The sequence below is a fragment of the Hemitrygon akajei genome, chromosome 18 (genome assembly GCF_048418815.1).
Source record: "Hemitrygon akajei chromosome 18, sHemAka1.3, whole genome shotgun sequence".
NCBI lineage: Eukaryota > Metazoa > Chordata > Chondrichthyes > Myliobatiformes > Dasyatidae > Hemitrygon > Hemitrygon akajei.
Window position 1 is genome coordinate 25,294,493 of NC_133141.1, and position 103,222 is coordinate 25,397,714.

A 103,222-nucleotide genomic window follows, 5' to 3' on the forward strand; every position below is an offset into this window, starting at 1 on the left:
CTCTTGAAAGGTGTTTTGACATTGATCTAAGAGAAAGATCTTTAAATGTTACACCTTCACCCCACCATATCGCTTCATGTCATTAGGTTCCACCCCTTACCCAATTGACCCTTCCCTCTTTCACTGTTGTCTCTCCCTACTCTCCCCCTGCCCTGACCTCTGCCTCCTCCTGTGATTCATTACTCACTTCCGATCTGTTCTATTTCACCACTATTAATATTCTCCTTGACCTTTGCTGTATGGAACTATAGCAGCTCATGGCTTAGAAGGCTTCATGTGTGGTTCAATACTAATGGCCAGCTCTATCACACATGGAGCTGCAGGTCTCACACATGATAGAATACACTGGACAACAAATTTTTTTTGAAAGTGTTGCTTCCTCAAATGTTTTTTGCTTATAGTAGACCGCTTGAAGTTGAACATAAATATAATTTCAGACTACTTGTATCACATAGTGTTACGCCTGTGCCCCCTCCTTTTTGAGAATCGCAAGATCGCTATTAATTCAGGTCAGGAGACCCAGGAAATGAGAGAGAGACGTTTGGAATGTCTTGGTCCCTCGGCGATTCAAAGCTACGGGAAACGGCCATTGTCTCTTGGAGACGGAATTGTGTATTGAGTACGGTTCTATTTATTTGAAGCCCTCAGGGAATGACCGAAAGTGGGCTGGTTGAGGGGAGGCATCCCTCCATCCTGATTGACATCTGAGACCCCGTAAGTGGGGATAAAAGAGGGTCTGTGGCAACAGCCCCTCAGACGCACCAGAAGAAACGCTAGAAATCCTGTAACAGCGTAATAGCGAAAGCCGGTGGAAAGCCACGTGCGTCCTTTTCCATTTGCCTCAGAATTGGTGGGCCTTGCCACAGAAGAACGGCTTTAGCTAACAACAAAGGAGAAATCAGCCCCAACGACTCTCGAAGGATTGACATCATAAAAGGAATGGGCAAGTTTTAATCCGTCTCTCTCTCCAACCAAAAGCTGCAGCTTGAATGAACTTGAGTGACTTTTATATTTCCATCGGACAATACATTATCCCCTAGACAACGATAGAGTTATTTCTTATTGATTATTATTATACCCGCGCTTTTAGATTTAGTATTGACGACGTATATTATCTGTATGGTTGCATTGATATTATTTTTGTGTATTTTTATCAATAAATACTGTTAAAAATAGTACCATCAGACTTCAACGGACCTCTCTATCTTTGCTGGTAAGTGACCCATTTACGGGGTACATAACAATAGGAATTTGGAGAAACAAAAAATTAACTTTTATTGAATATTATTTAATTAATCACATAACAGTGCTGACACTTTGCAATAGTTCAACTATGTTAAAAATGTTTTGTTGATGATTCTTGTTTGTACTCAAGTGTCTGGGGCTTCTTGTTTTAGTGTCCAACAATAATCAGCCAGCATTGATGGATTCTAGTTGCCCTGATACCATTTCTCCATGACCGCAGTTTCACCTTGCTCATCACAGACAGCACCAAGACTTGCAAGGGAAGAAGTCTAAATGGGCATGCAGAAAATGAATCTTTAGTGACATGTTGCACTTCATGGTTTTATATGTTTAAAAGCATGCTGTCAACCAGCTGCATATAGTTTGGTGCTCTGTGGTTGTCAAGAAAATTTTCAACAATATCCTTTCAATACCTTCCATGTGACCATAAGCCCATAAGACATAGGAGCAGAATTAGGCCATTTGGCCCATTGAGTCTGCTCTGCCATTCAATCATGGCTGATCCTTTTCCCCCTCCTCAGCCCCACTCCGCGGCCTTCCCTCTGTAACCTTTGATGCCACAGCCAATCAAGAACCTATCAAGCTCTGCCTTAAATACACCCAATGACCTGGTCTCCACAGCTGCCTGTGGTAACAAATTCCACAAATTCACCACCCTGTGGCTAAAGAAATTTCTCTGCATCTCTGTTTATAATGGAAACCCCTCTATCTGAGGCTGTGCCCTCTTGTCTTAGACTTCCCAGCCATGGGAAACATCCTTTCCACATTACTCTGTCTAGGCCTTTCAACATTTGAAACGTTTCAAATTTCGAAAGGTCCCCCTTCATCCTTCTGAATTCCAGTGAATACAGGCCCAAAGCCATCAAACATGCTACATATGATAGCCGTTTAATTCCTGGAATCATCCTTGTGAACTTCCTCTGAACCTGCTTCAAACTGAGCACATCTTTTCTTCAATAAGGAAGCCAAAACTATTCAGACTACTCAAGGTGAGGCCTCACCAGTGCTTTATAAAACCTCAGCATCACATCCCTGCTCTTATATTCTAGATCTCATAAAATGAATTGCATTTGCCTTCCTCACCACCAACTCTACCTGCAAGTTAACCTTCAGGGTGTTCTGCACAAGGACTCCCAAGTCCCTTTGCATCTCAGATTTTTGGATTTTCTCCCCATTTAGAAAATAGTCTGCACATTTATTTCTACTACCAAAGTGCATGACCATGCATTTTCCAACACTGTATTTCATTTGTCACTATCTTGCCCATTCTCCTAATCTGTCTAAGTCCTTCCGCGTCCTACTTGTTTCCTCAACACTACCTGCCCCTCCACCAATCTTCGTATCATCTGCAAACTTGGCAACAAAGCCATCTATTCCATCATTTGAATCATTGACATACAGCAATAAATGAAGCGGTCCCAACACCGACTCCTGTGGAACACCACTAGTCACTGCTAGCCAACCAGAAAAAGATCCTTTTATTTCCACTCACTGCTTCCTTACAATCAGCCAATGCTCTAACCATGCCAGTAACTTTCCTGTAATACCATGGGCTCATAACTTGGTAAGCAACCTCATGTGTGGCACCATGTCAAAGGCCTTCTGAAAATCCAAATATACAACATTCACTGCATCCCCTTTATCTATCCTACTTGTAATCTGAAAAAATTCTAACAGGTTCATCAGGAAATATTTTCCATTAAGGAAATCATGTTGACTTTGTCCTATCTTGTCCTGTGTCACCAAGTACTCCATAACCTCATCCTTAACAATTGACTCCAACATCTTCCCAACCACTGAGGTCAGGCTAACTGGTCTATAATTTCCTTTCTGCTGCCTCCCTCCTTTCTTAAAGACTGGTGTGACATTTGCAATTTTCCAGTTCTCTGAAACTATGTCAGAGTTCAATGATTCTTGAAAGATCATTACTAATGCCTCCACAATTTGCTGACGATACAACTGCTGTTGGTAGAATCTCAGGTGGTGACGAGAGGGCGTACAGGAGTGAGATATGCCAACTAGTGGAATGGTGCCTAGCACTCAACGTCAGAAAGACAAAAGAGCTGATTGTGGACTTCACGAGGGAACACATACCAATCCTCATAGAGGGATCAGAAGTGGAGAGAGCAAGCAGCTTCAATTTCCTCGGTGTCAAGATCTCTGAGGATCTAACCTGGTCCCAACATATCAATGTAGTTACAAAGAAGGCAAGACAGCAGCTATACTTCATTAGGAGTTTGAAGAGATTTGTCATGTCAACAAATACACTCAAAAACTTCTATAGATATACCGTGGAGAGCATTCTGACAGGCTGCATCACTGTCTGGTATGGAGGGGCTACTACACAGAACCAAAAGAAGCTGCAGAAGGTTGTAAATCTAGTCAGCTCTATCTTGGGTACTAGTCTACAAAGTACCCAGGACATCTTTAGGGAGCAGTGTCTCAGAAAGGCAATGTCCATTGTTAAAGACCTCCAGTACCCAGGGCATGCCCTTTTCTCACTGTTACCATCAGGTAGAAGGTACAGATGCCTGAAGGCACACACTCAGCGATTCAGGAACAACTTCTTCCCCTCTGCTATCTGATTCCTAAATGGACTTTGAAGCTTTGGACACTACCTCACTTTTTTTAATATACAGTATTTCTGTTTTTGCACATTTTTTAACAATCTATTCAATATACATAATTAATTTACTTGTTTATTTATTATTATGTTTCATTTTATTTATTATTTTTTTCTCTCTTGGCTAAATTATGTATTGCATTAAACTGCTGCTGCTAAGTTAACAAATTTCACGTCACATGCCAATGATAATCTGATTCTGACAATCTCTACCGTTAACTCTTTCAGACCCCTAGGGTGCAGTTCATCTGGTCCAGGTGACTTACAGTATGTATCTTTCGGTCTTTCAGCTTCTTGAGCACCTTCTCCCTTTGTAATAGTAAGTGCACTCACTTCCCTTCCCTCACACCCTTCAACACTTGGCACACTGTTCGTGTCTTCCACACTGAAGACTGGTGCAAAATACTCATTTAGTTCACCTGCCATCTCCTTGCTCCCCGTTATTATTTCTCCTGCCTCATTTTCTAGTAGTTGTATATCCACTCTTATATCTTCTTTATTTTTTTATATACTGAACTTGAAAAAGCTCTTTCTATCCACCTTGACTTTCACTGGTCCCACTAGAAGTTCTTCAAATTGTTTGTCATTGATGACCTGTTTAATTTGTGGACCATCAAAAATGCTTTTCTTAATCTTGGCATCAGTTATGTTATGCTGAACTAACTAAACTAGTGAGCAAATGCCCAACTATGCTAATCCCTTCTGCCTACATAATGTCCATTTCCTTTCATTTCATGTACATTCATGTGCCTATCTAAAAGCCTCTTGAATGCTCCTATAGTTTTTTGGCTGTAGGCAAATTATTTCAGGTACCCATCACTCTCTGTGTTAAAAATGAACTTGCCCCACACATTGCCTTTGAACTACCCCCCCCCCCTTACCTTAAAAGATATATATTAGTATTAGGCCTTTCTACTCTATCCATACCTCTCCCAATCTTATAAACATCTATTGGGTCTTCCATTAGCCTTGTCAAACGCCTTACTAAAATCCATGTAGACAACATTCACAGCTCTAACTTCATCATTCACCTTCGTCACCTCCTTGAATAACTTAATCAGTTGAGTAAAATAAGATGCTCTACACAAAGCCATGCTGACTGTCCCCAATTAAGCTATGGCTTTCCAAATCCCATCACTAAAAACTCTTTTCAATAGCTTTCCTACCACTGACATAAGACTCACTGGTTTACTTCAGTTTTAATTTGTCTGATACTCTATTTTTTAAATTTCATCTGAATCTGCTCATCTTGACAAATTAAAACTGAAGTAAACCAGAGAGATGCTAAACCTGGTCATTCTGATATGATTCTCCCCAGTGCTGTTATAACTTTCAATTCCTTAATGTTATCTGGATTACTTATGAATGCCAGGTCAAGATAGTCACCGTTCTTTTGTCATTCCCCCTTGAAAATTGCATTCTTGTATGTCCCCCAGTGCCTGGTTTCTCTTGAACACCTTGTAAGTTTACTGTTTCCAAGGCACTGGAAATGTACCACCAACCTGTCTCTGTAAAATCCTCCAAATTAAATGGAAGGATATGCGAACCAACACCAGTATCCCCTCCCATACTGAGGCCCTAATTACACTCAGTTGACTCTGCGGGCAGGCCATATGATTCACGTAGTGAACACCAGATTCCTGAAAAAGGCATCCTATTCTGACCTCTGTCACAGGAGAGGTTACCAGGCAGTCTTAGGATAAGTGTCAGGGATGTGCGCAAAGTCTCCTTAAAGAAATGCGCCATATATGCCACTGCCTCCCAACTCTCTGTTCCACAACCACTCAAAATGGAGAGGGAGCATTCGGCTTGTTATTGAGAACCTTGATCCCATGCATCAGGAGAGCACACTAAAGCCTCACAAACCATCCCTCTCAGCCCCAACAGGGAATTCTTGTCCCTACTGTGGAAGTGTCCGCAGTTTCCACATTAGTCTCATTAGCTCTCTCAGAACCGAACTAGAAGCAAAGCATCCTCATTCTGAGGAGGAAGATATCCATACCCACATACTGCCCACCTTGTTCTCTGTCTATCAGTTTACCCAGGCTACAAGGGAATAAGGAAGGAAGGGATGGATTGATTGGATTGCTCCACCAGGAGCTGGCAAGGGGTTGATCGGCTGAAAGGCCTACTCTTACATTGAGGTAAGCAAGTGGGGAAAATGATGAAAGAATATCAGTCTGGGTTTCAAAGCATAAACCTGGAGTGACACTTTGGCCATGACTAGCATAGAGCACAAATGTTGCATTATTATTACTAAACTATTTCCAGTTGAACCAGTCTTGGACACTGTTGCTGTGAAATCTGCGAAATGACCAAGAGTATTCCAAGCCTGTGGTGACACAAAACAATTGTGACACAATTGTCCTTCATTTCTTTCACCAGACCTCCCCAATGTCTATAAATCTGCACTGCACTGTGGCAACTGGGGTCAACGTTCAGCCAGCTCATGTAGAGGAGAAGTATTCAGCACTGCTGAGAGAATCCACTTTCTATAACTGTAAGGCAACAGTAAGGCAGATAAATCAAACAGATTTGAAAGTTGTATGATTCTGTTTACCAAAAAGCCTAAAATTACCCATTGGTAACAGTTAGGGTTAGGCAACATGGGGGTGGGATTGAGTCCTCCACTGGGAGTCTTGACAGATGTGGTGCAGGAGTAGAGTAATTAAGAGTAAACAAAGTTTCTACCTTTTTAAAAGATTTAAAGATTAAAGATTAGTTTATAACTTGCAGGTTAAGTTGGTGGTAAGGAAGGCAAATGCAATCTAAGCATTCATTTTGAGAGGACTAGAATATAAACGCAAGGATGTAATGCTGATTTATATGGTATTGGTCACACTGCACTTGGAGTACTCTGAGCAGTTTTGGGCTTCTTATCTAAGAAAGGATTGCTGGCATTGGAGAGGGTCCAGAGGAGGTTCACGAGAATAATCCCGGGAATGAAGGACTTAGCATATGAGGAGTGTTTGATGGCTCTAGGCCTGTACTCGATGGAGTTTAGAAGAATGGGGGGGGGGGAATCTCATTGAAACCGATCAAATATTTGAAAGGCCTAGACAGAGTGGATGTGGAAAGTATATAGACTCCTTCTTATAGTGGAAGAGTCAGGGATCAGAGGATAGAGTCTCAGAATACAAGGATGCCCTTTTAGAACGGAGATGAGGAGGAAGTAGTGAATCTGTGGAATTCATTGTCACAGATGGCTAAGGAGGACAAAGGGCATCAAAGGTTACAGGGAGAAGGCAGGAGAATGGGGTTGAGTGGGATAGTAAATAAGCAATGAGTTAATGGGTTGAATAACCTGATTCTGCACCTATATCTCACGGTTTAATGCATCATTTGTGTCAAATCAGATCAGTGAGGATTGTGCTGGGGCCAGCCTGTAGGTGTCGCTATGCTTCAGGCACCAACATAGCATGCCCACAACTTACTAACCCTAACCCATGCATCTTTGGAATGTAGAGGGCACCAGAGGAAGGTGATGGGCAGGTGAGGAGAAGAGATTGGGTGAGAAGGTAACCAGAATGGGGAATGGAAGAAGAGAGGAGGGACAAAAATTCCTGTAAGTTAGAGAAATCAATGTTCATGTCATCAGTTTGGAGGCTACCTAGACAGAATACCTCCAACCTGAGTCGGTGGTCTTATCGTAGCATTAGAGACCGCCATCAACAGACATGTCAGAATGGGACTTGGTAGTTGAATTGAAATGCTTAGCCACCAGGAGATTTTACCTTTTTTAAGGTGCTTGATAAAGTGGTCCTCCAGTCTATGTTGGGTCTCACTGATGTACAGGAGGCCTCACTGGAAGTACTAGAAACAGTAGATGATCCTGATAGACTTGCAGGTGAAATGTTACCTCACTTAGAAGGACTGTTTGGGGTCTTTAGTGGTTGTGAGGAGGAGGTGTAGGTGCAGGTGCTTTTGGCACATTAGAGCTCTCTTCTTTAAAGGAAAACTCAGATTAGGTCATGGATTTCTGTCAAGGTGGAAAAGGGAGCTGAATGTCACAGGAAGGTCAGTTGTCATGTCATGTGTGATGATGATAACTATTCCAGTTTCTCTGCTCATGGATGGTTCTCCAATTTCTCCTGTGTATTGATCCAGAATGAAGGGTATACTGTTGATAGGGTAAATGCAAGCAGGCTTTTCTCACTGAGCTTGGGTGAGACTAGAACAAGAGGTCATGGGTTAAGAGTGAAAAGTGAAATGTTTAAGAGGAACATGAAGGGGAACTTCTTCATTCAGAGGATGGGGAGAGTATGGAATGAGCTGCTAGTGGAAGTGGTGGATGTGGGTTCGATTTCAACATTTAAGAGACATTTGGATAAATATATGGATGGGAGGTGTATGGAGGGCTATGTCCAGGAGCTGGTCAATGGGACAAGTTCAGTACAACTTAGATAGATTGAAGGGCCTGCTACTGTGCTGTAGTTCTCTACAACTCTCTATTTCTCTATAGATTCTTAGTTTTGGACACAATATAGTCACGTTTTGAAGTTCAGTTCTAGGCCTGCTCTCTTATGTGGAACGCAAAGAATTCCTGTTTTGATGCAGTGGTGGGGAGCAGAACTTAGCAGATCTCTGGAGCTCAGATTGGGTCATTAGCATCTTAAAACAGATTATTTTCCCTGACCTGGTTCCTCATCATTTTGTTCATTTTAGTTGGCATGGTAGCATAGTGTTAGCACAACACTTTACAGTGCCGGTGATCAGCGACCCAGGTTCAATTCCTGCCAGTGTCTGTAAGGAGTCTGTATGTTCTTCCTTTAATAGCGTGGGTTTCATCTGGGTGCTCCTGTTTCCTCCCACATTCCAAAAACAGATGGGTTAGTAAGTTGTGGATATGCTATGTTGGCCCTGGAAGCATGACGACACTTGCAGGCTGTCCCCAACACATCCACGGACTGTGTTGGTCATTGGCATAAACAAAACATTTCACTGTATCTTTTGATGTTTCAATGTATATGTGCCAAATAAAGCTAATCTATAATCTTTAATATTTTATCTATTACTTAATATTCTGAAGATGGAGCCCTGACAGTGAGCTAACCCTGAAAGCACATCTTCATTTTTTTTTGTTCACCACACTAGTCTAAATAAAACCCCTCAAAAATAATATAACTTGATTTGTTAGTTTTACTGTTCCAATAATGCAGCTAGTTTTATGCTTAAAAATATAGAAATGCTGTAAATCATCAACTGCTATAGTAGCTGCTAAGTAAATTGTCAGATTGGCTTTTTTGGATGTAGTCCTTTATGTACAATAAGATGGACTTTTGACCTCACAATCTACCTTGTTAAGACTTTGACCCTTATTGTTTGCCTGCACTGTAACTATAACATCTTATTTTACACTCTGTTATTGCTCTACCTTCTACTCCCTCAATGCACTGGTGTAATTAATTTGATCTGTACGAATGGTAATCAAAAAACAAGTTTTTCATAAACCTCAGTACATGTGACAATAAAAACTTTAGTCAAACTGTACTTGGAGTATTGTGTGTAGTTCTGGTTGCCCCATTGGAAGGACGTGGAGAGGGTGCAGAAGAGATTTACTAGGATGCTGCCGGCATTAGAAGGTAAAAGGAGGGGTTGCATAATCTTTGGTTGTTCTCCCTAGAGTGTTGGAAACTAAAGGGAGGCCTAATACAAGTTTTTTTTTTAAATTATGAGAGGTATAAATAGGGTAGACGGCAATAATCTTTTCCCTCAGAAATGACAATCACCAGATGGCACACTTTTAAGGTTAGAGCGGGGAATTTTAAAGGCAACATAAAGGGGCCATTTTTTTTTACACAGAGTGGTGGGTGCCTGGAATGAGGTAGTAGTGGAAGCAGGTAGTTTGGTGGAGCTTAAGAGGTTTTTAGATGGGAATATGAAGGGAATGGAGAGATATAGATAATACACAGGAAGAAGACATTTAGTATAAATTGGCATCAAGATCAGCACAATATTGTGGGTTGAATGGCCTGTTCAGTACTGTACTGGTTTATGTTCTATGTTATTAAATCAATTTCCCTATTTATTAACTTAAATTTCCACTTTTAAAATGCTCATCTGTAGATGGTCCTGGATATCCAAGCACTTTCTGTTTACCTTAGATTTTCAGCCTCAGTACAAATGGATGCTGTAGTGAATTGTAGTCAGTTTTGTCTGAAATTCCTTCATTGCATAAGCTGTTGTGTGAATATTTACAATTCCAATTTTAGGTATTTGCAAAAAGCTAGTTAAAAAGGCTAGGATTCTTTAGCCTTTGATTTCTGAGCAGTGTATTTAGCTCACACACCATGAACAATGAGTTGCAACACAACAGCAGGGGAAATTAGCAGAGTTTGCAAGTGGAAGAGAGCAACTCGTAGGATTTCGTTATGTGCATCAAATATCACTGTTGGACATTAGATGAAGGAGTAGGGTCAATGCATAAGGAAGGCACACGATAAAGACCAATGGTATCGCAAATGATGGTACCACACTGAACTCATGAAATATTGGTGCCTGAGGAGATTCCATCTCTGCATGGATTGCCTGCACAATTTGCAGTCTGTTGGGACAATATGCAAGCAGAATGCAGTGATTACTGAAATAGTCTGTATCTCTATTGTTTCTTCTGCATACTTCTGTCTAACAGCAACAGTGAAGGTTATTCTTCTGGGAATATAAAAATGGCATTTGTTCACCTTAAGGAAATTTTACAAGTAAGTGCACACTTCACAGAGTGTGCATAGACATTTTAGTAAGCATAACCCTTTAAAGCATGGCTCCTAGAAAACCTTGGTTCTTGTAGCAAAACTACAATACAATTTATTAGCTCGAAAGAAAGCAGTTGAAGTGCTCAAGTAACACTTCACATATTTGAAACTTATACGTCATAAGTGCTGCATTGACCAAGAATCAAATCCAGGTCTTCCATATGGTAGATAGAAATTCCACCTTGGAACTTCTTACAGCTACCATCAGGCAGGAGGTACAGGAGCCTGAAGTCCCACACCACCATGTTCTAGAACCCTTCAACCATTCAGCTCTTGAACCAACTTGCACAACCCTAACCACCACAGTTTAGCAACACAATGATCACTTTGCATTAAAATGGATTTTGTTTTTGTTCTGTGTTCTTTCTTGTAAAAATTGTTTAATATACTGTGTGTTTAAGTTTTTCATGTGAATACTGCTTATCTAATGTTCTATGCCTGCGATACTGCTGCAAGTAAGTTTTACATTGCGCCTGTGCATACATGTACTTGTGCATATGATAATAAATTCAGCTTTGACTTTAACAACACCTATCAGATATTGGTAAGTGATGGTGAGCTAGATAATGTGTTGGTTCAGGGGTTTTAGAGTTAGTTATTTGTTGACTTTTTAAGCGACCTTGTGTTAGAATTTTTCCAAGCAGAAGCAGCAGCAGCAGCAGCAACAAAAGTTATTAACAATGATAGTAATGCCAGTGAAGCGCAGTTAGTGAAGCAAAGCAGTAAAGGAAGTTGTTGCCATCACAAAGTGACAATTTACAGTACTTCTTCCATGACTGTACATCCATGCAGATCTTGTAATACTGAACAGATCTGCTACCTTACATCTCCTACTTGTCTTACCTTTTGTTTTGATCCTGATACTTCTGTTCTCTTTGTATTTGGATTGCTGTTGTGTGGTTTATGAGTTCCTTAAAAAATAATGCCTTCAACATCTACATGATGTGTTCCTTTTTATCTGTACATGTTATGAAAACAATCATCTTGGTGTGCAGACTGAATTCAGTACTTGAATTTTAAGCACAAAGGCCAATTTCTTGTATTTCATTTCTGCACTGGATGGTCATTTTGCTGAGTTTAAGGATCAGCTTGGAACTTCTTGTCCTCTTCAAAAATGAGAACCAGATAGGGTCACAGGGTCATAGAGTCACAGAGCATGGAAACAGGCTGTTTAGAACAACTTGTCCTTGCTGACCATGTTGTTACATGATCTAGTTTCAGTTGCTTGCATTTAGCCTATATCCCTCTAAATCAGGGGTTCCCACCTTTTTTATACCATTAAGCAAAAAGTCTGTGGACCACAGGTTGGGAACTCCTGATTTGAACCTTTCCTATTCATGAACCTGTCCAAATGTCTTCTAAATATTATTATTGTACCAGCCTCTGCCACTTTCTCTGGCAGCTTGTTTCAATATATCCATAACCCTCTGTATGATCCCGCACTATACACCCACATTCAGGTTCCTGGGCATCATTACTCACAGGATCTCATGTAGGAGAACCACATCTCCTTCATTAACTCAAAGGCTCGGCAGAGGATGTACTTCTTGCGGCATGCGGTAAAATTCCATCTTCCCCAGAACATGCTGTTGCAATTCTACACTGCTATCATAGGGAGCATCCTCACATGAGCCATTACTGTCTGGTTCAGTGCAGCATCCTCTCACAATATATGAAAAATACAGTGAGCTGTCAGGTCAACAGAAAAGGTTATTGGCTGCAATCTCCCATCACTGCAGGACTTGTATGTGTCCAGGACAAAGAAGCAGCCAGGATAAATCATTGTGGACACTGCCCACCCAACAAGTTGCCTTTTCCAAAAACTCCCTTCTGGAAAGCACTATAGGACTATTAAAACACAAACTTCACACCATCTTAAAAGATTTCCCCCCAGGCAGTTAATCGGATCAATCATTCTAGTTAGCCCCCACCTTCTCTATTATTACTTCAGTCACTGCACTATAAACATTTTAAACCATTTTTTACAATGCTGTTTTCATTATAAATACATGCTGGTATTAATATATCTATGCACATTTTATTCCATATCCATACTTCTAACTTTATTTTCTGAAATTCTTAATAATTATTGAATGTTGCTTTTGTTGCATGTCACGCCAACACATCACAGCAAATTCCTAATATATATAAATGTATACAGTGAACAAAGTTAATCCTTGATTCTACGAAGCTAAACTCAAGTTAGCTTTCCAAATCTGTACCAAGAGAGAAAATGGTAAGGTATTTACCATTTTGAGTGTGTTTTGAGGATGCATATCAATTGAAGAATGAAAAAAAAGATCAGAAGGGGTAAGCTATCTGTTACTTTGTCTACTTATTAGCATTCTTGCTTCATAGCAGTTTATCAAATTAGAATAGAAGGCCCCTACTTTGTAGTCAATGATCCAGTTAATGCAACTGATTTCCCAAAGCTCTTGTTGTGATTTGCAGTTAAGTATGAACAATGATATGAAGGATCACTATGTATAGCAACCTGATCATCTATGTGATTCATGTGTCCTGACTGGCCATAAGTAGATCTAGGCCAGACCTTGATCCCAAGTCCTTAGGCTACCCAGATCAACAGGGAGATCCAAAGAGAAGCCCCTGTCAATGGTTATAATGACAAAGTAAGGTGTGGATGAAGAAAGCCCATCCACCCAGTAGCCTCCCTACAGCATTGTTTTATTTTCACTATGGTTGTACTGATATGATTCTATCAAAGAGATTTCACTGAACATTTTTTTACAAGATTTTTTCCATTTTTGCTTTTTAATCTGATTCGTTCAAGAAAATGCATCACAAGGATCAAAAAGTGCAGAACAGATCTCAGTGGGCAATAACTTCTCAACGATCAAAATTGCAATAAAAGATTAGAAAAGTGTTGATTTTACAGCATCTGAGGTCAGCATTGAAGAGCAAGTGTGATTGAAGTATCATGGATAAATAAGGCCTTATAATTTGCTTTGGGAAGAGGATGTATTTCAGATGTAAGATTTGGTAGAATTTGTGGATTATTACCTAATGCCAAAATTTCAGTGATCCTATTTGCCACATATTTGCTTTGTGTCCCAATTGCGCATATTCCTGGGTGCAAATAAACAACTTCCAGCTTTGGATATCATTTTCTTTTACAGACGCAACCTTTTTGAAGGATAATGTCAGTCATGAACTTGAGTCTGATACTGCAAACAATTGCAACTGTCCTGAAACCCCAGCAGCAGTTACTTACCTTGATGAATGACCTTAAAAACACAAACCAGACAAGCAAGTAACCATCACAACCATGCTCCAGTGCTTCTGCGTTAACCACTGAAAGATCTGTAGGTTTACAAATAGTCATTGTGAAACTTGAGTAGTTAAAAAAAACAATAAAATACGATTCTTAGTTTCAAGCTATTTGGAGATGAGTCAGTCAGTGACTTTGTGCCCAGGCAAGGACAAATGGCCACCAGTTTAGGTGCTGTTCAGAGAAATCTTGCAAACTTCCTGGCTACAACGCAACAGCAGCATCAGCTACAATGACGACTGTATATCCATGCCAAGAAATAAAAGGGAATATTTTTTAGAATCATGTAAGTGACTGGGGAGAAAAAAGAACAGACAAAATGACAAGTAAACAAATCAATTGCACTTCCAATGACTGCATATGTACTTTGGAAGACAGAGCAAAAATATATGTACTTTTATCATTTTTGTTTACCCATTGATGTCAAAAAAAGACAGAATGGAATAAATATAAAATGAGGCTTTGAGGAGGTAAGAGCAAAATTGCTTGAATGCAGTGTTACACTCCATCTTATTTTTCTCCAAGTTATAACAACACCTGACTTATTGGGCATAAAACACTTTGGGATATCCCATGGTTGTGAAAGATGCTACGTAAGTGCAACTCCTTTCTTCCCACCTGAGCAACTTAATGAAATCTTAGGTCATTACACTGATGCACAGCACATTTATGAGACCTGTACTCTTCCATCAGTGGGGCAAATCATTTTTTTTGTAACTTCATAGATGTGATGTATTATAACAATAGAAATAATTCTTTCTCATGCTGGCAACACTGTGATAGTTGTACTATAATGGTCCTCAGAAAACAAATGCGCAAGGAAAGTCGATCCACTATATTAGCAACTATTGTTTATATAGTGATTAACAAAGTCAAATATCCTAAGGCACATCATGAGGAGTATTAACAAATAAAAATTGATTCAAAACCACACAAGTAGGTATTAGGAATGACAGATTATTAAGGAACGTGAGAACTTTGTAAAATTGTGGAGCTTAGATCACCTGGACAATACTAATATCTATGTCAGGATGTTGTTTATTGACTACAGCTCAATTTGTAACACAATCATTCATACAGTTCTCAAAACCTGGGCCTCTGTATACCACACTGCAACTAGAATCTAACCAGAAGACCACAACCTGTGCAGATAGGAAATAACATCTCCACCTTCAGAAAGAGTAAGATGAGGGAACACACAGTATTCCTCATAGAGGAATCAGAAGTGGAAAGAGTGAGCAATTTCAAGTTCCTGGGTGTCAATATCTCTGAGGAGCTATCCTGGGCCCAATATATTGATGCAGCTACAAAGAAGGCATGACTGTGGCTTTATTTCATTAGGGGTTTGAGGAGATTTGGTTTGTCACCAAAGACACTCGCAAATTTCTACAGATTTCTTCAAATTCTGTGATAAATGTGATAATGTAGAACAAACAGGCAACAATGGAGGATCTGGGAACAGATTATCTGCAGACGTTTGAACTGGTAAGTGCCATGTGTCCTACAAGAAGGAAGGGAATATATCTGGGCTGTGCCATGACAATAATTGGATTTATTTTTGTTTGATGTTCAAATACTCAAATATTGAGGCAGTAAGAATCAACCCTCGATAAAGAAACAAAGAAGGGTGGATGAAGTACAGAAGCACAGACTAGCTGCTTTCTCAAAGTGAAAACCAGATATATAGTTAATGCAAGTTACTGTGTAGCTCCTAGCAGGTTGTCTCATTCTGTACCTCACCCCTTTCTAATGTAAATGGCACAGACAAGGAGAAATGCACAAGTATAACCAAAAATTAAGGGAGACCTGCACTTAAAAAAATTAACAAAATATTTCCTATTGTCTACCACAATTCTCAAAGCTGACTTGTTCTACGTGGGTATAAAAATGTCACAGAATTACAGAATGTGGTTGTGTTGTGCACTGATAGCTGAATTCAAAATCTTTCTGACTGACTGTAGCTTGAAAATAACTTGAGTGACTCAAGGCTGAGAAAAGATTTTTTGTTTGCTGCCAAAACCTCTCAAGAGAAAGGTACCCTTTGTTAGGAAGGGCACAAATTTCAAAATGTATCAAACATAACAATGGAAATACATTTTAGTTCAATGCAATAAGTTAACACCACACAAAGGAAAACACATTTTGAACTGTACTGTTAAAATAATGCTTTATTAATTTTCTTATCAGCTTCTATTCACAAATAATTAGTAGCAGATGATTTAACAATTGTATATAATTTGTTTGCAGACCTCATTGAATATTGTGCTATTGAAATTAATAGTCAAAGAAATCAATCTTTAGAATTAAAATTCAGCAAAGAAAAATCACTATGATTAGTAATAAAGAGCTTTAGCTTATTTCACCCTTTCAGGTCAAGAAGTCAACTTTAAAAAATAATCTGTCATTCCAGCTTATTTCCAATATATATTGAAGTATACACATTTTCAAAGAAACAAAACAAAAATGGTATGGGGGATGGAGTGGGATAAAGACCCTAATTTTCCAAACACATACCAAACCTAATGCCGATGACTGCATTGCTTTATTGAAATCTGTTAAAATATTATTTTAAAAGCTTCACAGTTCTATTGATAATATGGACTCAACAGACATGGTTTTCAGTTAGGTCACATTGGCTACAGTGAAATATGATCATTGAGGAATCCTGAAAGCTGAAGGAGATTGTCGTCAAACCTTCACACCAGCCAGCTGTGAGTTTAGGTGGATGAGATGTAGTATCGAACAAACCCTACAGTTTACATGATGGGGTTTTCTGTGAGTTGGAGGTGTATTAGTTTCCTCTGTAGTGTTTGTGCTTGAGAAATCTAATGCCAGTGCCTGCCACTTTGCAGTGTTGTGAAAAGATGCTTTGTAAAGGATCAGTTCTATATTAAGGAAAACATAAATGGTGCTGTAGTTTACTGTTACTTAGAAAGATGGCAGCACTTTCCTCCTCCCCCAGCCCCAGCAGGAAATGACACAGATTTTCACACAAAATGTCATGATTTCTGAAACCTTTCAAAATTGGTAAAGCAAATCCACATGTTTTGAAGCAACTGAGCTTCAATGAAAATGAGGTACTATGAATATTTAAATCACAGAGTCTTCAACATGTGAGCAAACCGTTTTGAGCTACACTTTATTCATGTGTATGTATTTGTATGTGTATTACACAGAGATTTATAAATATGTATAAATATTAGGAGGCAATATGATCTGATTATAGGAGCTTTTGAAACAGATGGAACAGAATTATGTATGATGCTGATTTATCTGTATTTTCCATCTCGTTGTTACAGAAAACCAATAATACTTTATTCATTCTTTTGTACAGCAACAGAAATGTTCACTCTGGTAAACATGATAATTCTCAGTTCCTACTAATGATCATATTTCACCATACCTGTCGTATCTCCAATTAATTAATTTTTCCAGATATTTATCCAACTCTTTTGAGCCTGTTAATACAATCTGTTCCTACTGCCTCTTTGAGCAGATCATTTCATTCATTCATGACACTGTTCAAAGCAAGTCCATCCAAACTGTCATTTCACCCTCTTTCTCCCAAGGCTAAGGCTATGCTATGAGTAAGGATTTCCAATAAAATTCTATTTTCTTTGAAATCACAACAAATGTCCAGCAATGTATCTTCATCATAGCAGTAATAAACATAAACTATAGTGAAATATTGAAAACACATTTTTGATTAGTTAAGAATTTCTTTACACTTGTAATACAAATAGAATAGACATACTAACTATTACTTATACTTCATTAGTAAGGAATATATAAAGTCACTCATAGCTTTGCTACTGATTGACTTGAGTCAGACTCCACCATGACTATAAATGGCAGGCTTCCAATAATGATCATAAGTAGCATCTATATGACTGACCTGTAAAGAAACTGGTTTGTCCCACCATCCCAGATTAATACTAGCCTCACATCGCGCGATGAATCTATATGTAAAACATCACAGAGATAATTTTCATAATTTTCTTAAAACATGAATGGGTGTTCATTTCAGATGATCAAATGTAAATTTCATCGTCTATCCCCATCCTGGTACTTGATAAAATTATACTTTTATAATCTCCAAGCAACAGCTCATACTTTCACATCTTCTTTCTCAATTTTCTGCAGCTCACATAAATGCATGCTGCTTTTTTTATAACCATTCTTTGCTGATTCCCTTCTCCCACTTACATACATAACAAAGGTATCAATCAGTCTGCTAACTTACAACATCACAGTCAGATCGGCTCTATAGAATTTTACAGCAGAGAAAGAGGCCACGTCAGTTCACCATGTCTGCATAATGTTCCTGAAAGAGATTGAGATGCCAGTGACCATTTACAATTCCCCCTCCTCATCTTGACCACCATCTCATAAGAGTTTTCTAATTGTGACAAATCAACCAATCAGTACATTCTACCTCTTATAGTCACCACAGTCCCCATCAGCTCAATGGCATACTAATCACGTTCCTTCCACATCATTCTCACTCTAGGTCACATCCCTCCATGATACATTTTTTAACCTCTGCATTCCCTTTGATGACATGCTAACTACTATGTTTCCTTTAATCATAACTCCTTTCACTTTGGGCCAATAACAATTCTGACTCTCTTCTCTCAACAGACTGGCAACACCTCTTATGACAGAATAATTACAAGCTGTTCTAGGAGTACAATGAGCTGAAAAAGGATTAAAAACTTCAAATCCTCCAGTTGGTTTACTGAAATATTTTTATAAATAAACCCCATAATAGCTCTGGTTGACCTATATGCCACCAAATTCATTTGTAAATATATTTGAAACTTATGCAGTAAAATATTTTCAATAGAGATGAAAGTAAGAATTCTATTAAATTCATTGATAGAATTGTTTAACATAATTCAGCAGTTTTTTCCCCAAAATCTCTTGCCTATTGTCACCATAGGAACAGAGATTTTGTTTTAATTATTGGATTTAGTATATATTAAAAGATTTTAAATTTTAATATATTAAAATAAACAGAACAGAACCCTTCATGAATTTCACAGCATAGAAATTCTAGACAGATGGCTACCATTTCAAGGTTGAAGCTTCATTTAGTGTGATGTTGGAATCACTTTCAAGCATCTCTCTTTCTCTGCAGCAATTTCCTCATCCAATTTCTCACTGCTTCTTTTCCTGAAAAAATTGAGACTTAGCAGAACAAGAACATACCCCAAATATGCCCATTCTTCAAATGTGGACTGACCTCTTCCTTATCCCAGCTCTTTTCCTGCGGCCAGGCTTAAATGGACTAATTGATTACACTCTGGTCATCCAACCTTGATCCCTTGGTTTTAAATGTCTTTACTCATGAAGCTATCAAGGGTAAATTAGCAGTCACCAAGCAAGTAAAACCTGTGGTGACAAAGTGTTGGAGAAACCAATGAAGGGTCTCTGAAGCAGTAGGGATGTACTCAAGAAGAGCACATGCACACATTCAGATCCTTCTGTATATTCCACTTTTACAAACTTCCCACTTTAGACTGGAATTTAGATTCCATTTTTGAGTGTGTACTTGCTGTTGTGTATATTCATGACTGGCACCAGTAATGCTAAGGTTACATAATAGGAATGTTTCCTGGGGTGACAAATAGAGAATAGACATAGTTACTAGTGCAGGAAGCCCACTAACTTCACATTTTCATTGGGAAAAATGGATAAAGTCATAAAATGCAAGGGTAATTTTGAATTTGGCAACATGATCGCAAGGGCATGGTGAGGATAGCAAGAAGAGCTTGAGACCAGCTTATTAACAGGAAAGTATGTGGTTTTAATACTGACTATAAGTTAGTTCTGTGCTCAACTTCAGGCTGGTACTGCTCCTTTGGTTTGCTCATTCTTCAGGATGCCACCATTTCTATTCTTATGCTATTAAAGTCACTGCAATATAGTCCACATTTACAGGAAAATTCTCTGTAATAAATATATCTGGCACATGGTGAATTATTGTTAATGTTGACTCTGTTATAAAAGTAATGCTGCAGGGGGAACGGTGATAACAGTTAGCATTTGCAGGAGGTAATCATTATATAAGCATAACAAAACTATAATAACGTAATGGGCCAGGAGCAGCCTGGCATATTAATTTAAGTTTCCAAGTTAATTCATAAATCTTGTGCTCCCACTACTGCCCCTACTAGACTTTTGAGACTAGCACCAAAATCAAAGTCCTCTTTTGTGTTGCTAGTGCTGCTCGCTTGCTTTTGCTGCTGCTTGCTTGCTTGCTTTAGCTGTTTGCTGGCTTGCTGCTTGCCTGCTGCCTCTTGCTAGCAGCTTTGCTTCCCTTTGCTTATTGGCTGGCAGCTTGCTGCTATTGAACAGCTGGCTGGCTGCTCCTCATGGAGAGCTAGCTTCTCAGAAGTTCTCTATTTTCTGCTCTGCCGCTATTAATGTTGAGCCAAAAAATATTGTTTTAAGAAATAGACTTTGTAGCTGCTTCAAATAACCATGACCCTTGTGATGTTTAGCAGTACTTTATGGATATTATGATGCCAAATATGCCTCAGATGAGCTGGATGACCAGATACAGCTCGAAAAAAAAAATGATGTTCCCAGTTACTCAGACCTTCATGGTACTTGGTGGATTTTTATCGTTCTTAGTCACCATGGCACATGTGATTGATTCTTTGGCAGAAGGAAATGAGATGCTTCAAAGCTAAGCAAACCCCAAAGGACTCTGATGACTAGGAACAGTTGAATATTTGTGCAATATTACATGTGTAACCGTGTTTTCAGAGCACCAGTACAATTCAGTATTAGTTCAAATTATCTGTAAATATTCTATGTATAAAAAAGTGACACACAGTCAATTAAACCCTGCTGCCCATCTTGATGATTTATCATATGCATAACATCCATTATAATTCCTATGAGTGCAAGGTTTGGAAAAGATAAAATCTGTACTTCATGATGTACTTCACTAAGTGGGAATCATATTTTCAAAATCACCCACTTAGCTATTATCTCTTTGAACGAATGCTGGCAGCTGCAAGGTGATAATCTAACTCCATACCTGTGGTTCACCAGAAGGTTATCCAATCAGTGATAATTCTGAGCTGATTTTGAGCAATAAGTTTAGAGGGCCCTCAAACATGTGGGAAGTACAGAATCACTTGCTTTAGCGACGCACACTTTCTAATTCTCTACACTGCTACTGTACGCGTAAAATCAGAAATGTACAATTTTAATGGTATGAGAGTTCAGGGTTATAGGAGAATGGGGTTTGAAATAAAACAGCCATGACTGAATGGCAGAGCAGATTCAATGGGCCGAATAGCCTAATTCTGCTCCTATGCCTTACAGTATTTTGGAGACCTAGGCACTATATTTCACAAGTGGAGAAGTATTTTGTCAAACCACTTTGAAATTTTCAGCACCCCATGTAAAATCTTATCATGTTTCTTTTTCAAAGTTCTTTCCACTTAGAAATGCAAAAAAGTCTAGCATTTCTATAAATTAATAAGAGAGCGCTATCATTACAGTGAGGGGAGCAATTTGAAAAGAACAAGTCTCATCAGGAGTGAGTTTTATTTGAGCCAATAAAAAGAAGCAAGGTGTAAGCGAACTGGCCATTGTGGGAGCGGCCATTGTTGGAGTGGGCCAGTGCTGGAGTGGTCAGACTTTGGTTCAACAGGCTTCGGTGAGAACAGGTGGAGCTAAGGGTGTTGCGTCACGGGTTATCGTTTGTTTTGATTGTGGAATTTGGTCTTGAGAAGTCAGATCTAAAGTATAATAAGCTGGGCGAGAAGAGGCTGAGTAAGTAACCTAGGTGATTATGAACTGAAATGTTTCAGTGAGGAGGCACAGGTAAGAACAGGTAAGAAGTTTTTTGGCTGTAAATCCTTAGTCCTTAGTTCAGTGTAGGAAGGATGGTTCAGGCAGTGGAATGCTCCTCATATGAGATGTGGGATTTCAGGATGCCTGACAGATGACTACATCTGCAGGAAGTACATCCAACTTCAGTTTCTGACTGACAAAGTCAAGGAACTGGAGCTGGAACTTTATATACTCAGGACCATCTGGGAGGCTGGAAACCTCATAGACAAAACTTTTACAGAGTGCAGTGTTCACATAGTAGATGGGTGACTACCAGGAGAAGGGGAGCATGCAGTCAGCGCAGGGTACTCCTGTGGCCATTCCCCTCAGAAACAACTATACCCCTTTGGATACTGCTGGGGTGGGGTGGGGATTACTTGTCAGAGCACAGCAGCAGCAGTCAGACCAGTGGCACTGAGGCTCAGCAAGGAAGGGTAAAATCAGGCAGAGCAATAGCGGTAGGGAGACAGCTGGGGGTGGGGGTGGACAGGAGATACTGTGGCTAAGAAAGATGCACCAGGATGGTGTCTTGCCTCCTAGGTGCTAGGATCCAGGATGTCTTGGAGTGGCTGCAGAATATTCTCAAGGGGGAGGGTGAGCAGCCAGAGATCATGGTATACATTAGCATTAATGACATAGGTAGAAAGGGGAAGATGTCCTTCATAGGAAGCTCATCCAGAAGATTAAGATACATGGCATTAATGGTGAATTGGCTGTTTGGATTTAGAATTGGTTTGCCCATAGAAAATAGAGGGTAGTTGTCGAACGGACTTACTCTAGCTGCCGGTGCTCCGCAGGGATCAGCACTGGGACCTCGGCTCTTTGTGATGTATATAAATGACCTGGATGAACATGTGGATAGGTGAGTTAGTAAGTTTACAGATGAAATGAAGATTGGTGGTGATGTGGATAGCATAGAAGGCTGGCAAAATATACAACAAGATATAGATCTGTTGCAAATATGCATGGAGAAATGGTAGATGGAATTTAACCTGGACAAATGTGAAGTATTGTACATTGGTAGGTCAAATGTAAAGAGACAGTGCACTGTTAAAGGCAGGACCCTTAACGGTGTTGATGAGCAGAGAGATCTTGGGGTCTAAGTTCATAGCACCCTGAAAGTGGCTATGCAGGTTGATAGGGTGGTTAAGAAAGCACATGGCATGCTTGCCTTTATTAGTCGAGGCAATGAGTTCAAAAGTTATGTTGCAGCTTTATAAAACTAGTTTGCTGCTTCTGGAGTATTGCATACAGTTCTGGTTGCCCCATTATAGGAAAGGATGTTGAGGCTTTGAGGAGGGGGCAGAAGAGATTTATAAGGATGCTGCCTGGATTAGAGGGCATGTGCCATAATGAGAGGTTGGACAAATTTGGGTTGTTTTCTCTGGATGGCAGAGACCGAGGGGAGATTTATAAGATTATGAGAAACATAGATAGAGTAGACAGTATTTTTTTCCGAGCATTGAAATTTCTAATTCCAGAGGGTGTGCATTTAATGTCAGAGAGAGTAATTTTAAAGGAGATGTGGGAGGTAAGTTTTTTTACACAGGGAATGGTGGGTACGTGACATGTGCTCTCTGGGGTGGTGTTAGAGGCTTTTAAGAGATGTTTAGATATGGACATGAATGTGAGGAAAATGGAGGGATATGGACATTGTGTAGGCATAAGGGACTAGTATAGTTGCCATTTGATTACTAATTCCTTTGGTTTGCACAACATTCTTGGCTGAAGGGCCTGTTCCTATGCGGTACTATTCATTGTTCTATGTTCCAAGCATCGAATCAGCATAATCTTCTCTTTGTAGACATTTGCTGTGGAATCTAGGTGATATACTGATGGGAGAAAATTTCAGACTTGTTACCTCATCACTGGCAATATCCAATGGAATTATTTCCCCACAGAGGATTGAGTAGGTATGAACAAAGTTCAAGATGGCTATTATTTGACAGACATGCAATTCAGCACCAGAGTCTAACACAATCAACCCCACATCTCAGAACTTCCACTATAAAATATGGAGATGTTAAATATATTGGAGAAGCAAGAGTTTGGTGAGCTTCACCAGAAAATAAATTCCTCTATGCAATTGTCAAAGACCAAGTTACCTTCTATTTGTCAAATGGGCACAGAGAATCTAACAGGTCATGTGTCTCCTCTCACAGGTAACAAAGGAAACCAAATACGCGCCTTTGGAATTGTTCTAGCTAATCAACCAAGAATTATCATATGGCCTAGATATTTAGGATCAAACTTCCTTTGATTACATCATTGCAGTCCTGCAAATCTTCAGAATTTTTCAAAGAAACTAGAGGAAGGCCAACTGACTTCAGAAGCTTGTCAAATTCACACGGAACTGGAAGGGTGGGTAACATTCACTTTGAGTACTGTTCTTTAATAATGCAATCAAATCTGTCAAGATGCAGCTGAACACTGGTATGAGAATTTTTACTGGTAAGCATTATCAAGACCTAAATTCTGCCTGTTTGAAGTACTACTACATCATCATTGTGAAATGCAGACTATAGAGTATAAAGCTGTATTGACTTTCTCATTCAGGCTGACTGGACCAACTATCACAAATCCGGTTAAAATACAGAGGGCTGGTTTGTATCAGCTCTTTAGCAATACTTCCTCAGCATTGATGTCTAATGCTATAATTCTTCAAAGGGTCACTGCACAAAATATTCTTATATATTAAAGGATCAAACTTTTTTTGATAACAATGGACAATTACTCACTTCTTGTGATCTGGCCATGTCGGATACTATCACCTTCTTGACAGAAGAAATATTAAGGGAATCTCAATTATGTTGGTGCATAGCTTTTAATTAAACCTTGGGACACATCATCAAATATAGATTGCAGGGAAAATTTGCAGGCACTCTATAAGATTGTCTTGGTGTTCTACTGTGACCCAAAACTTGCCTTCTTTTGCTACCACCTTTTGTAGATCTAGGAGCATTACATGGTTCATAGAGTGCTGGAGATGGTGGCTGGGTTCTTGGTTTCCAAGTTCATGACCTTGGATTTTCTGGTCAGAAAATTATATGTCAGTGAACACAGAAAGAAAAAATCTTGGTTTATGTGCAGTTCTCACAAAATGTTTTCAAAAGGCCAAAACGTGAACCATTTATAATTTGGTTATATGCTATGGACACTACCAGAAAACAGCAAGTATTTTGTAAGAAAGGTGATAGTTTCTTTTGACAATGATTTTAAATATTGAGAGTTTGGTTGAAAAGATTAGCCACTGGTTTATTCAACTACTTATTTTGTATAAATTTTTAGTTAAAAAGTGGTATCTGATTTCCTAGTGGAATAATAAAAGTTCGTCATTCATAAAATAAGAACATAAGATATAGGAGCGGAAGTAGGCCATTCGGCCCATTGAGTCTGCTCTGCCATTCAATCATGGGCAGTTCCAATTCTTCCAGTCATCCCCACTCCCCTGCTTTCACCCCATACCTTTTGATGCCCTGGCTAATCAAGAACCTATCTATCTCTGCCTTAAATATACCCAATGGCTTGGCCTCCACAGTCGCTTGTGGCAACAAATTCCACAGATTTACCACCTCCGACTAAAGTAATTTCTCAGCACCTCAGTTCTAAAAGGATGTTCTTCAATCCTTCAGTCGTGCCCTCTTGTCCTAGAATCCCTACCATGGGAAATAACTTTGCCATATCTAATCTGTTCAGGCCTTTTAACATTTGGAATGTTTCTATGAGATTCCCCCCATTCTCCTGAACTCCAGAGAATACAGCCCAAGAGCTGACAGACGTTCCTCATACGGTAACCCTTTCATTCCTGGATGCTGTCAAATACATTGTGTTGTGTAATATACATAGTTGTATACATATCATGCTGGTATTGTGAATATTAGGCATGACCCTGACTGAGTACTGAGTCACTGAAGGGCTTACTTGACATAAAATTGAGACATAGGTCCCAGGTATTAGTGTCCAAAGTAATAGGATATGCACTTTTCAAATAGATGTAACAATAATAATTCACTGGAAGGTGATTCAAGACGAACATATATAAGATGGCTTTATGAAATTCTGACATGATTTCTTCCATGCCTCAATTGTCTGCTGGTAATCTAAGCATTATTTCTGCACCTAGAAGTACAATTTTGTAAAACCATCCAAAGCGATATTTTGCCAATGGTGCACAATGTAAATGGCATGAATATCACAACACCTGTAACAATACAGAAGGTAAAAATGTCTAGGGAGGATCTAAACAGAGTAGGATTGTGGAAACTGTACAGGTGGCTTCTGAAAGAATAGAACAGTTAGTGGCAAGCTGAAACTTCATTGTTACTGCTTTCTTAACAGTGCAAACAAAACACATTGTAATGTCTGTCTATACTCTCTCATTGGTTTTGTGACAAGCTGCTGCGACAATCAACACAGATAGTTAAAAACAATGTTATTAAAATCAATCATGTGTGGCACAAGAATAAGGCAAGCATGGGGTTTTTCATCACAGCTTGCTCGAAGCCATTGAAAAGTCTAATTCTAAATTTTACTTATACCCTGCAGGGAACAGATTTGAAGCCAGTGCATCACTCTACAAAAGTTCATGACTAATACCATAAATCTATAGCTGAAAGGAACAGGTTTCTAGGTTGTATTCACAGGACAATTTACTCTAAAATAGAGCATTCCATTCTGTTTGTGTGTATGACCTTATTTAAGCTCTAGTTAGAATACTATATCCATGTTAAATCTTCTACATGGTAGAGGATATTGAGGCTTTAAAATAATGCAAAGGAGAGCTACAGAAGTGATTTCTAATTTAAAATACTTTAGTTACCAAGATGGTGTCAAAAAAATCTGGTCAGCATACTTGACAAATGCATAGACTCCAGCAACTTGATGATGTATATAGAAAAAAATAGACTACCTGCTGCGCTCTACCAGCATTTTATGTGTGTTGCTCTGTTTATGCAGACCAGTTATTTTAATTTAAAATAGGGAAGGCTAGGGATAATATTTATGGAGTAGGGAAGGGCAGATCTTATGATGATTCTACTTTCCCAATGTGGGCCAGTTTGCACAGTTGGACCGGTTTCTGCCTACAGAAAAGATGAGCTCCAATAACGAAGGGTCAATATGAATCCAGTAAGCCTGCCATCAAGTACCTAATATTGTACTTGTACCAGAAACAATAAAAGATTCAATGTTAAGGGATCCATCCTCTACCTATTACACCACAGAAAAACAACTGCACATATTGAAAGTGTTTCCAAAGCTTCTCAATACTGGGCAGATCTTGTCTTAGTATGAAATTAGAAATTGGGTGATAGTAGCTTGACATTAAAGGCAATGCAAATAAAAATCTAAGAAATGGACAGTTTGCCAAATTATAGAATACCTCACATACCAATGCCAAAATCCACTGTAGTGAGTGTTGAGCAACAGATTGTAGTGAATGAGTTTCTGCTCTGGGTCGGGCCTGTGAGAGTTCATAAACAAGTGCAACATCTCAGAACAATGAAGGAAATAAATAGATACATGACAAGGCAACTAAAAGGTCATTAAGAAGGTAAAGATAGAATATGAAGGTAAGCAAGCCAGTAATATTAAAGAGGATACCAAAAGTTTCTTCAGATACATAAAGTGTAAAAGAGAAGTGAGAGTAGATATTAAACCACTGGAGAATGATGCTGGAGTGGTAGCAACGAGGGACAAAGAAATAGCGGATGAACTGAATAACTATTTTGCATCAGTCTTCACCGTGGAAGACACTAGCTATACGGTGGAAATTCCAGATGTCGGGGGCATGAAGTATGTGAGGTTACCATAGCTAGAGAGAAGGTTCTTGGGAAACTGAAAGGTCTGAAGGTAGGTAAGTCACCAGGACCAGATGGTGTACATTCTAGGGTTCTGAAAGAGGTGGCTGAAGTGATCATGGAGGCATTAGTAATGATCTGTGGAATTCATTACCACAGGCAGCTGTGGAGGCCAGGTCTTTATGTATATTTAAGGGAGAGGTTGATAGATTCTTGATTGGTCAGGACATGAAGGGATACAGGGAGAAGGCAGGAGATTGGGGCTGAGAGGAAAAATGGATCAGCCATGATGAAATGGCAGAGCAGACTTGATGGGCCAAATGGCCTAATTCTGCTCCTATATCTTGTGGTCTTATATATGCTTAAGGACGTTGCTCTATGCAATAGAAGCTAACAGACCAATTTCCTGGTCATTATATTAAAGGCTAACTCCACCTCTGTAAGTAACACTGAGAGAAAATTATTCAACAACTGCAAAGAAAATGAAGAAATTAGTAATGTTGTTACAAAGAGAGGTAATATATCACCCCAGTTTGTTGAATGCTTTGCTGGTCATCCTCGATGAAGTGAAGACCAGGAAGGATTTGTTGCTGCTCATATATGGGAAGAAGCGAGACACAAGAAACTGTAGATGCTGGAATCTAGAGCAACTCATAAACTGCTGGAAGAATTCAGCAGATCAGGCAGCATCTGTGGGAGCGGATGGGGATGGGGTGGAGGAACTGTTGATGTTTTAGGTCAAAACCTTGCATTGAGGCTGGTTGACAAGGCTTCAGCCTGAAACACCGACAATTCATTTTCTCCCACAGAAGGTGCAGAGTTCTTCCAGTACATTGTTGGCTGCTGTGGGAAGAAGAACTTTCTCAGCACAAGGAAGTCACAGATAAAGATAGCAGAGGCTTTCAGCATAAGAGTGCAACTTTGAGATTCTGGATGCTGTGGAAAGAGGGATGAAATGTTCCTTGCCCAACTCCTGCTAAGGAATAGCAACATACACAAAATGCTGGTGGAACACAGCAAGCCAGGCATCATCTTGCTTGTTTGCTTTCATTCTACTATACCCCCTGCACATTTCACAAAAAACATAACATTGGATCAATATCCACATCAGTTGGAATGGTAAACAGCACCACCTGTTGCCCTCACTTTCTGCACCTGCTCACCTCACTTTTTCACCTTAAAAGATTCTGAGATGAATTAACCGAGGAGGTGGTGTGAAGATGACAAGAAAACCAAGAGGCATAGTCTTAAGATAAAGGGTCAGTTATAACAGTTTAACCTAAGGAGAAATATCTTCACCCAGATGGTTATAAATTGTTGAAGCCATCTGCCCCAGAGGACAGTGAATACTCAGTTGTTGAATACATTTAAGGGTTATATTGATAGACAGTGGTTGGAGAGGATATCCCTGGAAGAATGTTGTCATCTAAGTAATATGATAAATCGAGGGACTAGACTGTGTTTATGTGGACTATTGTTAAGCAATGGTCTGGACACCATGGATTACTTCCAAAGAAGGCAGAGGACAACTTGCCTTTATGATGTGGGACACAAAATATAAAAGCCAAAAAGTTATAAGGAAAAGATTAGAGGGATAAGGTCCTATTGCAGGCAAGTGGAATGAACTCAGCAAAGCCCCTTGGTCAGTATTGAAAAGTTTACCTGAAAGGCTTGTTTCCATACTGTATCACTGTGTAATGCCAAGTCCCAAATCCACAACCAATAAAAGACAAGGGTACCAGGCATAAAGGAACAATACTACTTCCGAGTTTAACTTGAAGTCACACACCACTTTTTCTTGGAAATATGTCTCTGTTCCTTCATTGTCACTAGGTCTAAGACCCTGGAACTAACAAACTCCCCCCCACCCCCCAGCAGCACTGTGGGAACATCTTCACCAGAAGGATTGTAGCAGTTCAAGAAGGCAGCTCACCCCCACCTTTTCAAAGGCAATTAGGGATGGAAAATAAATGATACTTTTAGAACTTTGCCTTTTCTCAGAGAGGTACAGGGCAACAATAGGAATGGAAGATTGGCATCAGTTTGGACCAATAAAGATGTCTTTGGATAGTTGAAAGTTCAGAATTCTGCCAGACAATGAAATACTAATATGTTGATAGTTATGGAGATGTCCTCAAAGACAAACAAATAGATACCTGACATAAGGTGCACTGGATTATGAAAAGGCAAGTGGTCCTGTTTGGTAGAATTGTCAATGAGGATGTTGGTGAAGATGAGAATGGGGAGGACAATGGTGAAGTCACGAAAAATGATGAGATTGTCACTGATAGTGGTGCTGAGGTGCTTGGTTCAATCAGGGTAACTGTGCCATCCCTCCAGCTAGATTTGGATAAGGCAGAGGATGTCTTTAGAAATGCGAAATCTGTTCACTGCAACTTATCAAAGAAATTGCACTACTTATCGATAAGTGTGATGCTAAGAGTAGGAATTCATTTGTTGAGTTACTTAATAAGATTTCTAAATTATTAGTTGATAGTACTGGTGTAAATAAGAAGGAGATTAAAAATGGTGTAGTGAATGCTAAAGAGATCAAAAGACATGAAATACCTAATTCAGGGCAAGAAAAGATTAGTCAAAAGGGAACAATTCTTTGGACACAAAAGTTATTTAAAGAGAATTAGAAGGCATTAGCCATGCCACTAATGAGTAGCCCAGCAAGTTGCGATTATTACACTCTTCCTACTTAGATATATTTTAAAAATTACATAACTGCCTTCAGCCTTCTTCAACATATCGGCCTTAGTTAATTGTTTCATGTGAACATTTACATGCCAGTTACCTCAAGTGCATCTCCGGCTTCTTTTTTTCCCTCAGGGATCTCAGATGAACATTATAAGCCTCAGACAAAGATGATTTCTTGTCATTACTCATTCTTCCTGGGGCACACTATCACACAGAAATGGACTTAAGAGAACTAGTAGACAGTGAAGTGGTATCTTGTTGAAGGCAGTAAACCAGTTCTGAATGAGTCTCATAGCTCAAATGAGATATTCACACAGAAGGCACTGGTCTTTAGATGGGTCATAGAAGCTTATTCTGGACAGCTCTTATAGAAAGGGTCTTATAGATTAATTTCTCCTCTTTTGTTGAACATCCAATGGTTCTTTTCTGATTTTGCTGCTACTGTTTCTTTTCCTCCTCTTCATGCCAATAAATCATGGCCACTGCAACACCCAAGATGAGCTTCACTGATACTTTGGTAAATATTCTTCAAAATACAGCAGGCACATGGGAACACCACCACCTGCAGGTTCCCTTCCAAGTCCATCCTGACTTGGAATTAAATCACTAGTGGGTCTAAACCCTGAAACCTCCCCTTCCCCCCCAACAGCACCATGGGAGCACCTTCACCAGAGGACTGCAGTGGTTCAAGGGCTCACCCTACCTTCTCAAGGGCAGCTAGGGATGGGCAATAAATGCTGGGATAGCCAATGATGACAACATCCTGAAAAAATAGTAAGTGAAAGTGAACATACTTCCTGTAGTGTGGTACACAGAACTATGAAGTCTAAAGATAACAGTGATCACAATGAATCCCAAACCATAATGAACAGAAAGAGCAGCAAACTGCATCCCCTTTACTTTCAGGAATCTGTTTATCAGTCAACCTTGCCTAGCTTCCCTTATGATCCTGCCAGTCTGGAGGAAGCTTCCAGTATAGTTAAAATTACATCAGATTCCAAACTGCATCCATCATGGGACCTCAATTTACTGGTAAGCAGGGACCTCATATCTCACCACAGAGAGAGACTTACTTGCCTGATGCTTGCATCTGTTTGTATTGTGGTAACTGAAAATAAAGTGGTTTGAGGCATGATTGCTACTTCCTCTCACTTGACCCTGTTTGGTGGGCTTAAAATCGAAGCCTGAATGTCAGTAGATTATAAGACCAGAAGTGCGCCTAGTTCCCTTAACAGCTGACTGCCACACATATTCAGCATGACCCAGGTCCCCATAATGGACCTGGGTCATGGTCCATATAATGATGCCTTAGTAACAGAAGTCCCAAATAACTTCATTTGAGATTCATTTTCTTCCCACCCAGCTTTCACTCAAGGATTCTCAAGATACTTGTGTCACCCCTAGTTGTGATAAGATAACTTGGCACACAGCAAGGATCAAACCTTTCTGTAAACTTGCTGCCCTTGGGAAAGTTGGATTAAAATATTTAACATTCTCTTATGTATTATTTTATACAGCATTTATCCCTAAAAGTAGTATTAATAGATGTACGTTCTCACTGATAGTAAATCAGATATGACCACAAAGTCAAAGTAACAAAATGCAGAAGGAGGGCCATTATAACTAATTGTGACATTTGATCCAAGGGAATCTGGGAGCTACAAAATGACTTCTGCTGAATTTTATACACTACTCTTTGTTATCATACAACTAGATTATAATGGCTCCATCTGTGTAGTCATACACTCAAGTATGTTTTAGTGGGGAGAATGGGGGCAGGAATCTGTGGTTCTCAGCTTTGCCCTTACCCTGTAAATGATCCTCATTGTACTATTTGTAAAAACTTTGCAACAACTCACTGAAAGAATCTTCTGCACATCAGCCCGTTCCAGCAACGTTTACTTTGGAGTCTGATAATCGTTCGGCTGAACCTGATTCCGTCGAGTCATTCTGCTGCAATCTCTTGATGGTGTTCTTTAAAGTCTGGCGCTTGTTGCAGAACCATACTCTAACCACCTCTCGGTCATAATTCAGCTGCTCAGCTATCTCTGTCATTTCCTGACCAGTGGGGTGGGTGTTCTTCTCAAAATGGATGTTTAGGATTTCCAGGGCCTGTGGTGTGAAAGATGTGCGCCGCTTACGTTTCTTTGAAGGTTCACTACCAACAAACTCGGTGAGGTTCTGTATGCCAGCACGATGTCGCACCTCTGCTTCTGTTAGCCATCTTTCAAGCACTGGCTTGATCTTCTGTGCACTTTTAGGAGTGATATCCAATTTCTCAAACCTAGCAGGATACAAAACAGCACTATGATTATGGGTGCAGAGCTTACTAATTGTCTCTAAAGAAACTTAACACTTAAATGTTCCTTTTCATCCTGATCACCTATTTAGTGCTCAGGAGGTTGTGGACTAATAGCACTGGCGAAATTAAATGATGGGGCCAAGGTATTTTATTTTCCTCTTGTTATTTCAGCCTAGCAGAGGAAATGTTCTGTGTAGCTCTGTGCCAACAGGTAACATAGCAAAAGCTGGTCCTTTGTACCAAACTGCTCATTCTCTCAAATTAGATGATATGTAGTTATTTATGGCAGAACTTTTTGAAAATATGCAAAAAATGGGTATACCAATAATGCCTTCAATGTCCTTTTATCACTAGAACACTACATCCAAATCTCAGTCTTATAAAATAAATGAAGACACAAAAGACTGTTGATGCTGGAACCTACGACAAATAAAAGCTGCTGAAAGTGGAGTGACAAGAGTTGGCATATGATAGATGGATCCAGGTGAGGAGAGATCGACTGGCAAATGGATTCAAGTGAAGGAGGGAAAGCTGAAGATAGTGACAGAGGCTGGGATGTGATAGGTGGCTTATATAATAACTATTTGGTGCCACCAGAATGTCAACTAAAAAGTGAAAATTTATGTAAAGAGAAAGGTGAGATTAAATAAACTGTTGTAGGCTTATTCTTGTGTATTATTTCTTTTTTGTTCTTTTAAGTTTTCACAAGTTTTTTGTAAAAATGATATTTCTTTGCTTTGAGTTCTATTGGTCCGAATGTTGGTATTCATGCATTTCTTCCAATGGGTCAAACTGCAAAAGTATATCATATTTTCAAGCAGATACCCTCACATTTGCGACTATGCTGTATTGGCAATGGTGTATGTGCGCCGTTCAAGCAGATGAGGAGTGCATACGGAAACTCTAACACTCACACTAAACAGGTCTGTGAACAACTAACTAACCATTAGTTGTTCAATGGCATGCCAATCCCATCAGAACTTCGGTGATAATGCACAAAGAGGCAATCAAGGTCCTTTTATCACCAGGGTCAGTGTGTCCGGGCCCGAGGCAAGGGATAAGCCAGTTCAGATCGCTGCTCCATGAGGTTTACTCAGTTCTGCACTGTACTATAATAGACTATCTTGCAGACTCCAGTTCAGAGTGCTATTTCCTTGTGTTTTTTTCTCTCTCTCTCTGCACATTGGGTGTTTGACGGTCTTTTTTTTTAATGTGTGGGTTCTTTTATTTTTTATGGGCACTATGTGTTTTTTTTTCCTCTCTGCACATTGGATGTTTGACGGTCTTCTTTTTTTAAATGGGTTCTTTTGGGGTTTTTGTTTTGTGGCTGCCTGTAAGCAGACGAATCTCAAGGTTCCTTAATGTATACATACTTTACTAATAAATATACTTTGAACTTTCAACTTTGAGATACTGAGCAAAGGAGAGTCATGAGTTCAGCATAAGTGTCAGCTTAGACCGGTTGGTTGGGCCAAATGGCCTGTTGCCACACCATATATCTATTTAATGTTAGGCAAAGTATTGTACATTTAGCTTGATAATTATAGATTAGTCATCCATTTCAGATTCCTTCCAAATATAACTTGATCATTTTACAAACAGGTTCTACAAAAAGGAAGGAGGGCCTGAACACAATAAAGCAAAATATTTTGAGATTCATTTCAGTAATGGTGCAAAATTATAAATCACCAGCCACAAAATAGATTTACTATTCCATGTATCTCTTTCCATTTAAGGAAGGAAGAGCAGAAACTGATACTTCTCTACTAAAGCTGTCAGGTTTAACCCCTTTCAAACAGCTAAGTAATTTTAATGCCAACATCAACATATTTTTTAGTGCTATTAAAATTGGGCAGCATCAATTCAAGTCACATTTATTGCCATGTGCACAAGTGTGGTGAGGTACAGGTACAGTGAAAATCTTGCTTGCAGCATCAGAGACACATAGGTAATGCACAGAACATGAATTATACACAAATTATACAGGGCAGCAAAGACAGTGGTAGAGAAAAATAGACTCAAAACAAGAATTTCGTGCAAAAATAAAGACACAATCAGAGACTTGGTAGTGCAAGAAGACATCCATAATGTTCCATTGCTGATACAGGGTTAGGGATGTGCAGGTCAGTTCAAGAACCTAATGGAACCATTGGAAAGTAGCTGTTTCTGAACTTGGTGGTGTGGGACTTCAGGCTTCTGTATGGGTTGCAGTGAGAAGAGGCCATGACCCAGATAGTGGGGATCTTTGATGATAGATGTTGCTTCTTGAGATACAGTAGTATTTCCTGTTGATACTACTGATGGTGGGGAGGGCTGTGACTGTGATGGACTGGGCTGAATACACAGCTCTCTGAAACTTCTTGTATTTCTGTGCATTGGAATTGCTGTACCAGATCATGATGCAACAACCAGTCAGGATAGATGTCTGTCATGTGTCCAGGCTGATGTTGAGAAGGCAGTCAATGACATCAGTCCCCATGCAACACTACAACACTGATTTGATGATAGGGTTGCAATATTAGGCTGTGTTTATCACCAACAAACAAAATGGTGCTCAGCTCTCAGAAGAGACCACACCTCCTCAACTGTGTTATTTAAAGGGATCCCCAATAACTTGCAGGTTTGTTGGTAATTTATCAGGACATTTAATAGAAATACATTTGAGTAAATCATTGGAGTAAGTGAAATTCCTGCTGAATGCTGTGACTCAGGGTCAGCTGGAATCTGAAATGATTGCTATGGCCAGGAAAAATAGGAACTTTTTGGCTGTACCACTGAACTTACAGCAGGATAGGGAAGAGGGGTGGACTTGAAGACTGCCAGAAATGGCAGGAGTGGAAGAGTTCTGGTCAGGAGAGCCTATTATGGTGGAGTCTTTCAGAGGGCATATTTTACACATGCAGTTGTCTTTGAAGCAACGTCTGAGTAGATTTAGGTTTTCCAAGGTAATGACTGAGATATGCTGAACGCCTGGGTTGCAGCCACAAAGCTGTGCGTGGATTCCTCTGCCTGTGGCTCTAAGTATTTTTGCCTTGGATTTTTGTCAGGCTGGATCTGTGGACATTAAAGTATCTCTCAATACACTTCCCACTGATGCATCAGGAAGGATAGGTCCACTGTACTTAGGGTAAGGCAACAGGTAGCTTGGACACAGCACTTAGCTGACATTGCAGGCTTCTCAATTGTGTAAGAGATAATATATTTCTCCCAGAATGCTTTAAGGCCTTCAATAAATGATGCAACATCATAAAGAACTGTAAGGGGTTTCACTCCCCACATGTCCAATTTATGTGTGATTAATTTCCAAGGCAGCAATTCAGCAAGGCTTCCTTGAGAGCATCTGGATAACCCAAGATTTTTACCACCCAGGTGGACAAAAACAGCAACCGCATAGCTACACAGAGTACCCTCTAAATCACACACTATCTTGCTTTCAAACCATTGATAAATTTTTAAAAATCTAAGGTATTAAGGTTTATGAATATGGAGCTATGTCACAGACCATGATCGTATTTACTGGCAAAACATACACACGAGGATAAATAGCTTTGTCCTTCCTATTGCTGGTACTCAGTGTTGCAACCAGGCTGGTGTTAGTTTGCATGCTTGCAGTGGTAGGATTGCAGATGGCCCTGAAAGATGACCCTGTGTAATTCTAGATTCGGCTTTGTCATGTGCTAATGCAACCTGAGCGAGTTGGCTGACAGGTATCAGCAAGGACAATAGCAGAATGCCAGCCGCGGGTGACTTATGTCATTCTTAGACATCCAATTTGTTAGATCACACACACAATGATTCAACTCTTAGAGCTGTTGTCTCACAGCTTCAGTAACCTGGGTTCAATCCTGACCTTCGGTGCTGTCTGTGCCGTTGACACAAATCATTTCATTACAACAGTGCATTGAAGGACACAAAGGAAAAGAATAACAGAATGCAGAATAAAGTGTACGAGAAAATGCAGTGCAGGTAGACAATAAGACGTAAGGCTGTTCAATAGCCTTATAACAGTGGGATCAGAGTTATCCTTGAGCCTGGTGGTACGTACTTTCAGGCTTTTGTATCTTCTGCCTCATGGGATAGGGAAGAAGAGAGCTCTGTCATGGGAAGAGATCAGCAGGTGGACAAAGGGAAAGATTCAAGGATGTGCTTAATGCTTCCTTTAAGAAATACACTGTACTCCCTGACTCATAGTAATCTTTGGCCCATGACCATTCCAAATGAGGAATGTTCGGAATAGGATTGGGAATGTTGAGTCAGTGCATCAAGAACACATGCAGACCCTGCGTAAGTGGTGGAAGGAGTGCACCACCTCACAAACTACCCAAGCACCATGTCACACACCTCCTGCCCGATCTATGGAGAAGCCAACAAGACTCATCAGTTACCCCAGGACTGGAGTGGAAGTAACTCATCCTTAATCCTGAATTACTGCTCAAGAAGAATAAAACTTTATCAAATCAAATAGGTGGGAAACCTTGCTGATCTGTATGGCTTTCTATGGCTTGAGGCTAGGTTGAAGTAGCAGTTTAGTAGAGAAGCATCCAGCTCTGATGAAAACATCCAATGGAAGAAAAAATCCTATAATTTTGCTTTCAAATTTCTAGCTTGTCATGTATTTTCAGCCTATCCTGTTTTTAATTTAGAATTTCCAGATTTTCAATGTTTTCATTTTATCCTTGCAATAGATATCTTTGTTCCTCATGCTAGATATTATTTTGAGCTGAGTGGCTAATACGAGGGGGGCATAATTTTACAGTGATTTGAGGAAAGTATGAGGGAGGATATCAGAGGTATTTTAAACACAGAGAGTGGTGAGTATGTGGAATGTGCTGCCAAGGTGGTGGTCAAGGCAGATACAGTAGGGACATTTAATAGTCTTACAGAGGCACATGGATGAAAGGAAAAAATGAAGGGCTATGTGGGAGGGAAGGGTTAGATTGATCTTGGACTAGGTCAAAAGGTTGGCACAACATTGTAGACCAAAGGGCCTGTACTGTGATGTGGTGTTCTGTTACCTGCAAATGGCTGACTGGCTGTAGGCTGGCCCCTCCGCTGCACTTAGTGCCTGTCCAACCTGTGTCTGTGTCAGCCCAAGAGATAGTCGACGGATCTTAAAATTCTTGGCAAATTCACGTATTTCTTCTAGATTTATTCCATCGATCTCAGTGGGTGCATTTTGAGGCTCTAAGATAACAGAAAACAATAACTTGCATTTATTCAGCACTTTTTACAAGTCCAGAGTATGGCAAAATGTTTTATAGCCAATGAGTAACTTAAGTATAGTCCTGTTGTAATGTGGAAAATGTAGCACTAAATTTTTGCACACCTAGCTACCACAATCAGCAATGTTAGAAGGACTGCCTGAGGGGGCGGCAGAGGCAGAGACTCCTACAACATTCAAATAGTATCTGGACAAGCACTTGAATAGCCAAGGCATGGAAGGTTGCGGACAACCTGCTGGTAAGTGAGTTTGGTGGACACGGTGGGCCAAAGGGCCAGTTTCTCTGCTGTTAACTCTACGACCAGATGATCTGTTTTCAGTGATATTGGTTGAGAAAATATTCCAGATGGGATTCCATTGTGAGAGAAAAAATAAAATAGCTCCATAACTGAGATTCCTCTTTTGATCTTGTTTGGTCCCAGCCAAATTCTTTGCTGAAAATTTTAATTCTGGTCCCTGGTGAAAACTGAACCATTACCCTCCTCGGATCATGTATTGAGCATCAAGGCTGTATCAGGAACCATCAGAGGTTAGTGTTTGTGGAGACTCCGTATTATGAAATTCTGCATGGTGGGGTGTTTTGAATAGAGGCTTAAGGTGAGGGATAGGAGGCTTAGAGGGAATTTGAGGAGCATTTTCAATGCACAGGGTGTGGTTGGACATAGAAGGTGAATGCTGAGGCTCTCTTGACATTTAAGAAGCATCTAGACAAGTACTTAAACTGTCAAAGCATAAACAGTTACAGACATACTAGGGGCAAATGAGATTACATTACATGTGCATACATGTACTTTTGCATATGACAATAAACTCAACTTTGACCTTGATTCATGTAGATAGGTGCAATGGGCAGCATAGACACGGTAAGCCAAAAGGCCAATAAAATAGCAAGGAAAGCACTAAGGTTTATTTCTTGACAATTGAAAAGCAGAGAAGTTACTTTAAACCAGTGAAACAACTTGGTTGGATAACGCTTGGAACACAGTTCTGAGATGGTTACTAATAAATCCAAATAGGGAATTCAGAAGAAGCTTCTTAGACTGAATACAGATCTAGTTCCTGGACTTGTTAAGACGAATTGTAAAAATGTATTCAAGGGGGGAGCTCATGACTGAGAAAGAATCAGAAGGACATATTGATTTATGTGGAGAGGTTCGGGAGAAGGCTCACCTGGAGCACTCAACCTACTAGGTCAAATCATCTGCTTATGTGCAAAAATACTGTGCCATACCTAACAATGCATATAAGACTTTAGAAGATCTAAATAACTATAATTATTGGTATATAGATGCTCACTATAAAAAAGATAACTTGTGAATTACTAATTCATTAATGAAACAACTGTGTACACTTAGTACCAAAAGATTTTGATTTATTTTGTCTAATACATACTGTTGACCAGTTGTCCAACACTAGCACTGGAAGGAGTGTTGCTTGATGTAACTGGGGGTTCAGTCTGTGCAGCGGATGTGGTTGGTGTCACGTTGGGTGGTGCGACAGTAGTTATTGCCTGCAAAGCTTGTACCTTGAAGAAAAGAATAGCAGATAAAGTTCAGAAATGCTTACAGTGATTTCCATCTAGAACACATTGGCCCAGTGTCAGTGGTGCTCTGATCCATTACCCTCAACTTTTCCCCCAAGAAAATTCACTCACACTGCCACTAGGCACTTTAGTTATTTTTATATATACTACAGGCAGGAATATTTAGATTTCAGTGTGTTCTGATAGTCATTAAACTGCAGAAATGTTTCCAAAAATATTTATTCAAGGTTCCTGTACCTATATTATGCTGCACAAGGATTGGAAGAGTGCAAGAAAATTACATGCAAGGGCCATGACGAGGAAGACTGAGAAATCAAGAATTCATCTTTGACATACGAGAGGTCCATTTAAAACTCAGTTAACAGTGGGATAGAAGCTGTCCTTGATTGTGGTGGTATGTGTTCTCAAGCTTTTGTCTCTTCTGTCTGACAGGAATTGGAGAGAAGAGAGAATGATGGGGATGAGAGGAGTCCTTGATTATGAAGGCTGCTTTCCCAAGGTAGCAGGAAGTGTAGATGGAGTCCTTGGAGGGGAAGCTGATTTTGCTGGTAGACTCGGTAGTGTCCACAACTCTCTGCAATTTCTTGTACCAGAAATCACATTATAAAAACATTTGTGACAATGGGAAAAAGTGGTTTAGGGCCGTGTAATATGAAGTGTTCTCCAATTCACCAGTCACATTGTATCCAATCTGCGCTATGCAAACAATTTACATTACAGCAGAACTACTCATAGTTACAACACTTCTGGCCCACACTTTTTTGCTCCAAGCTGAGAGTGGCTCTTCAAGCCCAAAGGTCTGGCCAATTTGCAAACCACCTTTCACATGCATTTACCTGCCTAATGAGCTCTCAGCTGTGTTGTGGTGAAGCTGATGCCTGGTCACTTGCAATGGGGCTTGCCCGCAGAAAACCATGTAGGATGACCATCAACAATTCAGAGGCCAAATGGCCAGGATGCCAACTAAACCATTACATTGTGAGGGGCACCAGACTGTGTAAACTTAAAAAACGCCTGACCAAATAACCACAGCACAAAAGATTGTTACTTATCTTTTCACCCATTTATTTCTTCGAGCTCAGCCGGCGAGTGAACTTGGTCCCGACATCAGGAGAGAAGCATTTTCATCCCTCCGGCGGTTTAACAAGTTCACTGCCTGACATCAGAATTGTTACAATTTATAAGGCCACCGGTACAAAAGAACAATCAGTTAACCATTCCAGCCAAGTCAATGGACTATTGATACAAAAGAACAATCAGTTTGATAACCATTCCAGCCAAGTCAATGGACTATTGATACAAAAGAACAATCAGTTTGATAGACATTCCAGCCACTTTAATTAAAGAAAGGAATGTCCTACCTGGTTTGTTGGAGCCACAACTTAATTACAAAAATAAGAACCTCCATCAAATTTAAGCATTAATTAAGAAAGGAATGTCCTGTCTAATATCCATCCGGTACTGCCTTTTGTCAAAACTAAAAGGTGTGAAAAGCCAGCAGACATTTTATGTGGATCTGGGTGAACTTTAACCATTATCTTGCTTCAAAGAAACAGCTGTGAGACATTATTCAAACATACTGCAGTCACTCACAAAATACACAGACATAGTTGGTACTTAACCTATTATGGAATCTGAGAATCCCCCAATTCCCTTAAACTTTATCAACTGGACTGATGGAAAGTAGAGAGGGCAGTGTTGGAATGGCAGGTGGTGTCAACATGAGAGAGGGTAACCAATGTGCACTCCATAGAACTGCTACCATTTACCCAGGCCAGAGCAACAGAAATCCTAATAACCTGCTAGGCAACAGACTGCTGGAATGCCAAGACACTGCCAAACCTCTTCCAGTATTGGAATTCAGGCATGTTCTCGTTTGTTGGGTGAAGTTGCAAAGTGCTGCAGTGCAAGCCGAGCCATCTGCAAACAGGCACTGCATGGTGGTTGGGTCTGCTAGTGCAAGTATTAATGTGAAGCTGGCCACTATTTCCATACTAGGAGCAAAGGGACACAAGGTCCATGCAAAATACATGCAAGATTGGAGCTTGACACCCCCATGCTCTTTGATATCTGATGCAGATTTGCAGGCAAGCTGCCAATGTCCCAGATATCTTATGTGTGCCAAGGTCCATAATATGTCCTAATGCAGTCAGAGTTTGATTCTTTCGAAACAGAACTAGTCAGTAACCGTGCCTTTCAGTAAATGGACTACAAGTAGCCTTTTCCTTCCATCTTGGCTGCAGTCCATTCATACTTGGTGGCTCATGACATACAGTTCCTGCTTTCAGACTGCCCTCTAATGAGGTGCTATGATCCAGGCTGCTGAATGCAGACTTTACATCAAATGACAGGGTCTTCTTCAGTTTCTGGTGGCTCCTTAGTTTGAGCCTGTACAAGTGCAATTTCTTTAGTAGCTGAAATGACAGAATCACAAGTGATCATAGTGAAGGGAGGGGGGTAAACTAAAGGGGCATATTTAACCCAAACAAATCTTATGTAGCAGAAGAGATTGTGGGAGGAGGGGAAGCAGGGATGTCAGATGTGAGAATAAAGTTTGGGTCTGAGCAAACTGCCATTTCCAATCTTCAATGGCAAAATACGGTGCAGCAGCCAATCCCTCGAGTGCCAGCACCCTCTCCTCAATCCGATTTAATACGATAAGTTGTAGCCCTGACCTCACAATCTAACTCATTGACCTTTCACCTTACTGTCTGCCTGCACTATACTTCATTCTGCACTCTGTTATTGTTTTACCTTGCACTACCCCAGTGCACCATGTAATGAATTGATCAATGTACGACAAGCTTTTCACTGTATGTTGGTACAGGTGACAATAATAAACCAATTCCAGCTTAGTCTGTGGAGATGGTATGGTCCCTGCCAGTATGCTGCTACAGTCTGTGGTTGCACCTGCAAAATGGGGAAATACCACTTCACTAACTGACTTATACATCTGTGTGGCATGCCTGCTGTTTGTTTTTAAGATCTGCCTGGGGGTGTTGCAGTAAGGGTAGACAATTAGTGGGATATATGAACGAGATATGAACTATTAAGTGATAACTTGTGCCAACCAACTGGCAGGAGTATAAAAGGACATTTTCAACCTCTCACTGCTATGGACAGAAGTTCCCAAAAGGCAACAATTATACCAGTACTTAAGAAGAAGAATGTGAGCTGCCTTAATGACTATTGCCCAGTAGCACACATATCGACAGCGATGAAATGCTTTGAGAGGTTGGTCATGGACTGAACTCCTGCCTCAGCAAGGACCTGGACCCAGTGCAATTTGCCTATTGCCACAATAGGTCGATGGCAGACACAATCTCAATGGCTCTTCACATGGCTAGCGTCAGGATGCTGTTCATCGACTATAGCTCAGCGTTTAATACCATCATTCCCACAATCCTGATTGAGAAGTTGCAGAACTCGGGCCTCTGTACCTCCCTCTGCAATTGGATCCTCCACTTCCTAACCAAAAGACCACAATCTGTGCGGACTGGTGATATTTTCTCCACCACTGGTGCACCTCAGGCATGTGTGCTTAGCCCACTGCTCTACTCTCTATATACATATGACTGTGAGGCTAGGCAGAGCTCAAATACCATCTATAAATTTGCTATTGATACAACAATTGTTGGTAAATGGAGATGGAGAGGGCGTACAGGAGTAAGATATGCCAATAGTGGCATGGTGTCGCAGCAATAACCTTGCACTCAACGTCAGTAAGACAAAAGAGCTAATTGTGGACTAGGAAGGGTAAGACAAAGGAACACATACCGATCCTCATAGAGAGATCAGAAGTGGAGAGAGTGAGCAGTTTCAAGTTCCTGGATGTCAAGATCGCTGAGGACCTAACCTGGTCCCAATATATTGGTGTAGTCATAAAGAAGGCAAGACAGCGACTATACTTCATTAGGAGTTTGAAGAGATTTGGTATGTCAACAAAAGTGCTCAAAAACCTCTATACCGTGGAGAGCATTCTGACAGGCTGCATCACTGTCTGGTATTGGGGTGGGGGCTACTGCACAGGACCAAAAGAAGCTGCAGAGGGTCATAAATTCAATTGGCTCCATCTTAGGTACTAGCCTAGAAAGTACCCAGGACATCTTCAAGGAGCGGTGTCTCAGAAAGGCAGCGTCCATTATTAAGGACCTCCAGCACCCAAGGCATGCCCTCTTCTCACTGTTACCATCAGGTAGGAGGTACAGAAGCCTGAAGGCACACACTCAGGAACAGCTTCTCCCCTCTACCATCCAATTCCTAAATGGACATTGAACCCATGAACACTGCCTCACTTTAAAAATATATATTAATTCTGTTTTTGCACGATTTTTAATCTATTCAATATACGTATACTGTAATTGACTGATTGGTGGATTTATTTATTTATTACTCTTTTTCTTCTAGATTATGTATTGCATTGAACTGCTGCTGCAAAGTTAACAAATTCCATGGCACATGCCGGTGATAATAAACCTGTTCTGATTTATTGAGTGTTGGAAAGATGGTATTTGATAGTGCTTGATTGTACTTCAGCAGTTGCTGGTTGATAAAATTTTGCTGATGGGGTCAATGATCATCACACACTAAACAGGACACTGTATTAAATTTCTTCCACCATCAGGGGTTTTCGTCCAGCAACTTTTAAACTTCCTCCCAAGGCCAGTGATATTCCTAAATCCACTCAATTGCCATGACCTCTTTGAGTGTATCCTTGGCCATGCAATGCCTTCTGGCAGTAGTTGCTGGGAGTGGGCAACTCCACTTGACGTGATGCAGGCACAGCTTTGAAAAGTAAAAGGTTACATACAGCCAGCTATTGCACAAACCTTCTGAAGTCATTCCTGATTGTTGTGCACTAATATGAACACAGCACAGTGAAGACACTTAAATGGACAAGGTGTTGCAAGCTATGTAGAAGTCAGTGACGAAGAGGCACAGGTCCACTGCACAAGAAATGCGTGGGTTTCCAGCATGAAAGAAAGTTTCTCTCAGACTGACTTTGTAATAATCAGCCCCTGACAGTAGATGGCAGTCTATACCAGCCAATCCATGGTATGTAATTGTTCTTTCTACAGGCAAGGAATAAAAAGTGAGCTGAGCTTGGGCATTGTGGGCTTGTTAAGGCCCAGCGGCTCATTGGGCACCTGGCAATTAGAGAGACAAAGGTACAAAGCTAGATTGAAATAAATCTTCAGCAGGAATTGCAAAGCTATTGCTAGGTAAAATGAAAGAAGAAAACAACTCCATCCCAGCAACATCCTGGTTTATCTCCTCTGCACTCTGTCCATTATAATTCCATCCTTCCCGTAATGTGATGACAATGTACTCCAGTTGTGGCTTAACCAGTGTTTTATAAAGTTGTACCATAACCTCCCTGCTGTTATATTCTATGCCTCAGCTAATGAAGGCAAAGATACAGCCCTGATAAAGGTTTGTTGCCTGAAATGTCAACTCCTTATTCTTCCATTGATGCTGTGTGACCTGCTGAGTTCTTCCAATATTTGTGCGTTAATCTGGATTTCCAGCATCTGCAGAACCTCTTGTATTAAAGATTCTGTATGCCTTCTTCACCACTTTAGCTACCCGTGTGCCACCTCCAGGAACCCTTGGACTTGGTCACTAAGCCTCTTCATTCCCTAATACTATCAAGCGCCATACCATTCATTGTATATATCCTACTCTTAATGGTCCTCCCAAGGTGCATCACCACACCTTTATCAGGATTAAATTTTATTTGCCTTTGTTTTGCCCATTTTACCAACTGATCAATATCCTGCAGCCTAACACTAACTTCCTCATTATATGTCTCTTACAAACATATTCAAATCATTGATGTATATGATTAAAAGTAGTGATCCCTGTGGTACCCCATCGGTCACAGGTATCCAAATACAAAAATAACTCTCTAATATAACTCTTTTCCTCCCAGTACCTCACTAATGTTGGTTCCTATTTGGATCCCTATTGGGACTCTGGATCCCATGGGCTCTAACCTTTTGCAGGAGTCTCCCATGTGGGACCTTGTCAAAAGCTTTACTGGAGTCCATGTAAACCACATCTCATAATGCAGACTGACCAGCAAGCTACTGTTCCTCATCTATCTTTGTCAGATCTTGCCCTATGATAATTGAAATCAGCATGCCCTATTTCAAGACTTTAATTTCTGGTACTCCCTTGTCCTTCTTCATTACTACCTTGAAACATACAGAATTATGGTCACTATCCACAAAAAACACTTTTCTGCTGACAATCTAGCCACTTGTCCAACTACATTCCCTAAGATTAGGTCCAATATTGCTCCTTCTCTGGTAGGACCCTCTTTGTTCTGGCTCAAAAAACTCTCCTGGACACATTTTAAGAGTTCCATCCCCCTAGGCCTTTCACGTTAAGGCAATTTCAGTTCATATTGGGGAAATTGACATCTCCCACTAATATAACCTTATTAGTCTCACACTCCTCTGTAATTTGCCCGAGTATCTGCTCCTCTCTCTCATAAACACCACTGGAAAGCCTGTAGCACAATCCCAGCAAAGTGACTACCCACTTTTTGTTCTATATGCATCATTTGAATAGGCTTCCAGCACATTGTCCCTTTTTACTACAGTAATGGACTCCTTAATCTACACTGCAACAAGGCCAATTTCTCTTCTATGCCTCCAACCCAGACATTCTCTCTTCTCCCCTCTCTCATTGGGCAGAAGATACAAAAGCCTGAAAACACGTATCACCAGGCTCAAGGACAACTTCTATCACACTGTTATAAAGCTATTATACAGTCCCCTAGTACAATATGATGTACTCTTGATCTCACAATCATCCTCATTATAGCTTTGCACCTTATTGTCTACCTGCATTGCACTTTCTTTGTATCTGTAATCTATATTCTGTTATTGTGCCTTGTGCCTTGCCCTTGTGCCTCCTCAATGCATTGTTGTAGTGTTACGTGACCATGGTTTTGTTTACTGTGGGTGTCACTTTAAAATGCCTGGATGAGGTGGGACTATGACGTCAGTATAACAAGTTGGAACAGACCACTGGGACTTCCGGAGAGAGAGAGAGAGGAAGCTTTGGACCGCAAGCTGCTGACTGGAGCTTGCAGCGACAATGGGTAAAGTCTGATACTTTCCCATGCCCAAAGGATTGGGTTGATTAACGGCACAGAGTGCATACTGGATGTGTGACTGTCATCTTGTGGTATTTCTACGTGGATTTCGGGATGACTCGGTGGATAAGATCTTCGGTTACTGTTACTTTGTTTTCCCAGCGTGGAACCTGTGGAATTCTTCATGATCGCCTCCTCACTACATTTTAACGTGGATTTACCAGTCCCTCCTCTCACTTATTCCGTGGATTACTGGACCTTTCTAGTTTGCCATCTTAAGACTTTAAGAACCGTTCCTAAGTTTGACAGTTTGGGAGCCACACACACACATAACACTGTTAACTTCTGGTTATTTTGTTTAATTTTCCATATTTTTGAGTAGATACTAATAAATGTAGGGGTTTTGACATTAAAACCTGACTTAATTTGTGATCTATTGCTGCTGGTATGTAACAGTAGAGAAATGATCTGTATAGACAGCATGCAATGTAAAGTTTTTTTTTTACACGGTATCTCAGTACATGTGACAGTAATAAACCAATTTACCTTCTCACTTGAACATTTTATACCCCAGAATGTTGATGTGCCAGTTTTGCCTTTCTTTCAACCAGGTCTCTGTGATAGTGATATTGTATTAATGTGCTAATTAATTCCCTCATTTCATTTGCTGTACTTGTGAACATACTATAACCAAAAGCAGTGAAAACAAATGCAAATTTAGCCTTGCATCTCCCCATGTGCGTGATCATATGAATATTTGTTCTTAAAGCTTGTTTCAGGGTCAAATATGACACCAAATCTGCAAATATTCTGGAGCAATAATCAATCTCCAGGAGGAACTCAGTAGAGATGCAGGGTTTTCATCTGGAAGGTTGACAATTTTTCCAACCCCCCACCCCACAAACAGATGCCACTCATCTAGTACTAAATATCATACAAGCAGTCTGACTATTTAGAGACAGTGGAGGCGTCAAGAGGTTGTGGTAGAGATAAATGTGACCAATGCTTCTGGGTGACATCACCAACAGGCAGGAGAAATAGGAGCAGGCCAAAGAACACATCATTGCATGAATACAAAGGTGGTGAACTGTATTAAAGGTTGCAGATATGTCAAGAGAGACAAGGAAAGACAGAGTACCTTACAATCATAGGTAAGCTATTGTCAGAGTTTTAAGAACATAGAACATTACAGCAATGTATCAGCCCAACAGCACAAGATTTTGTGCTAACCTCTTAATCTACTCCAAGATCAATCTAACTCTTCATTCCTATATAGCACCCCCCCCCTTTTCTATTATCCATGTGCCTATCTAAGAGTTTCTAAATGCCCATAATATATCTGTCTCTACCACCACCCCTGGCAGGGTGTTCCACACACAACCACACTCTGTGTAAAACCCTACCAGACATCCCTCTTATACTTTTCTCCAATCACCTTAAAATTATTAACCATTTGTATTAACCATTACGCCTTGGGAAAAAAATCTCTGGCTGTCTGCTCAATCTATGCATCTGATCATCTTGTATATTTTTATCAAGTCACCTCTCACTCTCCTTCACTCCAAAGAGAAAAACTCTAGCTCGCTCAACCTATCCTCGTAATCTCTCTAATGCAGGCAGCATCCTGGTAAATCTCCTCTGCATCCTCTCTAAACCTTCCATTTCCTTCTTATAAATGAGGCAACCAGGGTATTGCCAAGGTTTTGTAGAGCTGCAACATTACCTCACGGCTGTTGAACTCAATCCCTGATTAATGAAAGCCAACATGCCATACACCTTCCTAATAACCCTAACAACTCATACAGCATCTTTGAGGGATCAATGGATGTTGACCACAAGATTCCTCCTACTCCTCCACACTGTGAAAAATCTAGGTTTTGAGGCTGCTATTTTGGTAGCTGGGCAGATTGCATATCTGATTGGACAAATTCGAACCAGGAATTCCATGTATGTTCAAGGCTTCAGAGGAGGAAAATGAGGTTGGAGGAGGGCCAGTCATTTGCAAGGATATAGATGTGATTGTTGTTGTTTTGTAGAGGGGGTCAATAAAGAGAACTTTCAATATCAGCTAACATGGGAAACAGGAAAGGATGTTGGGCGTTTATTCAGAAGTTTGAAGGAAGCAGGAGATTGTCCTCAGAAACCAGAGGAGCATGCGGGAGGACATAAGTAAAGAAAGAAGTGAGTTGAAGGTTGAAACTGGAGAGAGCACTGGCAATTTGGCCAGATGGACTAAGGGTAGTGAGGGAAATGGCAGCTGAAGTAGAGCAAATAGTCACTTGGTGGGAAAGCAGTCCATGAGTTTGTTATGGAAATAAAAGGGCATAAGAGCAGAGAGTTTCAGGAAGATGGTTTTCAGTGTGAAAAGTTAGATGTTCCCTTCTGATCCTGGATACAGGGAAGTTTAGATAGACATTTGGCATCCTTACCAATAACATGTATGTGTTGGACAAGATCAACCCCTGCAGGTCCTCAACTTTCTGTTTTAGTAGAGTTCCACTCACTCTTTACACGAATGATCACACCAAACCAATCCTGATCCTGTCCTTCTCTAAGCAATGTGTAAGGTCTAGAGCAAAAGCACCTCCCTCCCCTTGTGATTTGGAGCACTTTGACTTACACAGGCCAACACCATAGGCAGGTTGGGTTTGGGTTTATGATTTTTTAAAAAGCTTTGCATGTTACCTGACTCAAACCTGCCCATTTTTGGGGCATTAAAATTCCTCTTAATCTGTCTGACATAACCTGTCTAAAGAGCATTTTAACATTCTGGATACCAACTGTCCTTGAAGCTATCTGTGTGACATTGTCAGATTACAACAGTGTGAGGAAATTCCTCTGGTGGTGTGGGATGATACATAGCAGCAAATCTAGAAATGTTCAAGTGTGGTCATGATAGTGTTTAGTATTACTGGATGGTTGTACCAGGATATGGTGCTGGTATATCTGGTTACTGGCAATGATCTTGGCAAGGAGGGTCATTTGATTTCTGTATCTTCGACCTTTGCAGCACCAATGAGCAAGAGCAATTTCTCTTCATGCTGTAATTCTGTTAACAGGCAATGCCTGATCCCTGTTTATAATATAGCTGTTTTATTTAGTTGCTTTTCTTTAAGTACAAATAAGTCTGTGAAAATGCTGTTTCTGTTGGATTGTCTTGCATCTCCCATTCATACATAAAAACATTATTTTTAAACTGAGAGATACAGACTGGAAACAGATAATACGGCTACTTTTTATAGAACGAATAATATATACAATATAAGCAGATTCAATTTTCAAATAGAACATAAAACAAAGACAAGCTAGTCATTTTCAACTAACAGTGTCCAAACTGAATTTGTAACAGATAATTATTTTTTGAAAACAGATTTTACTGAAATTGAAACAAATCTAGGAAGAATTACCTGCTGTAATGTCTTTACAGGTGAGAGGGGACCTCCTTGCCGGCTCAGAACTGGCACAAACTGGTTGCTGATCACAGTTGCGATGACTTGACCTTGTGCATTCAACAGCATCTGTGGTGTAACTGCTTGCACTTGAAGACTCTGTGTTGGTATTGCTGTCACTGTATTGCTTGTTGATATTGTGACTGGGTTCATGACTAAGGGCAGGGTTCCTATGACCTGTATTTGAGAACAACAATAGTAGTGAAAGGATTTGCAAGGGCCACAGCTGCCAGCATCAAATGGAACAGTAAAACCTTATGGACATAGTGATTTAGGATACCTTATTAGGAAATAGCATTCAGATATTTTCAGCAGTCTACCTTTGGACAATGAAAAGATGTCACCAACTTCTACTTTTGATTGATGTGGATGAATTTGCCCCACTCTCAGGTCTGAAGTTCTACCTTTGCTCAGTTCATTTCAGGCCATATTGCTTAGTACCTCAGAGAATTTAACCCTTCCCAGCTATTCAGTCTATACCTGTTTATCCTTCCAACATCTTTACCTGTTTATGCTTGAAGTAGGGTATCCACATCACGCCATACAAGACCATTTAATTGGACAGGAAGCTCAGAACATAAAGAATGTTTCATTGGGCCAAGTAGCAACCTACATTGTATGCATGGTTTGGCTACATAAACAATCAAAGAATTTTACGAAACAAGATACATTACCAAATAATATACTGTAGATTAATGTCATCAGTGATATGATCAAATGACAGTTTGGAGACATAGTTTCAAAGTATCACAGTGCTGAGATACAAGTTACATACTGTGTACACACAGGTAGAATGGGAAGATCTGCAAATAATTTAAACACTTTTCAGTACATAAGAATCAGTTATGAATTCCTCTCTTATGACCACTCAGAATAAACCTATACCAGTGACTCTTATATTCAAAGTCGCCATATTTAATTTGTAGCAGCAGCTACTGCCTATATGCTGTCTATAATCCAAGCTATTGAACATAAATATATTTTGTTTCACTTTGAAAAAAATAGGTCATAGCTGTTTGCTTTTGTTGCTTTAATATGGCTGTGATTTTCTTTTGACATATGTGTCTTTTTCTAATATTACTCTGAATGCCAAGCATTGGATTTTGTGGGCGCCAAGTCCCATTTTGGTCCAATGTGTGTACATACTACTAAGGGCACTAATGTAGAAGGCCAAATCTGCTGAGGTTCTGCACTGAACAATTTTCTTAGCTGAACCTAGGTGAGGAACAATATTCAGCTACCCTAACCTTGACTTCCAGCCATGGCAGCAAGCCAATCATGCAGTATTGCACTAGGTAAGGATGCTGTCTCTAAGCAATCCTCCAAATTATGCGTGGTGTCAAGTATCTGAGCAAGGCTGAGTGGAAATTGCAGCAGTGTTCCTTCAACAACACATCTTTGTACTCCTGTGAGGCTTGAAGCAGTCATACATGTGCAGGGGTGAGGTAAACCTACGAATGTTAGAATGGAGACACAAGAGATCACAGATGCTAGAATCAAGTAACTAACAATCTGCTGGAGGAAACTAGTCCCAGTCCTGATGGTGGATTTCAAAACATTGATAATTCCTTCATCCCCTGTGCCTCCCCCCCCCCACCAACAGATGCTGCTCAATTCATTCCTCTAGCAGATTGTTTGCTGTTATGAGCGTTAGATATGTTCTGACTGATCAGAGCTTATTGCTAGTTTAATAATGGGAGATAGGCAATAAGAACTGAGCAATTAGAGTTTGGCATTTGAAGATGCATTCACTGACCTTCACCATGCCCTTGAGGTTATTGGATTCTTTTGTATCACTGCATCCAGGTTCTTGGGGCTTGACTTGTACTACAGACTGCCATGAATATATGTCCTCATTCCCTTTCAGGGGTGGGCTTTTGCCCTCCTCCCCTTCACTTCCTTTTATAGCCCATGTTCTCTTCCTTGCTATACCATTCCACAATGTCTCCAAAGTCAGGATAAGTTCCTGAGGGACCTCTAGGACTTATTCCAGCCACAATGGTACCTTCTCTTCAAAACATGCAGAATGGTTTAAAGCAATGCCAACCACTAATGATACTGAACCCCTGTTGAGCAAAGCATCTACTCAAACTGTGGTTGGAGTCATAGTAATAAGCACTCAGCAACAAGTTATTGAATCCCAGTGCCTGTTTTGATGATTACCAAGTTTAGTCTCCATTACTTTTAATTTTCCTATATAACAAAATATTTAAAGATATGTAATATGTTTCAGAGTTATAGCAGACCTACCTGTCCTTGTGCATTAGTTATGAGTGGACTCATAATTCCCTGTAAACCAGGCATGGCGTTTGCAATAACTGGTGTGGCAGTCAAAGAGCCAACAAGTGGAGCTTGACTATTGAGCTATTAGAGGAAGAAAAGAAATACAATTGTTCTGATATGAACAACACTGTTATATTTCAATATCATTAAATATATATTTCACATTGATTATACCCAAATTCTTAACTAATCCTTTTCATTCTCAGATTAACTCTGCTGTATATTACAGTATTTAGAACTACGTGAGGACGAAGGAGAAAAAAAGTCCTTGATGACTGCGTTATGCATCTTTCCTGCTTTGGGCACAGGCTTCTTTTTTTTTTACAGATGTTTAATGTTCTATAATCATCCAGGATGCTGCTCCTCACAAGCCTTTAGACTCTTCCAATTAAGAAGCTAAGATCATTCTGTCACCTTTCTCCAAACTCTACAGTTCATCTTGAGCATTCCAAATGTTGGAATGTACTTTCAAGAGTCCAAAGGAATACACTTGATAAAAGAGAAAGGCATCATATGTAGGTGCAGGAGCAGCAAAGTGGATGGAATAGATTACCATTGAACACATGTCTCCTCATCAATGGGTATTGTTTTCTCTTCACCCGTTCTCACCCTTACCAATCCTTCCATAGATGCTAGTGCCTTCCCTTTCTCCCACCCCAAGCCCTTATCCCGTATTCCTCTCCGCATGCTGGTATCTTCCTTTCTCATGCTCCTGACCCTCACCTATGACCAAATGCCAAGCTCTGATGCACCTTTCTCCTCCGCCTTGAGGAGGCCACAATCTTCCTAAGCTTGGCCTTGAGAAGAGAATACAAGGTAGGAACTCCAACAAAAAAAATAGCAAACAGACAACTACTGAAACTGTTGTTGGTGCCCTATTGCGGCACACTTCTAGTATACTTCTAGAAGTTCTAGTCATGCTATCTTCCTTAGAATAAGAAACTGTTACAAATAATCAAGCTACCTTAGGAAGTTTTAAAATTATTTCCTTGGAGATTTTTTTTCATTGTTCCACTGCTCCACTTATTCGTCTTAGCATTTGAAACACCACAATTTCAAAATAGGATTTCAGCAAAATGGAGATTAAAACTTTCTACAATGCATTGGAGTGACTCACTATTGTTTGATTTAATGTCAGGCCTTGAACTGTGTTGATGGAAGTGATCTGAGCTTGTGGTTCTGGCTGTTTCAGAGGTACAGTCGATGTAGGAAGGGGCTGTAGAGTGGCCTGAGGCTGGAGGGTCTGTTGAAGCTGTGTAGGCTGAAGTGTGGTATTCAACAATGAAGCAGCTACAAGAGAATTGGGGGAAAATCCATTAATTAGATATAGTTTTGTTTAAAACCCAGCACTGTTCTAATTCAGGAAATGTAAGTTTCTCGATCTTGGATTTACCTCAATCTCAGCCAATAATGTCACCTACTGCCCCCTTATTAATATATTGAGATAGAAGTTCATCTTTGATCATTTGCACTAAGTGTGCTCATATAGTAGCAGCTGCATTTGGATTCTGCTTCTTAAATTTGGTTCTGAATTGCATTAGCTCTGTACACAATAAGTGCATGGCTGAAGACAAATTTCTATAATGAACATGCACATTATATATCATTGGTAGAGCTTCAAATGACAGTACATCTAAAGCAATTTATCCATTCAGAATTACTCTGTGATCTAGATTTCCTTTATTTAACAAGTTACAGATCATATAAAAACTGTTATGGTTAAATAATGAGTTCATTATAAATATCACCAAAGACGTGAAAATGAACTGGATCTCTTCGGTGATGGGATGTCAGATGTTAAATTGCCTTCCATACATTCATTATTCTGTGCTAACCACATATTTTTCAGATTTATTTTAAACACATGTCAGAAGGCTAAGTGTCCTGTGCTGTCAATTCTATCAGTAGAAGGATGTTCCTCTTTTATGCCATTGAAGTTGAGAATTAATATGGAATTATTTATCATGTGTGCACTAATGCAACTTTTACATTCAACATACAACTACAGGAAATTATCACCTTTTACAGCAAAGTTCTGTGATGTGTAAATTGGGGGCTTCACTAATGAAACTTTCATAAGTCAGTTACAACAGCTTAGTCCAAAAAGTGTGGAATCATTCATTTCATCTGAGCTGTGCAGGTTTCAGATGGAAGTGGAAGATTATACAGCAAGCATGAAAGAGGAATTTTCACAAGAAGATCTATTCTTTCTATTCAGATGCCTGGACTCAAGCTTGGCGAGATCTAGCATTTTTCAGTAAACTTTAATAAAGACATAGGAGACTGTAGATGCTGGAATCTGGTGCAACAATGTGCTGGAGGAACTCAGCAGGTTGAGCAGCATCTATAGGAGGAAAGAAATTGTTGACATTTTGGGTTGAAATGCTGCACCAGGACCAAAAATTAATAAGTATTAATTTCACCTCAGGGTTACAGATTAACACATCAGAATTCATTAATAAATCACCTGGATTTCTAATATCCCTTTATACCAGTGTCGCACAGTTACAAAAAGGCTGCCCTGGAGAAATATTCTGAAACTTAAACCAGAAAAGTGTGTTTATTCTGGTGTACTGTAAGTTCCACAGCATTGAAATATCCCATATGAGAATTACTAAGCAACAATGTGTAATTAAATTATCATCAGATAAACTATAGTAACATGTTTTCCTCTTTCTAAATATATGTCCTATAAATTGGAATTGATGGCAAGAAAGTTAAGAAAATGCACCTCAGAGCATATGTAGTATGCTCAAAAGTTGTAGCTAATCTCATAAAGCAACTTTAAAGTGCATAGAAACATATGATGATAGTGAACTGAATTTACAGAGAATCAGTAGGTCGATTGTGGCAGTGGGAGAGCTATGGTCCCACTTGTTTGGAAGTCAGCACTTGTCCACCCTGAACCGATGAAGAATTGCAGACCTTTTCCATTAGTTACTTTTAAAAAGAGTGATGATCAAGAATCAACTTTATTTGCCATATATATTTACATGTATTAGGAATTTGCTGTGGTGTGTTGGTCAGGATGCGACATGCAACAAAAATAACAACATTCAACAATTATAAAGAATAAAGAACTATATAAAAATAAACTTAGAGGTTAAAGTATGGAGATGGAATAAAATGTACATAAATACATAAATATCAGCATTATAAAAAGTAGCTTAAGGTGTTTACGATGCAGTGACAAGGATAACAGATGGGGGGGGGAGGGGTTACCTAGAATGGTTGATCAGATTAACTGCCCGGGGGCAAGAAACTTTTAAATTTTTTGTTTTAATAGCCTTATAGTGCTATATGTTAATTATGTTGGAGTAATTTGGAACAACTGCCCACCTTTTTAAACAGCATATGTTCCATCATGTTGATACACACATATTAGAATGTTTATTGACTATTACTGATCTAGAAGCATCAGTGTGGGATCTCACAAAAGGCATCAGTCCTTGCACTGCTCATAGAAGCTCAAGACTATTGTCTTACAGACCTTAAACTTCATTACCTCCTCTTTCCTGAGATCACACAAGGTCAGCCATTGATAGGAGCTTGCACTAATCTCATTGTTATCATTAAGTCTGCTCGTGAAGTTAGGCAAGTGGGATTATCAGAGCAATAACTAAAAATGGGGGCAGGTATAGAAGGGCTACAGATGATTTGATGACCACTCTAATAACTCCACATTCTCTGCATTACAATGAACACAATTGAGAAAAGGTACTGATTTAGGTGTAATAAACTTTGGGAAGTCCTACTTATAAAAATGCAATCATGTTATTACTTTGTAAGGGAGAATTCACCCCTTTGTAAGATTCTGTGCAGAGGTTGAGAACCACTTTGATTTAAAATTGCTCTGTAAGATGCCTCCTGTAAGTCGGGAACTGTAGAGGAGGTTTGACCCAGACGCAGAACAGTGGAGATGATTCAGCGGTAAGCAATCACTTTAATAATAAATTGCAGAATAACAAGTCACAATGGGCCACAAAACAAGAGAGAACAGATACTTAACACAACTAGACAACAAGGTAACTGAAAGCTAGGAGTAACTGGTTGTGGCTGGCTAAGTAGACAATGGCAGTGGATGAGAACTGGGTTTAAATAGGCTGCAGGTGATAAGTTGGAAACGAGTGGCAGGTGGCTCCTGTTAGCTGGGTGGAGACTGGGAGGAACCTGCATGTGCAGCCTGACAGGACACTTCCCCTCCTACGGCAGGCCCCTGATGATCCAGTTGGGTCTGATGGAACTTATTAGAACTCATCGATGAGCAATGGATCTAAGATGTAACTGGACAGCACTCAAGATCTCTCCTCCAGGCTGTAGCCTTCCCTGTTGACCAGGCACTACACACACCATCCACGGTGACATGAATCCATCAGTGGGGAAACCATGTACACTGGACCACCTTCCACCATCCTATCTTCTAGAAGTGCAGGCTCAGCTAGGTTGAGTGATCCTTGGCAATGGGTTTGAGTCAGGATATGTGGAAAGTAGGTGTGATCCTGGAAACAATGGCAGATGGAGATGGTAGGTGACTGGGTTGATGTGATGGGTGATCTTGAAGGGACCTACAAACCTGGGCAAGAGCTTGTGGGAGTTGGTGCACAGCAGCAGATCTCAGGTGGACAGCCAGACATAGTCCCCAGGTTGGAGTAGTCTGGCTGGGCATCAACAGCAATTAGCCTGGTGGCAGTAGACTAGGTTATCAGCTAGGATGGCTCTTCATGGCCTCATCCATGCAGCAGCAAACTAGGGCCCTGGCAAAAAGGACCTCCACCACTGGTTCCTCCACAGGGAACAACAGAGGTTGGTAGCCATGAACACTTCAAAGGGTGATATACCCATGGTGAGGAGGTGAGTAGATTGTGGGACAGTTTGGCCCAGAGCAGATACTTCTTCCATATGGAAGGGTTAGAGGCAGTGAAGCATCATGGAAACTTCTCCACTTGATGAGTTTTTTTCTGACTGTACATTGGTCTCCAGATGATAACCAGAGGACAAACTCAATGAGGTGCAGAGGAGGGAGCAGAAGGCTTGCCAGTAGTGGGAGATGAATTGTAGGCCCCAGTCCGACACAATGTCCTGAGGTAAACTGCATGTTGGAGAACTAGGTCTGCCATCTCAGTGGCTGACAGAAGTTTAGGGAGAGCAATGAGGTGAGCCACCTTGGAGAACTGGTCCACCACTGTCATGATCACCATGGCCCTATTGGAAGGTGGAAAACCAGTGATGAAATCCATGGCGATGTGGTACCACAGGCGTCGAGAGTCCAGTCGGGACCGCCGGAGCCCAGGGGGCCGTTGGTTGGAGAAATTGGATGGGGCATATTGAGGACAGGCAGCAATGAATTGACATACATCTAAGATCATGGTTGGTCACCCAAAACGCGTTATAGAAAATCCAGAATCCATTGTGTGCCTGGACGGCTAGAGAGGGGTGAGGAGTGGGCCCACTGGAGTTCTTCAGAGCACCCAGCCACTGGCATGTACACCTGATTATCAGATGTGTCAGTCGAATAGGCTCGTGCTGTAGGGCCTGGCGGATCTGGTTTTCAAGGTCCCGGATAATCAGGACGAGGATCTGGGAATATGGAATGATGGGCTGAGGGTCAATCTCTGTTTCAGCTGGGTTGTACTGTAGTGACAGAGCTCTGCCTTAATGTTCTTGGAGCCTGGTTAGTAGGAGATGGTGAAGTTGAATTGCTTGAAGAAGAGGGCCCAGCAAGCCTGACGTTGGTTGAGTTGGTGGGTCTGTTCTATGAATTTGAGATTCTGGTGGTCAGTCCAGATCAGGAATGTCTCGGCATTCCCCATCAGCCACTATCTCTATTTACCAAGGCCCATTTAATGGTGAGTAGCTCCCTGTCTCCTACTCCATAACAGAGCATTGTAGAGTTGAATTTGAGTGAAGAGGCACAAGGGTGTGTCTTCTCATCTGGTCCTCGCTCGCTTGTTGATCCCTCTGGCATCCACATCAGATGCATTCACTTCTACCACAAAAGGTCCAGAGGGGTTCGGATGGCAAAGAATGGGAGCAGTGGTGAAGTGTCTCTTGAACTCCTCAAAAGCAAAGTCTGCTACAGCAGAACAAGTTATCTGTGAAGTTGGTGATTTAGTGAGGGAGGTGAGAGGAGTGGCAATTTGGCTGTAGTCCCTGATGAAACACGGTGGAAGTTGGAGAAGCTCAAGAAGTGCTGTAGCTGTTTGAAGGAGCGCAGTTGGGGTCATTCAACAATGGTGCGCACCTTCTCTGGGTCCATGGTTATGCACCGGGGAGAAAGGATGTAACCCAGAAAGGAAATGACTGGGGTGTGGAGCTGGCATTTTTCTAACTTACAATATAGTTGCTTTTTGAGGAGACGCTGAAGGACTGAATGAAGTGACAGATGTGGACAGAAGGTTTGGAAATGACTGGACTGTTGGAAAGTCTGAAAGGCATCACCAGGTACTCGCGGCCCGTGGATGTTATAAACACCGACTTCCACTCATCCCCTTGGTGGATGCGGATCAGGTTGTACACACTCCATAGATACAGTTTGGGGAAGATCTGGGCCCTGCGGAGTGTTTCAAATCGCTACCCACCAACGGGTGAGGGTAGTGGTTCACAAATGATGATTTTGTTGAGTCCATGGTAGTCAATGCAGAGATGAAGAACCCCCATCTTTCTTTTTCACAAGGAAGAATCCTGCACCCGCTAGGGACTGGGATGGTCGAATGAAGCCGTGCTGTAGCGCTAAAATGAGGTAGTCATTTATGGCTTGGGTCTCAGGAGGGAAGAGAGAGAACAGACGCCCTCAGGGCAGGGTGGTGCTCAGGAGGAGGTTGATCACGCAGTTGTGAGGTGGCAGGGTGCTTGCCTCCCTCTTACTGAAGGTGATGGCAAGGTCATGGTACTCCTGTGAAAGTTTGGTGAGGTTAAGGATTTTCTCTGTCTCCACAAATCTTTGGGGTGAAGTCAACTAAGTTTATAGGTAGGTGGGTCCCCAACTCAGCAATGAATTGTGAAGTGAGGGATGTGAGAGGAGAGCCAGGGGTAACCCAGAATGAGAGGAGTGTTGGGCAAGTCAATAAGGAGGAATTGGATGGAGTCGCGATGCTTATATTCACAGGCCATATGCACGCACTGACCATCCCAGACCCCAAGGGACATCCGTCAATGGCTGTGATACAGAAGGGGTGAGAGGTAGGCTCAGTAGGGAGTCCCAGCTGTGCACAGAGTATGAAAGTTGCCTGATGCACTGGAATCCACCAGAGCCTCCTGTGTGGGTAGAACCGTCAGAGTGTGGAGGAGGACAGAGAGAGTGAGTCAGGCTACGGTGCTGGAATGAGGGGGCCAGAGGGAGCTTACTAGATAAAAGGACCTTTGTCTCTACCTGATGGTGCCATTTCCGGGACACAGTAGGAACTTGATGCATGGGTGATCAGCTTCTCCACAGTAAGCGCATAAGTTGTTTCTCCACCAATGCTCATACTCAAGGGGTGGCGGGGGGGGGGGGGGGGGGTAAGGGAGCTCTCCCTACCTGCGTGGGTTCTGGAGGCACTGATGATGAGGGTCCTGCTGCTGAAATGGTTGCAACAGAAATAGGATTCTGGCTGATGATCCGGAGGGTCATTCCATTTGTCAATTCAGAGGGCCAGAGTGATGAGCCTTTCGAGGTCAGTGGGCATCTCCCAGGTAGACTGCTTGTCTTACAAGCACTTCTAGAGGCTATGATGATAATGGGCCAGCAGAGCTTCCAAATTCCAGCTGCTCTATGCCACTAGGATCCTGAATTCCACGGTGTAATCCAGCATTGAGCACGAGTCTTGAAGTAGGTAAATTATTTGATCCGCTACCTCCTCCACTTCCTGGATGGTAAAAAGTCCAGTGCACCTTATTGGTAAAATCTTCATATTAGTTGCAAATGGGGTTTATTGTCCCAGCTAGCGGTGGCCCAGATCAGAGCTTGCCCAGTCAAGAGAGAAATGACAAAGGCAATCTTGGCTCAGGCCGTAAAATACAGAGATTTCTGCAGTTCCAAGTAAGATGCACTGGGACAAGAAGTTGCGGGACTGGTTTGGGAATCCATTGAAGCACCCAAATCCAGGGCTCCGAGGGAGGAGGTTGACTGGTGTGTTGTTGCTGTATCGAGACAGAGAGTTTGTTGAGAGTAACGAGCAGATGGTCAATAGTTTCCTGCTGCTTCTGGATTGTGTGCTCATGTCGACAGACAACTTCCTTTAGACAAGAAAACTTTTCTGGGTCAAATGCTAGTTAACTCATTCTATCCTGAGGCAGAGTAGCAGAGCCAATTTAGCGGTGAGTAATCACTTTAATAATAAATTGCAGAAGCAACTGGATGAAGCTGGCTATTTCTTATGAGTGAACAAAGATTTTGGCTGATAGCTGAGATTAAATAGGCTGCAGGTTGGAAATGAGTGGCAGTTGACTCCTGTTAGCTGGGTGGAGACTGAGAGGAGTCTGCATATGCAGGCCTTGAACTTTATGGCACCAAAAATCATTGACTGAGCATTGCAATGATATGTTCAATGATGGTCTGATGGATCCTGGCACCTCACTATAGCTGTGATGAATAACTACATATTTATATGTCAGTGATACAAAAGCCTTAAGATAGAGTGATCAGAATAGGAACAGAGGTGGTCTGCAAAGCAGCCACCCAATCTGCATTTGGTTTCTCCATATAGAGGAAGTCACATCGTGATCACCAAATGAAGTACACTATATTGAAAGAGATGCAAGTGAATCATTGTTTTACTGGGTAGTGGGAAAGGAGGGGGTTAAAATGACAGGTGTTACATCATTTGCAGTTGTGTGGGAAAGAGCTGTGAGTTGGCGTTAGTGGAGACAGAAAAGTCAATTGGGGCTGTGGTAGAAACCATCCCTTCAGAATACTGAAATGGAAAGGGAGGGATATTGTGCAGTCACATTGAAGGCAGTAGAAATTACAGAGGATGATCCTAGTGGTGGAGTGGTAGGTGAGGCCAAGATAACTCTTGTCCCTGGGTGGAAGGAGAGGGTGTGAGAACAGAAGCAGAGGGAATGGAATGGAATAGACATGGTTGAGAGCCCTGACAAGTGTGGTGGATGGCAACTATGGTGAAGGATGTCATAATCAGAATTGGTATTACAAAGCTATTATCCCAGTTTCTCCACTTCCATCATTTCTATCTGATGGTGTGATATTGAGAAATGGTTCACCACACTAGCTGCAATGAAGTCTCCAGGATCAGACAGTATCCCAACTGCAGTACAGTAGACCCTCAGTCCAGAGTTATTCAGACTTCCAGCCAACTTGTTCCTCTATAGTTACAACACTGGTATCTATGGTAGGTTGTTGAGATACAGTATGTCTTGTCAATTACAGAAGTCGTCACCAAGACCCCTGTGTCTGGGAAAAATAGCTTAACTGAAGTGTAACATCAGGATATTCTTTTCTTTCTCGCAGGACCAGATACTGTGGCAAAGTTACTGGGGAGCAAATCATTGCTCATCATTTAAAATAGTCCAGATTAGGAGGCTTTCCTCTTGCTCAACAATCGATTACCTATCCAATTTGAGCACATAGCATTACCTGCATCATTGATTCCCCATTGGTCCATGTTAGTATCAAATTAAATTTACGAGAAGACAGACTTCAAAGTCTGCCACCCACCCCTCTAAACTTGCCAATGTGAATTACAATGCATATCTCACACGTAAAAATGAAATGATTGGAACCTATTTTGCATAAAGGGGCAAGATAGAGCTAAATTTCACAGCTATACAAATATATTGATTGGAGCTTTTAACACCTAAAAACTTGAATGAGGTTAAAAGAAGATAACTGATATTTTACAATGGTCTTGAGGTTGAGAGGTTTGAGAGCTTCAGGTTCCTAGGAGTGCACATCTCCATCAGCCTGTCTTGATCCAACCACATTATCACCACAGTCAAGAAAGCCCACCAACACCTCTACTACCTCAGAAAGTTAAAGAAATTTGGCATGCCCCCTTTAACCCTCACCAACTTTCATAGATGCACCAGAGACAGTATCCTACATGGATACATCGTAATTTGGTATGGCAACTGCTCTATCCATGACTGCAAGAAACTACAGAGTTGTGGACACAGATCAACACATCACAGAAACCAGCTTCCCCTCCATTGGTTCTGTCTACACTTCTTACTGCCACAGAAGAGCAACCAATATAATCAAAGCTCCTATACACCTCTCTTCCTCCCACCTCCCCCTCCGGCATTGGGCATAACGTCCAGTTCAATTGCAGAAGCTTCTGTGAGGTCAACCAAGGGTGTTATTTTCTTTTTTAAATGTATTTTTTTTTACAATCTCAAGAGCCTGCTGGACATTAAGAACTTGAAGTACTGCAGGTCTACCCCATCAGCGAGTTGCTCATTGGCAAAGAAACCGAAGGAACTGGACTTGGTGCAGACTCTGCTGCTGCCTGCATCAGAGAGGTGTTGGAGGAGTCGGTGCGCAAAGGTAGTGTGCAGTCTTACAGCAAGTGAAAATATGGAATAGTAGGAAATAATTTAAAAGGTTATTAAGAAACTTTAGGAAATATATACTCTGCTATAAAGAATGACAGCAAACCTGGCAGTAATGAAATATCATAACTATCTGTCACTGTTTAAAACTGCAGCACAGTACTTTTAACATCAGGTCTGTCACTGTATAACACTGGGGTATAGTACCAGTGGGGATGAGTCTGTTAATGTATAACACTGGTATCATACAGGTGGGATGGGTCTGTAACTGTATAACCATAGAGGTCAACCTCCAAGAGGACCATAACCTTGCCATGGTTTGGAGGCTTGCATGCCTCAATGACCTGGAGAGCTATATTGACTGAAGTCAGGGTTTTATGCTTTGGTCCTTGGTAGGGTGAACCATGCCAAACAGGTCAAAGGGTAAAGGCCAGACTAAGAGTGGTCCACTGGTCCTCCAGGTTCAGGGATTCAGCTCAGAGCCAACAACCCTGATTGGCAAAACAAAATTGTTACAGAAACAACAATGAGGAATCCTTCTACATCTGAGTGACCAAGGACAGACAGAGCCAGTGGTGTAATGGGCAGTAAGTAGAGAGGTCAAAGGGTAAAATATACAGTTAATGGCAAGACCTTCAACAGATTTGATGAACAGAGAAATGTTGGGGTCTAAGTCAATAGCTCACTGAACATGACCATGCAAGTAGATAGGGTGAGAAAGAAGGCATAGTTGCCTTCAGTGGTTTGGGCATTGAATCTAAGAGTAAGGAAGTCACTTTGCAGTTGTATAAAACATTGGTTGGGCCGCACGGAGTATTGTGTGCAATTCTGGTGCCCACTACATGAATAATGTGGAGGCTTTGGAAAGGATACAAAAGAGGTTTACTGGGATGCTGCCTGGATTAGAGGGTATATGCTACAGGGAGAGTTTGGACAAATTTAGATTATTTTCTCTGGAGCATTGGAGGCTGAGGGGAGACTTGATAGAAGTTTATAAAATCATGAGTGACAGAAATGGAGTAGACATAATTTTTCCCAGGGTAAGAATGTCAAGTACCAAAGAACATGAGGAGATGTGTGGGGAAATTTTTCTTTTTTTTTTCCAATGACTGGTAGATGCCCAAAACTGGCTGGAGTGTTCATTGATATTTTTGATCTCTCACTTCAGCAGCCTGAGGTAACTACCTGCTTCAAGCAGGCTTCAATTATACTGGTGCCTAAGAAGAATGTGGTAATCTGCCTCAATGACTACTGCCCAGTAGTACTTTCATCCATTGTGATGAAGTGTTTTGAGAGTTTGGTGATAAAACATATCAACTCCTGCCCGAGAAGCAATTTGGATCCGCTCCAATTTATCTACTGTCACAACAGGTCAACTGCAGATGCCATATCACTGGCTCTTCACTCAACCCTGGAACATTCGGACAGTGAAGGTGCATACATCAGGATGCTCTTCATTGACTAGAGCTCGGCATACAATACTATCATCCCCGCAAAAGTATCACTGCACAATAATTTTTTTTGAAAGTGTTGCTTCCTCAGATTTTTTTGTTTATGGTAGATCGCTTAAAGCTGAACACAAAGATAATTTCAGACTATGTGTATCACATAGGAACTTGGAGAAACAAGAAATTAATTTTTATTGAATACAATGTATTTAACTGCAATACAGTGCTGCTGACACTTTGCAATAGTTCAACTAAGCTAAAAATGTTTTGTTGATGATTTTCATTTGTACTCAGTGTCTGAGGCTTCTTATTTAAGTGTCCAACAATAATCAGCCAGCATTGATAGATTCCAATTGCTCTGATACTGATTCTCCATGACCACAATGTTCTGGTGAAAACTTTCACCGTGCTTTCACCACTGACAGCACGAAGATTTGTAGGGAATAAGTCTAAATGGGAATGTAGAAAATGAATCTTTAGTGACATTCAAAAGCAAACACGAGGAAATCTGCAGATGCTGGAAATTCAAGCAACACACACAAAATGCTGGTGGAACGCAGCAGGCCAGGCAGCATCTACAGGGAGAAGCACTGTCGACGTTTCGGGCCAAGACCCTTTGTCTTTAGTGACATGTTGCACTTCATGGTTTTGCATGTGTGAAGCATGTTATCAATTAGCTGCATGTAGTATGGTGCTCGGTAGTTGCCAAGAAAATTTTCAACAACATCCTTGAATGCCTTCCATGCAACTTTCTTTGGTCACACGTCTTCAAATTGCCTATTATTGAAGACCTATTTGATTTATGGACCAACAAAAATGCCTTCCTTAATCTTGGCATCAGTTATTTTGGGAACCACCTGTCTCAAATATTGAAATCCTTCACAGAAATTTATAGCCTTTCTAAAACCCTGTCCTGCCATACAGCATTTGCCCTGCCTAAGCATGCCCAAACATGCCTGGTCAAGATTGAAAAACTTTTCAGCTTACATTGTGGGCAACAGTTTAATTCTTAAATTATGAATTGAAATAACAAATATCAGTGATTTAAAAAATAGTGCATTATAGGGAAATTTCATGGAGATTTTCATAATCAGCAGCCCAAAATCTGTAAGATATACCCAAAAGTATTCAGGAAGCAAAATCTTTGTTGTTCAGTGTTACCAATAAGCTTCAAGATCTAGATTTCGACACTTGCAGACCCTAGTCAGTTCCAATTGGCAACAGCATCTCCTCCACAATTATCATCAACACAGGTGCACCAAGAAGCTGTGTGCTTAGCCCCCTGCTCTACTCACCTTTTACTTACAACTAATGACTGGAGCTATGCACAGCTCCAAAGCCATGTTGAAATTTGCCCATGACACCTCTGTTGTTGGCCGAATCAAATGTGGTGACAAATCAGCAGATAGGAGGGAGATTGAAAATCTGGCTGAGCGGTGCCACAACAACAACCTCTCACTCAATGTCAGCAAGACCAAGGAGCTGATTATTGACTTCAGGAGGAGGAATGTGGAGCTCCATGAGCCAGTCCTCATCTGGGGAATCAGAGGTGGAGAGGGTCAACAACTTTAAACTCCTCTATGTTATCATTTCAGAGGATTTATCCTGGGCTCAGTATGTAAGTACAATTACAAAGAAAGCATGGCAGCACCTTTACTTCCTTAGGAGTTTGCAAAGATTTGTCATGACATTTAAAATTTTGACTAACTTCTATAGATGTGCACTGAAGAGTATATTGACTGCACCACAGTCTGGTACAGAAGCACCAATGCCCTTGAACGGAAAATCCTACAAAAAGTAATGGATATGGCCCAGCCAATCACTGGTAAAGCTCTCCTCACCATTGAGAACATCTACACAGAGTGTTGTTGCAGAAAAGCAGCATCTGTTATCAAGACCCTCCCCTCCTCCACTAGCCAGGTCATGGTTGCTTCTCACTGCTGCTATCAGGAAGAAGGTACAAGAGCCTCAGGACTCACTCCACCAAGTTCAGGAACAGTTATTACCCCTCAACTATCAGGCTCTTGAACCAAAGAGCATAATTTCACTCAACTTCACTTGCCCCATCACTGTAATGTTCCCACAATCTATGGACTCACTTTCAAGGACTCTTCATTTTATGCTCTCAATATTTATTGCTTATTTATTTACTATTATTATTCTTTCATTGTTTATTGTATTTGCATCATTTGTAGCCTTTTGCACACTGGCTGTCCACCCTGTTGGTGTGGTCTCTCATTGATTCTATTTTGGTGATTGGATTTATTGAGTATGCCTGCAAGAAAATGAATCTCAGGGTTGTATATGGTGACATATATGTACATATAATAAATTTACTTTTAACTTTGAAATGGTGTTCCCACATTCATTACAGTTACTACAGAGAGTAGTCAGCACATCTGTTAAATGACTAGAGGTCTGATCTTTGAATCAGGGGCACAATGTTCAAAAAATTACATTGTGAAATTGATACTACATATACTGAAGAAGCCTAAAGGTTACGACAGCATGATTAAATTCCAGAAATATGATGTTGTATTTCTACCATTGGAAGTTAAATTTGGTTATCTAAAATATAAAATAATTTGGAAAAAAAGTTAGCATTAATAGCAGTGGCCATGAAACTGTAAAACTCCCACCTCCACCCCATTTCCCCCTCCACCCACTCTCCCCCTTTTCCCCCTCTCCCTGTAAAACTCCATCTGGTTCACCTAGGCCTTTCAAGATAGGATATCAATTGTCTTTGCCTTTCCAGTTCCAGATACCGTTCCAGGACTGAGATGCGGAGAAATTTCTTCACTCAGAGGGTAGTGGGGCTGTGGAATTTACTGCCCCAGAGAGCTGTGGAAGCTACTACACTCAATAAATTCAAAACGGAGATAGACATTTTCCTGGATAAAAATGGCATTAGGGGATACGGTGAGCGAGCAGGTAAGTGGACATGAGGCTAGGTTTAGATCAGCCATGTGATCTCCTGGACCAGTTTTCGATAGCCTGGATGGGTCGGAGAGGAATTTTCCAGATTTTTTCTCCTCAATTGGCAACTCGTTTTTTTCCCCCGGGTGATCACATGGGTTTGGGCGGGGATGAATAATAAAATAAAATGGGCGGCATGGTGCCCTGTTGGTTGGCACTGTTGCCTTGTGGGATTCGGTGAAAACTAGAGTTAAGATTGGATCAGCCATGATCTTGTTGAATGGCGGAGGCAGGCTTGAGGGGCCGATTGGCCTACTCCTGCTCCTATCTCTTATGTTCTTATGGTGCCTTATCTGAACTGAATGTGACATAAATGTGGTTAATTGTTCTAAATTGCCCTTGCATGTTCAAGGACCATTCATGATAGGTATTAAGTGCTGATCCTGCCTACAACTCCCATATTTTGAGAATGAGTTAAAAAAGATCATGGTGGCAAAGCTAGAAATGAATGAAGACATAAATTTAAAAATTAGCAGCAAGAGGCAATGGTGTAGCAAATTCATCAAATCTTGAATAAGGATTTACTTTGTTCATTAAATTATGTGCCTTGTTTGGTACAACACAGTTGAGAAGCAAAAATATTTGATAACACCATAATCGTTCCACTTACACTTATTCTTTCCACAGATGACTAATGTTCTAATATCTAACATTAATCTCATTCTTCCTACACTTCTCCTATTAGCTGTAGAACCTAGTCTCTTTATATCTGAAGTGTTTGCCTGAGTTTATTCTAGACTTGTTCAAGTATTACATGGCTAAACAGACATTCCATAGTTTTTTTAAAATTTGAAACACAGAAAATCACAAGGATGTGTTACGAGATGTATCTCGTAAATGTGATACGAGAAATTGTCTTTATAATGATAGCCTTGCTTTCCATCACAGCTCAATACAATATAACTGTCTGGGTCAATAATCATTGTGAAATCTCTTACTTTGGCTCTCATAAGGAGGGGGGGGGAAGGAATGGGGAGGAGGAGGGGGAGTGGAGTATGGGGAAGGGAAAGGATGAGGGGGAGGAGAGGGTGAGGGAAGGGGAGAAGGGTACAGGGAGAGGAGGAAAGGGGGAGAGTGGGTAGAGGGGGAAAGGGGGTGGAGGTGGGAGAGGGTAGAGGGGGAGAGGGATGAGGAAGAGGGGGAGAGGGAGAGAGAGGGGAGAGTGTAGAGAGCAGAAAGGGGAGAGGTGCGAGGAGGGGGAAGGGGGAGCGGGGAGAAGGGGAGGGAGAGGGGAGAAGGGGAGGGGAGAGGGAGAGGAGGGAGAAGGGGAAAGAGGGGAGAGATGGGGAGGGGGAGAGGGGGATAGAGGGGGAGAGGAGGGAGAGGGGGAAGTGGAGGGAGGGGGAGAGGAGGGGGGAGAGGGAGAGGGAGAGGGCGAGAAGGGGGAAGGAGAGAGAGGGGAGGGGAGAAGGTGGGAGAGGGAGAGAGAGAGAAGGAGAGAGGGGAGGAGAGGAAAGAGGGGGAGAGAGGGCAAAGGGGAGAGAGGGGGAGAGGGTGGGGGGGGAGAGGGGGAGGGAGAGGGGGAGGGAGAGGGGGAGGGAGAGGGGGAGAGAGAGGGGGAGGGAGAGGGGGAGAGAGAGGGGGAGAGAGAGGGGAGGGGGAGAGAGAGGGGAGGGGGGAGAAGGGGAGGGGGAGAAGGGGAGGGGGGAGGGGAGAAGGGGAGGGGGAGAGGGAGAGAGGGGTTGAAGGGGGAAAGGGGTAGGGGAGAGGTGTGAGGGGGGAGTGAGATGGGGAGGGGGAGAGAGGGAAGAGGGGAAGGGGAGAGAGGGAGAGGGGAGAAGGGGGAGGGGAGAAGGGGGAGGGGAGAAGGGGTGGGGGAGGGAGAGGGGGAGGCGGGGAGAGGTGGGAGAGGGGGAGAAGGGGGATGGGGAGAGGGGGCAGAGGTGGGAGGGGGAGGGGGTGGAGGAGAGGGGGAGAAGGGGATGGGGAGGGGGGAGAGGTGGGAGGGGGAAGAGAGGGGGAGAGAGGGGGAGAAGGGGGAGAGAGAATGGGAGGGGGAGAGAGGCGTGGAGAGAGGGGGTGAGGGGGAGAGAGCGGGAGGGGGAAGAGAGGATGCGGGGTGTGAGAGAGGGGGAGGGGTGAGAGGGGAGGGGTTGAGAGGGAGGGGGAGGGGTGAGATGGGAAGGGTAGAGGGGGAGAGAGGGAGAGGGGGTGGGGAGAGAGGGGGAGGGGGTGGAGAGAGTGAGGGAGAGGGGAGAAGGGGCAGAGGAGGGGAGGGTGAGGAGAGGGAGAGGAAGAGGAGGGTGAGGGGAGGGGAAGGGGAGGGGAGGGCGAGAGTGTGAAAGGAGGGGGAAGGTGGGGGAGGGGGGAGAGAGGGAGAGGGGAGGAGGGGGATGGGTGAGAGGGGAAGGAGGGAGAGAGGAGGAGGAGGGGAGAGGGGAGAGGGGAGAAGGAGAGGAGGTGAGGAAGGGGAGAGGGGAGGGTAAGGGTGAGAGGGAGAGGAGGGGAGAGGGGGAGGGGGAGAGGGGAGAGGGGGAGGAGGGGGAGAGGGGAGGAGGAGACGAGGTGAGGAAGGGGAGAGGGGAGGAGGAGAGGAGGTGAGGGGGAGAGGAGGTGAGGGGGAGAGGAGGGGAGGGGAGAGGGGGAGGGGAGAGGAGGGGAGGGGAGAGGAGGGGAGGGGAGGGGGGAGGGGAGAGGAGGGGGGAGAGGAGGGGGAGAGGAGGAGGGGAGAGGAGGAGGGGGAGGGGAGAAGAGGGGAGGGGAGAGTGCGAGAGGATCAGAGAGTGGGAGAGGAGGGGAGGGGGAGAAGAGGGCAGGGGGAGAAGAGGGGGAGGGGAGAGTGCAAGAGGATTGGAGAGTGGGAGAGGGGAGGGGAGAAGGGGCAGGAGGAGGGAGGGGAGGAGGGGAGGAGGGGAGAGGGGAGAGGAGAGTGGGAGAAGAGGGGAGGGGAGAGTGCGAGAGGATCAGAGAGTGGGAGAGGAGGGGAGGGGGAGAAGAGGGGGAGGGGAGAGTGCAAGAGGATTGGAGAGTGGGAGAGGGGAGGGGAGAAGGGGCAGGAGGAGGGAGGGGAGAGGGGAGGGGAGGAGGGGAGGAGGGGAGAGGGGAGAGGGGAGAGGAGAGTGGGAGAGGAGGGGGAGGGGAGAGAAGAGTGGGAGTGGAGGGGGAGAGGGGGAGGGGAGAGAGTGGGAGCAGGGAGAGGGAGAGGAGGAGGAGGAGGAGGGGGAGAGGGGAGGAAGAGGGGAGAGGGGGAGAGGGGAGGAAGAGGGGAGAGGAGGAGGAGGAGGTGGAGAGAGGGAGAGGAGGAGTAGGGGTAGGGGAGGTGGAGAGGAGGGGAGGGGAGAGTGCGAGAGGAGCGGAGAGTTGGAGAGGGGAGGGGAGAGGGGGAGAGGAGAGGGGGAGAGGCGGAGGAGGTGAGGAGGGGAGGGGGAGAGTGGGGAGGAGAGGGAGTGAGAGGGGGAGAGGGGAGGGGAGAGATGGAGAGGGAGATGGGGAGTGGGGGAGGGGAGAGGGGGAGAGGCGGAGGAGGTGAGGAGGGGAGGGGGAGAGTGGGGAGGAGAGGGAGTGAGAGGGGGAGAGGGGGAGGGGGAGATGGAGAGGAGAGAGAGCAAGAGAGGGAGAGAGAGAAAAGGGAAAGAATAGGGTGAGAGAGAAAGAGTAAAATAGAGAAGAACATAAAAGTGTGGGAGAACTTACTGGAGATGGAAAAATTGGATAGTGCTGGAAGCAAATGATGCCATTAGATCCTGAGCAAGTATAACATAAAATTTTGGCTTGCACCTTATTATGATGATAGTATCCTGCAAGTGTCAATTCTGCCATTTGTCATCTCAGCAGTTATTCACCGGGTATTCAGACATTGCCTTGAGTAACAAGGCCAAATGGAGGACTACCTATAGAGGTCCATAATAATGTAACTACAAGAAATCCCTCATAAAGGTCAATGTTCTCGATGCTGGAATAGGATTTTTACAAATCCCTTCTTCCAACAATTGCCTATGTGCCTGCTCTCTAGTGGTAACAAGTTCTGTTCTCAAAGGATTCAAATGAGATTCCCACAGGATGGATATAGATCGACACTGATGAGCATGCACAATGAGACGTTGGACCACTGGCTGAAAACCTGCACAGACGTCAAAGACAGCCCAGGCTCTTACCATACAGCACGTGATGGCTAACTTCCTAGTTTCTACTGTAACACACTGTGGCTACCCAAGGTATGCTGCAGTGGAACCTCAGGCCAGTATCCTGCAAACACAAACTGCTCACGAATTTGAGAGATTTTGCAGATGCTGGAAATCCAGAGTAGCCAGTCCTGATGAAGTGCCTCAGCCCAAAATGGTGACTGTTTATTCCTCTCCATAGATGCTGCCTATTGAGCTCCCCCAGCATTTTGTGTGTGACAAACTGCTCACGGTTGTGCAACACACTGGAATTTTCAGCTCAACGTGGCTTCTCTGAAGATGCTCTAGGCTTTGCAAATGTGCCAAGAAAATGCATACTAGGGAAGCACCTTTCTCTGAGGCACAAGACAACTCAGCTGCATAGCTCATGTGAAGGGGACCTCTCTTCATATTCTGTGAGTGCAGGTTTATTTGAATGATCTAAGATGTACATTTTTACACATAATGGAACAGACACTTGATACATACAATAATGTATAACATACAAGACTTTAAAAAAAGAGCTTAAACAACACATTTTATAGAATTCTGTGTAAATTAATGAGATGTGACCTACCCTGTGAGTTGGGCAGAGGAAGCCTGAGAATGCCTCCTCCACCAGTGGCAGAAGTGAGTCCTGGGAGAGAAGCAAGAGGTGCTGTGGGAATAGTAAACACAAGACCCTGTTGTGCATTTACTGGACTTGTCATGTTGAGCGGAATGAGAAGAGACTGGTTTAATGGGACACTTCCTGTTGAAGCCATTACCACTGTCGGCAGGTTTTCTGAAGTCAGAATCTGCAGGAAAATTCATTGCAAAGATTAGTGGATGTCAAACCACTGCACCTCTGATTGTTTTTAAACTTAAATGTTGTTATGCTACTGAAAGGAGAGGGGAAACCTGCGTTGTTCCCTTGATTTATCTTAAAAACTGCTTCTGTCTTATTCAACCACATTCAGTGTTCTAGCCAAACCTATTAACAAGTAAGGTATCTAGCTGTGCACTGAGAGTTGGGCAGTGAAGCCATGTGTCCCATTACAATTAGCTCCTTTGTTCACTTCTGCTGCTTCTGGAAAAAAAGAAATCAACTGTTACAAACTTGGATAGATTATTGAGATTGGCAGTCTGAAGGCACAGCATGCTAACTTCCTCCAAATTTCTCTCCTTCTAATTTACAAAATCTTGCTTCTGCACAAAAGCTCATCAAGCAAAAATAAATGAGAAGTCCCGTCTCTTCTACCACCAATACTACTCCCCCCTATCCTCAATGATATGAAACTTTGTTCTTTCCTTCTCTTTGAACTTCTCGGGTCAGCAATCACCCTTAACCACAGCACAGACACTTTCAACTCTACTCACCTTGTTCTAAGCTGGGTAAAAGGAAATACACTCAGAGGCCACTTTATTAGGTACACTGCTACAGCTGCTCTTTAATGCAAACATCTAATCAGCCAGAGATGTGGCAGCAACTCAATGCAGAAAAGCTTGCAGACATGGTCAAGAGGTTCAGTTGTTGTTCAGACCAAATATTAGAATGGGGAAGAAATATGATCTAAGTGACTTTGATTGTTGGTGCCAGACAGGGTGGTTTAAGCATCACAGAAACTGCTGATCTCCTGGGAATTTAATGCACAACAGTCTCTAGAGTTTACAGAGAATGGTGCGAAAAACAAAAGAAAATCCAGCGAGTGGCTGTTCTGTGGCCAAAAGCCCTTGTTAATGAGGGAGGTCTGAGGAGAATGGCCAGACTGATTCAAGCTGGCAGGAAGGTGACAGCAATTCAAACAACCACACGTTACAACAGTGGTGTGCAAGCAGCAAAAGACCACAAATGTGCACTCAGTGGCCAATCTATTAGGTGCAGAATAAAGTGGCCACTGAGTGTATATCACCTGGTGATACTTGCACTTATTTTTCTTCTGTTTCTTTGATACCAGGCCTCTGCTCAATGCTTCCCTTTTACAACTCTGGTGAGATGGTGAGCTTACCAGGCAATTATAAATGCAAAGCCATATTTTGACATTCTGTGCTTCACTTCACATTTTGCATAGAAAAGTTAATTTACAAAATTTTAAATGAGGGACTAAGGATTTCAAAAAGGCATATGATAAAGTGCTCCTTGATTTCACTGCTGAATGTTGAGATCTAATGTAATTTAAAATAGAACCTTCTTGCTATGGATTATCCCTATCAAGGGAAATTATTTCTCTGAATATATTTTACTGAAGCACTTTATCATTTTAAACACCTTTATTATATCTGCCTCAATCTCTTAAATGCAAGCGATTGAAAGCAAGTTGCTGCTTGAATACATTTTATGGAAATATTTTCTTTATTACTTCTGACCCATTTCAAATGTTGTTTCCTACCTATCAGAGGGACTTGCACCATTGTGATTCTATAGGAACACCAAAGAAATATGATTTCCTCATTCAAGAAACCTTGAACACAAGATTTAATGCAAGCAGCACAGCAGCTTCATATATGAATGCTTAGGAATATAAGAAAAAGAAGCAGGGCCATTCCATTCGTTCCCACATACCTGCCCCAAATTTCAATAAGATCATGCTCAGTCTTTTACCTCAACAGCACTGTTCAACTCCATTCTCATATTCTTTTGATTCCCTTAATACCTAAAAGTCTGCCAGTCTCTCTCTTGAATATTCAGTGATTGAGCCTCCACAGTGCTCTTGAGGAAAGAATTCCATAGTTTCAACACTCTCTGGGTGAAGAAATCTCTCCTCGTCACCTCTTTTCGGAATTGCCAGCTCCCTATTCTGAGACTGCAATCTCTGGTTCTCAATTCCTAAAACAGGGGAAACAATGTCCTAAAGTATACCCTGTCAAGCCTTGTAAGAATTTTGATTATATCTCATTCTCTAGAGAGTATACATTCAGTCTACTTATCCTTGCCATAGAACAGATCCCTCCATTCCAAGAACCAATCTGATGAGCCTTTCTTCCATTTCCTCTATTCCATTCCCTCTATGTTTTCTTAGGTAGGAGAAAAGATCAGATCTATATGCTCCTTTATAATTCCAGTAAGACATCTTTAGTTTTGTAACTCATATCCTCTTGCTGTGAAGGTCAACATGCTGTTTGCCTTTCTAATTGCCTATTGTGCCTGCACATTTAATGTTATCCACAATAAAGCTTCTACATAAATGCAAGTTGTTAATATTGTTCCATATTTTTCCATCAAGCCCTTGTTCCTTTCCATGCTTTCCACCAAATTCAAGTTCTCTATTTTTTTCCCTCCAATGGATTACACTTTTTCAAGCAAACAAGTTTTTCACCAAAGCTGTTATGTTTACACTTTAACTTTGTACAATGCAATAATTTTTTGATTTAAATATATTACCTGGTTTATATAACTTTTTCACGTAGATGTCAATTCTTTCCTGGTGAGGAAATGTGCTATTCAGTTCCCTTTATACAATCACATGATGTAGTGGTGCTACACTGAGTTCAGCATACCACTTAATGTTACTTGGTTCTGTTCACAGCGTCACATATTAGTCTAGCATTTATGGCATCCTGAGACCACCTACGATTTTTAATTGTAATAGATGCGTTCATGCATAAATTTCAAACATATCCCATAAATATCTAAAGAGATCAAGTGGCAGTCATGTGCCATGAAGCATGAAATCTCTATCGACACAAACAGCACATTTTTACCAAATGAGTTACCTGAGATGCTGCTGGTACTGAGATGGGCACAGTCGGTTGTGCTTGAAGATGTAGCCGATCTGCTTGTATTTCATTCACTGGCATTACTCCAGTTTGTTCTGAAACATAAAACAGCAATAACCAACAATATTTAGGGTTTTAGAAAGTATTTCTCATCAGTGCAACACAGCAGCAGCATACACTTTAGATATCCCTTTCCAAATTTAATCAGTTACTTTTAATATCCCCTTTCCTTTCTAACTTTAACTGTCTCTCCATGCACACAGGTACTGTACCTATTAAAGATTTAGAAATAACAGACTTAATGACTGAACAGAAGGAAATCATAGATCAGTCAGTATTTTATGAGTTACACAGAAAACCTTTGAAGAGCAACAGTTCGGGAAAGTATAACTTTTTCCCACATTAGTGTCAAGAGTTCAGAAAGGGCAAACAATGTTGCTGATTCTTAAAAGGTTTTACTTACATTATCAGAGAGAACAAGTAGTAATGGCTTTGTTCCCAGCTGCTGCTCTGTTTTCAGTGAAGGATTTATCCTCAGCTCCTTCTTATTTCTTATCAACTTGTTGCCCTTGGTTTTATCCAACAACACAGCATCATATTCCACACGTATGCTGTCAGAATAAAGCTGGCTTACTGCAATTGGGCATGACATTGGTGAGACCACACCTTAAGTGCAGTGTGCAATTTTGGTCCCCTTATCTGACAAAGGATGTTCTTGCTATAGAGAGACTGTATCAAATGGTCACTGGATATTCCCTGTATGTCAAATCTGATGTATGAAGACAGATTGAAACAACTGAACTTATATTCACAACAGTTAGATGAGTGGGTCAGGACCTCATTGAAGTGTATAAAGTCCTGACGGCACTGGATTCTAAATGCAGGAAGGATGCTCCTGATGGTGAAGAGGTTTAGAACCAGGGTACAGTCTAAGATAACAGGTAAATCATTTAGGATTGAGATGAAGATAAATTCTCCACCAAAAGAGTGGAGAAACTGTGGTACATTAAAGCTACTATAGAAATACAAGTTGTTTATTTTATGACAAGCAAGAATTAAGTTTAATTAAACATTTCAGCAGTTCTCTGCCCATGACAGTGAAGCCACAATGTTTAAATATACAGTAGCTGAGATGATGGCAAGATCTTGATTAATGCTTCAGCCAACATTTTTTAATGCCCCTACTTCAAAGCTCCTTCCTTTACTGCATTAATATTTGTCCAAATCATCTTGTTTAGGCTCACAGGTATATAAGCTTGACTGGGTAGAACAATTTTAACCTGAAAAACAAAACTGAAAAGGAAGACTGTTCATTTATTTGGAGTTCCATATCATCTACAATGTACTCCCTATGCAAATTGTGCATCTTTTGCACTGGCAGTTAGGAACAGGGAACCCATCTCAGGCAGCTACTCTTTAAATTAAATAGCATCCTTGCAAGGCTTTGTGGGAAGGGACTGCGTCTAAAGTCCTGCTGCACCAGACATCAAGGGGCTAAGCCCAATGTAAAAGCCTCTCAAATACCTGGAGTCTGTTCTATCCAAAGAGGCTACATAGGTGCTCTGTACACAAAATGTGCTAATGCTACTAATTTATGGACCGGATAACACTGTGAATATATAGAATGAATGGCACTAGGAGTGTAAAGAAAGCCATCTTTTGCATTTCTTCTGTCTATTTTTGTATGAATATAAATTTCTTTTTGAAATAAAAATGCATCTCCATCAGGCCCCTCAACATTACCTCCCTGCTCCTCCTTGCCACTGTCAGTCACAATCCAAGTCGCCATCAACAATCACCCACCCTAAACTTACACTTACTGATGTCCTGCCCTCATCCTCACCTGACCACCTCAGTACACACCTCTCCTCATCACCAAACTCTCACTCAAACTGATCCTTGGCAACCAACCCATCACCATAGCTCCTTATTGACTCTACTCAACCTTTCAGAACCTGATTCCCCACCACCAAGGCACAAAGGTATACAATACAGCAGGGAGAAGCTCTACAGAGGTAAACTGCATGCAAGGTGAAATGGAAATTAGTTAAACAGACTACAGAATACTATTATGACAACTCCTGTGCAATCAATAGAAGTACACTGTTTACATATTTTTCCTCAATTACATATTCCAAATGTCCCTACTTTTATCATTTTGCTTCTATGTTATGTAACAATATGCTATTTGGTGCAAGTAGAAATCAGTAAACACACATTTGTCCTAAGAGATAACGTTACACTCCAAATTACCAAATAAGAGTGGCCTGTGCAGATGTAACAGGTAATGACTTATGCCTGAATAGGAGCACTATCTGGATAAGATGCAAAGCAGAGTAATGATGGCAACTCCTTTGCTCGCATCTTTGGAAACAGCTCTATTTCCATCTTTAATATCTTTATTTTTCTTTTTCAGGGTTCTTTTGAAGACCCTGACCTGGAGTTACACACTGCCTTTGGTTCTTTGCGGGAATGGGACTTGCTCTCAGGGTTCCATAACTAACCATTGTTGTTCGACATGCCTAGGGCTCGGCCTAAGAGTGCAGCTCAGATTTGGAAGCCAAGGATCTTGGGACTCTGGAGATGGGTGGTTCAAGGGTTGGTGTCAGGCAGGAGACCCACGTGTCATCAGGGGAGTCGGGATATCTGTGGCTGTGTGCCTGGAGACCTGAGATGTTTGAGATCTTCTGGCACAGAACTCAAAAAAAGCAACGTAACAGACTGTTAACATCGTAAACCAGTGAGTTGTTTGTTATGTCTCCCTGCTCACTTATTAGGGAGAGGGAGAGGGAGAGGGAGAGGGAGAGAGAGAGAGAGATTGGTATGTCGTATACCTGGTGAAACACAAAGTCTTTGGGATAACTGCAAGTCTGTGTCTTTGCTATTGCTTTGCTCATATTTGAGTGCTTGGTGGTGGGTGCCGATGCTTTTTTTTGCCAGTGGGGGGAGGGGGGATTGTTGCTTACTGCTGCTTATTTGCAGGAGGGAGGGGAGCTCGGGGGTGGCTATGGGGTTCTAACATTTAACTGTTGTTCATTCTTTGGGGCACTCCTCTGTTTTTGTGGATGGTTGTGAAGAAAAAGCATTTCAGGATGTATATTGTATACATTTCTCTGACATTAAATTGGACCTTTGAACCTTTGACCCTATCTAGGAGGACAGCACTACTTTTAAAAGTCTGTATTTGCCAATAAATGAGGAACTGGTATACACACAACACAGATCACAATGTAAGTGACTCATAATATCAGATGTGGCTTACCTGCTCTTATTTCACTAAGATAGTACAATTCCAGTTGTTCACACATTATAGATGACCAGTCCGAATCTGTTGCTAGATTTTGTAGCAAAATTGAAACCTAGGGTACTATAAAGTCTAACAGAGGGATATAATCTCTTCAGAAATAGATCAATGGTTTATGACGAAGATGTTTAGTTGCAATGACCTGTTAATCATGTCACAGCTTGTTGTTATAAAATTAAAAAACTAGCCCTCAAAATTCCTCAAAAAATATTTATTTTTAAAATGTTGCAATTAATAAATTTGGCCAATAGTGCAATATTGTTAATGAACTAGATTCCAATATTCAATTACAGCATTGTTGAGATTCTTGCAAGGCTAATAGAAGTGCTGCTTAAAAATGTATGCAATACAAGAACATCCAAAAGAAAAACCCTGCTTACCAGTAGACCTATGGTTCTCCTGCACACAATTTTTGAGGACTTTCGGCGCCTCAGTAGAAGCACTGCCTTCACTATTTTCCTCACCCACTACTGCTGTTGGGAGAACAATTCTTTGAGGTCCTGCATCACCCGCTGCTTTGGATGGAACATCCACTTTCATTGATGGAGCTTTGATGATTTCCTGGCCAGTCATCACAGTAACCTGTAAATATATTAATTTAACAATCAAATGTCAAATGTCTTATTGCTCCATTGGGGTCCTATACCTTGTAGTCCACCACTTCAATTTCAGGACTTGTAAAAGTTATGAGATTCAGAAGTGGACAGCTGGATTTGCTCTGCTTGCAAAAGTTATTTTCCACAAATTTAATGAAACAACATACAGTTAACCTATGGTATAATTACTGACTTAGTTATTTTAAAGGAGTAATAATTACTGATAAGAAACATGTAAGCTATTGCTTTTCAGCAATTCAGTGGGTAAATATACATGAGAATGTGAGTCATATAGACAACATTGATCTCTGGTATGCGTTACCTCTTTTAGCCAGGTTTAACTAGATCATTATAATTAGCTGGTGTCTCAACAATAAAAAGGAGGAGGAGGACAGGACAAAAGCTCATTCCCAATGATGCTTGCTTTCCTGTGGATCCTGCTGGAGCAAGGACATAACTATAAATCATTTAATGGATTAAGAAGAAAACATATTGTCAGCACCCACAATATAGCTTCAACTGATAGGAGTGCGCTATAAATTAACTGCAACGATAGTTTTAGATTGCCAGTTATGACTGGCGTGCTAAGAGAAATAGAGGAAGTTGCACGTGAGCCACTGTCAGAATCCTTCAGAGGCTCAAGATATTCCAGAATGATTTCAAATGGATTGGAAAAGGTCTCAATGTGGCGACAAGAGCAAGTCAGAGGCTAGGAATCCTGCCATGAGTAACTCATCTCCTAACTCCCCAAAGCCCATCCAAAATCTCCATGGCTCAAGTCAGGAGTGTGATGGAGCACTCTTCACTTGTCTGTATGAGTGCAGCTTCAACAACCCAAGAAGACTGACATCATAAACATGTACAGCAGGAGTCAGCTGTCCAGCTCCTTGACTCTACACCACCATTTACCAAAGTCATGGCTGATCTTCTATCTCAATGGGATTTTCTCATCCCTATATCCTTTGGTTCCTTTAATAACAGAAAACCATGAGTCTTGGTTTTAAATGAATTCAATGACCGAGTCCACATAATCTTAAGGCAGAGAGAATTCTAATCCCAATGACACCTGGCTCTTGAAACTTCAGCTAGGGAAACATCCTCCCTGAAAAAATGTTTTAAGTTCCCAGCTTTCATTCTTCTAAACTCTAGAGAATACATTCCAGTCTGTTCCATCTCTCCTTACATTGCAAACAGCCAAGAACAGCCAGCTACCTTAGGATCTAGCACTGGTACTTGAAAAACTTTAACAAAATTTCATTCACAGTCAAGGTCAATGAACATAATAATTAAATTCCCTCTACCAACAACAGCACAACTATAGTCACACACAGATTGAGGCATAAGACTTCCATTGCTCATTGTAAACCATCCCTAGCAATTGCAACACCTATCAGGCACTCATATGTTCCATCACAGAGTCACTCAGTTACCCCAACTCTAAAATTTACACACATATCAGCTTTATGTACATTGTCAGCTTTCTATATAGAAAGTAAGGTACATAATGCAGACGCATTGAAATACACACAACACCCTTACCCTTCTCTTGCTGCAGATAGCACACAATCCTACCAGCAACTGCAGAATGAAATTCCCTAACCTCCCCATCGGCGAACTGGTCTATCAGAGAAAGTGTGCATGGAAGACTATGGGGGTAGCTATCATCCTATTTATAGTTGCATCCTATTTATTCCTCCTTTTCCAATCCTAGTTCATGCTCATTCCACAAACCCTTATGGTTTGCAAGAAATTGTTTAAGCTTGCCCTTTAATTTGCTTACTCCACTCACTGTGACCCCATGCTTGTGTCTTTCTCATTTGAGATATCCAAGACATGCTATCTGGCAAAACCCTGAGCAGCAGAGTCATCCCACTGTAAAGTGGAAGAAGACTCCCCCACTAATCTGTTTGACACACAAAGCCACGAGCTCAGATAGTTAGCAAACACGAGGAAATCTGCAGATGCTGGAAATTCAAACAACAACACACACAAAATGCTGGTGGAACACAGCAGGCCAGGCAGCATCTATGGGTCTCGGCCCGAAACGGCGACAGCGCTTCTCCCTATAGATGCTGCCTGGCCTGCTGTGTTCCACCAGCATTTTGTGTGTGTTGTAGCTCAGATAGTTACTCATTGATGGGATTGGGCTACCACTGGTAATCCCAACACTTGTCATCTGCCCTTAATTGCCCTAGAAGATGGAGGCAGCTAAAAGTCAACCACCTGTGATGGATATGGAATGATATGTCGGTCGGACCAGGTAAGGTTGGAAGATTTCCTTTCTTGAAGTGAACCGAGTAGGGTTTTAACACAATCCAGTAGTTTGCACTGAAACTATTTTCCTTTTGCAACATCAGATTTACTTTATTACTCGAACTTGCATTCCTCAACAACATTGGTGAATGCTACCTCTCTGGTGGCAGTCCACAAACAACAGAGGTAGTTTAGTCTATCAGGCACGAGTTCACTAAGCAAAAGTCATTGGCCATATACACTATAACACTTAAAGCATTGTCAAGCCTGCCTAGAAGTTGCAGGACTTTAACCCCAGGAAAAAGACTGTGCAATCACTCTATCTATGCTCCTTCATGATTTTATACACCTCTATAAGATCACCCCTCATTCTTCTATGCTCCAGTGAGTAAAGTCCCAACATAGAACATGGAACAGTAAAGCACAGGAACAGGCCTTTCGGCTCACAATTTTGTGCCAGACCAATTAAATTAGTAATCAAATGGCCAACTAAATCAATCGCTTCTGCCTACACACTGTCTATATCCTTCAATTTTTCTCACATTCATGTGCTTATCTAAATGTCTCTTAAAAATCCCTAATGTATCTGGCTCTACCACCACCATAGAGAGTGCATTCCAGGCACCTACCACTCTCATGTAAAAAACTTGCCCCTCCAATCTCCTTTGAAATTACCCCCTCTCACCTTAAATGCATGTCCTCTGGTATTAGACATTTCAGCCCTGGGAAAAAGATACTGGCTGCCTACTCTATCTATGCCTCTCATAATCTTATAAAGCTCTATCAAGTCTTCCCTCATCCTCTGCTGCTCCAAAGAATACAACCCAATTTTGTCCAACTTTTCATTATAGCACAAGCCCTCAGGAAGCATCCTAGTAAACCTCTTCTGAACCCACTCCAAATCCTTGACATCCTTCCTATAATGGGGTGATCAGGACTATATGCAATACTCCAGATGCTGCCTAACTAGAATTTTATAAAGCTGAAACATAAGTTCCTGAACTCAATGCAATATGCATTTTTAACCACTCTTAACCTGTATAGCCACTTCCAGGGAGCGATGAACTTGAACCCCAAGATCCCTCTGCTCATCAACAATGTTAAGAGTCTTGCCCTTAACAGTGAACTGTCTCTTTACATTTGACTTACCAAGGTGCAATACTTCACATTTGGCCAGGTTAAACTCCATCTGCCATTTCTCCACCCATATCTGCAAATGATCTATATTTCGTGTATTCCCCCACTTATTTCCCTGTAACTTATTCCCTCTCACTTGTCCTCATGTAAATTGGTAAATTGGTTTATTATTGTCACATGTACTGAGAGTGAAAAGCTTGTCTTGCATATTGTTCATACAGATTAATTCATTACAACAGTGCTTTGAGATAGTACAAGGTAAAACAATAGCAGAATGCAGAATAAAGTGTAACAGCTACAGAGGAAGTACAGTGCAGGTGAACAATAAAGTATAAGGTCATAACAAAGTACATTGTGAGGGCAAGAGTCCATATTGTCATACTAGGAACCATTCAATATTCTTATAATAGTGGGAGAGAAACTGTCCTTGAGCCTGGAGATACGGGTGTTGTGGGAAAAAAAAACCTCAGGAGCAGCAGACAGAATAGATCAGGCCAACTCAGAGAACTGTTTCAGACAAAAGGGTTTTATTACATGATATCATGGAGAGCCCAGACTCCTAAAGCGGAGTTCTGAGACTCTGCTCAACAATGGATTACACTCTTATTTATACCCGAAGCGTATGTGACAAGAAGCACTTAAATCTGAAAAAGGAGGGAACTTCAACTACAATTTGTTAGAATAGTGAAGTTGCACTATATGCCCTTGAGTGGTTATACATTTTCTTAATTGTTAGTTCTCAGGACAGTGTATCAGGCTTTCCCAAGTGCAGACATGTGATGATTCTTAGAACAAGGAAGCATAGACATAGTTATTTTCCCATCCCACCTACAAAGCATATTTCAGTCACACAGTCACAGATAAGTGATTAGGGACTTTGAATTTACATACTAGAAGAAGGTCATTAACCCCTTAACGTTTGTCACAGTGTCTTACTATTTTCTTCCACAACAGGCATTTGTAACTTCTGTCCGATGGAAGAGGGAAAAAGAGAGAATGTCCATGGTAGGTGGGGTCTTTGATTATGTTGATTGATTTACCAAGGCAGCAAGAAGTATAGGCAGAGTCCATGGAGGGAAGGCTGGTTTCCATGATGTGCTAATCAGTGTCCACAACTCTCTGCAGTTTCTTGCTGTCACAGGCAGAGCAGTTGCCACAGCAAGCTGTGACACATCCTGATGGGATGCTTTCTATGGTGAGAATTCAAGGGGAGATGCTTAATTTCTTTAGACTCCTGAGGAAGCAGAGGTGTCTGTGAGCTTTCTTGGCCATGACATCAACATGGTTAGGTCAGGATAGGTTATTGGTCATGTTCACTCTTAACAATGAGCCCACTGCAAAGACACCCATACTTCAAATGACAAAAGCCAATCTTCACTTCAATTTCAAAAAAAGTCACTTCAAGACTTACTGTAATACTCTTCAACCCCATTCAATACAACAAGTTCACCTCCAATTTAATCCCCAAGAGATTTAAGATCTCTTTAAATATGCACTGCTTGGACCAGGCTCTCTCTGAGAATTGAGCGCAGATACACAGCCCAATTTTGCAGGATGATAGTCAAGCAAACATTCTGAGGTTTAACATTGTTGCTGCATGATCTGCATATTTCTAACCTGTAATATGTGTACGAACCATGCAATTCAATTTGTCAAGTAAAACTAAGCCTGTTAGAATGTTATAGTTGAGATGAAAATTCCACTCAAATTGTAATGAAAAATGCATTATGCACTTAAATTTCCAGGGTATTATTATTCTTAAGTTTTGACAGAAAAATACCACCTTTCTAGCCCTCATTGTGTTGTGCATGTTATCACACCTGGGCATAAATGATGGGTTCCTTTATTCTTTCACAAATACATCAATAAACTTCTTTGAAGGTATACTTGGAAATTTCCTGAAGATTCTTTTGTGCAATTTGGAGCACAGAAGAATGAGGAACAACTTTATAGAGGTGTACAAAATCATAGGGTGAACATGCAGTCTGTTTCCCCAGGTTTAGGGAATCAAGAACTAAAGGGTATAAGGTTAAGGTGAGGGGGGAGAGATTTAATAGGAACTTGACGGGCAACATTTTCACTCAGAAGGTGATCAGTATATGGAACGAGCTGACCAAGGAAGTGGTTGAGGCAGGTATATTAACAGCATGTAAAAGGCACTTGGACAGGTCATGGATAGGAAAAGTTTACAGAGGTAAGAGCCAAGCATGGGAAAGTGGGACCAGCTTAGGTGGGAATCTTGGTCAGCATGGACCATTTGACTCAAAGAATCTGCTTTTGAGCTGTATGGCTCTGATTTGGAAGTCTTTTAATATTGGCATGAAATATCTGAACAAAGGATCTTATTATTAGAAGCAGGAAAATGTTATCACACAGATGATAATTTTTATATCACAGTTAGGGATAATAAATCTAAATGTGACAAAAAATGAAAGTAATTAAGATAAAAAAAATTACATTAGCATTAAAACAGATGGAAATTTTGTCAAGACATGAGATTTGAAATAACTTGAAGTATTACACAATTACAGAACAAAGAAGGGTTTCACATCCTTAACCATTACTTTGTTGTTGATTTGCAGATAAAAATTGGAAGCCTAAGATTTATTTGAGCTCCATCCAACCAATTTCCTTTGTATTTTCAAATATTCTGCTATTTTCTAGCTTTATAGTTTTCAGATTGTCTGGAGGCTTTATAAGGCACTGATCACACTGCACTTGCTGGAGTTTAATGAGCAGCTTTGAGCCCCTTATCTAATAAAGGATGTGCTTGAATTGGAGAGGGTCCCGAGGAGGATCACGAGAACCATTCTGGAAAAGAAAGGGTTAATGTATGAGGAGTGTTTGATGACTCTGGGCCTGTACTTGCTGGAGTTCAAAGGAATGAAGGGGATCTCATTGAAAGGTCTGGATAGAGTGGACATGGAGAGGATGTTTCCTGTAATGGGGTAGTCTAGGAGTAGAGGGCACAGATTCAAAATACAACGACGCCCCTTTAGGACAGAGATGAGAAGACATTTCTTGAGCCAAAGGGTGGTGAATCTGTGGAATTTGTTATCACAGATGGCTGTGAAGGTCAAGTCTTTGGATGTATTTAAAGTGGAGGTTGATAGATTCTTGATTCGTAAGGGTATCAAAGGTTACAGGGAGAAAGCAAGAGAACAGAGTTGAGAGACATAATAAATCAGCCATGGTGGAATGGTGGAACAGACTCAATGGGCCAAGTGGCCTAATTTTGTTCCTATGTCTTGTGATTTTATAGATATAATATGTACAATTGTTGGCATTTAAAATCAATTTTAAAAAGAAAACTTACTGGTAATCACATCAGTCTACATTTACATAGCACCTTATATGTACTAAAAGATTCCAAGCTGCTTTGAGTGTCCCAGTCTCAGGTCTGGATTTGCTCTTCTATCAATTCACTTAATTTGGTCTAATTTACATATATTCCCATGATTAGAAACTATATATTGAAGACTTAATTGGATTTGTGCAGTCATAATGATTTTTTACAGGGAGGCTCACTATCTTCTGCATAGAAAAAATAAAATTTTGTGATTAAAATAATTTTGTCTTCAGTCCAATTTTAGCTCCTGTATTTTTCTTTCTGAGATGGATCAGTATATGGTAAATAGACCATAACTATAGAAAAATTAGGCCATTCAGCCCATTAAATATGTTCTGCCATTCAACCTTCACTGATTTTTTCCTTAGTTCCATTCTGTCTTTTTCCTTTTCCACCTGACCAACCAAGAACTTATCAACCTCTACCTTAAATATACCCAATGACTTGATCTCTACAGCCATCTGTGGCAATCAATTCCACAGATTCACAATCTTCTGGCTAAAATAATTCCTCCTGGTTTCTGTTCTAAAGGGATGTCATTTTATCTGGAGGTTATGCCCTCTGGTCTTCGACTTCCCCACTACAGGAAACATCTTCTTGATATCCACTCTGTCCAGGCCTTTCAGTTTCAATGAGATTTCCATCCCCTCCCCTCCCCTCCCCTCCCCCGCACTCATTCATCCTCATATGTTCCTCATATGTTAAGCTTTTCATTCAATTCCTGGGATCATTTTTGTGACCCTCTTCTGGGCATTCTGCAGGACTAGCACATTTCCCCTTAGATACAGGGACCAAAACTGCTCACAATACTCCAAGTGTGGTCTGACCAATGCCTTATAAAACCTCAGCATTACATCCTTACTTTCACATTCTAGTCCTCCTGAAATGAATGCTAACATTGCACTTGCCTTCTATATTACTGTCTCAACCTGCAAGTTAACCTTAAGAGAATCCTGAACTAGGATTCCCAAATTCCTTTTGCACCTCTGATTTCTGAATTCACTTCCCATTTACAAAATAGTCTGCACTTTCATTCTTCCAGTCAAAGTGCATAACCCCACACTTCCCAACACTGTATTCCATCTGGCCACTCTACCAACCTGTCCAAGTTTTTCTGCAGACTTCCTGCCACCACCACACTACCTGTCACTCCATCTATCTTGGTACTGTTATCACAAAACCATCATTTCCTTCATCCAGATATAAAGTGAAAACTTCCAATCCCAGCGTTGACCCCTGCAAAACACTATTAGTCGCCTGCAGCCATCCTCAAAAGGACCCCGTTTATCCCCACTCTCTGACATCTGCAAGTCAGCCAATCTTCATTCCGTGCCTCTTAGACCATAGGCTATTATCTTGTTTAACAGCCTTGTGTATGGCACCTTATCAAAGGCCTTCCGAAAATCCGAGTAAATAATGTCCACTAACTCCTTTGTCTAATCTCTCCTTGTCTCAAATTGGGACGATTTTGATTACTCTAGGGTGAATCATTAAATCAGCTGAACTCCTAATCTCAAAAGGTATTAAAATAAATAGCCTATCTACACTATCCAAGTTTACAGCTGTCGTAAAAACCAGCTCTAATCTCTATAGAGACTGTCTTTTCTGGGTTGCAGCATTTCTCTAACAGATTTTTAAAAATTCTTTCCTTTTTTAAGTGGGGAAAGAAAATGCGGCTGTTATACTATTTTAGTCTGGACATCATTATAAACCTGCCATCCAATGAATTACATTTTGAACTGTAGTCCCGTCAAATCTGTGTAAGCAAATACTGAAGATGCTGAATTGTGCTGAAGTCTGTTCAATGGACAATGGGAACTGTCACCAACCTACCTCTGCGCCTCGTCTTCACTTACCGCCTCACCAACCTTTGTGTTCAATAGATGATCCTCCGCAACCCCCAACATTCACAATTCTTAAATTACAATTCACTCCAAGGTGCTCTGGCTTACTATGTCTGTACCAATACTTAATTCCCCTTCCCATGGCAGCTTCCTGCACATGCACAGGAGATACAACAACAATGAAAAGATATAAAATGTAGAACAAAGGACAACAAACCTTTCACTTTCTTCCTCCAGTGTACAGTAATCCTGCCACATGAATCAATAATTTACTTATACTTCTGATCTCGAAGGTGGCATTCATTTACGCCATCTGTTATTACATTGGGGGGTGAGGGGAACCAAACACAGACTGGATGACTTTTTAGAGAATACCTCTGTTCAGTCCACAAATGTGGTTCCAACACGTTCAAACAAAGTTCAATACAAGCTTGAAGTACTGCATCTCATCTTCTAACTGGGCATATTACAGTTTCAGGACCCAATATTAAGATCAATAACTTCATAAGATCAGTATTTGTTTAAGATTTACAGCATTCATTTCACATTCATCTACTACTCTCAGATAAGGATCACTGACCCAAAGATTTAACTGGTTTCTCCTTCCACAGATGCTGCCAGACTGGCTGAGCTCTTCCAGTACTTCCTGTATTTGTTACAGACTCCAACATCTGTATTTTCATTTGTTCTCCACCCTAAAGTTTCACTTCATTTACCATCACTGCACCATGTCTGCAATGTACACTCTCTACAAAATGCACAGGAGTTACTCGCCACAGCATTTTCTAAAGCATTTGCCAAACACGTAACCTCTAGCCTCTATCAATGTAACATGGTAGTTCAAAACTATAACATTTCTGGTTTGTGTCATTCTCAACTTTTAAGATCTCCCTGTCAAGACTTGCACATTCCTCATATGGTTTGTATAGGCAATTTCTGGACAATTCAAAATAATAAGGTACTCAGTGATCATTATTGCCAACTCTTTGATGGAGAAAGTTGTAGACAATTTCCTTGAGAAGCTACTGACACATGGCGTGAATTACTCCTTGAATATTTTCACCAATCCCTCTGATGCACTATAGTTTTTAAAACCTTAGTTAAAACTTGAAGTTATCTGCAATGGAATGCTCGTCCTTTCAGCTTTTGATATTATGTTCATGATATTCTATTGAACTTAAATTAAGCTTTCAGATTGAAAACCCTGGATCATTTCCAAGGGCATTTAACTTCCTTGCCCGCTTTTTGTATCAAGTGAATACAGCCTATGCATGTTGAAATAAATTAAAAACTACAAGTTAAATCTATAAAAACTAATCTCAATCTTTAACCTGTGGGATCTATTTGAATGTACATTAGGTATTTGTATCTAACAGCCTATGAACAAAAGTGATCCTTGCAGCATCAATTACAAATTCACCAGATAAGGCATCAAATCATTTACAGAGTGACTGAGTGGAACATTTATAATACAAGAAAATCCTGGACAGCATGGCACAAATTTTGCATGAATTAGCATGTACGAGCTTAACTCAAACCCCAATCATGCATTTACAGAACTTGGAACGGACATTCATGTTAGTAGACTGAACATAGTAATGATCTGTGCTTCTTATATCTCATTTACATAAGCTAATTAACATTAGAAGAAATAGGGTTAGCGTTTCTCTATAATAGGTTTTTCTCTATAATATGCAAAATCTAAATCCTTTAAAAATATTCCCACAAATAATTGTAATGCTATAACTGAGACTGTATTAATGATTTATGCTAATCAGTTAACATTTCATATAGATATTAACTTAGTTACAATTCTAAAATGCCAACCCTGGTCTTTATGAAACTAGGGGGTATAATTGTTATTCATCAGGGAGTAAGTATTAATGTAATATGCTAATTGAATCTACTTTACAAATGAAGTTAATTACAGATCAACTTTTCCAGTAACTTGAAGCCTAGAGGTCCTACCTTAAAAAATTGAGAATGGAGGTAATATCACAATGGGCCTAACTTTAGGGAATAGAATGCAGTAAAGTACAACAGAAAGCTCTTGAACAGCAGTTTATTGAATGAGGTAGCAGGCCATCCCATTATCAATGGCTTCAATCGCCTATAAAAATAGCCATTTTGCCATTTTCTTCTGTTTATTCCAGTGCGGTAAAATACAGCAATATTAGTCACATAAGAAGAAAGTAATTCTTTGAGAGGCATTTTGAAATCCTCATGATAAATGGGGAAGATGGGGGATTTAAGAAAAGAAAATCCCAAATTGATGTGAGTTTGCCCATTTCCATTATAAATGCATCTGAGGTAACCAATGATGGAGAAATGATTCATACAAGCTCTGTTCTGGTATTATGTTCAATTTAAATTTAACATTCATAAGGTAGATTCGCCAGGAATCCAGGAAACCTGTTAGCTAAAAAGAAAGCAAGCCGGTCCAATCCATCTTTTGACAGCACTACTTGTGTGCCAGGAAGAGCAGGAACATCAAACAAACCCCCTTCCCACTTCGCAACTGTAGATATGACCCCCACTAATCATCATCTGAAACATCCACATTTGCTAGTCACCTTTCCTAAAAGACTTTAGATTTCCAGTCAGCAGACAGCCTGATGGTTTGGAAACGGAGTAAAAACATCATAATAAGATCTTATCATCAAATTCTAACAACAGTCCTACACACACAAACACTTCCCATATACCTCCATGGAACAATCTGCGCCTTTTTATTTCTTCGTTTAGCCTTTTAATTTGGAAATGTTTACTAGTTCTTTTATGGATGTTCACAAATACAGTAACTGCTGGTCCAATAGGTGTAAGATCCCAAGTATGAGCAAACCCTTAAAAGTCATAAATGGTTGTAATTTACATTATATATAACTGAGGCCATGCAGTTGCTTTTCAGAAATGGTATAATGTTATTATTTTGTCCTTCTGCTGCAATGGTTTCCATTATAAATATATATTTTTTAAAAACTGCAGATGCTGGAAATCTAAAATAAAAACAGAAAATCCTGGAAATATTCAGCAGGTTGGCCCACATCTCTCAGAAGAGAAACAACAAATGTTTCAGGTTGAAGGCCACTCATCAGAACTGGATAGGAGACCCTTCCATCACTTTCTCTTTTTATCTGTTAAGAACACATTGACGCAATACATTCAATACATTTAACTGGATATGAAACTCAAAGTTGAAGAGGTTACTCTTAGAGAGTCATTAAGTGCATGACAATCTTTTTAATACCTCAGGTTAATCCACATAAAATGCTCAAAGTTGCTAAGAAAAGTAAAATGCAACTTTAATCTAACTTAGAATCAAGGGAATTGCATTTGCTTAGCATCAGCAGTCTCTAACAGCTGGCGGCCCAAGTCCAAGAACTTGATCTAATGAACACTAATGTCATGAATAGGTCAGGAAATGTACAAATAAATCATACCTAGTCCAATGACTGCACCCAAGCCTCAAAAAACCACACTGGTTGTACAGTGAGTACACTTTCTTTACTTTTTAAACATGTTTTGAAAGAGGCTGTTAAATGAAATCCTTAAACAGTGTTGTGCAGCACCAAAAATCAATTTTATGAAAACTTATACTGCTGAGTAGTGAAATCAACTGTAGTTACACAAGGAGTAGGACTATATATATGCACATATACACAAATTTCTGCTTTATTATCTGTTGTGTTGCCTTATATTGCTCCTAATGCTACTCTCGACCCTTCTAATTTTTTCCCACTTCCTTTGCTGAAGAGAAGCAGCTATGGAGGGCACAAGAGATAACTAGTATCCAAAACAGGTTTGTTCCTTCCTTGTAGAACAGTTAACATTGGGAACCTGTTCCCTGGAGTATCCAGGGCAAAACCCAAATCCTGCCACTTATTATCACAATGCCTTTGAACATTAACCCGCTTTTTAAATCATTAGACTTCCTAACTGCAGTTCTAAGATCAAATTCAACATCAAAAGATAGAGATAATTGTGGTTTTGTATTACCAGGTGGAAAAACACATGTTTTAAAAGTTTAGTCAGTCATTTAGTAGTAACATAATTTATATTACTTGTTTCTCTTTGAAAATTAGGTGTATTAACACAAACCTAGAAAAACAGTGTTACATTGTAACAATTAAGTAGTTAGTATTCATTTAAAATAGAATAGGAGTAAAGAATAGTAAAGGGGTAACTGCGTCATACCTGCTTTGTGATACACAAATTATCACCCTGCTCTGACAAACTGCCCGTTTCCATTTTACATCACTGAAAGAAAAGGTTTGATCTGCCTTATTACACCCTGGAGAGCAAAATAAAAATGACAAAATTAGTTTAAAGAAAATTAATTAAAAAATTGACTGTAAAATGATTGACTGCCTGTTTGATGTACCATTGTACTGAATCATTTGAATACAATCTCATGCATATAAATTTTAATGAATACTTGGTCATCAGTTGTTCATTGAAATAACATGCTGCTAAACAGCAGCTTATGTGAATAAAGTATTCTGCTCAGAAAAATATAAGTTGAAGTGTGTTAAATCATAAATTGGTGATTCTGACCCTACTTAATGGGACTACATGGATCTGAATTTCCTGAACTTTTCCCCAAAGGAATGCCTAGTTTAAGGACAAGAAATGGAAGATGGTAAATTTGTTTATTATTGTCACATATATCATGGTATAGTGATAAACTTTGTTTTCCATATCATCAATACAGATCATTTCATTACAACAGTGATGTTGTAAAACAATAACAGAATGCAGAATAAATTGTTACAGTTGCAGCGAAAGTTCAGTGCAGGCAGACGATAAAGTGCAAAGCCATAACGAGTTAGATTCAGTCAAGAGTCCATTTAGGTAGCATTTAGGTAGTAATCATTCTAGGTAGCGGTTCAGTTGCCTTATAGCAGTGGGGTAGAAGCTGTCCTTGAGTTTGTTGGTACATGCTTTCAGGCTCTTGTATCTTCTGCCTGATAGGAGTAGGGGGGATGCTCAGAGTAAACAGAGTCTTTGATTATATACTACGGTTTCCACAAATATTTCTTAGATATTTTTAGGCATTCTCAAGGAAACAACCAGTCTGTGCCTAAAGGATATAAAGACCAACCAATGAAGTAGGTGATTGGGTAGACTTTGCTGCCTATCACTTCTCAACACTCACAAGCTACTGCCAATGAATCTTTTCCAAAAACTGTCAGCAAACTGTTTTACCCTTCACCAACACATTCCCAACATAATCAAGCTCCCATCCTTGTAGCTCTTTTTTATTATTTCTTAAATGGGATGTAGGCTTTGCTGGTAAGGCCAACATTTAGTACCAATCCTTAACTGCCCTCGAGAAGGAAACAGTGAACTGTTTTTGAATCATGGTAGCCTTCCTAAAAATGCAGCTCCCACAGTGATATTAGATGGAATTTTTACCTAGCAAAAGTGAAATAATGGTATGTAATATATTTCTGAATGTAACTTTCACTCAGTGGCCACTTTATTCAGTACACCGGCATACCTGCTCATTAATGCAAATATCTAATTAGTCAATCCCGTGGCAGCAACTCAATGCATAAAAGCATGCAGACATGGTCAAGAGGTTCAGTTGTTCTAACCAAACATCAGAATGAGGAAGAAATGTGATCAAAGTGACTTTACCCATGGAATGATTGTTGGTGCCAGAGAAAGTGGTTTAAGTATCTTAGAAACTACTGACTTTCCAGGATTCTCACACGAGTCCCTAGAGTTTACAGAGAATGGTGCAAAAAAACAAAAACATCCATTGAGTGGCAGGTCTGAGGGCAAAAATGCCATGTTAATGAAAGAGATTAGAGGAGATTGGCCAGACTGGTTCAAGCTGATAGGAAGGCAACAGTAACTCAAATAACCATGCATTACCACAATGGTGTGTGGATAAGCATCTCTGAATGCACAACACATCAAAACCTGAAGTGGATGAGCTACAGCAGCAGAAGACCACACCGGGTTCCACTCCTGTACCTAATAAAGTGCCCATTGAGTGTATAAAGTGACTAGCTAGCTAGCATTCCCACATACCTGCTGTCGTAGTCTTTCTCAGTAATAGAGGCCAAGGGCTTGAGTAATGTTATAAAAAAAAAGCCTTGGCATTTTCCTGCACCAGTAGTTGGGGGAGATGGAGACAGGGAGGTGGGGAATAATTGCTTAGGGTAGAAAACTCGATGCTAAAAAGCAGTTTTCTTTTTTTCTGCATCATATCAAACTTCTCAAGTATTGTAAGTGGATGCACTTATATATACAAGTAGTGAGAATTGCCACTTGGATGATGGAAAGGCTCTGTGGCATCAGGAATTGGGTCATTTGCTTCAGGATACTCAGCCTATATTCTGCTCTTGTGGCTACAATATTTAATTGGCTGGTGTCTTGAAGTATTTGTATATATTTCTGCCATTCCACGTTAAGGGGCAAAAAATGCAGTTGACAGATATACATTTATGCTAATTATGTGCACAGGAGTCATAGAGAAGTACAGCATGGAAATTGACCCTTTGGCCCATCTATTCCATGCCAAAACCATTTAAACTGCCTACTCCCAACAACCTGTACCAGGACCACAACCCTCCATATCCCTACTCTCCATGTATCTATCCAAACTTCTCTTAAGCATTGAAATCAAACTCACATGCACCTCTTGTGTTGGCAGCTTATTCCACACTCTCACGATCTCTGAGTGAAGAAGTTTCCCCTCATGTTCTCCCTAAACTTCTCACCTTTCACCCTTAACCCATGACCTCTGGCTGTAGTCCCATCCAACCTCGGTGGAAAAAGCCTCCTTGCATTCACCCTATCTATACCCCTTATAATTTTGTATACCTCTACCAAATCTCCTCTCAGTTTTCTACATTCTAAAGAGTAAAGTCCTAACCTATTCAATCTTTCCTTGTAACTCAGGTCCTTCAGACCTGGTAACATCCTTGTAAATTTTCTCTGTACTTTTTCAACCTTGTTTATATCTTTCCTGGAGGTAGGTGATCAAAACTGCACACAGTACCCCAAACTAGACCTCACCATGCCTTATACAACTTCAACATAACATCCCATCTCCTGTACCCAATACATTGATTTATGAAGGCCAATGTGCCAAAAGCTTTCATTATGACCCTATCTACCTGTGACACCACTTTCAATGAATTATGGATCTGTGTTCCCAGATCCCTTTGTTCTAGTGCACTCCTCGGTGCCCTACCGTTCACTGTGTAAGACCTGGTTGGTCCTACTGAAGTGCAAAACCTGTCTGCATTAAATTCCATCTGCCATCTTCAGCCCATTTTCCCAACTGATGCAGTTCCCTCTGCAAGCTATGATGTCTTCCTCACAATTCACTACACCCCCAATCTTGGTGTCATCCACACATCTACAGATCCAGTTAACCACATTATCATCCAGATCATTGTATAGATGACAATTAACAAAGGCCCCAGCACCAATCCCTGTGGCACACCACTAATCATAGGCCTCCAGTCAGAGAGGCAACCCTCTCATATCACTCTCTAGCCTCACTAAAGTCGACGTAGACAACATCTACTACCTCGCCTTCACCCACTGGTAATTTCCTTGAAAAACTCTATGTGATTGGTTAGACATGACTTACCATGCATGAAGCCATGCTGACTATCCTTAATCAGTCCGTGTCTACCCAAATACTTATATACACAGTCCCTTAGAATACCTTCCAATAACTTTCCCACAACAGACACACCAGCCTATAATTTTCTGGTTTCAGTTTAGGACCTTTTTTAAACAGCGGAACAACATTGCTATCTCAATCAGTGACCACCTAGCATCAGTAGGCTCACTGCCTAAGGAAACTAGTGACCTAACCAGCCAACTGAACTCACATCTTAACAAAAATTTCACTCACACTATTACACCAAAAATATCCATTGAAAGATGTCAACTCTGATACTGCAAAAAAAATGTCTTCCAATACTTTGTACTCAAGCCTGCGAAGTGACCTTCTGGATTTGAGAAGTCAGTGCTACCAAATGAGTCATTGGTAGCAATAATTGCTCTTATTTTTTTCTTTTCTTTTTTTTGTACATATACTTTGTTAAATACCCTGTAAATGTCATATTAAATTGCCATAATCTAGATTTTATAATGTTTCTTTACAAATTGTTTGGCAACACATCAATTTTGTTTGTCACTGTACAAATCTTCAAAACAGAGGAAAGAAAAATGAGATACAGTGGACTCTAGTTAATTAGGCCATTGGTTAAATCAAGGCAGCCGCTGATTTGGGACAACTCTTAAAGAACAAAAAACAATCAAGAAAATCGTCGGGATTCATTTTGGGACACTATGTCACTTAATTAAGACAGGAGACTATTGCTGAAGTTTCTAATTACCGTCAGTTACCTGCACTTGTTTTGGCTGTTAAACACTACACCATGTTTAGAGCAAACAGTTTTTAAATACTGTCAGTTGTGTATGTTTGTGATAAAATGCAGTGATTTTTGACACTGATAGTTGGTGAGAAGTAAAGCAGTAAGACAAGTTAGAATTGTTTTGCTCACTGCGGTTTCAAGCTTCAAGCTTGGAGATGCCAGAAATGGCTGTGAATGAAATGAAACATTTTCACTACTTCAACAAGTTCAGAACTATGAAGAATTTGAAGTTACCAAAAATCATCTTGAATATTACAATGAAAATGAAGATTTGTAGGATACAATTGCCGAAAGCATTGTACGAAGACAGTCCACTATCCTGCACCAGGTGTCTGTGCTGATTTTGTTCATTTACAGTCAATCAGAAGAATGAGTATACACTCATGAGTATCAGAGTATACACTCTGGATGAATTCTACCATTGATTACGATCAGGAACTACAGTTTTATACTACTGTACTCGTATTGTTAGTGTTCTAATTTGTTAATTAGGTCTCCATTTAAATACATAATTTGTTACTCAGTTTGTTATTTTTATTTGGTTTGAACAATTTCCATGGAATTTCGGCTAATTGAGGCAGCCACTTAATTGGGCCAAAATGTACTAGTCCCGATGTGTCCCAGTTATCTACTGTATTTCAGTTCCCTATCCCAACACGGCCAAAACTTCTTGCTAAATCATTTTTTTTAAACTTGTTCTTGATTAGTGGGTGACAAGGCCATCATTGCTACCAATTCTGGTTGTTCTGAGAAACAAGTTAGGACTTTCCTCTTGATGTGCTGCCATTGTTGTGACAACAATGTTCTCATGATGATATTAGAAAGGCAATTCCAGGATGTTGACCCAGGAATATATAGAAGCTGTAAAATAAAATCAAAGGAAGTGGTTTGCAACTGGAAGGGAACTCGGAGATGATGGCACTGCTATGGAATTGCTGCTCTTCCCCTCTGGGTATCAGTCAAAGGAAAATAAGAGATGCCATCAAAGTCAGTCTGGTGAGTCACAACAGTGCATCTCTAATACAATCATGGTACAGAAAGGGGCAGATACAAGTTCAAGTATTACAAGTGGCTTATCAAATACACTACATCATAAATGCTGCCAAGCACAACCCTAGCTCAACTTTTTCTACCAACTAGTTGTGCTACCAAGATCAGTTCAAAGTAAATTTATTATCAAAGTACATATATGTCACCATATACAACCCTGAGATTCTTTTTTTTGCAGGCATACTCAGTAGGAAGATATTCTGCCTTTCATTTATTGGAGATTGGTGCTGCTAAATATGTGTATGTAAATATTGCATACCACTTGTCCCATGATATGTCCTGATCCTGCTATAGACTGTCATCGTCTGCGTTATTATCAAAGGACCTATGAATGGTGTTTCATTTGTAGGCAAAGAACCTGACTTATAAGATTCATGGGACATCAAGTATTGTATCCCAATAATATTGTTGGGTATGGATGAATGACTTTGAACAAACACAATTTTATCGTATCTCATGAAGCAATGAAAAGGGGTGCAATGCCAAATTAGAGCAATCTCCATCAAATTAATTATAATCAGGTCACAGAATCTCCTGACAGATGTTTCAATTTGTACAATGCAGTGGATCCAGGAGACTATTCCCTGGCTGGTAAGCAGAAATCCCATGTTATACACTATGTATTTAAGATGTCATTTTCCCAACTAAGTTAAGAAATACCTCTATTTAAGAAGGGAACAAGGGAAAACCCTGAGAACTACAGACTGACGAGTCTCATGTCATTGGTAGGGAAGTTACTGGAGAAAATTCTTAGGGATAGGATATATGAGCATTTAGAAACCCATGGCCTTATTAGGGAGAGCCAGCATGGCTTTGTGAGGGGCAGTTCGTGTCTTACCAACTTGATAGAATTTTTTGACAAGATGACAAGAGAAATTGATGAGGGTAGGGCGGTGGATGTTGTCTGCATGGATTTTAGTAAGGTGTTTGACAAAGTCCGTCATGGGAGGCTAATCCAGAAGATTAAGATGCATTGGGTCCGCAGATTAAGATGCATTGGCAGTTTGGATTCAGAACTGGCTTGCGCATAGAAGATAGAGGATAGTGGTTGAAGGAACTTATTCAAACTGGAGGTCTGTAATTAGTGGTGCTCTGTTGGGATCTGTGCTGGGACCTCTGCTATATAAATATACGATATATATAAATAACCTGGATGAAAATGTAAAGGGCTGGGTTAGTAAGTTTGTAGATGATACCAAGATTGGTAAAGTTGTGGATAGTGTTGAGGACTGCCAAAAATTACAGTTCAATATAGGTCAGTTGCAAATATGGGCAGAGAAATGGAGTTTAACCCAGATAAATGTGAGGTGATGCACCTTTGTAGAGCAAATTCAAGAAGATTGTTAATGGCATGATCCTTAACAGTGTTGCTGAGCAGAGAGATCTTAGGATCCAAGTTCATAGTTCCTTGAAAGTGGCTACATAGGTCAATAAGGTGGTTAAGAAAGCTTATGGAATGCTTGCTTTTGTTAGTTGAGGCATTGAGTTCGAAAGTCAAGAGGTTATGTTGTAACTTTATAAAATTCTGCTTTGGCCACATCTGGAGTATTGCATACAGTTCTGGTCACCACACTACAGGAATGATGTTGAGGCTTTGGATAGAGTGCAGAAGAGGTTTACCAGGCTGCTGCCTGATTTAGAGGGCATGTGCTATCATGAGAGGCTGGATAAACTTGGGTTGTTTTCTCTGGAGCATCAAAACTGAGGGGAGATCTGATAAAAGGATTAAGAGAGATTAAGATTAAGAGAGGCAGGAGTAGACAGGGAGTATATGTTACCCAGTGTTGAAATGTCTAATACCAGAGGGCATGCATTGAAGGTGAGAAGGGGTAGGTTCAAGGGGGATGTAAGGTATATGTTTTTTTACCCAGAGAGTGGTGGATGCCAGGAATGCACTGCTTGGTATCATGGCAGAGGCAAAAACATTAGGGGTTTTTAAGAGGGATGGAAGGAAGATGGAGGGATACGGACATGCACTAGGCAGGAGGGATTAGTGTTTGGGTGTTTTTGAATGCTTTTCAGCTGGTTCAGCACAACATTGTAGGCCGAAGGACCCTGTGCTGCACACTTCTACGTTCTATGTTCTAATATAAGGAGGCTTTCAGGCAGGATAGTATGTTTAGAGAAGTAAACGTTTAAGAAACTATAATCACACAGAAGTAAATTTGCAACTGTTAATTCCAATTGTGAGTTCATTGCCTGAGAAATTACATACCTCAAGATTGTCAAATGTGAAGCCAAACATCTGCTGGAAGCCAGAACTATCCAACACTATAGTAATCAATCTTCTCCAACGTCCACATTTGCTCATGTTGTCAAAAAATAATAAGTAATATTTTAAATGGACTGTATATCTAGATATATCAAGTTCTACTATAATCTTAGCAATTAGTATTCTGCTGTTGGGAGAAACCCTTTCTTATGCAATGGGCAACATACAAACAAATGAATGCCCAGAAAGTGCCAAAGCTATGCAGACATTGCAAGATAGGAAGAGAATTTTAAATTGTAAACACTGGTGGACAAGGAGTCAATGCAAATCACCGCGTACCAGGGTGATGAGTAAATGGGGCAGATGTGGGAACGTACTTATGTAGAAAAGTTCTGAGTAGTTTGCAGATGTTGGGAGATGGAAGGCTAGTCAAAAGAACATTGCAAACTGCAAGAAGACAAAGACACACTTTCATGTGTTAACATTGGATGAGCTGAAGCAGGAGTAGATGGGCACAATATTACCAAGGTGATAGGAGGCAATCTTTGTGATAATAACTTTATAATTCTAAATCCTGGGACACCATGATTATGAACTGCCCAATTCAGCTGAGACAGTGCCTGGGAAGGGCCATAAATTAGTCACAAGGTTACAGGGGATTAGGGTAGAGGTCAAAGACAGTTTTCTACTGCTTAGATGAAAGAAATTACAAATCATTTATGAGTTCCTATCCTATGATATACAGTCAACAGACGTGTTAAGAAAAATAGTACTTAACTGGGTGCCATTGAAAATTATGGCATGACAACAGGCAATGTCCCCAGATTTCAATTAACCCAGCATCTTTACTATTTTAGGAAGAAAGTAACAGATTTCCATTATCCTTTGTGAGTTAAAATGCTTCTTGATCTCATTTTTGAATGGCTCTGCAGTCATTTTAAGAGTAAGCCCTCTCAGTTAAGATTTCCTCATCAAAGGGAGCTTGCTAGCTACAAAAGGTTTGCAAACTCTTTTATTTGAGAACAACTAACATTTTTATTTTGATGAAAAACCAAGGAAGTCTAAATGCTTGATTGTCTGTCTTTCCATGGACTCAGAGACTTTGTTCTTTAACTTTTATGATCTCCCCAGTTCCAGATTTTGCAACAAAAAAAAAACAGGAGCAGCAGGATGGATCTGACAACTTCCTGTCTAACACTGACATTAGTCACACTTATCCTCATGGGATCTCTGCTCTCACATCCTTTACCAACCAACACTTGGGTTGGGTGGCAATATGTTTAGTACTTAACAAGAGTAGTCTGTACCTCTTAAGTTCATACAGCTTAACCACTCAATTCTTCTTAGATTTTAGGACAGCATCTATATGGTTCACTTTGAACATTTATTGACTTTTTAACTCCTGTTTTAACCACCATAAGCTGCAGAAATGCTTAATAAAAATTAAATACCCTTGGTGTGTTAAACAGCAGTTTAAATCTTGGGTAATGTGAGTAATGGCCACATTCATCAATCATGGTGTTGCCCTATAGTCTTTTGTAAACTATGAACAGTAATGCTATCTCTTTTTTTAATGAAAGGGCCCAATGATAAAAATATAGAACAGGGATTCCCAATTTTTTTAATGCCATGACCCTTACCATTAACTGAGGGGTCCTTGGGGTTGGGAACCCCTCAACTAGATGGGTTCAGTGGATCAGGTAGTATCCTTCATCTGAACTCCAGATGAAGGGTATCAACCCAAGACATTGACTGTCCATTTCCCTCCACAGATGCCAGATGACGCACTGAGTTCCTCCAGTAGTTTCTAGTATCTGTAGTCTTTTGTTTTCAGTTAACTAACATTGACACATGTATACATTCTAATTTGTGGGTGGTGAACAAAACTAGTTCTCAAACCAAATGGCTTACTAAGCTATTTCAGAGGTAAGTTAACACTCAACTATGTTGATAAGTGTGGAGTCACAATGAATCATAGGTTGAAAGCTACTTTTCTACCAAGACTGCTCAGAACTTAAACTGCTTAATTCAAATCATCTGAAATCTCAAATCCTTTCCCTAAGATCCTCCTTTGTGTTATCTCTTACCACATGATTCTAATTACTGTATATCTGATTTATTTCACCACAAATGAAAAACAAAATGACCTAAAATGATAAACGTGCTTGTGCTTTATATCACAAGCTCTCCCTCTCAAAAGATGCAGCAATTGAAGCAATCACCGGCAGAAGCTTCTACGCTTGCGCAGCAACAACTACCGCCTTCTCAGCAGTCCCGCGGGACACATTCCTTATGAGTGCACGAGAAAGCAAGTGCGCGTGCAGTAGTGGCGCGCGCTTCCGCTCCACAGCAACACGTCACGCGGCCGAAAAGAACCGGCGCCTTGTCTCTGGTGCCATAAATTTATAAATTATGCTAATGGCGGAGAAAATCCAAATGAGGCTAGACTACCTCCGTCCTCCTCCCCGCTACCTCGCACGTATTTATGTCGGAGATAGATAAATATATTTATATAAACGCCCGCTCACTCCCACAACTCCACTCAGCATTACCTGCGCCTACTTACCGTTATTTATTAATGCCCCAGCTTCGGGAAAGTGCCTCGGAAACTGTCTCCTCTTGTTTGCGAACAATTTTTTTTGTTTGAAGCGACTTAAAGAACAAAAAAAAGTCAAGTTTTTTTAGAAATTGAGGCGAACGACAAGAAGTATACTGGATAAGGAGGGAGCATTTTGCATCGATAAAAAGCGGGCCTTGAGAAATATCTCCATTTGTTTTATTTCTTCATAGTTTTCACCAATTTAATGCAAACGTTTAGAGCTCCTAAACTCCTAAAGAAATTGCCTTCTCGAGCTTCCTTTGTAATTAAAAAGAACGTACCGGCTTCGATAAACATTGCTCGTTAGCACTACGTTATGAACATAATTTATGCAAGGCGAGTCTGCATACGACAAAAAAATATGTTGATGTTGCCTTTCCCATCCGTGGTGCCAGATGGCGCGCTTTCCTTCTTAAAGAGACAACGCCTCCAACCTACTTCAGTTTTCGGTGCAAAAGTGGAGGTAGCACTATCACCTGCGACTTGGCACAAAACAGGTTAGCTGAGCGGAATTGAGGACGGCTTCAGTTCTGAGACTTGCTTTGTTGTTTTTTTTATATATAAATCCACAACCTTTAATAATGAGTCATTGCATTTCCTTTTGAAAATTATATTTATCGAGGATGATTTTTATGCCAAGGTTAAGGGGAAAACAAAATAGACAATTATCTCCTTTGGAATTGAAGGTGCATCTCATACAGTTGCTTCAATGCAAATAAAACCATGTCAGTTTTATTATTGGATTGACACAAGATTCTGGAGGAGAACTTTGCACAACAGTGGACTTTACAGATGCATATTCACAAAAGATTCCACAGATGTTGGAAATCTTGTTCTAGTTGTTTTATTTTTTGCATGTGTAATTTTTACTTTTTCACATGAATGTCATGTCTAAACCTACGTGCCTGTGATGCTGCTGCAAGATTTTTATTGTACCAGTATGTACGTATGTCTTTTGCATATGACACACCTCTTTGAAATTTCCATTTCTCTCCATATATGCTGCCCAACCTGCTGAGTTCCTAGTCGTCATGTGTTAAGGAGGTTCACAAGGATGATTCTGGGAATGAAAGGGTTATCATACGAGGAATGTTTGATGGCACTGGGTCTGTACTCGCTGGAATTTAGAAGGATGGGGGGAATGTCATTGAAACCTTTCAAATGTTGCAAGGCCTAGACAGAGTAGATGTGGAAAGGATGTTTCCCATGGTGGGCAAGTCTAGGTCAGGAGGGCACAGGCTCAGGATAGAAGGGTGTCCATTCAGACAGAGATGCTGAGAAATTTCTCTCGCCAGAGGGTGGTGAATTTATGGAATTTATTACCACAGGCAGCTGTGGAGGCCAGGTCACTGGGTGTATTTAAAGCAGAGCTTGATAGGTTCTTGATTGGACACGGCATCAAAGGTTACTGGGAGAAGGCCAGGGAGAGGGGCTGAGGAGGAGAAAAAAGGATCAGCCATGATTGAATGGTGGAGCAGACTCTATAGGCCAAATGACCTAATTCTGCTCCTATGTCTTATTCTGGGAAGTAACCATCTTGAATGAACCTTTGAGGAGGATTTACAAGGATATGAGCAAGAGGATGTTGTCCTAGTGGG

At 40.9% G+C, this 103,222-nt stretch overlaps 1 protein-coding gene across 1 annotated transcript; it reads right to left on the reverse strand.

Moving 5' to 3' along the window:
* Positions 1 to 16,062: 16,062 nt before the first annotated feature.
* Positions 16,063 to 102,005, reverse strand: pou6f1 (POU class 6 homeobox 1). Its single transcript, XM_073071123.1, has 13 exons — positions 101,906 to 102,005; positions 101,592 to 101,677; positions 91,550 to 91,646; positions 78,557 to 78,758; positions 74,870 to 74,967; positions 71,754 to 71,973; positions 53,285 to 53,457; positions 52,135 to 52,248; positions 49,843 to 50,061; positions 39,180 to 39,312; positions 37,582 to 37,750; positions 32,124 to 32,548; positions 16,063 to 19,084 (listed from the first exon to the last, which is right to left on the reverse strand). Exons 3-12 carry the CDS (start codon positions 91,601 to 91,603, stop codon positions 32,143 to 32,145), a joined length of 1,788 nt encoding a protein of 595 aa, XP_072927224.1. The 5' UTR covers positions 91,604 to 91,646; positions 101,592 to 101,677; positions 101,906 to 102,005; the 3' UTR covers positions 16,063 to 19,084; positions 32,124 to 32,142.
* Positions 102,006 to 103,222: the final 1,217 nt, after the last annotated feature.

Excerpts from the sequence above, each read along its gene's own strand:
- pou6f1 (XM_073071123.1), bottom strand. The coding sequence starts at position 91,603 with ATGGAAACGGGCAGTTTGTCAGAGCAGGGTGATAATTTGTGTATCACA. Across the intron at positions 52,249-53,284 it reads TGACATTAAATCAAACAATA|CTCAATAGTCAAGCTCCACT; the intron begins GTGAGTCACTCC and ends TTCCTCTAATAG. Across the intron at positions 50,062-52,134 it reads TAACTAATGCACAAGGACAG|GTCATAGGAACCCTGCCCTT; the intron begins GTAGGTCTGCTA and ends TCTCAAATACAG.